Source organism: Mauremys mutica, chromosome 10 (assembly GCF_020497125.1).
Source record: "Mauremys mutica isolate MM-2020 ecotype Southern chromosome 10, ASM2049712v1, whole genome shotgun sequence".
In the NCBI taxonomy this organism is placed as follows: Eukaryota; Metazoa; Chordata; order Testudines; family Geoemydidae; genus Mauremys; species Mauremys mutica.
In genome coordinates this window covers 2,964,641-3,078,081 of record NC_059081.1, presented here as the reverse complement: position 1 = coordinate 3,078,081, position 113,441 = coordinate 2,964,641, and the positions used below count along the sequence as shown (strand labels likewise).

Sequence of the window (113,441 nt, the reverse complement as noted above, 5' to 3'; positions counted from 1 at the left end):
TCCGTTTGGCAAACCCAGCCTGCGGGTTCGCAGCTGGAAGCCGGCCTGTGGGACGCGGCTGTGGCTTCCTGCGGGTCTAGGAACGCCAGACAAAGTCACCGCCTGGGGTGGGGGGTTCTCCCGGGTGGGGGCCAGCCAGGGCCAGCTCCCACCCTGCCGCCTCAGGAGCCCCCGCCCTGCCAGGAACAGGGTGGCATGAAGCTCGCTGTCCCGGCTCCGTCCCCAGGAAGGGCGGAGGACGATCCCCGCAGGAGTAATAACCTGCACCCCCGGGGGCACCCCCGCTGTGTACCCGTCATTCCCCCAACTCCACCAACACGCCCCTGGCATGTGCCCCTCACCTGTCCTATGCCCGGCTACCCCACGGTGGGAGTGGGGAGCTGCCGCCCCTTGAACCTTGGGCTCTGTAGCTTGGGGGGGGAGGCTTTGCAAAGGGTCCCCGATTTCCCCAGCGCTGGTAGCCCTGGTGCCGCTGCCCCGCTCCTTCCCCAGTCTAGCAGCAGCAGAGAGCGGGGCGACGGGGGATCCAGGGCCCCAGCGCAGGGGCCTGGCCCGGCGCCCTGGGAACCCGTCTCCCCCTGAATGGTTCAGTGCCCGTCCCAGGAGGGCCGGATGGGCAGCTCGCCGGGGCCCGCGGGCAGCACCGGAGTGCAGAGCGACGCAGCGGGCGCACGCAATACAGGACACGCTGGAGCGCGACGCTGTGAGCACGTCCATCCCTCGCTCTCTGCCCAGCTCCTTCCTCGCTGCTGCACCCCGGCCTGTGCCGCCCACCCCAGCCTCGCCCCGGCCCTGACTCAGAAGCCCAGGCACCGTGGGGGTCCCTGAGTGCGCCCCCGCCCCCGGCTCCTCACAGCTCCTGGCCTGGGGGTTGCTCAAGCCTCCGCCAGGAAGAGCTGTGGCTCCAGTTCCTGCTTCGCGGCATTGTGTAAGGGGGCCCTGCTCCTGGCCGATTGCTCAAGGCCTCGGCCCGAGTGTTTCTCCCGCAGCGCGGGGCGGGCACCTGGCCCCTCGCCGTGCCACCAGGTGGGCAGCCCGGGGACCGCTGTGGCCAGTCACAAACCACCATTCCCCACCTGGACGCCCGCTTGCACAGAGCTGGGGTTGGGGAAAGGGGGCGGGACCCCATCTGCACGGCCAGGGCTCAGCCCCGATTGCCTCGGGCTTGTCCTCTGAGCCCTGGACAGCTGGGCGAGCCCAGGAGGTGCCCGGGTCCGTGCCCCGTCAATGGGCCTCCCCTAGGGGTGGCTATTTCGTCTTTCCTCAGCCCCTCTGGGAATCCAGTGCGGGGGCAGAAGGAAAGGACAGAGGCTGTCTGGGAGGTTGCCTGGAGCTTGCCTATACTAGCCATCCCGTGGTGGCCACCATCTGGGTTAGCCGAGGCAGGGCAAGGCTCTGTGAGAGGCTTGTGCAGAGACAGCCGGGGGGCTCCATTCCTTTCCCCACTGGTGCGAATTGGCAGCCGTTCCCAGCCCGTCCCTGCTGTCGGCCGGAAGGGAGAGGAGAATCAAGATATTAATTTCCTCTGGGTCATCTCTGCTGCCCGGCGCCATTCCTGGCCTGTTCCGCACTGAGGCCAAATGAATCCACAGCCCCTTTGGACACCCACAATCTGCTGTCTTGAGCTCCCCTGGCACTGCCCTCCTGGGATAGCCCCATGGCCAGTGTAACCCGTTATCCGGCCCCCCACCGCGCTGGGTCAGAGCCACGGTCCAGCTACGCCGTATCCAACAGCCGCCACATGGGAACAGACACGTGGTCCAAATTCTGCTCTCATGGGAGTTACTCGAGCGTGTCACAGGACACTGACGGGCCCTGACGTCAGCAGGGGGGACCCTGGGTAAGAATTAAGGCCTGACATTAAGGGGCTCAAAAAAACCCCTTCTCCTCCCCCAGAATGGTGTAGGTGCCGAATGTCTCCCCAGAAGCCATAGCAGGTTGTCCTCTGTTGTAGAGAGTAAAGCAGGGGTTCTCAAACTGGGGGTCACGAGGTTATTACAGGGGGGGTGGGTTGTGAGCTGTCAGCCTCCACCCCAAACCCCGCTTTGCCTCCAGCATTTATAATGGTGTTAAATATATTAAAGTGTTTTTAATTTAAAAGGGGGGGTCACACTCAGAGATTTACCACATGAAAGGTGTCACCAGTACAAAGATTTGAGAACCCCTGGAGTAGTGTAATGATACTGGCTTGGTCTTAGTCTCATCTGTTGTCTTTCAGTCAGGGTGAGCACCGGCCAGCTGTTCCCACCCCCATCCAGTCACACTGACCACATACACCCCTCCCTGACGTTCCAGCCTGTCACCCGCCCGGCGCTCTGTGCCATTTGCAAGGTAGCATGTAATCCACCTGAGGGATAGCGCGGGGGCACAAAGGCATCCTGGGATGAATACATTATGGAAATGAAATATGGTTGCAGGGGGTGTGGCTGGGTGAAGTGGTCTTTCCTGGCCCTGCTCTCGCTGGCCTGTCTCTGCTCTGTGAGCGTGTAGCCAGGCTGTCGCTAGCCGTCGGCTCGGCTGCGTTGGGAGGGTGATGCCACAGGAGAGGAGTCTCTCAGAGGCACAGGATGTGCTGCCTTGGCCAGGGACTCTTGGGTAATGGCTGCTTCGCCACCCTGGAAATGACACGCTTCTGAACTCACACACACACCGGCGTTCTGCTCTAGCGCTTTGCACAACTGCCCCGAAATGCAGTCACCTCTGGGGCGGAGCGCAGCAGCCACAACGCAGCGGTGAGGAGGGGGAACATGACGTCTCCTACAGAATGTGCCCTGGGAACGTCAGGGTTCACACAGAGCAAACAGGGAAGTACCCAGGGCCGGAGCCTCAGCTAGGGCAAATCAGCACAGCTCCATGGGCACGAGCCACCTGAGCCCAGCGGAATATCTGTCACCCCTCAGGGTGGGACCGGAACCGATGGCTCCCAGGAGGCCGGCTAGTGTCAAACTGAGACCCACAGTCTCCTGCCGGCTTCCAGTCCCCACCGTCCCCAGAGCAGAGCCGGGAAAGGAGAACTTCCCACACCCCTCTCTGTGGGCAGCTACCCACCCCCCTCCCCACAAACCCGGGCCTGGGACCGGGTCGCTGGGATGCAGGGCCACGGAGGATGGCGAGGGGGTGAGGCATGAGGGTTGGCTTCTCCGTAGGCATCTAGTTCTGCACACGCACCCGCTCCCCTTCGGAGTCACCGGGGACGCTGCACCGAGGGGAAATCGATCCCAGCAAAACATCCCTCCCAACAGGGGTGGGGCCTGGGAATCTGCCCTGCTTGGTAGACACCCCCGCACGGCACATTCCCTTCATCAGAGTTCAGGGCAAAGCTTCCACGGTGCCCCTGAGCCTCACGAGGGCTCGCTGCAGGCACCACCAAGGGGCTGGCTCAGTCCAGTCCAGCTTTGCGTCTCCATCTGCCGGGGGCTAATGAATAAAGCTGGACAGCGGCAGGGTCGGCTAAGCCAGAGAATTTCCAGGGCAGTAGTGGGGGCGGGGGGGCATACCCACCACCCTGTCTCAGAAAACGGCATTCGCTGGGGGCTGCTCACCTCAACCCCGGGCCTATGGGGAGTCCTAGGGTCACAGGGGCACTGCAGCGTATACCCCACTTCGGCTGCCTTTCGTAACAGCCCCGCCCTGGAGCTCTCTGCATCTTCCAGCACGATCCGGAGCAAACCAACCGCCCAGGCTCCCCAACCTCTGCATAGGGCCCAGCCACTACTAACGAGGGACAGGGAGCTGCTGAGCGGGGGTGGGCACCGAGAGACCCCGCAGTGAAGGCTGCCACCACTGGTCCATCATAAGCTCATTCATCACCCCTAGGCACGTCCCAGTGGCTTTAGCCAGAAGCCCTATTGCTGTGGTCTTTGCCCCAGTGATCCGTGCCGGTGAGCAGGCAAAGAGCCTTGCCAGAAATTGACGATCAGATCTGTTTCTAGGGCAAGGATTCAATAAACACGGGTGGTTTTCAAATTGAAAACAAAAAGCCTCTTGCTTGTTCAGCCCCGTGTATCTGAATCCGGGTCAGTGCCGGGAAACCAGGGTTGTGAAAGTTCTAATTCTTCACTTTCCTGGCTTCCCCAAACTGGCAAGGTGTCCGTTTTTCTGAGTGAGTCGTGCCGGTGCAGTGGAGATGGCAGTGCCGGTGCAGTGGCAGTCTGTAGCCGATACGACATGAATGTGATGTCAGATGAATCATATCACAGAATCACAGGACTGGAAGGGACCTCGAGAGGTCTCCAGTCCAGTCCCCTGCACTCATGGCAGGACTAAGTATGATCTAGACCATCCCTGACAGTGTTTGTCCAAACTGCTCTTAACAATCTCCAATGACGGAGATTCCACCACCTCCCTAGGCCATAGGCGCCGACTCCAAAAAATTGGTGGGTGCTCAGCACCCACCGGCAGCTGCCCATGGCCCTGCCCCTCCCCCCGCTCCAGCTCGCCTCCGCCTCCGCCTCCTCCGTGAGCGCGCTGCCACGTCCTGCTTCTGCCCCGTCCCTCCCAGCGTTGCGCCGCGAAACAGCTGATTCGCGAGGCAAGGAGGGAAGGGGGAGGAGGGGGAATGCGGTGCACTGGGGGAGGAGGCGGGGCCAGGGCAGGGATTTGGGGAAGGGATCCAATAGGGGCAGGGAGGGGGCGGAGTTAGGGCGGGGGCTTTGGGGATGGGGTTGGAATGGGAGCGGGGGCAGGGGTGGAGTCGGGGCGGGGCCAGGGGCGGGGAAAGGGGCAGGGGGCCACGGTCACCCACCGGTGCCTGACAAAGTTGGCGTCTATGCCCTGGGCCATTTATTCCAGTGCTTAACTACCCTGACAGGAAGTTTTTCCTAATGTCCAACCTGAACCTCCTTTGCTGCAGTTTCAGCCCATTGCGTCTTGTCTATCCTCAGAGGTTAATGAGAACAAGTTTTCTCCCTCCTCCTTGTAACAACCGTTTATGTGCTTGAAAACGGTCATCATGTCCCCGCTCGGCCTTCTCTTCTCCAGACTAAAGTTTGCTGATGAGTCTATTTTGTCACCTCAAGTTTTAGACACCCAAAGTTTTGGCCTCTAAATGTCTGAACCTCTGGCTGACGACATATTTGCCATCTAACGCGCAAAGTGTCGGGGATCTGAAACTGTAGAAGTCAAGAGTTTATTAGCTATATTTTTAGAAGTGAAAAATGCTGATGACAAGCCCAGGTTTTCACCACTAAAACTGAAAGTAAACCTTATTGCAGCTGCGTGGAACTTTTGTCACCACTGTATTCTAAAAACAACTTTCCTGCCTTGTTCTAATTTATCCAGAGGTCATAACTGTGCACAAATATAAAGACACTTTGACAATTCAAATATCAAGCATTCATCCAAACCTCTTACCCTCCAGCTAGCTACGGTTTCACTACAGTGCCTATCGTGGTAACATATCAGCATAGCTATCGAAGCCCGTCCAACTAGCAATCCTCGTCTGCTCAGGAAAACGATTCCATGTTCGTGATACAGTCAACAGATGTAAAGCTAACGTTCAAACACCCCCTAATCCTTCCTGTTCCACGAGGGCATGAAGCGCTCTCCTTCCCATTAAAACAGCATCTCTTAGTGTCTTAACGAATGATCGCAAATCCAATGTCGGGATGACCACAGTTACGCAGGGACGGTTTGGTAAATTACATTTTTCAATTCTGCACCTAAAAAAATATATAGAACCATACTCAGTTCTCCATGTGAAATATGCAAAATGCATGTAAAAGGCTGATGGAGCTGCAAGGGCAGAGTTAAGGACAATATTCCTGCTAGCACGATATATCTCCAGTCTTAGTTTATAGCCACTAACGTTGACGGCTATCTCCACCCCGCACTCTGACTCTCCGTTCCACACGCCTTTGTGGGAAAGGAAGTTTTTCTGATGTCGTTCCTAACCCCACTGTGTGAGGGGACTGGGAACTCGGGATGCCGCGTAGAGAAATGCAGTCTTGGATTGTCTGGAGTTGTTATTTATTTTTTTAATGGGCATGACCTGGCTGAGACGGGCAGTTGAACAATCTGATTATCCTGCAGGGAGGGGTTGAAAGATCTTCATAGCATTATCCCTGTAAGAGGTAGCTGCTTTTTGCTGCTGTGTTCTGCATAATTGTAATCTGCATAATGATCTATGCTGGGTAAAAGAGTTTGGATGGTGTTGGTTGGCTTGGTAAACTGAGGCTATAGTGCTAGAAGAATCTGCATGGTCCTGATCACCCTGAGAAGCTGAGGCTGGCCATGGACACTAGCAGTGGTGGGATGCTATCCCTGGTGATGGAGGAGTTGTGTGGCCGTCACAGGGTGGTGGAGGTGTTGCCAGAGGTGGAGGCAGAGGACCCCCGTCCGTAGCGGGAGACAAACTCTTTGTTGATAAGACCATGGTAGACCAGGATCTTAAGGAAGCTGTTTCGGAACTTCTGCCCGATGAAGGCATAGATGAGCGGGTTGATGCAGCTGTGCGTGAAGCCCAGAATCTGGGTGACAGACAGGGCAGCGTCGATCTGGTTCCGCCGGTGGCAGGTCTCAGCGATGGCACGGGTCCTCATCATGGTGTCTACCAGCAGCGTGATGTTGTAGGGCAGCCAGCAGACCAAGAAGACCAGCACCACAGCCAAGATGACCTTCATGGCCTTCTGCTTCTGGCTGTTCTTGGTCTGGAAGAGGGTCTTCACCGTGACCCCATAGCAGAAGAGCATGATCAGCAAGGGGAGGATGAAACCAAAGGTCTGGGGCAGGATCCTCAGCACCACCCGCCACTTGGCCGTGTTCTCCTCCCCAATCCGCTCGTAGCAGACCACGCCGCCGTGCGGCGCCCAGAAGGCCTCGCGGAAGAGGAGGATGGGCAGGGAGAGTGCGATGGAGAAAACCCAGATGCCCAAGCAGACAAATTTAACCCAGTGCCTCTTCTCGGTGGCTGCCCGGGTGGCGTAGACAATGGCGAGGAACCGGTCGACGCTAATGCAGGCCAGCAAGAGGATCCCGCTGTAGAAGTTGACCTCCTGCAGGACCGAGATGGCTTTGCACATGAAGGTGCCGAAGATCCACTCGTGGGCCCGGTAGACGGCCCAGAGAGGCAGGGTGAGGGCGAAGAGGAGGTCTGCGATGGCCAGGTTCAGGAGGTACACGTCGGTCACCGAGCGGTTCTGCCGGTTGTAGCTGATGACCAGCACCACCAGGGAGTTGCCCACCAGGCTGAGCAGGAACACCAGGCAGTAGACCACCGCCACCACGTACTTGTTAATGTTCAGGCTGTCGGGCTTGCACGGGGCGGCCGCGGCGCTGGGGTTGGCGGTGTTGTAGTCGGTGTAATTGTAGCCTTTGAAGAGGTCAGACAAATCGCCGTCGAACGTCCAGTCACCCATGCTGGAGGAATCGCTCTGGGCCTGTTCAGGTGATAAGCGGGGGGGGGGGGGGGAGAACACAACTCAGCAAGCCATCGAAAGCAGGATGTTCCCCGTGTCCTGACCCAGCTGTTCACGTACAGCGCGAGAGAGCCGCGGTCCGCTCCTGGGTCTGCCACAGACCCTGTGCGAATCGTCTGGCTGGTAACGCGGTCGTGGGTCAGGAGCAGTGGAAGGTCCCTAAAGGTGGGAGAGGCCACTGGTGCCCGAACTGTGGCCCTGCCCCCCTACCCCCCCCCCGTGCTGCCCCACCCACCAAGGCCCCACCCTGGCACCACTTCTCCCCCCAAGATCCCCCCCCCACTCACTCCTCTCTGTCCCCTCCCCCCTGTTGCTCGCCCTTACGGCCAGTAAGAAACGGGAGGGCATAGCGCTCCCACTTTTTAAAATTGGGGGGCGATGGCCCCCTGCCCCCGCCCTCCCCCAATTCTGGTGCCCCCTGTCATGGGTTCACTTCCCCGGCGCCACCCACAGGATTCAGGGGGGCTGAGGTCTTTGGCAGCGGGGGTCCCCCGCCGCCAAATTGCCGCCGAAGACCCAGCACTTTGGCGGCGGGTCCCGGGGCGGAAGGACCCCCCGCCACGGGTCTTCGGGGCACTTCAGCGGCAGGTCCCAGGGCAGAAGGACTCCCCGCTGCTGAATTGCCGCCGAAGACCCGGAGTGGGAGAAGCTCCGAGGGCCCAGGCCCTGCGAGAGTTTTCCGGGGCCCCCGGAGCCAGTGAAGGACCCCGCTCCAGGGCCCCCGAAAAACTCTCATGGGGGCCTGGGGCAAATTGCCCCATTTCCCCCCCCCCCCGGGCGGCCCTGCACTTCCCTGTCCCGTAGACGTGTTTGGGAGGTTCAGCCCATAAGCATCTGGAAAGCACCCAATAGGAGTTACACACCTAACTATCTCTGAGAGGCTGGGCCTCAGAAACAACAGTGACTGAGGCAGGATAAGCAGTTTCCAGGTGTACGCAGTAGTCAAGGTGTGCGCACCCCGATGCTTTACACCGTGAATGCCTCATTGCACCTTGAGTACTGCGTGCTGGTCCGGTCGGCCCAGCTCCAAAAGGCTATGTTAGAATTGGAAACGATAGCGAGAATGGCAACAAAAACGATTAGGGGGATGGAACAGCTTCCGTATGAGGAGAGATTAATAAGACTGGGACTTTCCAGCTTGGAAAAGAGACGACTAAGAGGAGATACGGTAGAGTTCTATGAAACCATGACTGGTGTGGAGAAAAAGACTAGACTCATAGACTTTAAGGTCAGAAGGGACCATTATGATCATCTAGTCTGACCTCCTGCACAATGCAGGCCACAGAATTTTACCCATCCACTCCTGTAACAAACCCCTCACCTGTGTCTGAGTTATTGAAGTCTTCAAATTGTGGTTTGAAGACCTCAAGCTGCAGAGAATCCTCCAGCAAGTGACCCGTGCCCCATGCTGCAGAGGAAGGCGAAAAACCTCCAGGGCCTTTGCCAATCTGCCCCGGAGGAAAATTGCTTCCCGACCCCAAATATGGCGATCAGTTAAACCCTGAGCATGTGGGCAAGACTCACCCGCCAGCACCCAGGAAAGAATTCTCTGCAGTAGCTCAGATCCCACCCCATCTAACATCCCATCACAGACCACTGGGCATATTTACCTGCTGATAATCAAAGATCAATTGCCAAAATTAATTGCCAAAATTCGGCTATCCCATCATACCATCCCTTCCATAAACTTATCAAGCTTAGTCTTAAAGCCAGATATGTCTTTTGCCCCCACTGCTCCCCTTGGAAGGCTGTTCCAGAACTTCACTCCTCTAATGGTTAGAAACCTTCGTCTAATTTCAAGTCTAAACTTCCTAGCGTCCAGTTTATACCCATTTGTTCTTGTGTCCACATTGGTACTAAGCTTAAATAATTCCTCTCCCTCCCTAATATTAATCCCTCTGTTATATTTATAAAGAGCAATCATATCCCCCCTCAACCTTCTTTTGGTTAGGCTAAACAAGCCAAGCTCTTTGAGTCTCCTAGGGAAGTGTTATTTACGGCTTCACATAACAAAAGAACCAGGGGACAGCCAATGAAATGAATAGGCAGCAGGTTTAAAACAAACAAAAGGAAGCATTTCTTCACACAAGGCACAGTTAACCTGTGGAACTCCTTGCCAAGGGATGTTGTGAAGGCCAAAATGATAACAGGGTTCAGAAAAGAACATCGTTCACGGAGAATAGGTCCACCGATGGCTAATAGCCCAGAGGGTCAGGGTGCAACCCCATATCGTAGGTGTCCCAAAGCCTCTGACTGTCAGAAGCTGGGAGTGGGCGACGGAATAGGTCACTCGATGACTAACTGTTCCGGTCATTCTCTTTGCAGCACCTGGCATTGGCCACTGTCGGAAGACAGGATACTGGACCATTGGTCTGACCCAGTCTGGCCATTTTTATGTTCTAGATAAACCGATGGATGGATTCAAGTTTCTGGTCTTTCCAACCCTTATGGAAAAAGCCCTGTATAGAATGTAATCAGGAACAGATCAACGGGGTTCTGAAGAAATTACTTTAAAACCTACACAGTTGAATAGCGAACGAGATCCTTGTCTCTCATTTATTTTTTAAATCATCAGGCTATAGAATTCTGGAGCAGATGTCTCGTTTTCACTATTCAATGCTACCGGATGGTTAAGACAGAACCTGTGCTTATGTTACATTGATTTCGATCGGCTGCAGAGCTGGCTCAATGTTTGAATTCCCCAGAGACTTGTTAAAACAACCGAAGAGATTTGCTAAAGCAAATTGACACAGCTACCGGGGAGTTCTGCTGAATCCCACCAGCAGGGAATTTGTCCCAGAACATTTTCCACGTTAAGGACGGGCTCTAACTGTTGCAGATGCTCCAGCTATAAACCACGGAGGGAAAGGATGGATGGTCCAGCAGTGAGAGTGCCACAGACTGGAGATTGTTAAGAGCAAGTTAGACAAATGCCTGTCAGGGATGGTCTAGATAATCCTTAGTCCTGCCAGGAGTGCAGGGGACGGGACTAGATGACCTCTTGGGGTCTCTTCCGGTCCTACAAGTCTATGTGGCTAGAAAGGGGAGGGGCCACAGAGTCCAGCACTGGGCTGTGGGACATTCAGATGGGTGCACACTAGGGTGATCAGACAGCAAGTGTGAAAAATCAGGACGGGGGGGGGGGGGGTTAATAGGAGCCCATATAAAAAAAAGCCCCAAATATCAGGACCGTCCCTATAAAATCGGGAGATCTGGTCACCCTCGTGCGCACTGATATTAGTGCTTTGAGTCTTCTTAGATAAAAGGGGCTGCGACCGTGATGATTTTAAAAAATGACCTCATAGAGACAGATATTGTTAAGCTAGCAGGAGTGCCAAAGGGCTTGGGGAGCATTGCCAAGTTATGTTTTTTTTAAATAAATGTTTTGGGCACCTATATGCCACCTTTTAACAAAGAAGTCCTTTCTCCCAAGTGTGCACTGGTCATTGGAGTTAAAGAGACCTTAACACACAGAAATCTGCAAACAGGCTGAGTAGAAATCCTGCCCCGCTTGGTGGGTGCAGCTTTCAGTCTCTCATACCCTGTGATGTCATCATGTCACTAGTTCGCCCGACAGCCATAGACTCCCAGGGTAGAAAAAACCCGAGTGTCTAACTTTAAAAAACACGCAAACCACCACCTTTTCCAACAATCGTTTAGGCCTTCTTGATACATGATTAAAAAACCCCAAACGAAGCACGTCTCATTTCCCCCTCTTTCCTGGGTCTCTTTACGATTCTGGGGATACTTAATCCAGCGTGGGAGGCTGGGCCAGACAACCTTTCCCTACTCCCTACATTGCTATGATCTAAGTGGGAAGACAAATATAAATTATTTGCCATCTCCTGCAGGCATGAGATCAAGAAAAGCCACCAACGGGTAGCTACATTTTCAAGAAAACCTGCCCCTAAGCTGCACAGGGGACATCCATCCGCGGAGCAGAGCAGGCAGCCCTTGCTCGGCAAACAGGGGCGCAACTGCCCATTGTAAAGTACTCGGGTCCCGCCCGACAGATCGCACCATCCATCCCGAGTAGCAAGTTCTCAGAGTCACTGAACATGAGTCAGACCCTTCGTTGCGGGGCCACTCCGGTAAATATCTTCAGCGGCAACATTGCAGCAATACGGGGAAATCAGTGACAACAAGTCAGGCACGTTACCTCCGGTGAGCAATTTTGTGTAACAGGAAACGGGAGCCTTTCTCAACCTGCCCTCAGACACAGGCCCCGTTCTCTGCACCGTCCGCACTCGCCCCAGGATGGAATTTGGCTTTATTTGCACAGAAAACAAGAGGGAGAGAAAATAAACGTCCGGTTCCTCCCTCAGGGCTGCTCAGCCCACACCCTAGATTCTCTCAACTCTATCTCCCTTTGTGTTACCTGTCTCACTGACTCAGCAGAACCCAGTTAGCCGTTTTCCCCAGCCAGATCAATACTTGCCAACGGAGTGTGATGTGCCAGGCAAACAGGCTGGCTTGCTACAAGCCACCCTGCCCTCTGTGTGGGCCAGGAGGCCAATTCACAGCATCAGGGGATCCAGCCCCTTAATAAAGGGGAGAAAGCAAAAAAGGCAGAGAAGGGGGGTGGGGAATATAAACCAACCCCCCCCCTTTGGTCTGTCGTTGCTTTGGGGGGGGGGCTCTGGTAACAGCTACAGTTTCTGTCCATTTACAGCCCTAGAGAAATATTGATGATAAAGGGCAACTGCCCCAGCAGGTTCTCACGTGACAGCTGGGGCCGGTTTTGTTCCATCGCTTCATTAATGATCTGGAGGGTGGCGTGGGCTGCACCCTCAGCAAGTCTGCAGATGACACTAAGCTGGGGGGAGAGGTAGATACGCTGGAGGGTAGGGATAGGGTCCAGAGGGACCTAGATAAATTAGAGGACTGGGCCAAAAGAAACCTGATGAGGTTCAACAAGGACAAGTGCAGGATCCTGTGCTTAGGATGGAAGAATCCCAGGCACTGCTACAGACTAGGGACCGAGTGGCGAGGCAGCAGTTCTGCAGAAAAGGACCTAGGGGTTACAGGGGACGAGAAGCTGGATATGAGTCAGCAGTTTGCCCTTGTTGCCAAGAAGGCTAATGGCATTTTGGGCTGCATGAGTAGGAGCGTTGCCAGCAGATCGAGGGATGTGATCATTCCCCTCTATTTGGCATTGGTGAGGCCTCATCTGGAGTACTGTGTCCAGTTTTGGGCCCCACACTACAAGAAGGATGTGGAAAAATTGGAAAGAGTCCAGCGGAGGGCAACAAAAATGATTAGGGGGCTGGAGCACATGACTTATGAGGAGAGGCTGAGGGAACTGGGATTGTTTCGTTTGCAGAAGAGAAGAGTGAGGGGGGATTTGATAGCTGCTTTCAACTACCTGAAAGGGGGTTCCAAAGAGGATGGATCTAGACTGTTCTCAGTGGTGGCAGAACAAGGCGTAATGGTCTCAAGTTGCAGTGGGGGAGGTTTAGGTTGGATATTAGGAAACACTATTTCACTAGGAGGGTGGTGAAGCACTGGAATGGGTTACCTGGGGAGCTGGTGGGATCTCCTTCCTTAGAGGTTTTTAAGGTCAGGCTGGACAAAGCCCTGGCTGGGATGATTTAGTTGCGGATTGGTCCTGCTTTGAGCAGGGGGTTGGACTAGATACCTCCTGAGGTCCCTTCCAACCCTGATAGTCTGTGATCCGGGTTGATAGACCAGGGATTGAACTGGGGACTTCTAAAGCCACCCTCTGTACCCAGGAGGCTGTTACAGACTCAGATCACCTGCAGACTGACCCAGCAGGGACTATGTAACACCCGCTCCTCAGTCGGTTACACATCACACCATCCTGGCTCATGACCCTCCAGCTGAATATTGATGGACCCACCAGATTTCACAGGGCTGAACCAACGGTTAGGTTTTGCCATGGAACAGTGCTCGGGATCTGAGCTCCCCTTCCAAAAACTGATCTTTCAAGCCCTCTGGTGGTGAAGACATGCTCCCAAACCCTCATCCCTCTGCTCACAGGTGCTTTCAAACCCTTCCCATTTAAGGGCCAGATTTGCAAAAGCTAGGTGCCCAAGACACATCCCATGCCTAGACAGGGCTACTATAAGGTGGGTGCATAACTGGTTGGAAAACTGTTCCAGGAGAGTAGTTATCAGTGGTTCACAGTCATGCTGGAAGGGCATAACGAGTGGGGTCCCGCAGGGATCAGTTCTGGGTCCGGTTCTGTTCAATATCTTCATCAGTGATTTAGATAATGGCATACAGAGTACACGTATATAGTTTGCAGATGATATCAAGCTGGGAGGGGTTGCAAGTGCTTTGGAGGATGGGGTTAAAATTCAAAATGATCTGGACAAACTGGAGAAATGGTTTGAAGTAAATAGGGTGAAATTCAGTCAGGACAAATGCAAAGTGCTCCACGTAGGAAGGAACAGTCAGCTGCACACACACCAATGCGCAATGACTACCTAGGAAGGAGAACTGCGGAAGGGGATCTGGGGGTCAGAGTGGATCACAAGCTAAATATGAGTCAACAGTGTGACACTGTTGCAAAAAAAGCAAACATCCCTCTGAGATGTATTAGCAGGAATTTTCTAAGAAAGAAAGGAGAAGTAATTCTTCTACTTTACTCCATACTGATAAGGCCTCAGCTGGAGTATTGCATCCAGTTCTGGGCGGCACATTTCAGGAAAGATGTGGACAAATTGGAGAAAGTCCAGAGGAGAGCCACAGAAATGATTAAAGGTCTAGATGGTGGTTTTCAACCTGTGGTCCACGGACCCGCAGACTATATCTAAGATTTCCAAAGGGGTCCACTCCTCCATTCGAAATTTTTTAGGGGTCCGCAAATGAAAAAAGGTTGAAAACCGCTGATCTAGAAAACATGGCCTGTGAGGGAAGATTGAAAGAACCTGGGTTTGTTTAGCCTGGAGAAGAGAAGACTGAGGGGGACATGAGAACAGTTTTCAAGTGCATAAAAGGTTACAAGGAGGACGGAGACAAATTGTTCTTCTTAACCTCTGGGGACAGGACAAGACGCAACGGGCTTAAACTGCAGCAAGGGAGGTTTAGGTTGGACATTAGGAAAAACTTCCTAACTGTCAGGGTGGTTAAGCACTGGAATAAATTGCCTAGGGAGGTTGTGGAATGTCCATCACTGGGGATTGTTAAGAGCAGGTTGGACAAACCCCTGTCAGGGCTGGGCTAGATAATACTTAGTCCTGCCTTGAGTGCAGAGGACTGGCCTAGACGACCTCCCCTTGCAGCCCTACACCTCTGTGATTCTCTGCATCTAGGCCCGCAGATGCATCAAGAGTCGATTGCACCTGCACAACCGGTGGGATTCTGAGGGCAGCCGGGTCTACTTGTAGACGCAGCCGTTCGTTTCCCTGGTGCACTACTGCTCGTGTGCACGGGCAGGGCTGTCGGGCTGGTCCCCCTGGGTACCCCTTTGGAGCTATGGGCCTAGCGGTCTGTGCTGCATCCTGGCTCTTGGAAACAGGGCCGGCTCTACAGGTTTCGCCGCCCCAAGCAGCGCGCCGAATTGCCGCCCTGGGCAGGGGGGAGGGGGGCAGTCTGTGCCCTTAGGGCAGCAGGCGCGTTTCCGTGGCTCTGGCTTTTTTGCTGCCACAAGCCACAAAACAAACAAACAAAACCCCACCTGCACGGGGGCCCGGAGCAGCGGAGGGCGTGGGGGGGGGGACGACAAACCTGCCGCTCGGCCGGGGCGGCGAAGGGGCGGGGGAGAACGAACCTGCCAGCCAGCCTGAGCAGCAAGGGGGGGGGGGGGGACCAACCTGCTGGCCGGTCCGGTCGTAGCAATGAAGGGGCGGGGGCCGGAGCAGCCACGTGGGGGGGGACCTGAAACAAACCTGCCGACCAGAGCGGGGGGGGGGGGGGGGTGAAACAAACCTGGAAACAAACCTGCCGACCAGAGCAGCGGGGGGGGGGGGGGGTGCAACAAACCGTGTGTGTGTGAAACAAACCTGCCGACCAGAGCAGCGGGGGGGGGGGGGGGGGGGTGAAAAAAAACTGCCGGCCGGGGGGGCGGGGTGTGGGGGGGGGGTGTGTGAAACAAACCTGCCGACCAGAGCAGCGGGGGGGGGGGGGGGGGGTGAAACAAACCTGCCGACCAGAGCAGCGGGGGGGGGGGGGAAACAAACTGCCCCGCCGGCCAGAGCGGCGAAGGGAAGAAAAAACAAAACAAAACAAAATCCCTGCGGGGCGGCGGGAGCGCGGGTGCAGCGGGACTCCCCGCCCTGCAGCCCCCGGGCAGCGGAGCCCACACCCCAGCTGGGGGGGGGCAGGGGGACTCCCCGCCCTGCAGCCCCCGGGCAGCGGAGCGCACACCCCAGCTGGGGGGGGGCAGGGGGACTCCCCGCCCTGCAGCCCCCGGGCAGCGGAGCGCACACCCCAGCTGGGGGGGGCAGGGGGACCCCCAGCCCTGCAGCCCCCGGGCAGCGGAGCGCGCACCCCAGCTGGGGGGGGGGCAGGGGGACTCCCAGCCCTGCAGCCCCCGGGCAGCGGAGCGCGCACCCCAGCTGGGGGGGGGGCAGGGGGACTCCCCGCCCTGCAGCCCCCGGGCAGCGGAGCGCACACCCCAGCTGGGGGAGGGCAGGGGGACGCCCCGCCCTGCAGCCCCCGGGCAGCGGAGCGCGCACCCCAGCGGGGGGGGGGGCAGGGGGACTCCCCGCCCTGCAGCCCCCGGGCAGCGGAGCGCGCACCCCAGCTGGGGGGGGGGCAGGGGGACTCCCCGCCCTGCAGCCCCCGGGCAGCGGAGCGCGCACCCCAGCGGGGGGGGGGGGGGGCAGGGGGACTCCCCGCCCTGCAGCCCCCGGGCAGCGGAGCGCACACCCCAGCTGGGGGGCGGGGAGAGAAGGGGGGCGGCCGGGGCTCCCTTACGCGGGGCGCTCGCCATGCGGCCCCCCCCCCGCCGCTCCGGGGGGCGGGCAGGGAAGGACCCGGGCTGCGTGCCGGGCTGGCTGCAGCCCTGGCACCGCTCCCAGCAGCTCCCCTCCTCCGCGCGCCGCCCCCTGCAGGGCCGCCGGAGCAGCGAACCAAAAGAAACAAACCTGCAAGGGCGGAGGAAGGAAGCAAAAAAAAAAAGGGGGGATTCGGCGGGAAGCCGCCCCTGGGAATCTGCCGCCCCAAGCACCAGCTTGTCCGGCTGGTGCCTGGAGCCGGCCCTGCTTGGAAGGCAGAGGAGCAATGGGTGACAACGGAGCTATCGCCCTGGAAATGGCGCAGCAGCAACACTGAGCCACGGAGGATCCGGTTTCTCCAGCTCTTCTGCAGCCCGATGTGGCACGGTCCTGCCCTGGGGTCCCACTGGGGTGGCAGCTGGAAGCCCAGAAGGGACCACTCTGACTATCTACCCTGAGTTCCTGCCTAGCCCAGGCCAGAGACCCTCCCTCAGGGTTTCCTGCATCCAGCCCAGACCTTCTATCTGAGCTTGAGCGGATCTTTTTGCAAGACAGCCACACTTGATGTAAAGACTCCAAGTGTTGGAAAATCCACCCCGCCCCTAGGCGCTTTGGTCCTGTGGCTAATTACTGTGAAGAAGGAGGGAGTTATAGGTATTATTTTTGTAAGTGTCCTGCGTGCCTCAGTTTACCTGATGGCAGCGAGGTAAAGCCAAGGAGGCTCTTAGGGGAGACTAGGGAATGAACCAACGACAGAGATAAGGTTCCTTCAAGGAGCCATGCGGAGAAGCTGGTCCCAGCCCAAGTCCCACTGTGACGCGGGTCCAAGACAAGGGTTTTTGCAGTGTGGACGCAGCTTAAGCCTTGGTTGCCTGACTCATGTCTGGAGAGTCCCCCAATGCTATCCCCCAATCCCCTGAGCCTGTGTTTCCCAGCCCTTCCACCTCAAAACTACCCCCTCAATTCCTGGGCACCTGTTCAAACCCTTCCGCCTGGCGTTTAATCCTCTCCCACTCGAGAACCGGACCCAGCCACTCCTGCACCAGGAGCGCTGCCTTGTGGCTGATGGTGTGGGAGCCGGCTCCACCCAGCCCCTCTGTGGGAAGCGTCGCCCCAGACAAGCTGATCATTGCTAAGAGAATGAAAAGCCCCCAGGCCTCTGCCCTGCTGTGGGGAGAACATGGCAACCCAGAGAATGAAGGGGAGGGAGGTCTCTCTCTTGGCCAGGCTTCAGGTGGGGTTACCTGCAGTGAGGGGATCCCCCCATCCCAAGGGCCGGGGAGGGGAAGATGAATCTCACCCAAAATAAAAACGAGAACTTGTTTCTGCTGACGCTAGCGATTGTAGAGACTTGGTCTTTTTTCAGCCCTCCCTGCACCTTCCTGTTTCCTTATGTGATGGCAACGGGCATCGCTAGGCAGCTGGTCCCCTGCAGTGCACCCGGGGGCATGCAAGGGGTGCCAGCCCCACTCCCACTGGGGCGGGGACAGGAGCCACCATCACACCTAGTGGGTGCACATGTAGTAGTAGGATTTTATGTTTGTATTTTGTATAATTTAAAATAAAAAATAAAGAATAGTGAAATAACAATGTAGCGTGTATTAACTGTAGTGGTGTATAATTTGATTATATTTTCCTAGCTATTTTTTTTAATAGCACAAAGGAATGGCCTACTGGGCCATTTGGCAAAGATGTATTAGTTGGAATTTGTGTTTGGGCTGATTTTAAGGCAGTAACAGATGTTTTAAGGCTATTTTGTTGTAGGTTTAGCATTTTTAAATAAGTAAAAGAATGCTGCAATTGTTTTCCTGTGCAGTGCAACTTTTTTTAAAAAAACTTTTTTTTGTTTGAAATGTTTGGTGTAAATTAATGTTGTTTTGTGTGTGAATGAGGAATGTAAAGAGATACATGTAAGGGCCATCGCTGAATTCAATGTATGAGGAAGGAACTGGAGACAGACGCAAGGGCACCAGGAGGCTGCAACACGCCCCTATTGAAATGTTAAAGGAAGACAAATTGACAACTTTAAAAATAAGACAGGCACTTATTAAGGGGGACAAAATAGCTGATGTTTAAATTCTTTGCAGAAAAGAACATCCCGGAACCTGAGCATGAGGCGCTGCATAACCACCACCATTTTAATCCACCCAAAATCAGACTCCAGTGTAAGGTCTGGCTTTACCTGCTTCTGGGAACCTTCAGTGCCCAGATAATTACAGCAATCGTGAAAAAAAATGTAGCCTTCCTTATAAGCCAGTATTTAAGGAATAATTCACTCCCCTGCCAACCAGCCATGAATTCCGACCCGCGATCCAGTGATCCTCATGGTAAAAATATGATAAAAATACTAGCCAGCTCCTAAAACCCTTAGGAAATACCAATCTGTCTGCCTGGGAAGGGGAACTCGGACTTAAGATTCACCTTATCAGCACCACAGGAATTCCAAACCTCTGGGAAATAGGGTCTCTATGGGAATACCACCTGGAGGTCCAGCTATCCACAATTACCGTATCAGTAAAATAAGCCTGTTAAGACAGGAACAACACTAACAGTTATTGCGGGATACTGTCCAATACCCAGTAGTGAACCGACCCTTTGGTTCCCGGACACATGCACCAGAACCTGGACCAAAGAATATGCATTCGAAAGCGGTCCCCCGATTAAAATAAAGACGCCAAAATTGTTTGCGACTCACAGTGATCTAGTTAAAGTCTTGTTAAATCCACTATTAGTAAAAATAAAAATTGGTATAAATTGTACTCGCCAACAAGCTGTAAAAACAAAATTGTAATAAATTGCTCACCGACAGCCTGTAACCAACAATCTGTAAAAATCAAAATATAAAAAGGAAGCCCGTTCCCAAAATTGACCATGGATCCTTTTGACTACCCTGGGTTATAGGTCAATAAGCTAAAAAAATATATATATTAAATACCGAAGGGTGTACGAAATAAAGCCCTCAAAAATGGGTGTGCTTGCCCCTACTGGTCACCACAGAACTATGCACAAGGACACATCACTGGGAACATGTGTATAGAACAAACTAAAAAAGGTAACTCCGTTTTTACAACAAACACAGAGGGATGTAGGGCAGCATGTCATTCAGATATCACATGCCAATAAAAACATGCTAAAAATTGCTAAGTCTAAAAAAACCTGCCAGCCTATCATTGGTGCGACGTTTTTACAGGCTGGTCCCCGACCTCTATTGTCTATTGTGTTTCACCCATTACTAGTTGTGTTAATATTGTTCTGTGTTTGCTTGCTAGGAATGTGTGGTATGTGCTGTTAAATAAAAAAAGAAGTTTGTTAAGTTACAACCACCAGCTCAAATTGTCTCTCAGTATATTGCTATAAAATAATGATATAAAATATGACCCACTCAAGAATTGTTCCTAAGGGGTCAAAAGGCGGATATGTAGTCGTAGGATTTTATGTTTGCATTTTGGATCATTTTAAATTAAAAATAAAGAATAATGAAATAATAATGTAGCGTGTATTAAATGTATAATTTGATCATTTCCTGCCAGCCACCCTTTTTGAACAGCCTCTGGGCCATTTGGTAAAGATGCATCAGTCGGAATCTGTGTCTGGGCTGATTTCAAGGTAGTAACAGATGTTTTAAGGTCACTACTTTGCTGTAGGTTTAGCATTTGAAAACAAGTCAAAGAATGCAATGATTGTTTCCTTGTGCATTGCAACTTGATGTTCCTGTTTAAAATGTTCTGTGTAAATTCATTCTGTTTTGTGTGTGAACGAGGACTATAGGTATAAAGAGGAAGGTGACCAGATGTTCTGATTTTATTGGGACAGTCCCAAATTTTGAGTCTTTTTCTTATATAGGCTCCTATTCCCCCCCACCTCTGTCCCGATTTTTCACACTTGCTGTCTGGTCGCCCTAATAAAGAGATAAGCGTAAAGGCCATTGCTGAACCAGATGTACGAGGAAGGAACCGGAGACAGGAAGCTGCAGCACGTCGCCTCTCAGCGGTCCTGGATCTCAGGAGCCATTACCGAGACGCCTGCTCCAAACTGACCTCAAACCGTGGTGAAAATACCCCAGAGATTTAATCACCGTCAGTAACATCGCTCAGATAACGGAACACGCCCGCTCTCGAGTTCTCTGTGACCTTGTGTGGGTGCTGCCCCCAGTCTGTTAGCGCTCACATCTGTGTCTGGGACGGGGGTCCCCAAACTGTGGGCCGTGCCCCCTAGCATGGGGGGAGGGTAGCAGGGCCTGGGCCAGCCCCCACAGGGGTTGTGAAGGGAGCGCCACCCAGCCCCACCCCGACTGCAGCTGCGGCCCTGGCTCTCCTCCCAGCCCCACCTCTCAGCCCCCAGACCCCGCTCCTGGCCACGGTCCCCAGTCTCAGCCCCTGGTCCCTGCTCCCAGCCCCTGCTCCGCTCCCGGCCCCCAGCAGCAGCCCCTGGCCTCCTGCCGTGACTCTGCTCCTGGCCGGGACGGGGAGGGGGAGGGCACGGACACATCCCATTACGGGGGAGTGTGGGGAGAGGAAAAGTTTGGGTCCCGCTGGTCACTGTGAAACAGGGCTAAGCGGAGATGGGGCAGGCACACAGGACTTGCTGCACGGGGCGGGGGGGCGGGAATTTCACCTGTCCTGAAGCTGCTCAGCCTGACTAGCCAGCAGACACAGGGTCAGATTAAACTCCAGGCTCCCCCATAGGCACCGTAGCTACGTCCACACGGCAATAAAAACCCCACCGCACGGAGTCTCAGCCCGGCTCAGCTGACTTGGGCTGGTGGGGTTCAGGCCACCGGGCTAAAAACTGCAGTGTAGATACTCGGGCTCGGGCTGGAGCCGCCTCCTGAGATCCCGCGAGTGGGGGGTCTCAGAGCCTGGGCTCCGGCCCGAGCCCACACGTCTACACTGCAGTTTTACAGCCCTGCCAGCCGGGGCCAGCCACAGCCAGGGTGCGGGTCTTTCACCTCAGCGTAGAGGTACCTGCGTGAAGTCACTTCCGCCCAGCTCCTCACAGGGGCCGAGATTTCAGGACAGGCTCCCCCTGAAAGCAGTGGAAGTTCGGAGCCCCGGTACCTCGGCGGCGCTAGGCCTCAGTTTCTCTTTGGGGCTGAGAGCGGCTGGTCCTGCAGGACTCTTGTGAAACGCAGCAGCAATCCCTCTGCTCCCCAGCCTCTCTGGCTCAGCTCCCCGTGTGTCCACATGAGATCACGGCACCGCCTCCCACGCCGGGGAAGAGGAAGAGAAATGCACGGGACTGGGAGGTGGGCAACGGTTCAGTGACCGGGCAGTGTCCGACAGCAGGAGGAACCTGCAGCCTGATGTAAGATCTCAGCTCTCGTTAACCCATTAGGGCGAATACGTCCCACAGCATCTCTGTGAAATAAGCCCTTTGCTAAGGTGCTGGCTGGTGCCCAGGCCAGGCTGGGGGCCGGCGGGACGCTGCTGGGTGAGCTCAGGTTTAATCCCCAGCACTGGCCGGCCATGCAGGAAGCCCTGTCTGTGCCGGGGAAGGCAGCCGGGGGAGCCCCGGTTCAGGGAGGGGTCATCCGCAGGCCTGGCGGGGGGTGGGGACCGAGCCCCCAGGGGATTGGAGAGACTCGGGGGGGTTCTAACGCCACGGGAGACCTTGGTGCTGTGTGACGGGATGGGGGGCATCCATCAGAGGCAGGGGAGCCGCCCGGGATGGTTTGTGGGCTGGGGGTGAGGTGCAGGGAGTGAAAGGAGCCAGAGGGGAGGGGAAATACTGTGCCCCTAAAATAACCTGTCACTGAGCTCACAGCAGGGCCCGATCCTGGACCGCAGCCCAAGGGGGCCCAGCTCCGCGCTGGGGCCTGCGCGGGGAAGCCTCCCCCAAGGCCGCAGGGCAGAGGATTTGCTCTTTCATATTCCTGCTGCCCCAGCGCCCTGCAGTCCCCGTTGGGACCCACGGCGCTGGGCACTCTGTGAGGGGCTCCTAGCCAAGAGCGTGTTCGCCCCCACTTCCCTGAGCGCCGGGCATGAGGAGCCCCCCCAGGACAGGGATGGGGCAGGCCGGAAGGGGGCTTCCCTGCCTGGGCTCCCTAAAACCAGGTTCCCCCATTTCCCAGCCCAGAACCACACGGCTTCACTGGGTCGGGGCAGCAGAGGAGGCTGGGCCCAATGTCACTTTATGCACGAAATGGACGTGTAACTGTTTGAAGGCTCGTGTTAATCCTGCAACCCCCCCACCCGGCCCCGGCCCCGCATGCACAGGGCTCCCCGCCACACCAGGGAAGGGTCTCTGTGCAGGATGGGACCCTCAGCCCCGCCCGGCACACAGCTGAGCTGACTGGCTCGTGTAAACACCTCATCCATTTCCCGCCCCACAAGACGGACGGACACTGGGGCACGTTCTTAAACACAGGCCGTTGGGGGGGGGTCCCCAAGGGAATAACCACAGCCGGGGGAAAAGAGCAGCGGCTCATATTGAAAAGGCTGAAGCCAGGCAGTGCGATATTCCACCCCTGGGAGGGAGATCTCCTGGGGGGACACCGAGAGCCCTGGGGCAGCAGCCACGGCCGGGGGTGAGATCCCCCCCGGTGCACCGGGCCAGCATGATATTACGTGCCACTGACGTCCCACATAGGTACAGGGCTGAAGGCAGAAGCCGAGAGGGGAAGACAGGGGTGGGACGGCTCCAAAATTGCCCTGTTCTGCTTTCCCTGACACCCCGCTAGTGGCCCTGGGCTAGATGGACCATTGGCCTGACCCAGTCTGGCCACTCTGATGTTCTGATGTTAATTGTGCCACGAGTGTGACTGGCCCATGGGACGCGTTCGCTGCAGGACACGAATCCAGCAGCCACAAAACAGAACCTGACAAGGCCTCTTCCTAAAACGCAGGGGACACGAGCACAGAGCTTCAAGGGGATGGTTCGTTTCCCGCCTCCCCAGCAAAATCCTGGCTATAAATGTTTCGGGTACAGTGCCCCGTGCAAAGGGACCTCACCTGGAATCACTATACTAACCCCCCGCCTCCCCCGTCTGTAAGGAAAGACAAGCGCGTCGCCTTACCTTCTGTCAGCTGCCACCTTCACCGCGTCCTGCCCAGAACTCCTCCCCGGCAGCCGCTTTATACTGAGTCAGGAGGAACCGGCATTGCAAAACCCCAGCCCCAAATGCAAAGGAAAGACGGTGGCTGCGATTTATACCTCACGGGCTGCAGTGCAGAGAGGCCCGGAGACAGAGCAGTCACCACAAAAGCAGAAGTTGTGACAGCTGCTGTAATGCCTCCACACCTGGGCTGTTCCTCCAGGGTCTGCACTCGCTAACCCAGGGGAGCCGGCGGGGTGCGGGCCGAGGGAGCGCCCGGCCTCCCATCTTGTCTCCTCAGCAGCGGAGGTCCACCCGAGTGGGACGGGCCAGGGAAGAACAGGGACGGACCAACCTCTCCAGCTCTGCACGCTGCCAGACGGAAGCAGAGCCAGATCCCAGGGCGGGAGGCTGGAGCCCGACAAATCCAGCCGGGGAAGGAGACGCACGTTGTTAACCCGGAGGGTAATTCATCACTGGAACAGCTCACCTGGAGCATGGGGAATCTCCCCCACCTGGAGCCTTGCCAGCCAGCCCGGCTGCTTTTCTAACAGAGCCGCTCCAGCTCCCCCAGAGCTGAATCCCTCGGCCAGGGTCTCTGCCTTCTGCCCTACAGAAGGTCACCATGGGCCCTGCTGGCCTTTGACCTATCAATCGGGGAGGCCAGGCGCATTCGGACGATGGGCCCTGAACCAAAAACCCAGAATGGCAGGTCCCAGCCACCATACTTAGCTCTTAGGTGGTGCCTTTCATCAGCAGGTCTCAAAGTGCTTCGCAGAGGAGGTCAGTATCACCATCCTCAGGTTACGGCTGGGGAAACTGAGGCACGGGATGGCAAAGTGACTTGGTCACCCAGCAAATGAGTGATAGAGCCCAGAACAGAACCCAGGTTGCTCACATCCTAATCCAGATGCCCCCTAGCTACTGGACAGGGAGGAAATAGAAGATGCTGGCACAGCCCCTGTCCTGTGTTGTATCCAGTGGCCAGAAGAAGTGAGAATCAAACATGTGTTTCTAGGTGGTCGGTTACAGGGCACGAGGAAACAAGCCATGCTGCAGCCAGCCCCCCTGGTGGTGTAGCAATCAGGGTGGAGGACGGGAGTCTGATGAAATGGGATGAATCCAGCTCACCAGAGCCCAGGCACTTCCAGGAAACGGTAGCCATGAAATCAGCGACACGCTCCCTGGAACAGCCCGTCCCATTCGGCGCCCTGATGCTATTTCACAACACGACCCTGTGCAGCCGCGGAGGGGTCGTGCTGTGGGTGGGCGTGTGCCAGGGTCATCTGAAGGAGTGAGTCTAGGGCAGGCGAATGGCAGCGGCGGGTAGCGTAGCATGGCGCATGCCAACCTTAGCAGAACGTGCATAATTGGCCTGTGGGCTGCCTCTGCCCCCAGATCCCCTGCAGTGCAACCAACTGAGATTCTTGTAGAGCAGAGGTGGGCAAACTACGGCCCGTGGACCCCCACGGGACCGTCCTGCCCTGCCCTTGAGCTCCCCTCCCCCACAGCCTCAGCTCGCTGTGCCGCCAGCGCTCTGGGCGGTGCGGCTGACTCCGGTCGGGCGGCGCAGCTGCCAGTCCTGCTGCTCTGATCAACATGGTAAGGGGGTGGGGAGTGGGGGGCGGGGGTTGGATAAGGGGCAGGGGGGTCCCAGGGGGAAGTCAGGGGACAGGGATCAGGGGGTGGTTGGATGGAGCAGAAGTTCGTGGGAGGCGGTCAGAGGACGGGGAACAGGGGGGGTTGGATAGGCGTGGGAGTCCTGGGGGGCATGTCAGGGGGCGGGGGTGTGGATGGGGTCGGGGCAGTCAGGGGACAGGGAACGGGAGGGGTTGGATAGGGGGTGGGATCCCGGGGGGGCTGTCAGGGGGCGGGGGTGTGGATAGGGGTCGGGGCAGTCAGGGGACAGGGAACGGGAGGGGTTGGATAGGGGGTGGGATCCCGGGGGGGCTGTCAGGGGGCGGGGGTGTGGATAGGGGTCGGGGTGATCAGGGGACACGGAGCAGGGGGGCTTGGATAGGGGGTGGGATCCCTGGGGGTGGTTAGGGGCGGGAGGGGGTGTTGGAGCAGGGAGCAGGGGGGGTGTTGGATGGGTTGGGGGCTCTGAGGGGGGCATGTCAGGGGGCGGGGGTGTGGATGGGGTCGGGGCAGTCAGGGGACAGGGAACGGGAGGAGAGGGATAGGGGTTGGGATCCCGGGGGGGCGGTCAGGGGGCGGGGTGTGGATAGGGGTCGGGGTGATCAGGGGACACGGAGCAGGGGGGTTGGTAAGGGGGTGGGATCCCGGGGGGGCTGTCAGGGGGCGGGGGTGTGGATGGGGTCGGGGCAGTCAGGGGACAGGGAACGGGAGGAGTTGGATAGGGGGTGGGATCCCGGGGGGGCTGTCAGGGGGCGGGGGTGTGGATAGGGGTCGGGGTGATCAGGGGACACGGAGCAGGGGGGGTTGGTAAGGGGGTGGGATCCCGGGGGGGCTGTCAGGGGGCGGGGGTATGGATGGGGTCGGGGCAGTCAGGGGACAGGGAACGGGAGGGGTTGGATAGGGGGTGGGATCCCGGGGGGGCTGTCAGGGGGCGGGGGTGTGGATGGGGTCGGGGCAGTCAGGGGACATGGAACGGGAGGGGTTGGATAGGGGGTGGGATCCCGGGGGGGCTGTCAGGGGGCGGGGGTGTGGATAGGGGTCGGGGTGATCAGGGGACAGGGAACAGGGGGGGTTGGATAGGCGTGGGAGTCCTGGGGGGCATGTCAGGGGGCGGGGGTGTGGATGGGGTCGGGGCGGTCAGGGGACAGGGAACAGGAGGGGTTGGATAGGGGGTGGGATCCCGGGGGGGCTGTCAGGGGGCGGGGGTGTGGATGGGGTCGGGGCGGTCAGGGGACAGGGAACAGGAGGGGTTGGATAGGGGGTGGGATCCCGGGGGGGCTGTCAGGGGGCGGGGGTGTGGATAGGGGTCGGGGTGATCGGGGGACACGGAGCAGGGGGGGCTGGTAAGGGGGTGGGATCCCTGGGGATGGTTAGGGGCGGGAGGGGGTGTTGGAGCAGGGAGCAGGGGGGGTGTTGGATGGGTTGGGGGCTCTGAGGGGGGCAGTCAGGGGGTGGGAAGTGGGAAGGGGCGGATGGGGGCGGGGGGCAGGCTGTTTGGGAGGCACAGCCTTCCCTACCCAGCCCATCCATGCCGTTTCAGAACCCCGATGCGGCCCTTGGGCCACAGAGTTTGCCCAGCCCTGTTGTAGAGGGTCCCTGGGGATTGAACCTGGGCCTGCTAAAGCACAAGCCCATGGGATTAGTCCCCGGGGGGAACTGCTTGCAGAAGATTCCTCTCCTCTGGGGGCCGGTCTCTGAGAGGGACACGTAACCCCAATGAACACACGTGGGAGCTCCTGCTTTCAATGGGGGGAGGGGGCTGGGCAACTTTCCCAAGGACCCTGCAATTCTTTTTCTTCTCTTTTTCCCGGAGCTCCCTCTCTGGTGCTGCAGGGCCCGGCCCGGATCACCGTACCCCAGGGGAGCGCGCGGCAGGGCCGAGCCTCTCCCGTGTGTGGTGCATCCACCCCTGCCACGCACTGCGGGGGCAGCTGCCCAAGTCTGTCCATGAGGAGTGAGTCACAGAGCCTGTGGCAGCCGGGACCGCCGGGATCCTCAGTTCAGTGGTGCCCGAACTCTTCCTTCTTCTTTCTAGTCTGAATCTGTCTTGCTTCCACCTCCAGCCAGTGGCTCGTGTCAGACCTTGTCTGCTAGGCTGAGGAGCCCTCTGCTTTCACATTTCAGTTCCTGTGGATGCACTTATGGACTGTGAAAAAGGGAAGTGACGTTCTCTTGGTTAAGCTCAATCGATGGAGCGGGCGCCTCCGGCCTGCCACTACAGGGCGGGGTTTCTACCCTTTGGTCATTCTTGTGGCTCTTCTCTGACCTCTCTCCAATTCACCAACATCCTTCTTCAACTGTGGGCCCCAGAACGGGACACGGGACTCCAGCCGCGGTCGCGCCAGGGTCGAATCCAGCGGTAAAATAACCTCCCTCCTCCTGCTCTACATTGCCACTGTGCCTGGGCGGCCGGTATGGAAGGCAGGGGAGGCTAAGCCTCCCCAAACCCCGGCTGTGGCCCCGCCCACACTCTGCCCGAGGCCCCGCCCACACTCTGCCCGAGGCCCCGCCCCCTCTCCCCTGAAGCTGGCAGACTCAGGCTGCTCGGACCAGTGCCTCTGGGGAGGCTGGGACCAGCTGGCGCAGCCCGGCCGGAGCTCCTCTGGCTACAGGGGGGAGGGGAAAGGGGGCTCGGGGCTGTGGTGGCGGGGGGCACTCGGGGCTCTGGCGGGCGGGGGCAGGGCCTTGAGTGGAAGGGGCGTGGCGGGGGGGTAGCCTCCCCAAGGGGTTCACTCCACTGTAATGAGATCGGACCCACTGCCGGCTGGAAGAGCGGGCGGCACTGTGTCAATAGGCCTGAAGAAGCAGCGACAGACCTAGGCCCCTGTGACTCAGACACTTGCCTTTAGTCACGTGAGGAGCCCCCTTGGCTCGGTGACGCACCTCAGTCCCGATGGCAAAAGCAGCCCCGGGGCTGAGCCAAGAGATCCTGGGATCATGCCCCGCTGGTAACTCGGCTCAGTGCAGGATCCCCACCCAGCACCCAGCTCCCTCGGGTCCTACCATCTCCTCCGTGGGCACACGCCGCGGCAGGCGCTCCGCGGGTCGACGCTGTGCCGGATCCAGATTGGTACCGCAGGGATCACACCCCAGCCGCTAGCTCTGAGGGCACAAGCCTCTGGCTAGCTTCACACCCGGCCCCAGGGGTGTGAAAATGAGACAGGCGGGGGGGATCTGGAGCCCAGTCTCCCAACCATCACAAGGTTTGTTTGAGCTGATGGAGGGCGGGGGAGCCCAGGGGCCGGCTGGGGTTCACCAGTGAGTGCCTGGCACTGGGCAGGACGCACTCAGACCCAGGGGAGTTGGGATCCTGCTGCTGCAGCCCAGAAAGGGAAACCAAGAGCCAGCCCCGGTGCTGGCCCACCCTGGCACAGCCTCATCTGGACAGACTAGGGTCAATCCACCGGGGGAATGATTTAGCGCCATGGTCTAGTTATTGCATAGACCCACCTTGCATGCAGGGGACTGGATTAGATCGAGGTGGGCCAGCGCTGGTCCCTGAGATCTCCCTGGTGCAGCTTAGGAAGGGAGAAAGCCAGTCCCTGGTGTCAGAGAGGTTGAGAAACACCAGGCTGGATGCCCTGGTGAGTCCCTTCCCGTCCTACACGGCTCTGATGTCTGAGATTCCAGCAGAGGGAGCCATTGCCTGACTTTAAAGTGAAATTGCTGCAGAAATTGGTCCCTCCCAAGGCTCTACCGTCCACTCCAGCGTCTGGCCCCAGCCCACAACTCAGGGGGCAGATCTGCAAAGCCCAGGCTGGGTAGATCCTGGTGATCCCCAGCCGCCGGGACGCTCACTCTCTGTTTGTCCCTGGGCTCTATTCCCTTTCAGGACCCCTGAAGCGGCGGGGAGGGGCGGCAGCACCTCGCCCTGCTGCGCGGCTACAGAGGGGATGTGACCCCTGAGATGCGGTGGGCTGCTCTTGGCGTGAGGCAGGATTCCGGGGATCTGGACTGACCCCCTCTCCTCCGCAGACTCCCCTTGTGACCAATCACGTCCCCATCCTTGTTCTTTCTGTTTGGGCTGCGAGCCCTCTGGGACAGGCTCTTCCTATTATGTATGTGCAGCGCCTGGCGCAATCTCAGGGACCCTGATCTCCGGTGCTACTGGAATAAATAATAAAGGTGGAAAGGCCCTGCTGGGCTTTGGAGAGCCAGCTCTGCCTACTCCTTCAGAGCATGAGCACTTTCCCGAGTGCACCGTATATACTCAGCATGCCTGGCACATGGGGAGCCCAGGAGCAGCTGGTGTCTTGTCTGCATTCTTCGAAGTGAGGCCATTGGGGTGAGGCCCGGGCGATCAGAGAGCCATGGGGAATTGGGTCTGACACGCTGCGGATCGGGGAGTGGCGGGGAATTGGGTCTGACGCACTGCCAGGGAATCGGGGCATGTTTGAACTGGAGGTTGTTTTCCTCCAAACGACTTGTATTGTTTTTAAAAAGCACTAACATCCCAGGTACCAGGGATTGGGAAGCAGAAGCATCTCAAGGCAATCCCGGCTCCTGGGTGCAGTGCCTGAGCAGACGAGATAAGGTACTGGCTCTCCCACTCTTTGCTCCCACCCAAGAGAGGGCCCTGGTGAGAGCTGGTCAGGAATTCGTTGATGGAATTCCAATTCCCTGAATCCAAAACTGGCTGCGGGAAAGGGGTGGGTCAGATCAATGTCCCGCTTCGAACAGAAGTTTTGAAAATGACAAATGGTCCCATTTGGACAATTTTCCAAAGAAAAAGTTGCATTTTTCAGGCCAACACAACGTTTTGTTTTGATATTTGCTTATTTCTCTTTAAAAAAATTAAATGGGTGAAACTCAAACTGAAACATTTCAAAATTAGCCAAGCATTGCTATTCCATTGGCCCAACACAAAGATCTTTGAGATTTTGATTTTTCCTCCTGATTTGGGACAGGAAATTTTTTTTTAAATCCCAAACATTCGCACAGGCCGGGAAACAGCTCCCTGCCCAGCTCTCGTCCAGGGTCAGTGCAAAGCCCATTGAATTTAGATGCATTTGGTGTTTTATCCTTTTCAAGGGCACATGGGTGTGAGAGCCAGCGTCTCCCTACCCAGACAGATCACAGGTTCCGTTGCCTTAAACTAGGAGCTTACATGGGGAGGCCCAGTTCTGCACCCATTGAAGTCAATAGCAAAATGCCCACTGAATTCCATAGGAGCAGGCTCTTGCAGTAAAGGGCTAGATACTGCATCAATGGCAGCAACCTCTGGGTACCATGCAGGAGACCAGACTAGCTGATCGTAGTGGTTTCTTCTGGCTTTGAAATCCCTGAACCAAAGGAAAGGCTCCCGTTGAGTCCCATGGGCCCAGGAAGCAGATAGAATCATAGAATCAAAGAATATCAGGATTGGAAGGGATCTCAGGAGGTATCTAGTCCAACCCCCTGCTCCAAGCAGGACCAATCCCCAACTAAATCATCCCAGCCAGGGCTTTGTCAAGCCTGACCTTAAAAACCTCTAAGGAAGGAGATTCCACCACCTCCCTAGGGAACCCATTCCAGTGCTTCACCACCCTCCTAGTGAAATAGTGTTTCCTAATATCCAATCTAGACCTCCCCCACTGCAACTTGAGACCATTGCTCCTTGTTCTGTCATCTGCCACCACTGAAAACAGCCGAGCTCCATCCTCTTTGGAACCCCCTTGCAGGTAATTGAAAGCAGCTATCAAATCCCCCCTCATTCTATCAGAGTGCACCAGATTCCCACTGGTCATGAGTTTGAATTCTGCCTCTGCCATTGACTTGGCATCAGACACCAAGGCTGCCATGTTCAAACCCGGGAGCCCAAAGGTAGGTGCTGACGGGTACAATTTTCAAGGGCCAAAGTGACTTAGGGACCTGAAGTCCCATTTTGCAGAAGCATTCAGGAGCTTACGTGACATTGAAGGGCCTTGGCATCCGATTTTTAAAGCTATGTAAATGAAAGCACATGGCCAGTGTTCCCTCTAATTTTTCCCACCCATGTGCGAAATGAATTTTGTTCTGTGCACCACTATGGAGGTGACGTGTGATACGACCCTGTGTGGCACATCACCTCCATATCAGTGCACAGAACAAAATTCATGTGGTGGGGGTGGGGCGGAGGGGTTCGCAGTGTGGGAGGGGGCTGACGGCTGGTGCAGAGGGTTGGGGTGTGGGAGGGGAGTGAGGGCTCCAGCTGAGGGTGGGCTCTGGGGTGGGGCTAGGGAAGAGGGGTTTGGGGTGCAGTGGGGCTCCCCGGGGCTATAGTGGGGAGAGAGGACTCTCCCCCCGCAGCAGCACCTGGGCTGGTGGGGAAGAGGTGCCTCTCCCTCAGCCACAGCAAGTCCTGGCCAGGCTGGGGTGGGGGCGCCTGCCCGCTAGCTGCGGCAGGTCCGGGGCTTGGAAAGAGGCATCTCCCCCCACCACAGCCCTGAGCACCTGCGCAGCGCTTAATAGGCAGCTGTGCAGCCCCACAGCTTAGAGGGAACTTAGCCTCGGACGTCATTCTTCAGTGCGGTCACGGTGGCTGCATATGGCCGCCACAGGCTCCGTGTCTGGCCACCGTGATTTGGGGGGGGCATGCGGCCACAAGCACTCCAGTCACTACAAAGAACTCGCGCGGGTGGCGATCGTGCTATTAATGGAGTTTCCAACAACCGTTGTACATGAGCGGGCACTTCCCTTTCTCGAGAGCAAATACAGAACCAAGCTCAGTGGCCAAAACCTGGAGGCTGCCGGAAGAGAGAAGGGCTGAACCAAGTCCCTTTCCTGAGCCTGGTGAAACAAACAGAAAGTTTGTTGATATTTACAACTGCTTTGCTGCAAAAAGCGGGTATGAGTGGTTTTGTTACAGCAAACTCGTTTGGAAATGGATCTAGTTAGGGACCAGTGGGGGGGTTTTGCAGTATTATAGGACCTATTATTCTTTACACTGAAAAGATTTATTCTTTTCTTGACATGACACTTTCACTCCCACTAGTGCTATATTTTAACTGTCAAAACTGCGAATTTACTGTGGTTGAACAATTCGTTTGAGAGCCACTGGCCCAGCCATTCTTCAACATCCCACTAGGCACCTGTCTGCTTCTCCAGGCACCTGAATACTTTCAAAACCTGGCTTTTCGGCTCTTCCGAGACTGCTCCTCAGAGCCCGGCGTTCTGCGTGCGGGGGAGGGATCTCAGTGGGGACTGGGTGTGACTCAGCTCCCAGCCCCGGGCTGGTTCCTCATTCTTGAAAAGAAACAAACCCTAAATCCTATTGACGCTGCCCCTCCTATTAGCTCTGCGGGCGTCTCCTGGCCCCACACCCTGTCCCCTGGGGGTGCCGGGTCCCTGATGGCCTGGCGACAGGTGTAACCTCAGTCATGTTTTCCTACGGCTCAGCGGTAACCTTCCCTGGAAACGGTGATACAAAACCACTCTCCAGTCTCCTCTCTGGGGTGGTGGGCCAGCTCGGCTGGCGTCCCTGACACCATCTCAGCCCTTTGAGTGCCCCGATCGAACACCGCTCATCAACAGCAATGCTGGTTAATTATTACTGGCCACCCCTTTTGTGTTCAGAAACCTCCCCCCATCTCCACCGCTCTCCACGTGCTCTTTGCATCCTCCACGCACCAAACATCTGGGGAACAGCTGTCTGGTAATGGGCCCTCCAGCTGAGCAGACAAAGATCCAACAAGAGCCAGTGGCTGGGAGCTGGAGTGAGACAATTCAGACTGGAAACAAGGGGCAGGTCTCACGGGACAACGGGCCCCTTTCTGCCTTCTGAACGCCCAGCTGGGAGTAACAAGGGGTGATTGGTAACGGAGCACCTGGACCTAACCAGAATTACCCAGGCGCCGTTAGGGAAGGGGCTGGGGAGAACAGCTCACCACTGAATACGGGGGAATCTGTCGTCACTCAGAGTCTTCACAATTTTTTCAAAAACTTATGCTTCAGTTGTGGGCTAGGTGCAGGAATCCCCGGGGGAGGTTCCTGGCCCGAACTGTGCAGGAGGTCAGGCTAGATGAGCGTAAAGTTCCTGACTGGCTTTAAAAACGATGCGTCTGTGCGCTGCTTTGGGTGCTTTCAGGAGGAGAGGCGCTGGGGCCACGTATCATCTTTATTAGTCTATATTATTTATGGATTTTTTATCTTCCTGCTCAGACACAATTTGAGGATTTGGTATCTTCCTGGTGACTGTTGGCTCCACCACAAAGCACGCAGACCCAAGCAATTTCCGGCCACCCTTGCAATGCCTCAAGGGGAAAATCCAGTGGAAGTGGCCAGAGGCGGAGCCATGCTCTAGAATTCGCTGGGCGGGTGGAGGATTCACCATTCAGCTCTACGGGGTGGAAAATTTGAAAAAAAAAAGTCAAAACCAGACAGTTCATTGATTAACCTTGACGGTTGGAAATTTGTGAGCAGGTCTGTCTCCTGGGCTCTCCCGTAACACCCACCGATGCCCTTTGACCTCGCCGGGATGGGCTAGCATGAGACCCACCTGCAGCACCAGGATATTGACCATGGGAGATAGCCCCAACCTGACCCTAATGGAGGGTTCCCAAGGGCAGGGGCAGAACCTCAAGGTCCCTGCCAGTGGGCCTCTCACTTGCCCTGTAGAAAATGGTACAACTCTGACCTCATTCCTCCAGGTCCCAGAATGCCTTGGTCCAGGGCTTAACTGGTAACAGGGCCAGAACCGAACTTTGACTTCCTCTTAAAGGGCCAGCTCTTCCTGTGACAGTACCCTGGTGGTATGTCCTGACCCCAGATCTGGCACTCAGTTTAACCCTGGGCCTATGAGCGTAAATCCCTCGGCTCAGGATCTGATCGGAGACGATTTTACTGCATTGCTGGGTTTTACGAGCGGAGCTCCCATGAGTCATAGCTGCTTGGACGGGGCTTTGAAATCAGAGCCACAGAAACAAAGGGGAAGGTTATTGAATAAACAGGAGCTGATATCTGATGGGAGCAGAAAGAGGACGGCAAAGCGCCTGCCAAGTGCAAAAAACAAAACAACCCACAAAAGCAGCCGGGCAAGCGCAGGAGTCATGTCCCTGCATTCCAGCCCCCCACCCCAGCCACCGTGACAGATAACGACCAGCGCGGGGACCATCGATGGGGACAGCCAGTCCCGGTGAGTTCGGGGCCCGATCTGCCCTTTGCCGGCCCTGTGCACTGAGTGGGTAGCGATGTGTGGACTTTATAGGGGGGAGGCCAAGGCAAAACCCAGGACAAGGTCAATTTCACCCTTTATGGTGGACAGTGCTAGCCCCGCCCCCTGCAAAACCCCTGTCCCGCCCCCTGTATAAAGTCAGACCCGCCCTCATTCACCATCCAGTGTCAGAGAGGCCAATGACTGAATGGGACAGGGGACTGGCCTGCCCGCTCAGCTCCAGAGGGGTCACCCCAGCTCCATGGGTGGGACAGTGTAGGGGGGAAGCTGGAGATACTCCCTGCCTAGGGATAATAGAGGGCTCCAGGCTTCGGGCCTGTCCACCGGGTTGGGGAAAAAAAGGCTGGGCTAGTCCCTGATGCCGAACAGGGGAGGGAGATGGGGCCTTTAATACTGGACTGGAAGGATCTTCCTTATGATGGGTAACCCCCCCCCATTCTTCCTCCAGTCTCCCACACCCAGACTGACGCGCACGTTGATTTCAGTGCATCAGGAGCACGGGGGCAAGGACCCCCCCGTGATGGAAGGTGCCCCAGGATTCACACCCTACACTCTTTTGTAATAATCTTTGTACAAAATAGGCCTTGACAACTAATACCTCGCTGGACAATAGCATCATGATAAAAGGTGTGTAGCCACATTCCGTGTCAAGGTATGAACAGAAGCCGAAATCATGACTGAAGCGTGTTTACCGGACAAGTCTGGGCAGTGGGTAAATCTGTTTGTCCAAGACAAAGGACAACCTGATACCTCTAGCCAGGTGTCGTCAAAGCTGGTGGCCCATCACGAAGGCTCTGTTTTAGTCATGTAGTAAAAGTCATGGACAGGTCACAGGCAGTAAACAAAAATTCACAGCCTGTGACCTGTCCGTGACCTTTACTATATACCCCTGATTAAAACTTGGGGGGGCCTGGGAGCGCGGCCCTGGGGGGGCCGTGGGAGCTGGGGGAGGAGTCGCAGCACAGGGGGGCGCCGTGGGAGCTGGAGGGCTAGTTGTGGCCTGGGGGCACCGCAGGTGCTGGCGGGGGGGTTGGTGGGGCTGGGACAGACTCTCTTCTCAGCTCCTGGGAAGCAGCGACCCCAGCTTCTAGCTCCACGTGCTGCCTCCGCTCCGCCCCAATCCCCGGTTCTGAAGCTCCCATTGGCTGGGAACCGCGGAATCCGTGACTTTCGTGACCTCTGTGACAAACACGGAGCCTTAGCCATCACCTGTCAAGTGGCCATTCTCTGCCAAACTGCAGGGGTAGGAACCAGATCTGCATCTTAGCAGACAACAGCATGGAACCGCTTTCACCATGAGACACCTTGTCTCTGTCCTCACAGCAGGAATGAACTTCATCCAGGGGTGACCCTCAGGAAAATGCATTTCAAAGGTGGACTGGACTATAAAAGTGAGGAGCAAAAGCACCCCAAGTTCTCTCTCCCTCTCTCATTGTCTCCCTTTCACCTAAGAAGACAAAAGAAACAGACCTTGGGCTTTGGGAGCAGATCCTGGCCTGAGAATTTGGTCAGCAATGTGCCTGGGAACATGTGGTCAGGGGGTTCACCTTGAACCAGGTCTAGTTTGTTAAGTTTTAGTACTGGGAGCATTTTATCTTGAGTTCACTTGTAACCATTTCTGACTTTAATGCCTTTACTTGCATCACTTCAAACCTGTCTCCTTGCCGTTAAATAAACTTGTTTTATTCATTAATCAAAGCTAATCCAGCGTTGTGAACTGTGGGGATAACTCCATGTGTGGGTAACAGACCGCTGTATATTGATCCCGTTAGAAGGGCACCGGGCCTAATCCTAGAAGATATCTGGACTGTCCAGGAGAGAGCGGGACAGTAGAACACACATTTTGGGGTGAAATCCAGGACTGGGAGTGTGTTAGGATCACCCTGGATGTGGTGACCAAGGCTGGTGGAAGCCAGAGGGGGACTGGTGTGTGCTGGCTGGCGGTAGCTACACACAGACACTCAGGGTGTGAGCTGCAAGCTATTTGTGAGTGGCCCACTGGGGAGCTACAGCAGCAAGGCATTGTGAGGCACCCCAGGTTGCAGGGAAGGGGTGACCCAGCCCCACACCGGTCTGGACTGGAAGGTCGTCCCCCCTGGGGTGGAATGAGGCTGGGAGCCACAGGGTGATGTTTCACTCTGGGTCTGCCCCCTGGAGGGAAGGGGAGGAGGAGGAAAGCAGCCCCTCGTCAAACAGGCTAGACGGGTTCCAGCCTTCTTAGGAAGCTGGCACCTCTGCAGCAGAGCACGTTTCCCTTCCTTTGGCAAACAAGATTGTTCATGATCTTCCCATGACAATGTAAACGTGGGCCCAGGCCCGGCGCCCACAGTAACCTGGTTCATGGGATGTTCCCTAGCTCCCTGCAAGGGGCTCTCCTCTGCTGGGACACTCTGGCTAGCCACTCCACGCTCTGGGCAGATGTGGCCAGCGGTTTCCTTGCTGACGAGCTGCAGATGCTGTTACAGCCCATGACTGTGCCTGGGAGCTTTGCTGACCTGCACCTGGGCAGCACGGGGTGCGGGGGAGAGAAGGATTCAGAGGCTGAGTGAGTTCAGGCCACACACACGCCCCAACAGGTCTGGTTATGTCTGGGGGCAGCTGCATTCCACACTGACCCACGCCGGAGCAGAGCTGATTCTGCCCAGCAGGAGGCAGCATTGCATACCCACACACACATCCGAGCCGGTGCAAGCAGACAAGGTCCATCAGGCGTTGGGATAGCGGCGGGCTTCACGGGAGGATTTGGAGGCAAAGGGAAAGGCTTGGAGGGAGGGCGTCCCACGCCTGGGGGCAGCGTAGAAGAGAGCGGGGAGGTGATTGCGGAGGAAGGGGATGAAGCTGGGTGGGGAGGGGCTGGGGGCTGCACAATCCTCAAGCCGACAATAACTTTATTGGTCCTAAACTCTTGTGACCATCGCGACATGCCAGTATGCGCATCCGCAGTGCGCTGGCTCCTGCACGCCTGCTGGTTCTCTTATCTGTAACGGCCATTAGGGGAGGGGTGAAGCTGTCACGGGCGAGGAAGGTGAAGCCAAGAAGTCTGACCCTGAAGCCGCAGAGAGCAAGGAACAAGACACAGGGGCAGGCCAAGGTGAGCTCAGCAGTTACACTGAGGGCAAGGAAGGTACCAGGTGTATCCAGGAAGGCAAGGTTCCCATAGCGATGCCGTGGAGGTTGCTATGGTGATGGCCATGGCATCAGACCCAATGATGAGCTCCCAGGGCACACCCAGCATCGGCGGACATCAATCGTACGAAGATTTGCTCTTGATTCGGTAAAGGGAGGGCTGTGTTCTGGTCGGCTCAGCCATTCACATAGGAGCCACATGCAGACTCCTTCCAGAGGCCATGCCACGCAGCTGATCAGACCTGTCTGTGTTTTTCCAGCCCTCATGACCTCTGCGGCTGACACATCGTATCCAGCTGCAGAGCGGCTTTGCAGGAGACGGGCTAAAACAACAATGGCTTCACCGAGTGCAGATCCAGGCAGCGTTGGGAGAGTTCACCCTTTAAAGCTCTTTCTCCATTTGCACTCATGTTAAAGGGCATTAGGAACTGGCTAACAGCCCGTCCTGGTGGATTTGGGGGTCGGGAGGTGGCCTGCAGCTTCTCTCCTCCTTGAGGATCGGTGCAAAAGCAAAATGTTTTCCCCTGTCACGTCCCACGATGTTGTGACAAGAGCCAGCAGGTTCCACCGGTTCTGCAGCACATGCATTTTCCTTGGCAAGTAGCAAAAGTGCTCTGTGAAAATGGGGATTTTCCACTTAGGATGAATTCATGAAAGTTCAGGATTTTGGCCAAGGTGGGGAGCAGAATGTCACCGTCTGTGCTGCAAAAAGTTGGGACGGCTGGAAAGACATGATGAGTTGTCCTTACCCGGTCAGACTGGTGGATAATGAAAAGAGCTGACATTTCACTGGATCCTGGTGGCCTGAAGGATCCCAAATTGCTTAACAAGCTGAAATGCGTCTGTTATGCCTATTTGGCCCCACTGATTGGTGCCTGTCTTATCTTTAGGGTCGTCAATTTGCCCTTTGGGGCGTGTTGTAATTTTTTGGCGCCCTTGCGTTTGGCCTCGGTTCCTTCCTAGAACATTTGGTCCCGGGATGGCCTTCACGCTTACTTTTTAACACACACACTTTTCATTTACACACAAAACAGAATTGATCTACACAGAACATTTGAACAGGAACATCAAGTTGCAATGCAAAAAAAAACCCCAACAACAATCATTGCAAACCTTTACTTATTTTAAAATGTTAAACCTACCACAAAAGGTGACCCTAAAAGGTCTGCTACTGCCTTCAAATCAGCCCAGACACAGATTCTGGCTGAAGCATCTTTACCAATGGCCCATTAGGCCATTCCTTTCCGCTATTCAAAAAGGATGGCTGGCAGGATATGGTCAAATCATACACTAACACATTTAATACACGCTACATTATTATTCTTTATTTTTTTATTTTAAATTATATAAAATACAAACATAAAATCCTACTACTACACGGCCATCTCTTGGGTGGAACATGATAGCTGTGTAGCAGCTTAAAATAACACGTATAGCAATGTAGGATGGGATCTGAAGGAGAACACTCTATGGAGCTGAAATGGCAGCAGGGGGGATTAATGTAGATGTTAGGTCAGGGTTTCTCAAACAGGGGTCGCCGCTTGTGTAGGGAAAGCCCCTCGCGGGCTGGGACGGTGTGTTTACCTGCCCCGTCCGCAGGTCCGGGCGATCGTGTCTCCCACTGGCTGACGAGACCACAGCCCAAAACGAAGTGGCTCCGGCTCACCAAAAGAGCAGCATATTTGTTGGGCATTTGAGTTAAAGACTCTAAAAAAACGCCAAAGACTTTTAAACAGTCTGAATAAAAAAACCCAATCGGGCTTTCCTGGCATGTCCTGCCAGTTCTCTAGACTTCCACACAGTCTTCTGGGAAATGTAAAAACTAAGCAGGAAAAATAAAATCCAGGCTTTCTAGAAAGAAAGAAAGAAAGAAAGAAAGAAAGAAAGAAAGAAAGAAAGAAAGAAAGATGGCATAAGCCCAATTATGGTTTCCTTTTCTCAACCCCTTTGAAGCAGGATGGACTCTGATTAATAGGCCCCAGCATTCCACCTCCTGTGCCGTCAGGGTCACAAATGACAGCACGTACCCAGAAAATGGTCTTTCCAAAATGGCCATTTGGACGTGGGATCCTCATCTCCAAACCGGACCGCTGGGGCCCCGATCCAGGAAAAGATCTCTGCTCAGGACAGCACATGAGTATACCCACACTTAAGCTTAAAGTCCGTACATACATAAGTGCTTTCCTGAATCAGGACCCGAGTGAGCGGATGGAGACAGCCCTCCGCTAGATAAGACAGGACAGAGAACTGCTATGCAGGAGCAGATCCAGTCTTGCAACTCTTGGTGTTTTGTGTAAAGCCCCCGCTCCTGTGACAAAGTGATTACAGCACACGCAGGGTGGCGGATAAAGGCTAACGGGTACACTACAGGCTCAGAAACCAGAAGGCCGATATATTTTTTAAATCTTCTGATTTTAAGCCAATCTCATGATTTTGTGGGGCCTCACTCTTAGCAATACTGGAGATGCCTCATTTTACAAAACTGCAACTAACAACCCCATGTTATGCTTTGCCCCTTGATCTTAAGGGACATTATAATCATTTACCTCCCTGTGTTTCCCAGGATGCTCAGTGTTCCAAAAAAATATCAGCAAACACAATATTTTATATTTTGATTTATATGCACCCATCTCTGTGAGGCAGAGATTTGGAAGGTTGAGTCATAAACTCCTAACAATAGAAATTTAACACAATAGAGGTCTCCATGCAGCCCTGACTCTATCGACATGTTCCTATGACAGCCAGGAACAAGTATTCTGGTAACAGATATTTATCTCATCAGGGTATGTAGTTTAGCGCTTTTAAAAGCCTTTAATCCAATGTTTAGCAGGATATATAGATATGTTCATGTCTATGGGCACAGATGGCCAAAACTGGACAAATTTCAAGGTTTTGATAGGACATATTTATCAAAATTTTGGCATTATTTTCTAAATTTTGAAATTCTATGTATATTTTTTGTAAAAAATTTGAATTCTGGCTAAAAAATCAGCCCCCCAAAATGTCATCAGCATTTACTTGTGTTTTTTCAACCAGCTATTGAACTCTTGCATATTTTCCTAGTTTTGAAAATTATTTTCAATTAGTATTTTTTTTTCCAAAATTTCAAATTGTGGCCACCAAAAAAACCAAAAAACCAAAACCAACGGGGAAAAATATTGATGACATTTTCACAAAGCATTGTTTCTGTTCTTCACACACAGATTTGCATCATTATTTAGGGTGGCATACTGGAATAGAATTAGGAGTAATGTGATGAAACACTAAGGGAAAATGTCAGCTGACTATGGAAGCCAAACTCCACCCACAAAATAAGCTCCACCCATGGGAGTTGCTGAAATGAGACATCACTCACTGTAAATTTGCTGATCTGGGCCTTTTGTACACGAAGAATTAAATAGTTAACAATGCAGAGATTTAAAATATCTTCACTAGGTATCCACTGAGACAGGGGCGGCTCTAGACATTTCGCCGCCCCAAGCAGGGCGGCACGCCGCGGGAGGCGCTCTGCCGGTCACCGGTCCCGTGGCTCCGGTGGACCTCCCGCAGGTGTGCCTGCGGAGGGTCTGCCAGTCCCGCGGCTCCACCGAAGCCGCGCGGGACCAGCAGACCCTCCACAGGCATGCCTGCAGGAGGTCCACTGGAGCCGCCTGCCACCCTACCAGCGACCGTCAGAGCGCCCCCTGCGGCATGCCGCCCCAAGCACGCGCTTGGCGTGCTGGGGTCTGGAGCCGCCCCTGCACTGATATGAAAGGGGTAGCAGCTGTTGTTCCAGGCTCTCTGAAGATTCAGGTAGATACTTCTGTGTTGGTTACATTTGATGTATATTTCTGAGGCTTTCTTTGCGACCATAATACCTGATTACGTAGTGGCTTGCAGGGCAGTGCATTGAGGGGTGTTCCTTTTATAAAAGGATTTAACCTTGCACCAGAAACAATGTATGCACTAGCAACGCTACCCTTGTGCTTTGTATTCTTTGCAGCTGAAACCTTGTCCATCGGCGCATCGTTCACGCCAGGACAGAGACTTTCCCAGATTAGAAGGTAGAAAAAGAAGACTCGGGGGGACGTGTTGAATGAGTTAATGCGCGTCTCTGAGAGTGACGAGATGGAGCTCAGAGCATGGAGGACTGCATTGTCCGAGAACCTGGGCATGGACAGGGAGGAGAGGCGAGCATGCAGGGAACGAGGATGCTGCGGATTATGAAGGCGCAATCAGACATGTTAAGGCATCTGGTTGAGGTACAAGAAAGGCAGCTGGATGCTAGAGTCCCTCTGGAGCCTATGCTGAACCTGCTGCCATTGTCACCAAGTTCCACATCCTCCTCCTCCAAACGTCCTAGGATGCGGGGGCAGAGGGAGAAGTCCGGTATCCCTTGCACTCAATCCCGGGGGAGGGTACAAGGACCAGAAGGGCCTGTTCCCACACCTTTGATGATTATTGCAGTGCAACGGTAAGCAAGCTGTCCTTGTTTCCCTCTCCCATCCCGTGTTATCAGCCCTTTTGCCCCAGGTTATCTTACTTTTCTTTGCTGTCTCTCAGTGTTTGTGAGCATAATAAAAATTAATGGATTGAGGAGAAAAGGGTCTTTATTCATTCAGCACACAGTGGTTAGCGGGGGTGTAGTTTACAGGGGAATACATGCAGAGAAGGGAACAGCTAGGTAAGGAACAATACACGAAGTGTCACATTACTGCGGATCATTGATGAAACTAGTTTCCAAAGCCTCATGGCGACGCAGCATGCCTCAACGTGCTTTTTTTATTGCCTTGGTGTCTGGCTGCTCAAAATTGGCTCCCAGCTGATCTGCCTCCACCCCTGACCCCTCAGGAAACTTTATGGAGCACTCAACACGCAGCAACAATGATGGGGATATTGCTTTCACCGAGGTCTAACCTAGTAAGGAAACTACGTCAGCGGGCTTTTAAATATCCAAAACCATATTCCACCACCATTCTGCACTTGCTCAGCCTATGGTTGAACTTCTCCTTACTGCTGTCCAGGCTGCCTGTGTACGGCTTCATGAGCCATGGGAGCAAAGGATAGACTGAGTCTCCCAGGATCATGACTGGCATTTCAACATCACCACTGGTTATTTTGCAGTCTGGAAAGAAAGTTCCTGCTTGCAGCTTTCCGAAGAGACTGGAGTTCCTAAAGATGCAGGTGTCATGCACCTTTCCCGACCATCCCACTTTGATGTTGTTGAATCAGCCCCTGTGATCCACCAGTGCTTACAACACCATTGAGAAGTGCCCCTTTCGATTGATGTACTCTTTGGCAAGGTGGTCTGGTGCTGAGATAGGGATGTGCATTCCGTCTATAGCCCCATCGCAGTTAGGGAACCCCATCGCGGCAAAACCATCCACTATGTCCTGCACGTTGCCCAGAGTCACTACCCTTCTTAGCAGAAGTCTGCTGATTTCCCTGGCAACTTGGATCACAGCAGACCCCATGGTAGATCTACCCACTCCAAACTGATGCCCCACTGACCGGTAGCAGTCTGGCGTTGCAAGCTTCTGCAGAGCTATCGCCTCTCGCTTCTCCACTGTCAGAGCAGCTCTCATTTTAGTATTGCTGCATTTCAAGGCTGGGGAAAGCTCTGCACACACTTCTATGAAAGTGGCCTTGTGCATTCAAAAGTTCTGCAGCCACTGCTCGTCATCCCATAGCTGCATAACGATGTTTTCCGGGCCCAGAAGTGGCGCTCCATCATGTTAAGGGGATGCACAACTGTCGCCAACATCTGAGAATTGCTCCACTCCATGGCTTCCAGCAGTGCTGTGCCACGGCTCCTGATTCAGCTGAGCAAATACTGCAGGATAAGGCATGAGGTGTTTGTAATGCTCACAACAACAGTGTGCAGCTGAGCAGGGTCCATGCTTGCCATGCTATTCCATCTGCGCAGGTAACCCAGGCTTAGAAAAAAAGGCACGAAAAAGGCTTGGTTTGTTTGCTGTTGATTTCAGGGAGGGAAAGAGGGAGGCAGGTAAGTGTATCATGGGAGGCTAACACCATGTTCTCACAATCACCCGGAGAAATGTTTTGGTCCCATGAGGCATTGCAAGCCAAACCCAACATTCCTCTCGGCTCCATGCACTGTGGGATAGCTAACCACGGTGCAGCACTCGGAGAGTCGCTGCAAGCCCTTCTAGCGAGGATGCGCTCCACCGACACAATGTGCATAGTGGGGACATGCAGAATCGATTTGCTTAAATCGGAGGCTCAATGTAAACTTAAATAAAATCGACCTAATTTTGTAGTGTAGACATACCCTTAGACAGTGACTAAAGCCTTGAAGCCGGAGTCTTAGTAGCCCTTCAAAAATATAATTTACTGGAATAACTGGCTATTCTTCACACCCATTTGAGGGTCCAATCTCTCATTGAATCTCCCTAAATTCGTAGCTTCCAAGGCCAGAAGGGACCAGTGTGATCATCTAGCCTGACCTCCTGCATAACACGGGCCAGAGAACTTCCCCAAAATAAGCTTCTCAGTCTTTATGACCTCCTGTGACAGTGAGTTCCACAGGCTAATGACACATTGTGTGGAAAAAGTCCTTCCGTCTGTTTTGAATTTCCCAACTTCCAATTCCATCCAATGTCCCCCTGGGCTTGTGTTGTGAGGCAGGGAGAACAGAAGCTCCCAATCCGCCTTCTCTAGGGCATTCAGACACCCGCGGGCCTGTCGCTTTTACACAGTTGGCAACCAGACTTGTAAGCCCTTGTCAAACCTCTACAGTCCTGTTGAACTGACCCACGTCATGACTGTTGAGTGACCTACTGAAGTGGGCAGGGGGGTCTCAGTCCAGCTGCCTGTAGACCGTTGCTGACTTCACTATGGGTACTAGATGGCAGGCCCTGAAGACAAGCCAAGGACTCGATGGGCCACTGGAGAGTGAATCCCCCTAAGCCAGTGGTTCCCAAACTGGGTTTGTCCCAAACTGGACTTCCACGAGCTAAGCAGATCAAAGCAAGCAGATCAACCACACTGAGGAGATTTACACTTCAAGACTCCTTATAAGCAATGGAAAGAGAGGTGGATATTTTTTGCTGTTTTTCAAATGAAATAGGCAGCTAGTCTTGTTTTTAAAATTATTATAAAGAACAAGTTTAAGCTTTGTTGTAACGTGCGCTGTTTGCCTGGACTGCTCAAGCCCTGAATGCTTGTGTAGGAGGAACTCTTTGAGTTGGCTTCTTAAATCCCTTCCTGCTGTTTCACATCTGATACTCCTTGATGAAACCTACGTGCCTTGTCTTACAACAAGCTTATTCAAAGTGATATAAGCTACGAAAGTGAGATCTTGGAAGAGTGTTGCTATTTTCATAATGTAAATATAAATAATCATTAATAATAAATAGTGTGCAATAAGCATGTCATAAAAACAAATTGTGTATTTCCAAGAACATTCCTCTTATAATTTATACTCAGGTAAAGGAGAAAATCCCTGGAAATATTCATTTTTCGGAGGGGGTTTGCGAGACTTGACATTTTCGTGAAAGGGGTTCGCAGGTTGTTAAAGGTTGGGAACCACTGGGCTAAGCTGAGACGCTCCAGGACAGGGGCAACGGACCCTGGTGGGATGGGTTGGGGAAGCTTGCCCTGCCGCTTGGCCATAGTGCTCCTGTCCTATAGATTAACAAACTTGACTCTCCCGAGTTGATGATCCAGCCCATTGCCTTGCAACACAATTCACATCCTGCTCTCCTCGGCCCCTCCTAGCTGTGAAATTTCTCCCTTTCCCTCATAAAGGACTTGTGGTCTTTAAGTGACAAATTCCAAACAAAGTTTTTTAACACAGCATGTAAAGGTAACAACACAAGATGCAGAGGAATGTTCTTGTCCAAGTGCAATCACCACCTACGTCTCTGCCAGCCCTTATTCAGCAGGGGAAGGGCGACTCCACCTGTTTGCTTATTAGGGAGGGTTAGTTTACCAGGGTGGGGAAGTCGCTGCCATCTGCACCCAGATTTGCGCTTCCTGATGTGTGACTTTTTGAAGCGATGTCCTGTCAGATGTAGATTTACACGTTAAAATAAAATAGATTCCAAAGTCCTCAGGGGTTGGGATCTGAGTGTTCAAAGTGCACATTGGAACTATTAGGGGCAGCAGTGGAGGCAGGGTGCTAGATGAGATCTCAATTTTCCCAGGGCCACCCTTGTAGGATGATTTATAGAACATTAGGGTTGGAAGGGACCTCAGGAGATCATCTAGTCCAACCCCCTGCTCAAAGCAGGACCAATCCCCAACTAGCCCCCTCAAGGATTGAACTCACAACCCTGGGTTTACCAGGCCAATGCTTAAACCACTGAGTTACTTGAGCCCTTGGGAGAATGACTTTGGAATAGGAACACAGAAATGGGAGCTACTTATTGTTGGTCACACAATTGCTTGAGGTGCGTGCGAAGGCAACTGCTCCATGCAGAGCCCCGCCAGAGACCCCATATAGGCACTTTGCCACACTCTGGGCACACAAAGGGAATGTTGTGCACTGCTGTAACGATGCTGCCTTTGGTGAGACACAACTGAAAGTATCAGTTCAGGACAAATTGCTTAGAGCAGGGCAGTCACAGCCCCAGGCTGGTAGTTTTCCACCTTGAAGGCACCAAACCAGCCAGCCAGAGAGGACTTTGGTCTCACCCCACTGGCTAACCATACGTCATACAAGCAATTCCCTTAGCCACTCCAATGACCCAGTATCACCACCAGTGCCACTCGTTATGGGGACGAATGGTTATGAAAACCAACACCCCAGTAAAAGAAAAAGGTTCTCTCGATCCCAAAGGACCAAGCCCCAGACCCAGGTCAATATATGTCAGATCTTACCCACAAATCACACCGTTGCCAATCCTTTAGAATCTAAAATCTAAAGGTTTATTCATAAAAGAAAGAAATAGAGCTGAAAGCTAGAATTGGTTAAATGGAATCAAGTATATACAGTAATGGCAAAGTCTTGGTTCAGGCTTGTAGCAGTGATGGAATAAACTGCAAGTTCAAATCAAGTCTCTGGATAGCTGGGATGGGTCATTCAGTCCTTTGTTCAGAGCTTCAGTTTGTAGCAAAGTCCCTCCAGAGGTCAGAAGCAGGATTGAAGACAAAATGGAGATGCTGCTGCTGCCTTTTATAGTCCTTTTGCCATATGGCTTGTGCTTTCTTTGTTCCAACCACAAGCCACCCAGCACATGGCATGAAAAACCTTAGAGTTCTGTCCCTAGGCATGTCCCTGCCTTGCTGAGTCACAAGGTGTATCTGCCTTGTCTCAATGGGTCAGTTGTGTCGCTGACGGTCTTTAATGGGCCATCAAGCAGGCTAGGCAATGCTGACGCCAAATTGTCTGGGGTGCCACCCTGAAGCACAGCACAAGTTTGAAATACAGACAGCATAGAGTCAATACTTATAACTTTAAATACAAAAATGATACATGCATCCAGATAGCATAATCATAACCAGCAAATCATAACCTTTTCATAGACACCTTACTTGACCTCCTTTGTACAAGATTTGGTGCCACTATATGACCTTGGTTGCAACAATGAGTTATACAGCCACAGTTCACATCAATAACATCACAACTGCCCAGACAGTGTTGTGCACCTGGGATCCATGCACCCTCATGGGTTTATGGGAACTCACCTGGATTCTGTGCACACTAGATGCACCAATGAGCCGTGCAGATAACACACAAAGTGCAATCAGTGTCCTAAGGTGAACTACGCGCTGGGGATACTAGCAGATTCTGTATGGGACTCACTGGCTGGATGTAACCCACCTACACACTAATGGTTATTTCACATAAGAGGACAAAATTCTATGACTGCTAACAGGGCCGGCTCTACAGGTTTCGCCGCCCCAAGCAGCGCGCCGAATTGCCGCCCTGGGCGGGGGGGAGGGGGGCAATCTGTGCCCTTAGGGCAGCAGGCGCGTTTCCGTGGCTCTGGCTTTTTTGCTGCCACAAGCCACAAAACAAACAAACAAAAACCCACCTGCACGGGGGCCCGGAGCAGTGGAGGGCATGGGGGGGGGGACAAACCTGCCGCTCGGCCGGGGCGGCGAAGGGGCGAGGGAGAACGAACCTGCCAGCCAGCCTGAGCAGCAAGGGGGGGGGGGGACCAACCTGCCGGCCGGTCCGGTCGTAGCAATGAAGGGGCGGGGGCCGGAGCAGCCAAGTGGGGGGGGACCTGAAACAAACCTGCCGACCAGAGCAGCGGGGGGGGGGTGAAACAAACCTGCCGACCAGAGCAGCCGGGGGGGGGTGGTGGTGTGGGCAACAAACCTGCCGACCAGAGCAGCGGGGGGGGGGGGGGATGAAACAAACCTGCCGACCAGAGCAGCGGGGTGGGTGTGTGAAACAAACCTGCCGACCAGAGCAGCGGGGGGGGGTGTGTGTGAAACAAACCTGCCGACCAGAGCAGCGGGGGGGCGGGGTGTGAAACAAACCAGCCGGCCGGAGCAGCGGGGGGGCGGGGGGTGAAACAAACCTGCCGACCCGAGCAGCGGGGGGGGGGTGTGTGTGAAACAAACCTGCCGGCCGGAGCAGCGGGGGGGCGGGGTGTGAAACAAACCTGCCGACCAGAGCAGCGGGGGGGGTGTGTGAAACAAACCTGCCGACCAGAGCAGCGGGGAGGGGGGGGGTGTGAAACAAACCTGCCGGCCGGAGCAGCGGGGTGTGTGTGTGTGTGTGAAACAAACCTGCCGACCAGAGCAGCGGGGGGGGGGGGGGGTGTGAAACAAACCTGCCGGCCGGAGCAGCAAAGGGCGGGGGGGGGGTGTGAAATAAACTGCCCGGCCGGCCAGAGTGGCGAAGGGAAGAAAAAACAAAACAGAATCCCTGCGGGGCGGCGGGAGCGCGGGTGCAGGGGCGCTCCCCGCCCTGCAGCCCCCGGGCAGCGGAGCGCACACCCCAGCTGGGGGGGGGCGGGGGGGCTCCCCGCCCTGCAGCCCCCGGGCAGCGGAGCGCGCACCCCAGCTGGGGGGGGGCGGGGGGGCTCCCCGCCCTGCAGCCCCCCCCCGCCCTGCAGCCCCCGGGCCGCGGAGCGCGCACCCCAGCTGGGGGGGGGCGGGGGGGCTCCCCGCCCTGCAGCCCCCGGGCAGCGGAGCGCGCACCCCAGCTGGGGGGGGGCGGGGGGGCTCCCCGCCCTGCAGCCCCCGGGCAGCGGAGCGCGCACCCCAGCTGGGGGGGGGGGCAGGGGGACTCCCCGCCCTGCAGCCCCCGGGCAGCGGAGTGCGCACCCCAGCTGGGGGGGGGCAGGGGGACTCCCCGCCCTGCAGCCCCCGGGCAGCGGAGCGCACACCCCAGCTGGGGGGGGCAGGGGGACTCCCCGCCCTGCAGCCCCCGGGCAGCGGAGCGCGCACCCCAGCTGGGGGGGGGGAGAGAAGGGGGGCGGCCAGGGCTCCCTTACGCGGGGCGCTCGCCATGCGGCCCCTCCCGCCGCTCCGGGGGGCGGGCAGGGAAGGACCCGGGCTGCGTGCCGGGCTGGCTGCAGCCCTGGCACCGCTCCCAGCAGCTCCCCTCCTCCGCGCGCCGCCCCCTGCAGGGCCGCCGGAGCAGTGAACCAAAAGAAAAAAACCTGCAAGGGCGGAGGAAGGAAGCAAAAAAAAAAAAGGGGGGATTCGGCGGGAAGCCGCCCCTGGGAATCTGCCGCCCCAAGCACCAGCTTGTTCGGCTGGTGCCTGGAGCCGGCCCTGACTGCTAAGGAGTTACTCTTTTTGATCAAAGGGTAGGTGCTGCCAGTCCTGGGATCAATCCACACCTTCTCCTGATTCAAATCTCTCTAGGAACATATTTATCATGATCCCCACAGTAAATGAGTCAATACTCACATTTGTCTGTTTTACTGACAATTATTTTCCATGTAGCTAAACGAAACAAAACATCTGTTACCTGGATCCCTGCAGTACCTGGCCATCAGGGCACTCATGTGGTTTCTCTGCACACAAGTGAAGCGTGTGTGCTCGTACCGATTCTGTGCACACCAGCAGGTGGCAAGCATTAGTGAAGTTTGGGGTTGTTGTGTGTGCAGCAATGCAGATTGTGCTCTGCACACAAACAGATCATTTGCATTACTGTGGCTTCTGCACAATCCGTTTTTTGCTGGATCCCGTGGTCTGTATCCAAGGGCAGATTCTGTGCACAATCAGATTCTTGGTGCAGGACTTGTGTACTCATGTCAAGATGAATAAATGGATAGATACTGTATGCATATGCAGATCCTGGCCGCTTGACTGAGTCCTGGGCACACAAGTGAATGCATTGAACTAATGCAGATCCTGTGCGTAGGTACAGATCCCATGCACTAATGCAGACCCTGCATGCTTAATTGTGATGCTATACAAACAAGAACCTGTGCACTATTCGGGATTCTGTGCACACAAGCAGATGTGTGCACTAATGTGGATCCTGTGTGCTAATTGGGATCCTATGCACACATAGAGACCTATGTCCACAAGCAGATCCCATGCACTAAGGTGGATCATGCATGCTAATTGGATTTCTGTGCCCACAAGCAGATCCCATGCACTAATGTGGATCTTGTAGGCTAATTAGTATCCTGTGCACGCAAGCCCATCCCATGCACTAATGCAGATACTGTAGGCTAACTGGGATATCATGCACACAAGCCGATCCCATGCATTAAGGCAGATCATAAGAACAGCCATATTGGGTTAGACAAATGGTCCATCTAGCCCACTATTGTGTCTTCCAATAGTGGCCAATGTCAGGTGCTTCCGAGGGAATGAACAGAACAGGCAATCTTTAAGTGATCCATCCCCTGTCATCCACTCACAGCTTCTGACAGTCAGAAGCGAGGAACCCTCAGAGCATGGGGTTGCATCCGTGACCATCTTGGCTAATCACCATTGATGGACCTATCCTCCATGAACTTATCTAGTTATTTTTGGAACCCTGTTATAATTTTGGACTTCACACAACCCCTGGCAACAAGTTCCAGAGGTTGACAGTGCACTGGGTGAAAAAATACTTCCTTAGGTTTGTTTTAAGCCTGCTGCCTATTAAATAATTAGGTGACCCCTGGCTCATTTGTTATGTGAAGGAATAAATAACACTTCCCTATTCACTTTCTCCACACCAGTCATGATTTTAGACCTCTATCATATCCCCCCATAGTCATCTCTTTTCCAAGCTGAAAAGTCCCACTATTTTAAATCTCTCCTCATACGGAAGCTGTTCCATCCCCCCAATCATTTTTGTTGACCTTCTTTGCACCTTTTCCAAGTCTAATATATCTTTTTGAGATGGGGTGACAAGAACTACACTCAGCATTCAAGATGTGGGCATGGATTTATACAGAGGCAATGTGATATAGTCTGTCTTATTATCTATCTCTTTCCTAATGGTTCCTAACATTCTGTTCATTTTGACTGGTGCAGCACATTGAGTGGATGTTTTCAGAGAACTATCCACAATGTAGGAGAACACTTCAACCTCCCTGGCCACACAATAGCAGACCTTAAGGTGGCCATCCTGCAGCAAAAAAACTTCAGGACTAGACTTCAAAGAGAAACTGCTGAGCTTCAGTTCATCTGCAAATTTGACACCATCAGCTCAGGATTAAACAAAGACTGTGAATGGCTTGCCAACTACAGAACCAGTTTCTCCTCCCTTGGTTTTCACACCTCAACTGCTAGAACAGGGCCTCATCCTCCCTGATTGAACTAACCTCATTATCTCTAGCTTGCTTCTTGCTTGCATATATATACCTGCCCCTGGAAATTTCCACTACTTGCATCCGACGAAGTGGGTATTCACCCACGAAAGCTCATGCTCCAAAACGTCTGTTAGTCTATAAGGTGCCACAGGAGTCTTTGCTGCTTTTACAGATCCAGACTAACACGGCTACCCCTCTGATACTATCCACAATGACTCCAAGATCTCTTTCTTGAGTGGTAACAGCTAATTTAGACCCCATCATTTTGTATGTGTAGTTGGGATTATGTTTTCCAATGTGCCTTACTTTGCATTTATCAACACTGAACTTAATCTGCCCAGTCACGCAGTTTTGTCAGATCCCTTTGTAACGATTCATAGTCAGCTTTGGAATTAATTATCTTGACTAATTTTGTATCACCTGCAAATTTTGCCACCTCACTGTTTACCCCTTTTTCCAGATCATTTTTGAATATGTTGACCAGCACTGGTCCCAATACAGTTCTCCATTCTGAAAACCATCCACTTATTCCTACCTTTCGTTTTCTGTCTTTTAACCAGTTGCCAATCCAGGAGAGGACCTTCCCTCTTAACCCATGATAGTTTACTTTGCTTAAGAGCCTTCGGTGAGGGATCTTGTTAAAGGCTTTCTGAACATACAAGTACACAATAGCCACTGGTTCCCCCGTGTCCACGTTTCTTGCCCCCACCGGCCCCAAAAATTCGAATAGATTGGCTCCTGCACAAGCCCGTCCCCTGCACTAATCAGGCTCTTGCAGGCTCAGACCCCATGCACTAATTCGGATTCTGTAGGCTAGCCGGGATCCCATTCACACCAGCCCATCCCGTGCGCTAATTCGGATTCTGTAGGCTAGCCGGGATCCCGTTCACACCAGCCCATCCCGTGCGCTAATTCGGATTCTGTAGGCTAGCCGGGATCCCGTTCACACCAGCCCATCCCGTGCGCTAATTCGGATTCTGTAGGCTAGCCGGGATCCCGTTCACACCAGCCCATCCCGTGCGCTAATTCGGATTCTGTGGGCTAACCGGGGTCCCGCGCGCACCCGCACAACACCCGCCCCACGCGCCACTACCGGCCTAGGCGTCGCGCGCACCTGCCCGCCTCCGAGCGGAAGTGACGCGGGAGGGGGCGGGGCACAGAGCGGAAGCGGCGGCGCAGGCTCGGGCGGGTCCCCGGTGCGCGCAGCGGGCTCGGCTCCCTCCCCGGCCTCGGTCCCTGAGACCCCCCCCCGCCCCGTCCCGCCGGCTCCCGGCCCCCCGCGGCCCCGCCATGATCCTGCTCGAGGTCAACAACCGCATCGTGGAGGAGACGCTGGCGCTCAAGTTCGAGGGCGCGGCCGCCGGGTGAGGGGGCGCCGGGGTCCGGGGGGGGCGCAGTGTGCGAGGGGGCGGGGGAGGGGCTGAGGCGGGGGCCGGAGGGCGGGGGGCTGCGAGGGGGCGGGGGCCCCAGAGCAGCCCCGGGCTGGGGGGGCTGGAGGGCGGGGGCCGGAGGGCCCCAGAGCAGCCCCGGGCTGGGGGGGGGGCGGGTGGGATCCGGGCCGCGGGGCGGCTCTGGCGGAGCCGGGGGCAGACACGCCGCCCGCCCGGGGTGCGGCACTTCCGCAGCCGCTGGGGCCGCACCCTCCCCGGAGGTGGGTGCGAGGCCGGCGCCGCCCCCTCCCTGTGCCCCGGGCCGAGCCCTGCCCGGCGGGGAAGGACGGCGGCTCCGGCCCCGCACGGGGGAACCGCCCCCCCATCCAGGGGCTGTTCTGCGGGGGAGCGGGTGGGTCTCAGCAGAGCAGCCCAGGTGCCGCCTGCCCCCACTTAGCTGAGCGGTAGGGCCCGGGCTTGCACGGGCCACCGGCTCCTGGATCCCCGTGTCTGGGGCCCGGACCCTGGCCGGGCTCAGCTAGAAGATGGGGCGATCCGGCCGGCAGGCAGCAAGGGCACCTCCCGGCCCCGCCCGCACACCGCTCCGGTGTTCATGTGGGTGAGGAGAAAGGGGGGTGATTTGTACTGAGACACTGTTACTGGTACAGCCCCTCGTGCGGATGCAGTTATGCCAATAGAAAAGTGCTTATACCGGGGTAGCTTAGTCCCCTGCCTGTATGGAAATCTGCTAAACCGGTATGAGCACTTTTATATTGGAATAGCTGCATCCACCTCTGGGGGCTTGTTCTGCATTATACTGGTATAGTTAAAGCCCTGCAACCCTTGTCTACACGAGGCCCTAGAAAATCAGTGTTTGCACAGAAAGCATTGGCGTTGTCTCTGAAGTGTACTTCCTCTGTTAGTGGGGTGGAGTTGCCAGCCCACTTTCTGCACACTCACTGTGCATCATGCAGGAACGCTCGACAGGCCCCGTGTCAGGCCTGGGGGAAGGGATCTAGCCTCATGTCTTTCCACTTCTTATCTATTACTCTAAGGTTTCTTTGAAGAGATTTGCCTTGTGTGTGCAGAATAGTGGTGACCTGTGCAAAACGAGATATGCTTTTTCCAACCCCTCCCCCCCCCAGCTTTCAGACATTGAATAGACCCTTACACACTAACATGCTCATCTTTCATCCTTGTCCACTTGTGATAAAATAGGAATCTGAATAGCCACCTAGCTTTGATCAATCCCTGATTAGTTTTTGTAGGCTGTAGAGTAACTGCAGTTCTAAACAAATTGCTTTTCTCCTTACAAGCATCTAATGCAAGGAGTCTTGCCAAGACATGGCAACCACATTATACACACCGCCCTCAGCTGACCCTGTTAAAGCACAGCTATTGCCTGGCCTGGATGGTGCAAAATATTGTCTGAGAGAGGTTGTCTCTCAAAGTTTCTCATTTGCCATGAGGCTTCATGCTGAGGAGCTCTTCCTGTTGGAGGCAGCTTGGAGGACATGTCACTGTTCTTATCTAATAAAGCTATTACAGTCGAGGTAGCAGAGTACAGCCTTCAGACATTCTGTTGCTTTATACCACTAAAATCACCATGTTGCTCGTTCTGTAACAGTTGCAGGCCTGCAGATTTCCATTCTACTCTACAATGAAGCGCACATCTGCATTGACCATACTTGCATGCAATACCGACCGTTTCTGGATTTCAGTGGCTTGGTTTGCTGATGTGGTCTCTGCCTTTACTTTATTATAATCTAAACACCACTTTTGTTTTTAAAAATGTATCAAATAGACTTTATTTCTGTATAATCTTTGTCCCTTGGTCATGGTGATAGAAGAAGTTGTAACTTCTGCATTTTTTTCCCTAGCTGACACTAAGGCATTTTTGTCCAGGCAAGCATAGGGCCAAGACAAGGATCTGAAACATGCAGGGATGTATTTTTCAAGCTGTCATGTTTCTTATAAGTCATATGGAGTGGGTTTCAGTCTATGCCTTTATTAATGTGAGCTCTCAAAATGTGTTCCATTATTCAAAGTCAAACCACACCTCTGGTGTGTATCCTTTTGGAAAATGGATGATGGTCCGCAACGATAGCTTAAAGCCTTGGGGTGGCACAGGTGGCATGTGCTTTTTGCCATTTTAGCTATTGTTTTTTTTAGCTATTGTTTTGTTTGTTTATGATGAGGGCAAAATCATGGGAATTCAGTAACAGGAACAAATCAAGTCTGGACATCTGACCTGAAATAATCATCGTTTTCCCCCTTTAATCCAAATAACCTGAACTGAGCAAGTGTGTGGTGAGAGCGGACAGACTTGAACATACCCGCTATCATAGAGTCAGTTATGTCTAATGTTTAGAACACAGGGCTGGGAATTGGAAGGCATGAGTTGTAGTTCCAGCTTTGCCACTGACTTGCTATATGACCTTGGTCATGACACTTAACTTAGCTCTGTTTTCCCAGATGTAGAACAGGGATGATATCAACCTTGTGTAAAACTTTCAGAGCCTCAGATGAAAGATACTTTGCACTTCTATAGAATTATATTAGAACAGGGGTCGGCAAGCTATGGCATGGGTGCCGAAGGTGGCACGCGAGCTGATTTTCAGTGGCACTCACACTGCCCAGGTCCTGGCCACCAGTCCAGAGAGCTCTGCATTTTAATTTAATTTTAAATGAAGCTTTTTAAACATTTTAAAAACCTTTTTACTTTACATACAACAATAGTTTAGTTATATATTATAGACTTATAGAAAGAGACCTTCTAAAATGTATTAATGGCATGTGAAACCTTAAATTAGAGTGAATAAATGAAAACTCGGCACACCACTTCCGAAAGGTTGCCGACCCCTGTATTAGAACTTACTTCTGAAATCCAGCTTAGCTCTAGTTTAAGATATGTTTATAGTATCATTGGTGTACATAGCCGGACAGTAAGCTCCCTGCTCTGAGAAATATCCAGCAGAATGTGAGTTCCATTTACTCCCGTGGAAATTACCAATGTGATAGGCACCTTAAAAGACAGATTAATAGCACTTTACAGGATAGGACCTTATATGTCTCTTAAAAAAAAATCTTTCCTTTCCTCTGGAGGATTTAAATTCTTGCTAAGAATTTACTGATCTGGTTTCATATATTGCTGAGCTCTTCATTCTCACTCGAACCATGAGAGCTGCCAAGTTGAATGAGGTTCTTGATGGTTCATTACATCCACCCACCAGTATGCAAGAATCCCAGAATGTCAAGTCCTGGGTGGTGTTTATAAAGAAAAACCCATGCAAATGACGGAATCTATGACTCCTTTGGCAGCCATGCCAAAAATGCAGCCATGCCGTCTTTCATGTTGGGTTTATAGAGCCTTTAAAGCTGTAGCCACACAATTTATTGCCCTTATTACTTCATACATGTCGCTTTAACTCCTCTGCTGCTGGACACTGTCGCATCTTCTGCAGCAGAATGCTTCAGCATTTGTGCCCTACAGTGAGAAAGCAGCCCTGGGAGTAAAAGTGGTGGTTACTGTTAACTATCTGCGTTTGTCCTCTCACCTTTAAAATGGTTTTAGAACTGTTGGAACTCTGCAGGATGTCGTGGTTGGGAGTTTGTCTCAGACATGCTTCTGTTGAATAGTTAAATCATCTTCGTGTTATTGTCTTAAATCATTTGAGCAGGAATTGCAGCAGAACCAGGTTGTCTGATTTGGGTAACCTGTCCGTTTAGAACGTAAGCTTCTCCAGGCATACACCATGTCTTGAACAGCACCGGGCGCACTCTTGATGGTTAATACAGAAAAATGGGGGTGCTAGCCAGAGAACTAAACGTTTAGCCAAAGGTAGATATCAAATTGATGGCTTGGATCCCCAGGCTGTCCAGGGAAGGCTTCCAAGAGGTGACTGGGGAAGTGGATTTTTTAAGCCTGGACTTAACTTAACAATTGGGTCTCTCATGGAGTTCCCCAGCAGAAAGCACAAGGCCAGCAAGGTGAATGCTTGCAGTGTGTCTGCTGCGAACCAGCAAGGAAGTGCGTGTGGTTATGGTGCTATATGTGACGGAGCAATGCTCCGGATACGTTTCTTTGGCTGTGCCGTCTCCCAGTACTCTTAATGCACTGAACGTCTGTCGTGCCTTTCAGTCAAGGAGCTCAGGGCATTTTATGAACAAGTCTCATACCAGGTTCATTTCTCCACCTTATAAATGAGGGGAAATGCTAGGATGGAGAGGTGACGTGCCCAAGGTCAAAGAGTGTCAGAGCTAGTAATAGAATTCAGAGCTGCTGACTCCTGGTCTCCGGCTCTAACCAGGCCTCCTTGCTTTGATCCTTCCCTCGGTGTAACGCAGGTCATTGTAAGCTGCATCAGGCATCATGAGATGCTCTCTCACCCCTCTTGGGTAAACCTGTACATAGACCCCAGTGATTGCAAAGTGATGCTCTCTCCTTTAAGGCCGCGGTTCTCAACCAGTGGTCTGCAGCTCCCTTAGGGTTCTCGAGCCCTTTCAGGGGGTCGGTGGGGCCCCACTGCTGATCCCCCGAACCCTGGTGGGGGGGTTCCCCCACCAGGCTGAAGGCTCAACTCCCTCCTTCCCCCCACAGGGCTGAAGTCCTGTCCCTGGCGTCTCCCTGTGGGGCTGAAACCTTGAGCTCCCCTTCCCTCCCTGAAGTCAGAGTGGCAGGGAGCTGAAACCCCAAGCTTCGCCCGACCCCCTCCCACTGGGGAGAAGCCGGGAGAAGTCGGGCTGAAGCCCTGAGCCCATAAGCAGAGTTCAGGGGGCATGAGGCTGTTGCCTCGCCCCAAATGGCAGTGCCTTACCCAGAGTGGGGCAGTCCTGGGGGCACCCACCCTCTGGCCAGATCCTCGGCAGGAAGCTGGAGCCAGGCAGTGAGGGGCAGCTGCTCCTCTGGCTGGTGGTGCCATGGAGTGGGCAGCCGTGGCATTCCCCCATCTGCTGCTGGCAGTAGGGTTTGCGGCTGTTCCTCTGCTCCCAGCCCCCTTTGATTGCTCCTGCAGCCGGTCGGGGTTACCCACATGGGGACCTGGCTCTGGGGCCGGCAGAGCCCTTGGAGAGCAGCCACTGGCACACAGCCCCAGACAGGTGGGTGGCGCTCCCTCCCTGGACCCTGCTGTGCAGAGCTGGCCTGAGCCCTGCCGGCCCTTCCCTCCCCAAGAAAATAGAAGTCAGACTACACCTATGCCCAAGGGTTCCACCCTTGGCCGGAGCCCTGAGTCAGCCCCCGCTGGGCCTTGGCGTTTTATAGCATGTTGAGGGGGGGCCTCAGAAAGAAAAAGGTGAGAACCCCGGTGTAAGGCTTTACGCTTTGAAGGAGTTCCTTTTTATCCTTCAGAGTTGGAGATTAGAATACCTGTGCAGTGCATAGCTCTGCCAGTACCCTGACTGGCCCTTCACTGGTTGGGCCAGGCATTTTAATTGTCAGCTGTGATCGTCTAGTCAGACTATCGATGCGATTACTAGCCAAGTCTGCATTTGCACGTGCTCTTGATTAATATAGACGACGAGAGGACAGTTTGAACAAGATTTATAATTATATCTTTCCTCTCTTTTTAAAAATTAATTATTGCTACATGTGGCTGCGAACATTTGTAGCCTGGGTAATGAAGCTGAGGAACTTGGCACTTGTCCGAGTCAAAGCTGAGGAAGTGCTGTCAGATGAGGATTTGCTGTTACGTGCATGTTGGATGCTGCAGATCTTCTTGACGCTATAGTTCTGCTAGGGGTGAAAAATCTGATTTGCACTTCAACACACATTAGGTGGAGTTAATGTAACATGCTTCTAGACGAGCCAATGTAATAATCTTCTAGAAAAACCAGTTGAGGGGGGAGTTGAGCAGGAAGAAATTGTACCTGCCAGAACCCTTTTTGTATTCTTGCATCTAAGCACAGAGCAAATGTTCTTGATGGGGGATTTAGTGCATATTTGATTGCATGTGTGTGGTTTGGACTTGATTAATATTAACATTGTTGGGAAATGGACAACTGCCTTTGGTAGGAACTGCTGCCATTTTAGGTTCAGGGTTCAGATGGATTTATCAATCAGGTCTGTCTTGTATTTAGAGTTGGTAACAAAAAGGGAGTTGATTGAATTATTTTTGGTGTGGGAGCCTTTTTTCTGTCTCTTTTAGGGCAGAAGGTAGCAAAAAGACAAGAGTGTTGTATTTTCCCAGTTCAGGTGAACTTGAGATAGCAACATAGGGATAAAGAGGAGCTCATTATTCACTGTAGCAGAAGACGGTGTAGTGTCTGAAACCTTGCGGTTGTGGAAAAACTAGACAGGCTGACATCAGAGAGAGCTGTGTTCATTGGGGATAAGTGAACTCCAGTTCAGTGCCAAATTGAGTAAACTTGATTTTGAGGAACATGGTTCCACAATGTTAAGACTTCAGAGGGCAATACGTGTTTACAGGCACAGGAAGGGAAAGCTGATGGTGGAAGAGCAGGATGCAGAGAGAGAAGGTCTTGGGTGAATGATGTGGTATTCTCCATGGATCGAAAGGACTATTCATCCACAAAGACATGAGCAGAGGCTCTAGGGGCTGGGCTACCATGGTTGCAAACCTCCAGTAATGGAGATGCCACATAAGAATAAGGTTCCACAGTGCAGGCCACTTCGATATGCAGTGATGCTGTAGGTGCTATACTGTTAGCTCCTGCAGTTGTGAATTTAAAGGAATCCCTTACTTAAGCAATGTGATGTATTTAAATGTAAGAATCTGAAAGGAGCTTTTCTAATGGATTTTGCCAGCAATCTGCAGGAGAAATGCTGGATGCTCCTCATCATCTGTGTGACAGGGACTAGTGATCCCAGCTACTTCACCTGTTCTATTTGGAGCCCATTTTAAATCAATAGTGTTGTGTGAGCGCTTCCATTCTAATCCCCCGTTTCCAGTTGCTTGTACACTTCTGAAACGTTTAGCTGTGGGGCTGAAATTTTTTTAGACTTGAGCTCTAAGTTGAAATCTGGCAGGGAAACTTGTTGAGAAATGCCTGTGAGTATTTCTTTTTCTACAGCTGTTTAGGGCGAGGTGCAAAGTAAATGGGTAGGGGCTCTACTCCCTTCTTAAGCAAAGTCTTTGCCTCGTTCACTGCGCGTATTGTGTATAACATACTTTCCCGGACTCTGGTCCAGCATGCACAAGAGTAGTATACAGGAGCAGAAGATGTTACACTTATAGGTAAGATTCTAGAAAATACTATTTCTCTGAGCTTGGCAAATGGTGTGTGATCATGTAGTTAAAAACTGTTCTATTACCCATGCATGAGAGGGCAGAGTTAAGGTTGCATGTGCACCCTTAACTTCAGTATTTCCTGACTCTGGGGTGTGTAAGTGTACCACCTTAAAGTTTCCTACTTGGACTTTTGCTGAAATATTGCTAGTCCGCAATGTGCTATGCACATTATTCACAATATTTTGCTCCGGGCCACTAGGACCCCTTTGCTATTATGTTCATGGACCTCCCTTGAGCAGAACCACCCTGCAGTCACCTTAAATTGTGTGGGGAGGTGATATGCACCAGTGGAATTTTTGTTCATCTGCTGTGGGCTGATACCCAGGAGCAGAGATTAATTTGATGTGACTTGGGAACTGCTCCCTGCTCCAGAGCAGCAGTTATAATACAGAAGTGCCTTCTGAAGTGGAGTGGGAAGCAACTTCCAAAGACCCGGCTGGGAGCAGAGATTAAAGAGAGAGGTCAGCAAGTAATAGTGATTTTTAAAGTAAAAGATCTGCCCCCAAGGCAACTTGCATCACTTCTTCCAAGTGTTGTGTTATCTTTGCTGCTGCAGCAGTGCAAGAGATTGAGACTCTCCAGTTTTGTAATGAAGGAGGCTATTGCCTTTCACAGCTGCTAACTTACAGAAAGAAGACACATCTCATCGTCATGACATTGCTAGTACCAGTGAGGGCTGGATAAGCCCACCAAATCCACTTGCACTTAGACCTCAGCAAAGCAACTATATGAGTTACACTCAGCCCTAGCTTTAATGCCTTTCATTGCATCAGTCTTGCTGTATGTCTGTACTGAGCTTGGCACACCTTGCTGCATTCCTGGGTCTCCACAGTAATGATTGAAATGGAGCTGTCTGCAAACAGAGCAGATGGCAGGGCGAAGCAGTGGCTTTTATCATGCAAAAAACCCATTAACATTGTTCGGTTCTGAAACAAGGAATGAAAACAAATTCCAAACCACTGCTGTCTCTCCAGCCTTTATGTAATTTCCCCGATATGCCAAGGTGTGCCTAGCAGCTGTAATTTCCCCGATATGCCAAGGTGTGCCTAGCAGCTGTAATTTCCCCGATATGCCAAGGTGTGCCTAGCAGCTGTAATTTCCCCAATATACCAAGGTGTGCCTAGCAGCTGCCAGTGTGTTCTTGCCTACAGCGAGCAAGATTCAACAAAAGAGCAAACATCTAGAGTGGGGCAACCTGGTTGGGACCACAGACACCCTGAAAGGCCTGTTTGTGTAGATGCCAGCTTGATTTATTTGCTGAATTGGGCCTTTTGCATCATTACTTTGATACATCTGGGTGAGGATGAAAGCCAAACGCCTTCACTTGAGGTTTCTTTGGTCCTGATATTTTAAGCAGTGTTTTTCATAATCTTATTTGCACCCAGTCCAGTAGTGGCTACTAGATTCTCTTTTTAAAATAAGCAGACATATACCACAAAATGGATAAACGTCAATCCCCAAATTGTATGCAGTGTTGTTGTAGCTCTGTCGGTCCCAGGATATTGGAGAGACAAGGTGGGGGGAGTTAATATATTTTATTGGGCCTACTTCTGCAGTTTAGAGCTCTGTGTAAGCTCAAAAGCTTGTCTCTCACCAACAGATGTTAGTTCAATAAAAGATATCACCAACCCCACCTGGTCCCTCTAATCTCCAAATTGTTTACCCTGTTTGTCCCCTATAGAATTCCCTGCCCATACCTTACTGCTACCTTTGTATTTCTTCCCGTCAGAGAATGGCACCTTAGTGGCTATGGTTTCAACAGCACCTCTCAGGATGCAGAGGCAGCAAGCAAACCACTTCTCATGGATCATAGCAAGTTCACCCTTCATAAGCACTCGGTTCCATCAGAGTAGTTAGTGCCAGTTTAACTCCATCACTGGAGAAATGCAACCTTTCAGGGTTTTGTTGTTAAGCTTTTAAGCTTAGAGCATCTGAAGGTTAAGTGAAATATTTTAAATGTTTAGATTTGTTTAGGATCCTAAATTACAAACAATGCCTGGGTACAGTTTAAATGTATATGATGAAACACACATTTGAAAAGCTTCTTGTTCTGTTCACCTACCAGGATCCAAGCTCAGAGGAAGGGTCTTTCTGTGGCATCGCTCACACCTAAAGTGCTGTAAGGGGTGCAGTTCCCTGCCATGCTTTACATGGTTATGATGATGTCCATGGTTGCCCCGCGGGGGACCACCGACTCCGGAACTGTCATCTTGGGAGGCTAAAAATAAATAAATGTTTGCTTTTAAAATGCATTTCTTAGTCCTGTTAAGGCTACGCATGCATTCTGAATTGCTTAGGATCTGAGACTCCGATGCAGAATTCCGGTATCTATTAATAGACTATGAATAATATCATACTAAAATGGCAAGATTGTTTTCAAAAGCTGGGTATAGCAGTTGAGGTAAAATCATTGCTCACCGTGAGAGTGATGGGGAGATGGCGAAGTACAGAACTCGTCAGTAACATCTTTCCTAATTGAATAGTATTAAGGAGTTATACAGTTGGGGCTTTCAGAAAAAGCCACTTCTCGTAATCAGAAACGTGGACATGTTGCTTTTTAAAACGAGGAAACCCATGTTTCTGTACAGTTTTAAGGGGGCTGTGATTTGATTTTTGACATCCGATGTTTTCTGTTCTTTAGGAACAAACCAGAGGCAGTAGAAGTAACATTTGCAGGTACGTTTCACAACATTTTCATCTCCTTTAAAAAATTCAAGCTTGTCTGGCCTGACTGTCGCAATGTCTGGTGTACTCAAATTCACCTAGCACCACATGGAGAGGGTTGTTTAATCGACAAACCTGCGCCTTTATGTGCATGTGCCACACAGTATATTTAGTAGGCTTTCCTGTTGGCTGAATAATTTAAAGAACTGTGCTTGGAATTGGTTAGGCTCTTCTCTCCGTTCATCCTCCTCACCTGATGCACTTGCCGGTGACAATGAATTAAATGGCCACAGCACTTCTAAAGTGAATGAACTAAATGGTTGTAACTTGTTTGCCCTATGTGCCAGGATGTTTCATGCCCGTAATGGCATGTGTAATGAGGTATGTAACACCCATCTGGATACAGCAGATAGGAGTCTGATTTAGGATGATAAGCACTCAAATGGCCAAGATAAACTGAAAGCCTGTTCCCTGTAGCTTAGTCTCCAAGGAGATGGGATTTGATTTGAAAACTATAAGTGAGTATTCATCATGCAGTTCAAATGTTAGATTCCAATTACCAGTTAGAGTTGTACTGCTCTGTGGAGAAACCCAACTTAAACAGAGCTTTTAAATTAAACAAAACAGAGGCCTTACAGCCCATCCTGCCTTCTGAACCAGAGCGGGAGCCTGGAAAGGAAACTTCCCAGGGACTCTGCTACTGCACTGCCTGCTCTCTGCTTAAGCGCTTCCCGCTGCTCTTCGGGCTTTCGAATTCCCCTCTTTCAGATATTTGTAACCTACACGGCGCAGTGTGTGTCAGACAGGTGGGTGCCAATGGCAACCCTCAAGCCAAGTGGAGAGACAGAAGTTAACCACCTGAGAGATCTCTTCGGCTCAGTCTGCTTGTATGGATTCAGGATGTGGCAAATTTGTCAGTGACAGTTGAAACAAGACTGGGCTAAACTTTAACTTGGGATACAAAGTTGTCAGGGATCATTGGAGTCTGTTACTAATCTCCAGTATTCCTCATAATTTTCCTTAATTACAGACTACTGTGCTCGAGGGCCCAGTAATATGGGAGATCTTTATACCATACAGTTCCTATTTTGAAAAACTTTTACATTATGCAATGCTTTGGAACTAAGAAATTACATGAGTTCCTAACCTCCCTCTCCTCTGCTTCCTTCCAAGATTTCGATGGAGTCCTTTATCATATTTCCAACCCCAATGGAGACAAGACGAAAGTGATGATCAGTATTTCTCTGAAATTCTACAAAGAGCTACAGGAACATGGTGCTGATGAGGTGAGTGGCCACATTTCCGGTTTTCCCTCTCTTCCTGGGATTGTAGTTCCTGATCCTGCGCACACTTTCTATTGTATGTACTTAACTTGACTACCATGAGGGGTCTCACTGACAACAATGGATCAAGATCCTACCAAGGCCCTATGGGTTAGAAAAGAGTCTGTAAAGTTGCACCACGTAATAGACACCGTGTTACTCCCATCGCCAACACAGAGTGCGCACAATTCCAGAAGAACAGGCTAAATTCTGTTCCTATCGATATTTGATAAGTTCCAGTTAGAGCCTTTGTTACTGATGAAAGCATGAGAGGTAGAAGAGCACAGCTGATTTTTCAGATTCCCCTAATGGCGTGTAGGGCACCAGCAGTTAGAAATATCCTCTTGTAAACTGAACTCGCTTGCTAAGGAAGTCACAGTGTGAATAAATATGGAATCCCACAGTGTTGCTTTTCTCAGTCTAACCACACTTTAAAGCAAATGAAAGGCTGCCTCGTTCCGCTTTTGTAGCAGGTTTAGTTCCTGTTCAACTGTTCTTATGCTGCAGAGAGCCATTTATGGTAGAAAGAAAGGGCCTTTATGAACATCTGTGCGTTGTGGTTGGATCTTGAAGCAGGAAGTATGACTCAGTTCCTGAATTAGTTTTCAAATCTCCTCCTGTTACCTAATGGGGTTCATGCCGCATGTCTCAGCAGAGAGACATGCAGCACTTTACCTTTGGGTGTCCTCTGTTGATTTTTCCTGTGAAAATAGGGGGAAATTGCTCATAATTCTTGGAGTTACTTACACATGACTGGAAAGTATCTCAAACCTAGAAATTCCGAGAGATTGAATGGTCAAACAGTGCTCGAATAAGTACGAGTGATTTGATTAGCTTGTTACTGCCTTCTGGTGACATTGCTGAGGAATACTCAGTTTGCTTAGCCATGGGGTGCAGTGGGAACTTACTGGGAGCCAGAGGACCACACTTAACCAGTGTGTAAAGGAGCAGGTTGATGCTGCCCTTCCCTTCAATACAGAAGGTGCAGCCTGTGGAAACTACAGGTTCCCAGAAGCCTTGTCTGCATGTAACTTTTTATTAAAATCTCCCACCAGTGCAATCCACTAGTGATCACAACACTGGCAGTGCTGGTGTAGACCAACTGCCAGCATTTTTACCCCATGTGGCTTAGAGCCGCTCTGAGCCAGCCCTGTCCGTAGTAAATATGCCAAACAACCATTCTGACAATTGCAGTACAGCGCTGGTGAGAGATTTTAATATGACGTGCTGTGTAGACGCAGCTGGAGTGTCATGTTCCATCTTCACCCACGCAGCTATGTGGGATCTGTAGTCTCTGTGGGCTGCACTTCCACGTGGAAGGTTAGGGCCTCATTTCTGGCTCCCCCCATATAGGTTCTCAGTGTATTTCTTCATTAGAGGGAGAATTACAATATTTTTTTAAAATACAAATATCCGTGTTGGTTTCCAAATCACTAACTAAATCCATCACGCGCTTGTACTTGGGAAAAGACAATTCCATTTTAAAATAAAATCATTTAAATAATTAGTTTGTCTTTTGCACTGTGGAAAAGACTAGATTTAGTGTCCCCTGCTGCAAGTGATGGTCTCGCCAGCACCCTCGATGGCATGAGGAGTGCAGAGTGGCCGTTCCCATCACAGCTTAAATATCTGCATTGTCATCAGCTGATCACTGAATGTGGGTGTTGGCCTGCAACAATCACTTAATCCTTGATGCAAAGTCCATTAGCAGATGGGGTCAGCTGAATGTCGGTTGTCTCCTGTCATGCAAAATCAGGGCCCTGTGCACTAGGTGGCATAATGGGACCGACTTCTGCAGCAAGCACCCCTAAATTTAGCTGCAGTGTTCATTTATTCTGTTGCTATGAAATGCTTCTCATTCCCAGCTCCCTACAGCTCATAGTTGAAAACAGTCACTGATGTGAAATTCAGCACCGATTACTTTTGAAGATACGTTCTTTCGCTATGCGGTCTAGGTGGCTCAGCTCCTGGGATGTTATCCAAGCGGCTTGGCACAGAACCTCCCTCCCCCAGCCCCATATGTGCCAGGGAATGGGGGCGAGGAAGGATTGGCTTGTAGCTGGCTTCAGTGGGTAATCTCCCTCGCTGCTGCACTGTTCTTTAGCTTCTATGCTTCTGGTTCGCCCCTTCCTCTCTGGTTGCCCAGCCCCTGCTGCCTGACCCATGGAACCGTGGAGGGATCATGCATTGTAATCAGCTGCCCCTGTGAGGAACTGCAGAGCAAGGTGTGGGTGCAGGCCGAGGAGATAGAAAACAAAAACAAAATGGTGAATTTTATACCTTGGAATCACGGCATCCCCAGAGCCCTACTTGGGATGAATGAGGCAGTTCACATCTCTTCGAGCTATTGTCTGCAGAGAGCCTGAAGCAGGCAGGTGTTACTGAATTGATTTGGGCTTGATTCAGGTTTTCAAGTTTCTCTCTGCCACTGTAAAGGCTAGACCTTTTTTAAAATGAAAGTTTTGATTCTGGACAGCAGTTCCGCACCAGAGTCCCTGGCTGAGGAACCATAGTCTACATGGGAGGCCTGTCCCGAGTATAGGTGGAAGCTAGTTCTGTAAAACATGGAAGCCTGAGACTAATTTTCAGGGAGGCCAGCCACAGGGTTGTCAGGCTCTGCATGCAGAAGCCCATAATTTGGGGCTTTGGCTGAAGACCAGACGTGGCCTAAACCAGTGTCCAGATGGCTGATGCGGGGCCTTTGAAAAAAGGGAGGTGGTGTTAGGGAAAAGAGCAGAATGTGCTGGGAGGGAAAGACTTACGCTGCCGATGTTTTGTCTGTTTCCTAGTTATTGAAGAGAGTGTATGGAAACTTCTTGGTAAACCCAGAAGCAGGTAAGCCTGAATATAATTAAATTTTTTAAAAAATGTGTGCAGACGGCAACGGTGACCCTTGCTGCTTTATAAATGAGGTTCCGAGGAGCACTGCGCTTTGACACAGTTGGGCTCTTAGTACAACTGAAAGGCATTTAAAACAAACCCCCAAAAAATCAAGGTGGGCTGGGTACAGCAGGGCAGAGTTTGTTTGCAGCACAGACCAAAATTCTTGATTCCACCCCCGAGAAAGCCTCCGTTCCTCACAATAGGGATTTTTGTTCTGTGTGATGAGACTGACAAGCATTTAATGAGATTCAGAAAACCATGGTTACTTGTAACAACCTCTCTTCCTACTCACTCATTACAAAATTTAGGAGCAGGAACTACTGAGCCATCACTTCTGCCTTTGAGATGGGGAAAGAAAGCTTAACCTTACCATGGCCCCCTCTCTGAGTTCAGTTAGATGGCCGCTCCCTCCTGTGGGTTAGGAAGTGTCACACGCTGACATTAGTGGGGTCCCACGCCCTGTAGTGCTTCGGAAGGGGTGAGACGAAGGAGACAACCTACAAGCTAATGTGGAGGGGTTTGCACAGTAGGATGTTGCCTCTGAAAGTGTCTAACTTCTCTTATTTAAGTAGGATTATAAATGGTTAAAGACGGGTTAACCTCCCTTTCCAGGGTACAATGTCTCTTTGCTATATGACCTGGAGAACCTTCCTGCAGCCAAGGATTCCATTGTGCACCAAGCTGGCATGCTGAAGCGGAACTGCTTTGCCTCTGTCTTCGAGAAGTATTTCAAATGCCAGGAAGAGGGGAAGGATGGGGAGAAGAGAGCTGTCATCCATTACAGGGACGATGAGACGATGTAAGCATGCAGAGTGCATCCCCTGTCCTGCCGCTCCCAAAGCGTTCATCAGCACAGGAAAGTTCTGCCTGGCAGTGTTTAAATCTGCTCCAGGCCTTTGCGTTCAAACGTGTAGGAAGTACTGTGGTAAGCTGTGACGTCCCCCATTGGCTTGCTTATCCTTCAGCCTGTCAGCGGTGTGTAGCTAAGACAACACTTGTCCATCTAACTGACAGAGGTTTAATACCAAATGACCTGTTAGTGACATCACCTTTTACTGTGCGGGACAATGGAGTTCGACACTCAAATGCTGTGCCTTGTTCCCTGGTGAATGCTCAAGTTTCCAGGCCAATGGGGGGATATGATATATTCCAGCAGCTGTCCCTGCATATGGCCAGTATTTCTTGCAGTTACTACAGTTCTCTCCATGGAGCCCATCTTGTGACTTATCACAAGAATACACTGACACAGATCACCTGGTGGCTGTGCCTCATTCATCTGGGTTGTATGTGGCAGCAACAAACTGTTTTGCAAGCTGTGTGTGTTCCAGATGTGAAGTTTTAAGCCTGTGCTCACAGTGGCTTGGTTTTCCTCCAGGTATGTCGAATCAAAGAAGGACCGCGTCACGGTTGTGTTCAGCACAGTATTTAAGGATGACGATGACGTGGTGATTGGAAAGGTGTTCATGCAGGTATGGAACCTGAAGGACATTGAGGTGTTTATAAATGGCAACATCCAGAAATATACACACTTCTTCTATAAGTAGAATCACTGAACAAGTAGATACTGAACTGAAGTGAGATCACTGGGGGCTTAATGCATGTCAGTGCTTCACAGCAGCCTATTCTCTGTGGGACAGAACTCCACTGGATGGCCATACCACGTTAATGAGCTTAGACAGTATCTCTTCTAATCTGGTCTGTCGTGTTGGTATCTTTAATTATTGAATTCCTTGCTGGCTTAACACAGTCAATCATATTACATATTTACGTAACTCCTTTCATCACAAAATACTTCAGCATACACACAGTTCCACTGAAATGCAGCCACCCACGGTGTGAGTTTCAGCAGTAGCCAACTAGAAGTCAGCACTGTGGGGAAAGGTTGAATTTTGGCAAGGGACACCAGAGCAAACCTTTGTTGTTTTATTGTGTAATTCTGAAAGCTTAGAGGAAATGAATTTTTTCTTTGCTTATATATGGCGTGAATAAATACAGATTTACACATCCTAGCATGCAAATAATAAATTGTCTTGTACGACAAGAATAAATCATGGATGCAAGTCGTGCATCAAAGTCATGAAATGGGCTACAAATGCAATAAAAATAAGGTATTGAAAAGTTTAATAAATCGGGGGGAGGAGTGTGCTGAAAATGCTCCATGCCTGGGGTGCTATTTTGTCTAGGGCCGGTCCTGCCTCAGTGGCTCAGTGTTATGCTGCATTCAGGAATCAGGCCACGAATGAATCCGATTAAAGCATATAGCATCTCTCAATAAAAGCATTGCTCAAGGGAATGCTATAGCCAACACAATTGATATTAACAGCAAGGGGGAAGAAATACAAGCCAACGTGGGAAAAGAATGGGTTAAAGAATAAATATTTAGACAAGTCAGATGTATTCAAGTTGGCAGGGCCTGATGAAATTCATTCTACAGTACTTCAGGAACTAGCTGCAGCAATCTCAGAACCATTAGCAATTATCTTTGAGAATTCCTGGAGGACGTGTGAGGCTAGAGGACTGGAGAAGGGCAAACAAAATACCTATCTGTAAAAGTGGAACAAAGAAGATCTGGGGAATTATAGACCAGTCAGCCGAACGTTGATATCTAGAAAGATACTGAAACAATTTATTAATACATTTGTAAGTAGCTAGTGTTTAATAGGGTTCTAAGGACTAGCCAGCGTGGATTTGTCAAGAACAAATCATGCCAAACCAAGCTCATTTCCTTCTTTGACAGGGTCTCTGGCCTAGTGGATGGGGGAAAGCAGTAGCCATGATTTATCCTGATTTTAGGTTTCAGAGTAGCAGCCGTGTTAGTCTGTATCCGCAAAAAGAACAGGTGAACTTGTGGCACCTTAGAGACTAACACATTTATTTGAGCATAAGCTTTCGTGGGCTACAGCCCACTTCTTCAGATGCATAGAATGGAAGATATAGTAAGGAGATATATATACATATATGTACATACAGAAATGAAAAGGTGGAAGTAGCCATATCAACTCTAAGAGGCTAATTAATTAAGATGAGCAATTATCAGCAGGAGAAGACCCACATGACATTCTCGTAAAGAAACTAGAGAATGTGGTCTAGATAAAATTACTATAAAATGGATACAAACTGGTTGTAAGACTGCCCTCGAAGCATAGCTATCAATGGTTTGTCGTCAGACTGGGAGGGCGCATCTAGTGAGGCCCTGCAGGGGTTAGTCCTGGGTCTGGTAGTCATCAGTATTTTCATTAGTGACTTGAGTAATGGAGTAGAGGGTATGTTTATAAAATTGCAGATGACACCAAGCTGGGAGGGGTTGCAAGCACTTTGGAGAACAGGATTAGAATTAAAAAGGAGCTTGACAAATTGGAGAATTGGTCAGAAGTCAACAAGATGGAATTCAATAAAGACACATGCAAAGCACTTCACTTAGGAAGGAAACTCAAATGCAGAACTACAAAATGGAGAATAACTGGCTAGGCTGTAGTACTGCTGAAAAGGATGTGGGGATTATAGTGGATTACAAATTGAATATGAGTCAACTATGTGATGCAGTTCCAAAGAGAGGTTAATCTCATTCTAGGAAATATTACTAGGAGTGTCGTATGTAAGACATGGAGGGTCATTGTCCCGTTCTGCTCAGCGCTGGGAGGCCTCAACAGGAACACGGGGCCCAGTTCTAATCGTTGCACTTTCAGACAGATACGGATTAATTGGCGAAAGTCCCAAGGAGAGCAACAAAAATGATTAAAGGGTTAGAAAATCTGACCTATAACAAGAGGTTAAAAAAACTGGGCATGTTTAGTCTTGGAAAAAGATTGAGGCGGGGGGGCTGATAAATCTTCAAGTATGTGAAGGGCTGTTCTAAAGAGGACAGTGATCAGTTGTTCTCCATGTCCACTGAAGGCAGGACAAGCAGTAACGGGTTAAATCTGCAGCAAGGGAGATTTAGGTTAGATATTAGGAAAGACTTTCTCGCTACAAGGGTAGTTAAGTTGCGGAATAGGCTTCAAAGGGAAGTTGTGGAAACTCCCTCACTGGAGGTTTTTAAGAACAGGTTGGACAAAACCCTGCTAGGGGTGGTCTAGGTTTACTTGGTCCTGCATCAGTGCAGGGGGCTGCACTTCGACCTCTCAAGGTCCCTTCCAGCCCTATATATTTAAATGAGTTCCACCTTAAAAACTGCCATAGTCTGCACTAATAGGCTGTTTTAGGGGATTGGGGTTTTTTTGGTATTGTTTGTGGTGTGTTTGAAAAATTATAACTATGCCTAAAGCCTGGGGTAAGTGCTTTTTCATATCAATCTTAACAAATAAATTATTTGTAGACTGTTTTTCCCATCGTAGTTGTCACTTAGCCAAACTAGAGTTCTTCTCTTCTAATAAACAGTTTGCATGTTATGTAACTGCTTTCTGAGCTTGGCAGGCGGAGATTTCATCCGTCTGACGTTCTGCCTGCACTTTCAGAACCTTTATCTAAACCACTTAAAAACAAACAGTTTGGTCCACGCACCAGCATTTTTCCCACCACAGCCATTTGCCAGATTTGTTTATCCATCCATGCCTATTATGCTGCCTGTCGGTGCATTCTGGGAAAAATCTGGGCAGCTGTTCCGTAATGCCTCCGCAGGGGGTACACTGCTTGGAGGACCTGTGTGTAGTGGCACAGGACGTGTGGAGCAATGCACTCTGGCATGTCCTGTTGCACAGAAAGCTGGGAGGGAGGAGACCAGCCAGTCTAGTGATACTGGCACAGCTAAGAGCCCTGTCCATATTGCAGAAAGAGTGCCAGCCGGATTCTAAGAGAACAGCTATGTGCCAGCCTCGGCTGCTGGCAGGGGTGAAACCCAGCTAACAAGTATTAACCTGGTGATGGCTTAGTAGGGTAAAACTCTGATTCCAGCCTACATCAGCGAGCGTGCTCCAGAAAAAGGCTGCTGCTGGCTTCTTAGCTCGCACTGTATGTCTGCCTCTCTGCTGGGGCATGAGTTAAGAGCAGAGGATCTGCTTTAAACATGAAATCCCCAGCATTTGTCGAAGTCCCCAACTTTAAGTGCGCAGTGCTATGCTGCTTCTGGGGTCCCTGAATTTCAGCTTTATGCAATGAGTGGAAACCACGGAGTTAATAAAACAGGTTTGGGGCTGCGGTGAGTCTTCCAGGGGATGCTGTTCCAGACTCTCTACCCTCTGAAGCGTCTAAAAACTTGCTGTTCAAGCCGCAAGAATTTCCACTGTGAGTCATTCTAACTCGTTCCTCTAGTTCTCGCCCTCCCTCTGCTCAGTTATGTAATGTGGCTGTGTCTAACATTAGCTACCACCGCGCTTTCCTTCCATGGAGAGAGTACCACCGTTAACCAGCTCAGCCAGGGCGAAGCTCTAGCAGTGGGAAGTCAAAGCTGTCAGGTTGAACGCAGGGAGATCCCAATAAACTGCTCCAGTAGATTAATTAATTAACCTACCTGAACGCTTCCAGATCAGGGATGTGTGTAATTCTCCTTCCGTTTCTAGAGCAAGGAACATGCTACGGGTATGGAGGGTGATGGGTTCAGACACTGGAGACCATGCCCAGCTAACGAAGGACAGCTGATAACGATCGTGTGATACATTGCATGTTGAGTTAGCAATGTGCATGCACCTCATGTGAAAGGGAGAAGTTGCAAGTAGTGTGTATGTGGTTAATTAAGGAAAACAGCACTACATGGCCTGGGGTCTGGGTGAGGCCAGGAGGAGGGGCCCTCTCAGCCTGAAAAGGATGTCTGCAGGCCTTTCACACCTGTATATTCATGATATTAGAACTGTGGGACAAATCGCTTATTTTATTTCAAGTTAGGATAGTGAAAAGGGCCCATGTACAAGCCGTGAGCGCATCACTAGGATCTGTTACCAAACTAATACATGTTTCAGTCAGCTCTTCTGCCAAGTAGCTGCTCTTCATACACCAGCCAGTACCCCCACCTCATGTCAAAGGGCACATGAAACAAATGTGCCCTGAAAGCTGACACATCTGGGCTATTTTACAGGAGGGTAAGAGAGAGATACTAGAGCCTTGGGGCCCATATGGGGAAACATCCTGCCAGCAGCCTCCCATCTGTTCTAACCTTAGGGGATTTTGCATTTTTGTAACCTGCAATTTATCACTAGTAGCATTTGGCTGGGTTTCACCTAGTTAGCGTTGGCTTAAGGCTTACAGTTTCAATTAGTACCCGTTCTTCCACGTACTTCTCGTATTCTGCATGAAACGGGCCATCGCCGGCAGTAGACATTCTTAAATTCTCTTGTGTCCTAAAGAAGGAAACAGTTTTGCAGTGAAATTGATGCTGTCAGAAGTAGCTCACCTAGAAAAGCACAAATGACCCCTGTTAGCGACTGCTCTTCAGCCTCTTCCCATGATATGATTTTAGGCCGTTTGTTTTGTGTGAAATAGGATCTTTTCTACTCCTAAGCTTCATATTCCTGATCTGAGCTTGTGTTACTGTAGGTTAATTTGGCAGGGTTTTAATTTAATAAACAAAGCCCACTTGGGGTTAGGAAATCTTGGTTTCACTGAACTAAATATTTCTTATCCCCTGTAAGGAAAAATCTTTGTTCACATTTTCCAAGGGAAGGTTGACGCATTAAAGTCAGCACTTTGAATGTCAAAGATGTTGGGTTCTAAAATCCGGTATGGAAAGGTCGGAGCTATGGGTGTGTTGTGTGGCTAGGGGGGTGAGGGGGCTTCAGAAGCCAAGGTTCATACTTAAAGCAAGATTGTTTGGCACTCCCAGTGCAGGAGGCTGGGATTGCAGCGTGGATACCCTCAGTCTTACAGTTGAGTGAATTCACGTTGGTTTTGTCTTGTCTGCACAGGAATTTAAGGAGGGCCGCCGTGCCAGTCACACAGCTCCACAGGTGCTCTTCAGCCACAGGGAGCCCCCCCTTGAACTGAAAGACACGGATGCAGCAGTAGGTGACAACATTGGCTACATCACCTTTGGTAAGCTGGGCCCAGGAAGGGCAATTTATCCCTGTCTTCCAGTGTTCGTTGCAGAGAGCTGCTTCACGCTGTCTCGTCGCTTGAGACGGAGTGAAACAGTGAAACTCCTTGTGACATGGTTCTGCATATGGAGTGGGGTGTAGTACAGAGATTGATGCACCAGGTACCTGTCCCGCTGGGAAATGAGTCTTACACTCATTCCAACCTAGGTCGCCTGTAAACTTTGGACAGTTGTCTTGCTACATGTCTGGAAAGTGCCATGCACGCAACTGATGATGATGATGATCCCTATTGGACATGAGTTCCCAGCCTAAAACCATTGAATGGCTCTGCAAGGTGGACAGTCTGTGGCTCAAGACTGAAATAGGAATGTTGCAAGTTAAGACTGGTGCAGATGGGTCAGAGCAGCGTGGGAAAATATTTAGAGCTTTTGCTCCACAATTCTTGGCTCTGGTGCATGCTGTTAATGCAACGTTGTCGTGATGCATTTGGGTCCAAATGCACCAGAACTTTATATAAAGTAGTAATAACAACAACAACCCGTCTGAATGTTTCTCAGTTGGGGCGGAGAGAGAGAAATGGAATTCCTAGAATTTTAAAAGATGTTTTGCGGGTAACAGAAGTCCGTATCACATCTTCATCTGTCATCTCGCCTCTCCTGTCGATAAAAATAAATGACATCCATTTTCTGGGTTCAAAGTGTTCTTTGTTCAAAGAATTCTTTGTAACAGGAGATGAGGAAATAGAGAGGGGAAGGTTAATCATTTGATAGTCCAGGTCATTAAGCATGTTAAATAATGGGAAAAATAGAAACAGATTCTTACGGTTTGATGCATCATGTTATTTTGAAAATACAATTTCACTTGATGACCAAGGGGGGGGGATAGCTTTGAGTTATTCATTTGGGGGAAGATGTGCATATTTTTTGTATAATTTGTTTGGCCACAAATATGTGTTTTGCAAATGCTCTATTAGAGGCATGGTCTGAATGCACAGCTGGGACCTGGAACTTCCATCTTGGCTCTCCAACATTCTCTGTGGTCTTGGACAAATCGTTAGAGCTCTGCTTCTAATTTTCATCTGTAAAGCAGAGATACTTGCTTGCCAGGGGTGCTGAGAGGGTTAGTTAATATTTGCAAAGCACCACATGGTGCTAGAAACTCCCCTGGAATAGTGTTCCCTCCAGTCCATTGTTGTGCAACTTTGCCCATGACTTAGGAGCTGTTGGTATGGGCTACAGGTAGATCCGGAAGCAGGCGCTGTGCCCTGAGAGCTGTGCCAATACACCTGGTTCCCGAGCTGCAGCATCCTCCGCTACACTTGTCCCAATCCTTTCCTGTGATGCTTGGCACCAGACTCTGATTTTTGTGATGAGCACTATTGCCCTGCGTGGATTAGTCAGACCTCAGTGAGGACTGTTTTCCAAGAATCCTGTAATAATAATACTGAGGTGTTCACCAATACCTAGATGTAGGCGTAGTGTACACCACACTAATAGGTATTATGCACGTGGTATTAACATAATGTACGTTATATCTATGGCTGTTGGGAAGTTGTTAACTGAATGATCAGGTTCTTCCCACAGTTCCGGTCGCACGTGACAGGTATCCTCCAACACTGCAAAGCTGAAGCCAGCTTTGGCGTCAGAAAACAGGAAACTTGTCAAAGCAAAGGTGCACAAATACCTTGTGCCAAGGGAGTCCTGTCATGGCTCATCAGCACCTGGGATGTAGTATTTGTAATGAGATAAGGGACAGTATCGGGCTGTAACTTCACAGGCCAGTACCTGGAATGCTAGTATCCAGAACAAAGAGAAGGAAGATACAGAGCAACAAGCCCAAACTGGCAGGTTGGAGTTTTGTTACATACAGAAAGTTTTGAAACTCTGTGTAAAACTGTGCTACAAATATAGCTGGTTTAAATGCATATTTCCAAAGCGCACCTTTGGTATAAGGTGACTGTGTTGCAAGATAAGAATTGCTTTCCAGAAGGAGGGTATTTGTCTCCTTTTCACCTGGTACTATTTTGTCTTTTGGCAATAAATTTGGTTAAGTTTGGTTATTTAGTCTCTTGAACGTCTTTAAGAATGAACCACAAGTGTAATTAACAATTGGCTACACCTTTTAGTCAACAGATGAAACGGGGATGAAAGTGGGTTAGTCCATTAAGGCTTTTCACTTCCGAGCACCCTTTCTTGCACTCATTTGAGAGTAGAACAGAGACATGCGGCTTCCTCCCTTTGCTGAATAAAGCTACGTTCGTACTGGTGTGTTGTTGCTAGGCCTGTCTGTACAAGAGCCCTGAGCTAAGATTCGTATCTTAGGGCTGGTCTACATTGGGAGGGGATCAATCTAAGATACACAACTTCAGCTACACTATTTGCATAGCTGAAGTCGAAGTATCTCAGTTCGACTTACCTGGCCATCCTCACGGCAGCAAGTCAACTGCCGCGGCTCCCCCGTCGACTCCGCTTACTCCTCCTGCCGAGGTGGAGTACAGGCGTCGATTCAGGGATCGATTTATTGCGTCTAGATGAGATGCGATAAATTGATCCCCGATAGATCAGTTACTAGCTGCCGATCCGGCGGGTAGTGTAGACGTGTGCTCAAAGACATCAGGCAACTCATGGGTGATCTGGGAGCACAATGTAATAGCAGATCTTAGACCATGCACCAGCTCTGCAACTCGCTTTAGCTCACAGGCTTTGTGTGTGAGCAGCTCCTTTTCCGTGTCCAATTTAGCTGTCCCTTGGTGAGATTAGCCCTATGCCAGAGGCCTGTCAGTCCTTGGAGTGGTAGTTGAGTTGGTCCCACAAAATAACAGCCCTTGGAGCCGTGCATGCCGGCCACTCACAGTTGGCGCCTTGCTTCCTGGGCCAGCGTAACTAATAGCGCTTGGCTCATCCAGCAAGCGGACAGGCCGCGTGGCGGTGCCGAGACCTGCCTTCTGTGAAGGGCGCTTCTGTTTGTACTGAGGCAGAAGGATGCAAAATTTCATCCTGGGCAGTTATTTTCCTCCGGATGCATCGGGATTTTAGCAGATTATGTTTAGCGGTGACAGGGCAATCAGCAGCATGTGGATGGCTTCCCAAGGTGCTGTCCAAGTGCATCTCTCTGCTCTGTCAGCTTGGAGCTGGGGGTGGGGTGCTTGGCAGGGGGCAGGGTCTGGCGATGAGTAAGGGTCATGTCAAAGGTAGAATTGTGACAGGAATACAGTATTGATTTGCCATGTAAAATCACACATTCTCTCACGGGCCTCTTAAATCTACATGGTGGTGAAGTTTTCTCTGTGCATTAGGAAGAAGATTTCTGCTCTGTCATTAGTAGAAAATGTGTCTGGGATCTTTGTTACTAGTTTAGAAGAGACAGGCGGGATTAGGTTTCTCTCCATGTTTCAGTCACTGAACAGTCTACTTTTTAGTTCATTTTGCCTCTCTGCCCTCTTAAGGTATCTGTTGAAAGACCTTCCTCTAGTTTAGGAAAAGTGAATGAAAAGTACTTTTCACAGGTACAATGATGTGATCGTCTTCACATTGTTAACTCCAATCACCTCTGTCATCCAGACTGTATCCGATCGTACAGATGTCAGTGTTGCGAATATTGGAGAAGTGCTGTTAAGTCTTGTGCTAAATTCCAAGTGTCATTCAGTCATATGGTGCAGGCAAGGGCTCTTTCATAGCCCTCCTGAGTATTAAGGCTCTTGTATTGAAACAGCTCTTCAGTAGCTGTTCGTATCCTGTCACTCTTTCTAGCTGGTGCTCAGCCTTGGTCGGAAATAAAACTCCTTGCGCTATTGTTTTATCTTTCCAGTGCTGTTCCCCCGCCACACCAACACCGCTGCCAGGGACAACACCATCAACCTGATCCACACGTTCCGGGACTACCTGCACTATCACATCAAATGCTCCAAGGTACAGAAGGGACTGGGCTGATTTCACGTAACGCTGTGCTCCGGAGGTGGGGGGAGGTGAACATTCCAAGGAGGGTTTTAAATGCAGAATTCATCTCGGCCTCTGCTTCATGTGCGTCCAACGCCAAGAGCACACTGTGTAGCCCTTTGGAAATGCCAAGTGCTACATATGTGCCAAGCACTGTTCTCCCGGAATGTGGAAATGAGTCTGCCCTCTTCTCTGGGTCTGTCTGTGAGGCAGCATTGCAGGTCATCTCCATCTTACATGGTGGGATTTGCCCCCAAACTCTCCCAGTGCTCACTCCCACCTGCTTGCAGGAAACAGGAATTGCCACTCTAGGGAGATTAGTGGGGCATCGACTCTGGGATCTGGACTTGACAAGGGCCAGCGTTGGGCGCGGCAGAGGACAGCATAAGCCCCATTCCCAGGCCTAATTCACCCATCACTGGGTACGAGTGACACTAGTGAACTATTCTGGTGTTGGGATTTGTAGTACTCTTGCGCCTAGAAGCCTAGAAACCCCACTGTGCTAGGTGCTGTAGAAACAGAACAAAAAGTCGGGTTCTGCGCCAACAATCAAAGTATAAGAGACAACAGATGAATACAGACTGGGGGGGGGGGGGGAAATGGAAATTGGTGCAGCAATGTACCATTTCTTCAGGATCCCTCTCCATCGGGTGGTTCTACCAGAGAGTCCAGTGTAAGACCCCCATGAGCAAGAGCCAGCCCCTAGACCCAGTGTCCCTGGCCCAGAAGAGGATCTCAGTCCCAGATCACCCACAGGGGCTGCTGGTATTCATGCTCCACCCCTCATGCCAGCCCTAGGGATTTCAGAGTTTAGTCCTGTTAGGGTGGTAACAGCTGATGTTTGAAAACCAAAGCATGTGGATGGAACCTTCAGCTGTTTGTTTTGTAATGCAACGCAGGCCTATATTCACACGCGTATGAGGGCAAAAACGTCAGATTTCCTCAAGGTGCTGAACCGTGCCCGTCCAGACGCGGAGAAGAAGGAAATGAAAACAATCACGTGAGTATCAAAGCCGGGATCCTTGGGCCTGTAAGAGTCTCGTGAACACAGATCATGCTCCGTAATTGTCACAGCCAGTGCAACGTGTGTTGGGGAGGTTCTCAATAGCTGGGCGTGGTGAGCGCACATTGGAAAGGCAATCCTAGTGAGGGAGCACTGTTATAAAATGGAGTAGAATTCTGTAGTCCAGAGCCCCAGAAGCCCTGGGAAGAGGGCGTAGACTAGAGAACCGTGAGTTGTTCTTTAACAAGCTTGGTTATTTAAAGGCTTCTGCTGTCTGACCGTCTCTTTTTTAATAATCCCGGTTATTTGTAAAGCGCGCACTGCCTTTCCCAAGGGGGCATTGTCTCGATTCTGAAAGGGGTAGATCTGGGGTGGTAGAAGGCAGCAGACATGGAAGCATTTTGATACCTCTGTATACAGCATCTTCTGTACAAAGTGCATTGCTGAGGGGCGCAGAACGAAGCCTCCCAAGTGCTGGGCTAGCGTGGCTCTGCTGTCAGAGTTTTTGCAGTAGCTAGTCTAACGCACTCCAGGGCCTTTCCCTCACAGAGTGAAAGTGTGTTGATTCTCCAGATTGTGAGGTTGGCTTTGTACTGAGCATTAAAAACTTGTTAAATTAAACGCAGCTTCCTCCAGATTTAAATATTGTTAGGACGAAATAGAAACTTTGAGGAAAGGCTGATGACTCATCCTGAACGCTGTCACCCTTAAGGCAGAAGGTGTCAGGTAACTTTGAATGTCCTGCCTCTTGTTGGATACTCCCGCATTTCAGCAACTCCCTTCAAAACCCATCAGGTACAGCTCGTCTGGGCTCCACTCAAGTGTGGAACATACATGTGGACTAGGCACATGCACAGTTTATAAACCTGGTGAAAAGTATTCACGGGCCAGCCTGTCCCAGGCTAAGAAATTGGTGCAAACGTTCACCCTTAACTCAGGGATCTAACTGCGGACTAATTAGTTAGCAAATTTCACCTTTAACTCCGCGTGGAACCGACACTCAAATCCCAGAGTGGCAGACTTCTCCTTCACGCCTGCATTTGAAAAGCAAACTCGCTTTCAGGTTGTTTGACAGGGTCTTCCCTCCTAGCAGGAGCCTGGGGAGAGCGGAGCGTGTCTGGAGAACCCAAGGCTGGATTTCTCTTACACTGACTCTGTGGTCTTGGACAAGGGAAGTTGCTGCTCTGCCTCTGTTCCCGTTTCTGTGAAATGGGGGTGGCGCCAATACCCGCTGCCATCCCCAGGAGGTGGAGGATGTCTGTAAAGCGCTCTGAGCATTGAACGCACGGTAGATTTTAGCAATTGCATTATGTGATGCTTCCGCTGCTCTGTGAGCAAAAGAGAATCCCAGAAAATCAAACCGGGAGAACTAGCCGCTAGCGTACGATGCGACAGTATAAATGTGAGTCTGTCATTGAGACAAGAAGGGCTGGAGCATCAGGGTGTAATCCGGTGGCCGTCTCTTGTAAGGGTGTCGCAGTGGGACAGTGCTGTTCGAAGGTGCTGCACTAGTCCTCTCCCCAGCTAATCCTGGAACCTCTGAGTGGGGAGGGTCATCCTTGAGAACTGGGAAAGGCTGACCTGCCTGCAGTTCAGTGAAAGCCCAACACCTCGGCTATTCCACGTGTGAATCCCACTTAACTGCCTGTTTTCAAGGGAAATAAAGGCTTTTCTCTCACACCTGGCTAGTCCGGATGATGGGGAAAAGCTAAAATGTCTGCCTGCCTCCATTTAAACGGGTAGTTCTGGTCTTGGCTGACTTCAGGAAGTACCTTAAACTGCCTTGTCTTCTCTCCCGTCTCCAGCTGGAGTGGTTTCCTGGCGGGTCTGTTGTGCTGTTAAAGAGCAGGCAGTTTGGGAGCTCAGACCTAGCGCATGGGGGGTTATGTTCATTGGCTCCGAAGGGAAGAGTTTCCAGCAGTTCTGTAACTAAGTGCCGGGGAAGCTTCTCGCATGTGTTTTCGGTGGTGATCAGTACGTTTAGCCCTTGCAGGGCTGGAGTTCAGGTCTCCTTGGTTAGTTTAAACTCCACTTTAAGCTAGGATGTCTCGCCCATTTCCAGAAGCGTATTCACTTCCCCTGTTGTAATACGGGATAGCCGGCGGTCACAGCTTACCGCCTCGGATCCCTAGACAGGATGGGGCAGAACTGCCTCTCCCCCTAGATAGGGTGGACTGGCCCTTCACAGAGAGAGGGAACAGGGTTGTCCTGGTGGAGGGCGGGGCAGACGGTGAGTATGGGGGATGGGGGTTGAGTGAGCAATGGAGGCTTGGATACAAGAGCAGAACCTCGATGAAGGGCGGATTAAGATGAGCTCGTATCTCATTCGCTTATTCCCCCCTCGCTTCTTGTTCGCAGGAGCCTCTTCCATGCCAGACAGTTCGCTGGCGACTCCCTTCAGCAGGCAGAGTCCCGCACAGGTGTCACGGTCCAGAGGCTGACAGGCAGAGCAGTTGAGGCCAAGAGATGAAACAGCAGATAGGTACAGCAGAAAGGCAGCTGGCTCGGTCTTCCTGCCGGCAATCAGTCCTTTTAAGGACTAGTCAGGAAAGCTGGGGGTTTGTAAGTAGATAGTACCAAATTGCCTGTAATGCTCCATTTACTGTTCTAATGCTACTTGCTTATCTAGCAGGATGAGTGTACAGGAACTGACTAGTAACTGGCATGAATAGCAGGTTAGTCTGGTGCCAGCTGTCGCGGCCACTCTCACAAGTTGGAAGAAATGCCCTGGGGGGGTTCACAGGTCACATGCAGTGCCGTCACAGAGAACCGTCCCCAAGGCACATACTGCATGGTGAGCTGTGGGCCAGCCAGTCAGTGACGTGTGTGTGAACCCGGAGATGGACATTGCTGGGCAGGGTGTAGAGAGACAGCTCTGAAACAGGCGTTGTATGCTGTAAGTGGAGTTAAAGACGGGCGGGGTTCTGGGCAGGGATCCTCGGCGCATCTTAGTGGCTGGTGAAGTGATCAGTGCATCTCCCATCTCTTAAAATGACATTGCTGGCCATGAATCATACTCTGAAAAGCAGTGTATAAAATCTCTGGGGCTGGTGGAAATGGTGCAAAAATGAGGGGGAGGGTTTAATCTCATTGACTTAACAGCATTTGCGCTCTGTTCACATTTTGCACTTCACTCAGCTTGGGCTGTGAAAATAGACATGTCAGTTTCACCTTATCTCTCGTCCGCAATGGAGTGACTGTTTTGGGGAGTGTTTAAAGTCCGGTGGGTCTGGAATTTCCATTAAGCCTTGTAGAATATCTTCAGAAGCCAGATTTTGGGCCCAATGCAAACGTGTGTCCATTGAAACGGCTGGAGTAAGAGGCCCCTCTGCAGAAGTGGATTGCTCCAGCTAGAGGAGTGATATTGGGGCGGGGGGGCTTAGAAGTGGCTCAGCCTTGCAAGAGGTCTTGCCATGGAAACGCTCAGGTTTGTTGTGTGTTCGTAGGTGTGTGGAACAGCGAAACACAGGGAAGGAACAAAAGAACCACATACAGAAATGTTGCATCCCTAGAGAGATGGCAGTGCAAGTCCCAGCAGGCTTTCAAGACAGCCCTCTGCGCGCTCTCCATGTTCAGGCTGTAGCTGGCTTTATTGAAAAGGGGCCGGGGCCGGGCTCGTTTTTAATCCAGTATTGCCCACTGCTAATGGTGGTGGTGTTTTAGGTCTCAGCCTCTTTCCGCAGGCCCTTCGGCAGCCGTGAATAGCTTCAAGCCTCTGCCGTGGAGCTGCAAGTGTCAAGTGCTGATTCATTTTGAGTTAACTATTTGCACTGGCCAGGAGCAGGATCCAGGGGGTTTAATATGCTATAAAATTCTCTCCTCTTACAAAACGGTTCTGTGCTGTTGAGCCTGCTTGGGGGAAGGCAGAGGGCAGAACTGCTTGGTCCCAGCACCAGCTAACTGCAGCTGTTTGCTGTGTTCATCCTCCGGAAGGTGGTTGGTGCATTTCTGAGAGGAGCTTTGCAACAGCTGGGGCATGGACAGTGATTTTTAAATGGCTCCGCCTTGTGTCACGTCTGCCCAGTGCATTGAAGCCTCTTAGGGGTGTATCTGCACAGCAATGTCAGCCCAGGCTCAAACCTAACCCCCTTGCGTCCACACACCAGCTGTGCTAAGCTAGGGTCCCAGGACCCGGCGGGGCTGGAGGGTCCGATCCCTATTGCTTTTCTGTGTGCACGCAGCCCTGGCTTGACTTGGGTCCTGGAATTCATAGAATCACAGACTATCAGGGTTGGAAGGGCCTTCAGGAGGTATCTAGTCCAACTCCCTGCTCAAAGCAGGACCAACCCAACTAAATCATCCCAGCCAGGGCTCTGTCAAGCCGGGCCTTAAACACCTCTAAGGATGGAGATTCCACCACCTCCCTAGGTGACCCATTCCAGTGCTCCAGTTCCTCCAGTTGTATCCCAGAGTTCCTTGGGGCAACTTCCTTAGTCCTCTCCATGCTAACAGTCTGTGATACAATCTATTACACTTGCTTACAAATGGAAACCACACCTCTCTTTGCAAAGATAACAGCTGAGATCAGCATTAACCCATTGCCTGCTGAACACCAGTCTTCAAGCATGCTACCAGAGAGCCAGCGGGGCTTTCAGTGGAGGCCTGTCAGAAGAAACTTTTTGCAAAGACAGCAGAGTCCTGTGGCACCTTATAGACTAACAGACGTTTTGGAGCATGAGCATCTGACGAAGTGGGTATTCACCCACGAAAGCTCATGCTCCAAAATGTCTTTTAGTCTATAAGGTGCCACAGGACTCTTAGTCTGGATCTGTAAAAGCAGCAAACACGGCTCCCCCTCTGATACTTCTTGCAAAGAGAGCTGCTTCCCGGTCACAAGAGCACGGTCAGATTCTGGCGCACTGCCCGGGCTGTCCTCCAGAGACGGGGAGCAGCAGAGGTCCCGGCTCAGCATGGCTGGGGGAGGATGACCTCGAACGCTGATTGCCCCAGCAAGATCGCTGGGGTGTGTGTGGGGAGGGGGGGAACAGCCATTGCTCTGTCCCAGGGCCCCACAAAACCGTAATCCACCTCCAGTCTTGGGGGGGGGGGTGCTGGAGCACACTGCACCCCAAGCCCAGGGGATGCACTTCACTGTTCTGCAGCTAGGCTGGGGTGTGCAGGTGTTTTTTCTCTGAAACCTACATTTTATGTCAAACTTCAAAACAAACAGACAAAAATAAATAAAAAACCAACCAGCCAACCAAAAACCCCTTCATTGAACAACCCATTTTAAACATTCAGAATTGCAAAATTTCAGTTTAACCGGCTGATGGCCCTGGAGACTGATGTCCTAATTAGCCACAGAACAGGTGCCCCTGGGCATTTTCCCGCCAGTGTGACTCAGCCTGGAGCTGGCAAGCCCAGTTCTCCAATCGGTTCACTATGAAGCCTCCCCAGACCGCAGTCGTTCTACGGGGACAGCCACCGAAGGCGCTAATTACGCTGTTTATGAACTCGTGCTCCTTACAGCACCTGAGGCCCGTCAGTAGCACCGTCACAGCGAGGAAACAGGCTGTTTTCCCACAGTGCAACACTAGGGCTAGCACAGGGGTTCTCAAACTGGGGGTCGGGACCCCTCGGGGTCACAAGGTTATTACTGGGGGTCACGAGCTGTCAGCCTCCACCTCAAACCCCGCGTTGCCTCCAGCACTTAGAATGGTGTTAAATATATTAAAAAGTATCTTAATTGATAAGGGGGGTCGCGCTCGGAGACTTGCTAAGTGAAAGGGGTCACCCGTAAAAAAGTCTGAGCGCCACTGGGCTAGAGAGTCGACAGAGGCCGGGGGGTGCTACGCACTCTGGGGTAAGGTTACTTTGGCCTGGTCTACGGGGGGTGTGGGGGGGGGTGTCAACGTAACATATGCAACTTCAGCTGCGAGAATAGCATAGCTGAAGTCGACGTGTCTTAGGTCGACTTACCTCCTGTCCTCACGGCATGGGGTCGACTGCTGCCACTCCCCCGTCGACTCCACTTCCGCCTCTCGCCGAGCTGGAGTGCAGGAGTCGACAGCAGAGCGATCAGGGATCGATTTATCGCGGCTACACTAGATGCGATAAATTGATCCCCAATAGATTGATCACTACCCACCGATCTGGCGGGTAGTGTAGACGCACCCTTTGACTCAGGTCTGCGCACTGCAGTGTGGAGACCAGAGCCCTAGATTCGAGCCTGGGTCGGAAAATCCTTAACCCAGGGTTAAAATACAGTGTAGGCGCTCAAGCCCGGGGTTCCCTGGCGTGGGTCAGCTGACTCGAGTCTCACTAACCGTAGGCTTACGTTGCTGTGTAGACAACCCCACTTGGTCACATTATTACTGGTGCTGAAAGACAAGGATGGTGCCTTGCTGTCACCCAGGCGCGTATCCGTCTGGCTCTGGTGAATGGAGGCTTCCTCCACTGAACTCTCGCAACAAACTGCCCCAGGAAAGCAAACCAGACTGTGACTGGTCCTCTGCAGCTGGTCACCCTATACCGTGGGGCATGTGCCCGTAGTCTAGGCATCTTCCCCTCCTGCCACTCACTCACTCACACGTCAGTCCCTTCATTGGCGTCTGTTCCTTGTCCTCGTCTTCCATAACCATGACCTCGTATCTCTGCTCTCATTTCCTGCCGCGGTCCTTGCAGTGCCCTCCCTCTCCTCTTTCCCCTTCTGCCTGCCGAGCCCCCTCTTGGAAACACTCCCCCAAATCCTCTCCACAGCCTCCCGTCCCCAAAGGGCAGTGCCTCGCCTGTGCTGAAAGGCAGCACAGTAGATGTCAATGCGGGACTCTACTGGGACTGAGTAACGTGTGGGATACTTGGTAAGAGAATACCCCTAATATTGCCCTTCTGCTCCTTACAGGGGGAAGACGTTCTCATCCCGTTAACGCATGGGGTGTGGCGGAGGCCGCCGCTGAAGACAGAAGGCTGGAGCACTTGCTACTTGATAATCGTAGCTTTTAATGTTGCACCTCTCTGGGCTCTTAAGGAATACAACCAATCGGGTTCTGTTTTGTACAAGTTTGGGAAGTAATCTGCAGAAACGAGCTGTGCTTGCAAGGACTTACTAGTTCAAAAAAAAAAAAAACACAAACCAACCTTAATTCCATTTTGATCAGTTTAATTTCGTTTTTTTCTTTTTTTCTTTTCAAGCTGTTTTGCTTTGCAATATGTTACTGGTAATGAGTTGCAGTATTTCTTATGAGAATAATGCAATATTAACTTGTTTTCTTCTGAGTATTTGAGTTCAAAACTCCTGTATCTGAAGAAATACTGTTCGGGTTCATTAATAAAGGAGATCTTTCTATCTTAACAGCTTGTGGGAGTTTGGATTGTTATAGAAATTAGACCTGGGAAAGCCCCATGATGTCCCACTTAGCACGTCCCAGTGGTAACATAGGAATGTTCTCTGTGTCCTGGACAGGATGGAGGTTGAACAAGCATTTCTGGGCTAAGCACTTTCACTTGCTTGACACCTCTTCAGTCTTTTGGGCTGAAATTTGGCAAGGTCAGGCTCAGCCCAGGGGTGAATGTTTTCCAGAGTTGAACCAAAGATGGTTTTGATTTTGAAAAACGGAGGTGAAAATATTTTCTCCACTGTAATGTGAAATGTGATCCTTGATCAGCTGTGGTGCCACGGCTAACGGTGCTGAAACATGAACTGCTGCTGGGTGATAGCCCTATAGTGCCCTCTGCTCTTGTGAAAACTGCCCGATGTGTGAAAAGTGAACAGTGTAAAACCTCTGCACACGCTCACTAATATAGTGTGGTCCCTTCGTGCTCTGCGCACTTGGGTGTAGCTTAGGACAATGTAAAGGAAGCCTGTGACGCAGTAGGGAGCGGGGTGGACTGACCTGGGAATGTCGTCTAGTTTTACCGGGGCTGTCTGCATGGGGGAGGGGAGAGCAGGGGGTGACTTTAGGTGAGGGACAGGACCTGAGCCAGGAAGTGGGGTGTGGAGAGTCAACACCTTTGCCGGGAAGCTGGACAAAGGGAGGGGAAGAAGGAGGGGGCAGAGCCGGCTGGAGGGTTTTTGGTTTCAGTTCTGGGCTGGCTGGGAGGAGGCAGGAACCCCAAGTCTGGGGTCTAAGATCCTTGCCCCCCAGAGGGACCTGACTGAGGGGTCCTGGTTGTACCTACAAGCCCTGCTTGGGACCGTGTTCCTGTCGGCTAATAACCCTGCTGTGTCACTGGCCGGCTGAGAGTGACGGGGAATTGCAGGGAGTGCGGGGTGCAGGGCCCTGACTCCCCCACAATGTAGAAAAGTGCAGAATTGTGGCCAGGACTCCTGCCGCCTTGGTGATCCCTGCTGTGTGGGTGTTTCACTGTTGCCCAGCAGCCAGTTGCAGATGCGGGAACATCTCTACCTTCATTTCTTTTAAAAACCTCGGCAATTCCATGTAAACAGCACAGTGAAGGGGGAAGGCTGGCCGGCCATGCTAGGTAAGGTTCCTGGGCCAGTCCACTGGCAGCTGTCAGGTGCTCTGTGTTACTTCACACCACCCCTCTCCATAGCACCTTGGATTGCCCCGAGCCCCTGGCTAGCTCTCCGCTTCCACCCTTCTACTGCATTCAGGTGGAGGGAAATATCAGGAGACACCAAGACCACACCCTGCAGGCTAAGCCCTCTGGAGGGGACCTCGTGCAGCAGTGCTGGCCCTCGGGCACATCTGATACCAGCTCCCCCCTCTTGGTGTGAAGCGACTGTCCTCATTTTAACAGCCCCTGGGAGTACAAGCCTCTCCCAGTACAGGTTGTCCTTGTAAGCCGCCTGCGTGTGTCACCGGGCCAGGGACGGTGCGTTAGCGCCTGCAGCCCCAGGTGCTTTTGGTTCATGGCTAGAGCCTCGGGGTGCTGGGCTAACAGAAGAGGAAAGCAGCGTTTCACAGGAAGGAACAGCAGGCCATGCATGGGGGCCAGGGGAGCAGCCTATGGGAATAGGGCATCAGAGCTGGGCGCATGTGTCAGCTCCGTGGAAGGGCAGAGCCTGAGTGTTCTCATACTGGCTCTTCCCCAGAGCTGTCATGCCGCTGCTTGTACGGGGCAGGCCAGGGAAAGCCAGCAGCCCCCTGCCTCGAGCAATGCCTTCACTTCTCAGTCCTCTGGGGCCTTTCCTGTCACTGGACAAAGACAAGGTGAGTTATTGAAGACTCCCTGGGCAGGGGAAGGGTTGGGGTCCAGCCAGGAGTAGGAGAATGCACCTGGGATTACACCGGGGGAGCCACTGAAGACCCGGAGGGTGACTTGGTGTATGGTAAGAAACCCCTCCATGACCTGAGAAGGTGGCGAGTGGGATCCCTTCACTGCTAAAGGTTGTGCTTCTCTTCCTTGCTAACCCCCGACTGCAAGGAACCGAGCAGCACCCCAGTTCCCATCTGCACAGCCTCTGTTGCCCATAGTGCTCCAGCATCTCGAGGAGGAGACGCTTAGATGTTCAGGTCTGACAAGGAGGCGATACCTCCTTCCCCAAAGAGCACGTCCCGCACACAGGCAGCCCCTCTTAGCCCTGACAGCGGCAGAGCCTAATGCCCAGCCAGATCTTCTCTATTTCACTTAACTACTGGCAGGTACCATCTGTGAGCTGCCTCTCTAGGGGCTTCCAGCTGCTGGCTTCCTCTGTGCCTTTTTCCGCGTGTGAGCTAAACGATGCATCCCACACCGGAGGTGCTAGGAGCCATTTCAGAGTGCTTGGAAGATCTTTATTCAGCAGGATTCCAATCACCGCAGAGCACAGACCTCTGCAGAAGACAATGCAACCCACACCCCTGGCTCGTTAAAGCAGCTTAAAAGGAGCTCTAAAGGCAGCAGCGGTAGATCGAGATTCGCTTCTTTACTGAATTACTTCCTCCGATTGCTGCGCAATCACTTTCCCATCCACAATCTCCTGGGTGGTCACCACCACCTTCTTAATGGTCTGCCTTCGGGAGCCTGAGAGAGAAGGGAAAAGGGGTTGTTAGGCTGGGAGCAGGCTCTTGCAGCTCCCCTCTGCTCAGATCTGTGCTACAGCGGCAGGGACTCGTGCCAGGGGGTGACGTCGGACAGCTGGAGTCACTCAACAACTGCAACCTGGAAGCCAGGCGCTTCAGAGGCTGCAGTGAGCACGAGTCTTGGAGCCGAGACGAGGGGCTTAGCTCAGTGCTCTGGGTGCTGCTGCTGGACGCGCAGAGGGCTGGGAGGCCCTTGTAGAAGCATTAGCTGCTAGCCCAATGGGCCCATGCATCAATGTGCTGCTTCTCAGATGGCCAAACTGAGCCAGCCTCTGCTCCAGCTCCCACTGCAGAGTGCTGCCTTTGGGTGCCCTTTCCCCTGCCAGGTTTTCTGGAGTGGATGTGCAGTGGCTTTACTCCAAACATGCCAGGCCAGGACCTCTGCTTTCCAACAGGACAGAAGGCCAAGGCTGAAGGACACGGCCGCATTGGTAGAAAAGGACCAGTGGCAAGAAAAGACAGGACATGGTTCTGGCACATTGCGTGTGATCACACAGGAAGCTGGCAAGCAGACTGGTGCCAGGGCAGACCCGTACAGCGAAGCAGGCTGCTCTCCAGCTAGCCAGCGCCCCTACGCTAAGGGCACCACCCGGGGTCACTTACCCAGGCTGGCTGGATTCAGCAGCTCCTCTCTGCAAACACAAAACATGGCAGCGTTTGTGTGATCCCTGTCCCTCCGGGGGGTGTGTGTGTGTGAGATTTGCTTACGGGGGCACCTTTCCCTGAACAGCCCTGGGCAACTGTAGCTGTAGCGACCATGGGATTTGCATGTCTCTTGTTGCTTCCTCTCTTCATAGCAGCTGCTATGAATACAGTCTCTGCCTGGTAACTAAGGCTTGCAAAGGAACAACCTGGATCCATTACATGGGCTAAAAAAACCATGTTCCACTCCCTCCTGCTCTGGTCAAGGCCTTTCCACCAGGTGCAGGAGGTTAGAATCCTGGTCTGCTGATGGAGCCCCAGTCGAGGGCACTGGCCTCTCTCTTCCTATCCAAAAGCTCAGGTACAGAAGCCCTGTCAGTGCAATGCCGGCCGATCAGAGACCACACCCCAGCCAGTGCTGATTTCATCCTGCATCCACCAAGGAGACGGGTAAAGCACAGCGCGGGAGCTGGCAGGGCAAAGTGGCCTGGGATTCGGTCAATCTGCCCTGAACAGGAGGAGGAAGACCCCAGACCTGGTGACAGAACGGGAGCAGAGAGACTAGAGAGTCTTCCAAAGCCAGCTGGATAGAGGGAGAGCAATGGCTGGCGTGTCCGTGGCCCCGGGCGGTTACCTGTCAATCACTCCCTCAATCAGCTGGCTGTACTGACTGATCTCATTCTCCAGCTTGCTCTTCACGTCCAGCAGGGCTTCGTAGTCTCGGGCCTGCCGCTCCAGGTCCGCCCGGCAGGCCGCCAGCTCCTCCTGCAGCTTGGCGATGACGTGGTGGAGGTTTGCCAGCTGGTCGTTGTAGCGGGCTTCGGTGTTCTGCAAAGTGTTCTGCAGGGTATCCACCTGGATAGGAGCAGGGCCCAAAGCAATTACCTGGCAGCCTGACTCATGGCTCTCACTGCAATCGCTAGGCCACGGGGGCCTGCACCAGCCCAGGAAGCCTGGGGAGCCTACAGGGCAATAGGGGGAGGGACCAATGCACCCAACACGTCCTAGGACTTGGATGGCCTGACGTGCAGCTCCCACCCGTCTGAGGCAGGTGCCCGGTGTCCTTCAGAAGGTGCCTTTTCCGTCCCTTGCCATTAATGCTCAGATCGGACCTAGGCTCACCCCATCACTTGGGCACTTAGTTTACTGGTCTCCCCACATGCACGTGTGTAGTCAGTGCTCTCTGGACTGTTGCACCTGAGCAAGGGACGAGACCAGGATCGCAGCAGTTAGCGGGAAGTCTGGCCAGTAGAGCCTGAGAATTAGAAGCAGCTTTTTAAAAAAAGCCTCCATCCCCGCTGGAGCCGGTATGTGGTGGGCTGCTCGCCCTGGGACGGCGTAGCTGGCATCAGGACTGGCTCACTTGGCGCCTATGGGTTACAGCAGGGTCCCCTTTCCAGCCTAGGGCACGGCTCTTGCTAAGGTTTAGTGGGCCTGTAACCAGAGAGACTGACGCAGCGATCGGTTTCGGGTCGGGCCTGCAAGGACTCGGGGGGGAAGACATGGCAGATGCTTCCGCCTGGGGCATGTAACTTAGTCCCTCCTCTGCCTGGCTCCTGGCACAGCTTTAGGAAATGGGCAATAAGAGTGAAAACCTCACGTCCTTCCTAAGGGAAGAGGCTCCCTGGGAGAGGGAAGAACCCAGCCCCACCCCGGAGCGGGTCTTGGATGGTTTTTCCCCCATCTCAAGCCCCTGCTTCCTCAGGCTGCAGGAGGAGAACGTTGCCCTGCCAGGGAAGCAGCACGTGCTGCCAGGAACAGAGCTGGGGGAAAGCAGGGTCTCGTCACCATTTTCTGGAGGGTCTGGCGTTCGATCTCCAGGCCCTGGAGCTGCCGGCGCAGCTCACTCAGCTCGCTCTTGGCTTCCTCCAGCGCTTGGGTGTTCACGTTCGCTTCCTGGGACAGCGTGTCGAACTATGGGAAAGGAGAAGGACACCTTGGTTATGCCGGGGACCGTCGTGACGCGGGGGTCGCAGCCGCTCCTCTCGGTTCTCCCTCACCTTGTCCTTGTACCAGCTCTCGGCATCTTCCCGGTTCTGCTCGGCCACTTTCTCGTACTGCTTCCGGATCTGGGCGATGCTCTCACTCAGCTCCTGCTTCTTGGGGTTATCCACCTCCACGGTCACGTCAGAGTTAGCAATCAGTGCCCTGAGGGCCTCCGCTTCCTGCAGAGAGGGCAACGGGGTGTTAGCCGCTCGCAGTCCTGCGCTGGTCGCCCCCAAGCGCCGTCACCCCGTCAAAGCACGGCCAAGCCAGCCCCGCTCCCACCTCTGGCAGCCCCTGCCCAGCCCTTACCTCCTTGTGGCTCTTGCGCAGGTGGGCGAGCTCCTCCTTGAGCCCCTCCAGCTCCGCCTCCTGCTTCATGCGCAGGAAGTTGGTGTCCTCCATGATCTTGCGCAGCCCCTGGATGTCCTTCTGCACGCTGTCGCACATGGCCTGCTCTGCCTCCAGCCTGGGAAGGGGAAGGGGAGAGCTCAGACCCTGCCAGCGGGCGGAGGGGCGGGTTTCAGGCACGTTGCAGTGCAAGCACCGGCTTTTCTCACTGCAGGAAGCTTCCTTGGATCAAGACAAGGACGAGTTAACCCAGCGAGGTGCGAGTAACGCGGGAGCCTGCAGATTCAGTCACGTCCCAATTCCAGGGCAAGGGGCACAACAGAAATGCGGACAGACGCTTTCAAAGCACGGATGTGACCAGCAGTCTGGAAAACACCAGCCTGCTTAGCGACACGTAGGGGAGGGAGCTGCCCCCAGGGCAGGAACCTTCGAACTCGGCTCGGCAAGTTGCTTTGGGAAAGTTCTGGGCGCGATGGTTAAAGGCAGCAGGAAGCGGATTTGTCCTGCCCTCAAGCGGCCAGGCTGGCTGAGACACTAGTAGCGGGGGGAGTGAAGAGACCTACTTGACTTTGAAGTCGTCGGCCGCCAGCCTGGCATTATCGATTTGCAGCAGCAGCTTGGCATTGTCCATGTTGAGATCCTCCACCTGCAAGAGAGGCGGATGCTAAAGCGATACGTGTACTTCCCCCCACCTCTCCGCACAGAGCGCTGACAGCTGAGGAACCCAGCTGCAGAGAAGTTAAGTCCATCACCGCCTGTCTGTCCCTTAGAGAGACAGGCCAAAGGTAGGGTCCTGGGACTCCACCTGCCGTCCTACTCTCAGCTCTGCAGATTCCCTCTGGGTCTTAAGGGCAGTTTTACCGCGGTGCTGAGCACCCTGCTGATATCAGCGAGAGCTGCAGGGGCTCTGTATCGCTCAAGTCAAGCTCTGATCTCTGGGCCTGGCTTCCTGCTCACCGGGGTATGCAGCCATCAATGGAACATGAAGCTCTTTGCAGGGGAACAGGCCCCTACCAAAGGTTAAGGCCAGAAGGGATGATTAGCTCCAGTCTGATCAATGCTACGTCTTTATTATTCCCCATCTCCATAAGCCTGCCCACTCCCAGACTGCCTCAGTCCCGTGCACACACTGATCCAGATTCCTACAGGTGCCGCCCACAGCTGCAGTGTGCACTGGTGCTCGGTGAGAATATCCAGTTGAAACCCTGGCCTCCCTTTTTCCCGTCAGGCCGCCCCCGCCCCCCTTCCTGGCAAACCCTGGTCCCACTCCCAGTCAGCCTGTCCATCCCCCACATTCCCATCCCTTGTCCTCTTCCAGTTCTTCCCCCCAACAGCAAGTCTGAGCCACCTGGTCATCCCCAGGTACAGTAACCTGGTGCTCGTATAATCCCTTGTTCCTGTCTGCTAAGCACCTCCCAGGCCTTGACTTTCACCACCCTTTGAAGGCAGGGCCGGCCCGGGCCAGCGTCCCCCTTTCAAAGAGGGAGAACGGGGGCACAGAGATCCCAAGTCCCAGGGAGTCTGTGGTGGAGCAGGGAATTGAGCCCAAAACCCCAGGCCTGACCCCCAGGGCCGTCCTTCCAACTCCTGCCATTGTGGTCTCTAAGTGACATGAGATTACATCAGGGGTAGGCAACCTATGGCACGGGTGCCGAAGGTGGCACGCGAGCTGGTTTTCAGTGGCACTCTCACTGCCCCGGTCCTGGCCACCGGTCCGGGGGGGCTCTGCATTTTAATTTAATTTTAAATGAAGCTTCTTAAACATTTTAAAAACCTTATTTACTTTACATACAACAATAGTTTAGTTATGTATTATAGATTTATCGAAAGAGACCTTCTAAAAAGGTTAAAATGTAGGACTGGCACGCGAAACCTTAAATCAGAGTGACTGAATGAAGACTCGGTTGCCGACCCCTGTATGACATGATACACACACACCCCTGCAGGGCCAGTCGGGGGAGGGGCAGGACGGCCATTTGGCCTGGGCCTCAAATTTTGACGCTTGTTAATTTTTTGGCATTTGATAAGTTTCTCAACTTGTTTTTAATGTGCATCCCTATCAGGCCAAAATGTGACACACACTCAACTTAGCGCTGCAAATTTAAGCAAATAAGAGAGAGGTGATTTGGTAAAAGATGTAAATTTTTTTGTTAACTGATGTAGATTGTCATGTTAAAGAGTTAAAAATGTTCATAAATATTAATAAAAATATCGGTTCTGATGGCACAAGATTAGACCGTGTCGTCGTCTTATTTTTCTTATGGCTGGGGGGCCTGATCCCCTGCAGTGCCCTTATCTCAGCCTCGATCCTTCTTCAGCTTAGCTCCTCCTGAAACAAGTTCCGACCCGCAGCTCAAGCGCAGACAGGACCTGCCAGTGGGTTTCACGTTTCAGAAACTGGCACATTTGCAAAGCAAAACAAGGCGTTGGTTTGCCCCCCAGGGCTCTTTGAGCCACCAGATTGGGTTACAGCAAAGTCAGGCCAAGGGCAGGTGGCTGCATTGTCCCCGGGGGAGAAGCTGAACCTTGCAGCCCGTGGGGAAGCAGGGCAGAGGGTCTCTCTTCCCTGGAGCCCAGTAGCGTTTAGTCAGATCGCCGAGGCACGTTCCAGAGAGGAGAATTTTAACTGGGACGGAAGATCCAGCTGCTGGCAGTGGCACTTCCATGGAAGCGCCTGAAAACAAGCTGCTTTCTGCCGTCTGGGCTGGAGCCGGAGCTCGTTAGAATCTATGGAGGCCGTTGAGCCAAGAAGAAGAGTTCTCAACTTCCCGAGCAAGCCGCTGCGTTTCAGCCCCCGCTTTCTAGCCACCCCCATTCAGACACCTGGCCAGGTTCCTGCTCTTGGGTTTGTATAATCAGCGAGATGCAGCTGCAGCGTTTCACCCAGAAGCAGCTGCATTTCAGGGGTGGGGGGGAAGCGATCCCCGTGTCTTGTTTACGCCCCAGGGAGCCCCACTGTGCGGGAGGGGCTGTCTGTCTCCAAGGCAGGATCAGAGCCCCATTGAGGTAGAAGACAGCACAGTCCGTGCAAGATTAGGTCTGTCGGAGGTACCCCCGGCTTCCGTACAGCAGTGATGGAGCGGAGGAGTCTGATGGGAGACGGTAACAGAGGCCCCTCCCTCCCAGGCAGAGAGAGAGACTCGGAGGGCCTCAAACTCAGCAGCTACAGGAGGGGACTGAGCACCCACCTCTCGCTGAAGGCAGCAGGTGCTCGGGTCCCCAGGAACGAGGCTCAGGACCATGTCTGTTCCAGGGGGAGATTTTCAAACGCGCCCGAGGGACTTTGCCACACAAGCCCCTGGGGCCCATGTGCTTAAGTCTCTCTGGTGCTGCTGAAAATCCTCCCTGGGAGCTTTACTTTTAACACAAGCTTGAACGTTGTGGCCTTTCAGGATCAGTCGTGAGACAGTTAAAGCGAGTCAGCCCTGCCCCCTGCAGGTGGAAGCGATTCGTCTGTTGCTAATAGTTCACTGGGTTTGGTTTTTTTTAGACATTTCAGATGGCCCCAGTGCATTCCTTCTAATATTCCTGTCAGAACGATACTGCAGGAAAGGGGCTGAGAGGAGAGGAAGGTCCCTTCTCTACTGCACCGGGACACACACATTTAAACTCATCCAGCCCAAATTGGATGCTCTTGTTTTCCAGCTAGAAGGCTCAGTGAGGGGTGGACTTTACAGACCGCAATATACAGGGATCCTTCACCCATCACCAAAATGCAGCCACTTCTGGGGTGGCACAGTTTGAGACAGGAAAAGGAGGAGAACGTTGTGTGCAATGGAAACTGGGGGGAGGGAGGGGGGCGGAAATCTGGAGAAGCTGAGCGTAGTGGCCAGCATTGCAACTGGTGCCGGACAGCCAGGTTACAACCTTAGCCTTGTACAAAGCGCCATGAGATGCTGAGTGCCAAGACTCCTGAAGGAAGTCTTGGGACATTGCAGAACTACTACCGGTGGTGTGTAACCTATCACTTCAATCAGCCTACGGACCAGATGACAGGTGGATCACCAATTTTTTAAAAGCCTCCAGAGGCGATCCTGGCAGTTTCAGGCTGGTTAGTCTAACTTTAGTACCAGACAAACTGGTTGAAACTGTAGCAAAGAACCGAATGATCAGACACAGAGATGAACACAGTATGGCGGGGGAGAGTCAGCACAGCTTCTGTAGAGGGAAATCACGCTTCATCAAGCTATTGGAATTCTTTGAGGGAGTCAACACACATGTGATAAGGGTGATCCCAGGGTGTACTTGGACTTTCAGAAAGCCTTTGACAAGGTCCCTCAAAGGCTCCTGGGCAATGTAAGCAGACGTGGATAAGAGGGCAGGTGCTCTTATGGATCAGTAACTGGTTACAAGATAGGAAACCCAAGTACAGGAATAAATGGTCGGTTTTCACCATGGAGAGAGGTAAATAGTGGTGCCTCCCAGGGGTCTGTACTGGGACCAGCGCTGTTCAACATATTCATAAATGATCTGGAAACAGGGGTAAAACGGTGAGGTGGCAAAGTTCGCAGATGATACAAAATTAATCCAGAAGAAGGTGACCATGCAGAGTTACAAAGGGATCTCACAAAACTGGGCGACAAAATGGCAGATGTAATTCAAGGCTGATAAATGCAAAGTAATGCACTTTGGAAAACAATCCCAACTACACATACAAAATGATGGGGTCTAAATTAGTTCCCACTCAAGAAAGATCTTGGTGCCATTGTGAATAGTTCTCTGAAAACATCTGTTCAGGGGGCAGCAGCAATCAAGAGAAATAAATGTCATTAGGAAAGGGACAGATAAGATAGGAAGGATCATAGTGCCCCTGTATAAATCCATGGTACGCCCACTCCTGTCATACCACATGCAGTTCGAGTTGCCCCACCTCAAAAAAAAAAATTAGAATTGGGCAGAGTACGGAAAGGGGCAACAGAAATGACAAGGGGGGTGGAACAGCTTCCGTGTGATCAGAGATTAAAAAGACTGGGACTGTTCAGTTTAGGAAAGAGATGATGCAGGGGAGCTGATAGAGGTCTACAAAACCATGAATGATGTGGAGAAAGTGAATCAAGAAGTGTTATTTACTCCTTCGCTTAACACACAAATCGGGGTCACCCAATGAAATTAGTAGGCAGCAGGTTTAAAACAAACAAGGCCAAAGGCACAGTCAACCTGTGGAACTTGTTGCCAGGGGACGGTGTGAAGACCAACAGTATAACTGGGTTCAAAAAAGAACTAGAGAAGTTCCTGGAGGACAGGTCCCTCAATGGCTGTTAACCAGGCTGGGCAGGGACACAACCCCCTGCTCTGGGTGTCCCTAGCCTCTGACTGCCAGAAGCTGGGCCTGGAAGATAGGGGACGGATCACTGAAAAATTGCCCTGTTCTATGCGTTCCTTTTGAAGCATCTGGCCCCAGGCCCTGTCAGAAAGAGGATCCTGTGGTAAATGGACCATTGGTCTGACACGGTGGCCATTCTTGTGTTCTTAGATCTTTAATGACCACAAGTGGTGAGGACTCCAGATTTCTAGCTCATGCAAGCAGCCCACCCTGGGAACAGGGAATACTCTGGAGTCCTCACCATTGCTGGATGCCTAGACCAGCCCTCCCTTGGGGGAAGGCTTCTGCTCTCAGGAAGGATGTTGATAAACTGGAGAGGGCTCAGGGCCGAGCCCCGAGAAGGATTCAAGGATGGGACGACCCGCCTTATAGCGGCAGACCCAGAGAGCTCCACCTATTTACCTTACCAAAGAGAAGGTTAAGGGATGACTTGGTTACAGTCGATAAACCCCTACATGGAGAACCAATATTTAATAATGGGCTCTTGGAGCTAGCAGAGAAAGGAGACGATCCAACGGCTCAAAGCCGAAGCTAGACAGGCGTAAATTTGTAACCATGAGGGTAATTAACGAATGGAACAATTTGCCCAAGGTCATGGTGGGATTCCAGACTGGCTGCTCTTCCAAGAGATCTGTTCTAGGAACAACCAGGGGGCAGTTCTCTGGCCTGTGCCGTGCAGCGGGACTGTAATGGTCCCTTCTGGCCTTTGAATTTATGTCTATGTTCAGGGAAGCAAGAGTCACAATAACCCCAAATTCAGCTTGATCCCGGCTCTGCTGAAACCCACAGGGCGTGTCCAGATCCTTGTTCACAGTGTTTGGGCAGATGACGAGATCTGTACAGAGACAGAGAATCCGGATCTAGGCGCCTTTGTTTACTCTCAGAGGGCTAATCATGGAGAGAGAAAGAAAAACACGTATGTTTGGCAGCTTCGGCAGACGCAACTGTTTAACCCGCAGCCCCAAGAGACTGCCAAAAGCGGGGGAAGGGAGCCGTCTCCAGGCCAGCTCGGCGGCACTGTAGGGACACTGAACAGGTATGTTCAGACTCTAGAGGAGAAGGGATTTCATTTCAGCAACTCCAGAAGCCCAGCTACTCTCTGCAGGCACTTCATTCTCCTCTCCCCTGCCTGGCCGGTTGGGTTGGAAACAGGCCGGATTAGCCACCAGGGGATCTGCTGACGACTTTCAACCCTGAAGAGACTCACTGAGCGACAGACAAAGCAGCGGCTGCAGTTCACCGGCGCAAGGGGCTCCTGATAGATCAGCCCCTGAGCTCCCCGTTTTCAAAACAGGCTGGTTTGGGGGCATCACATGAGACCCCAGAAAAGGCCTGGTTTTCAGAAGGTGGGTGCTCCACACAGTCTGAAAGCATCAGGCCTCTTCAAGGCGTCCAAAAACGAAGGACTCTAACATCACCACTGAACATTTAAGCCTAAATAACCCCCTGACCTTTCACAGCACGGTCTCCCATTGGCTGTCGGCGAAGGGCAGCAGGGCCGGAGGGTTAGAGCAGAGAAAGGAAAGAGGATAGGCCAGGCCTGCAGCTGTCTTACTAACAGAAGAAATGGTGAGCTTGCAGGCAGGGGCGGCTCCAGGCACCAGCACATCAAGCCCGTGCCTGGGGCGGCAAGCCGCGGGGGGCGCTCTGCCGGTCGCCGCGAGGGCGGCAGGCAGGTTGTCTTCGGCCGCATGCCCGTGGCTGCTGCTGAATCCGCGGGACCGGGGACCTCCCGCAGGCGAGCCGCCGAAGGCAGCCTGCCTGCCGTGCTTGGGGCGGCAAAATCCCTAGAGCCGCCCCTGCTTGCAGGGGCAGGAACCCTCTTGGTTCCGCGTGTGTTTCCACAGAACTTGGTAGTGAGGAATCAGAAGCTTTTGGAATTGGGGTTCCTGCCCCCCGTTACATGAGACCTAACGGGCCAGGTTCCAGCAGCCTCCCTGGTGTTTCTCGTGGATTAGGGCAAACGGACGTGGCAGCAGCGAGGTGGGGCTACAGGGCGTGACACTTCTCCAGGAATTGATACCCCGGTGGGATAAGCTTCCTGCACGAAGTGGGTGTGTCTGTCTGTCCCCTTGCACCCTCAGAGCTCTCTTCCCCAGCTCCTGGCTCGCCAAGGGCAGGCCAGAGGGTCTACCCCCGGCTCCGGCACCCCAGGGAGGGGGGAGGCAGCCAGCGCAGACCTGATGGGGGACAAGAAGACCGATTCCCTCTGCCCTGCCCATTTCACTGGGGACTGACAGCAGCAGGGCCCCCGCCCTGCCCAGGGGATGGGGTAGCGGCAGCCCCCGGGGCCTGGCAGCTCAGGGGACCCTCCCGCCCCCGGGTGCCCCTCGGCTCGGCCCTACCTGCTTGCGCAGCTCCACCAGGGGCCGCTCGCAGGCCTCCCAGTCCCGCTGGCCGGCGCCCCCCCGGCGGGCCCGCACCTGGGCGATCTCCTCCTCCAGCCCCCGGTTGGCCGCCTCCAACCCCCGCACCCTCTGCAGGTAGCCGGCCAGGCGCTCGTTCAGCCCCTGCAGCGCCTCCTGCTGGCTGCCGGCCCACAGCGCGTCCAGGTTGGCGCGCAGGCCGGGCAGCAGCGCCTGCAGGCGGGACGCCGAGACCCGCGGCTCCGAGCCGCCCGCGCCCCCGTACATGCTGCCGGCCGAGGAGCCGGGCCGCGGGCGGGGCGCGCCGGCCAGGGAGCCGCTGCGGGAGCGGGACATGCTGCGCGCTGCCTGCTCGGGGCGCCCCCGCCGCTATTTCTAGCGGGGCCGCTGCATTATTCAGGAGCCTCATTTGCATGCGCAGGTAGAGGCCGGCCAATGGAAGCGCCCCCCCCCCCGGCAAGGGGGTGGAGCTATGCTAATGAGGGTGGGGCTGGTGCCTCCTGATGGAGGGCCGCAGGTGAGTCTAGCTGGGCGGGGCTAGGCGTTGGGGCGGGGTTATGGTTGATCGGGGGCGGGGCTAGGCTAATATGCCCCTATTTTTAGGTGCTGGTGGCGGCGGGGCTCGAACTCCGTCTGTGCCTCGCTCCGCGCGCCCCTCGGCTCCCGGGACGATGAGCAGCTACCCGCGCTCCAGGCCGATGAGCTTCAGCAGCCGCTCCCAGGGCTCGCAGCCCAGCTGGGGCTCCCTGTACCGGGCCGGCTCGGGCTTCCAGCCGGGGCTCCGCAGCTCCCCCAGCCTGAGCCGCCTCGGCCCCCCCGCCTACCCCAGCGGCCTGTCCGGCTCCTTCCTGCTCTCCTCGCTGCCCAGCCTGGAGATCGACCCCGCGCTGCACCAGATCCGCAGCGACGAGAAGGACCAGATCAAGGGGCTCAACGACCAGTTCGTCTCCTTCATCGACAAGGTGAGCGGGCGGGCGGGCAGGGGTGAGGGGCGGGGTGTTCGTGCATCGCTCCCCCGTGCCCCCAAAGGCTCCTCGGGCTCCACTGCTGCCAGAGGCTCTGCTCTGCTGGGGCGGATTTAAAAAAATCCTAGTGGAAGTGTATCCTCCTCACTGCCCTGTGCATCTAACCCGCTGCCCCTCGGGCATGCGCTGCCCCCCTCCCTAGTACCTTTGTGGCAGCATCCTGCAAAGAAGTTGAGCTTTCCCGGCTGATTGCCAGTGAAGCAACCATGACCTGAAAATACTGGGGGGCGCAGCCGGTCACTTAGGATATATCATGTCTACGCTGCATTGTAAACTCAGGTTTGAGCCCCGTCCTCCCACTCTGTCCACACACACAGCTTTCAGGACCTAGCTGGCGTGGGGTGGGGCCGGGCCCAGCCCTGATCTGCAGTATGAACAGTTAGCACAGGAGTTGTGAGACCCGGAGCCAGCAATTGTAAATCCAGTGTGGACGCTAAAGCACAGACTTGGGAACACTGAGCCCAGGTCTCATAGATCCCTGCTAGCAATGCCGTGTAGACGGAGTGTTAACTTCTGAATTCCAGTCTCCAGCCAAGTGTCCAATTTTTCATCTGTTGCTTCCCTGCTGATTTGCTGAAGTTTTATGAAGGACAAAAAAAGTTATTGTTCAATGCGAAGCACCTGGTGGAGGCGAAATCAGGAGGGGGAAAGAAATTCTGGGGTAATTGGACTCCACATAAATCCTTCTCCTTTGTCCCCTAGCCGGAGCTGATTGCTGTCATTTAAACCTGTCTGCATTTACTGGACATGAGCTTGTTCCGAGGTCGTTCTAGGAATGATGGGCACCATCCGACAGCTCCCGTTAACTCCAGGGGGCTCTGGGTCAGGTCCTAGAAAAATATCTTTGAAAAATGAACAGCGAATTAGGAGCTGGCTGCATTGTTTGCCAGCCGCCTGCCACACCTTAAAACAGCGGGGAAGGGAGCATTTCCGATGTCGCCTGCGGTGGTGTAGCCGTTCCGGTCCCTGCATATTAGAGCGATGAGGCGGGGGAGGTCATATCTTTTATTGGACCAACGTCTTTTGGTGAGAGACAAGCTTTCGAGCTAACCCAGGCCAGAAGAAGAGCTCCTTGTCCTTGTAGCTCGAAAGCTGGTCTCGCCCACCAGCAGAGGTTGGTCCAAGGAAAGATCTCGCCTCCCCTACCTGGTCTCTCTAATATTTCTAATGGCAGAATCCCTTACCTGAGTTGCACCTAAAAATGAAAACACCTTCCCATGCAGGCACGGCCCGAGTCTTCTCCTTGGCTTTCCACATGAGCTTTGAGCCTAATCACAGCCTCAAACCACAACTGGGAGCTGCCAGTTCAGCCGAGTGCCCCGCGGATAAACTCCTTCATTCGAGCGCCTGCCTTTGCCAGACGCCCTGTGTGACCTTGGGCGATCGGCTCCACCTCTCTGTAGAATGCTGTCAAGGTGATTGACCTGCCGCTTAGCGGGGGGAGGGGGGTGACGCAGAGCTCACAGTAATACCCAACGACCCTCAGGCGGATGGAGCTAGAGAGGTGCAAATGGCAGCCCATCCTGTAGTTGGAACCACACAGACGGACGTCTGTACCTGTGCACGGCCCTATGGGATTCTGCGTGGGCACAGCTGTCCCCCACATGGGGCCGTCCGCAGGATCGCGGCCACCGTTGTTGTTGTATGTGCAAATCAGCAAATGTGATGCCGAACTAGAATCCAATCTAGAATTCCACTCGCTGTCCCGGGGCTCTGTATTCAGGGCTGTGTTAACCGGGAATGTAACTGACAGATCCAGCCAGCAAAACGAAACATGAATGGGCAGATTCCGAGTTACTGACCCTTAACCTTGACCTTCACCTTTCCCTAGCACAGCTGAGCATCAGCTACGCAAACACCATGGTCCAAATATTAATTCCAAGACCCTCCGTTTGTTGTACTTGGATTTCTGGCTGGTGCTGGGATTCCTATGTTCCTCTTTATCACGCACACACACACACAGGTTGGATCCGCAGCCTCTGAGGTGACGCCTTTGTTTTCCTAAGGATTCATGAAATGAAGCTGATCCAAGATAATCCACCCAGGGGGAAGTTTGTGTTTCTTAATAATAGCATGAACTTTGTCTGGCCACCTGGTGTCTCTGCTGCTCTGACAGATTTGACGCTTTTTTTTGAATTGCTGCTTCCTGGTGGATGAAGCACATGGAAAGGTTTTTAAAAGAATCTCTTCTGGTTTTTCACCTTAGCAATTCAGCTCCTGTCTAAGGTACCACATGCTGCAGCAGCTCGTGAAATAGTGACACAAGCAGCGCGTGAAAGCCGAGCCACTGGGAGGGGCTTTTTTTTAGTCTGACCATCAGACCATTTGAAAACTCTGGGGCTTTTCTGTTTGATGTTTATTTCACTCCAGTGGCTAGCAAACATGTTAGAGAAAGAAAGTCTTAGTTAAAGAGTGACGCCATCCCACAGATCCTCCAGCAAAACCAGGGAAGAGCAGATTTGACCTTCCCGATCTTCCAAAGATCAAAAACAAGCAGGGGGAGGGGGAAAATCTTCTCCAAATAAAACAATTGTTTGGTCAGGCTTTCTTAACCCGTTAAAGAAATGAAAGAGGCACCAAGCCTGGTTTTTAAGACCTCCTGTGAGCTACCATATGCCTTAGTGTAGCTTCAGAAATAACAAGGAAGTTGCCACTGAATGCAAAACGGGTGGTTTTAAGACCTTCTCAGCCTTGGGTCTCTGCAACTCCTGTTCCCACACAGCATCAATAATAAAACACTCACTGACTCTGGTTCATGTCAGCCACTCCAAAGGGCTTTCTAACAATGACCAAGCTGGCAGGGCACCTGGCCTGAGCCGGGCATGAAAGGGGTGAGCCCATAGGTGCTGGAACTAGGGGTGCTGCTGCACCCCCTGGCTTGAAGTGGTTTCCATCATATGCAGGGTTTACAGTTTGATTCAATGGCTCTCAGCCCCCCCATGATACAAACTGTTCCAGCTGGCTGGCTGTGACAAAGCCACAAAAAAGTTCTGTGGAGCAGAAGCTAATGCAGCCACTTGATCCCTTCGTGTGGCAGCGAACAAAAGACGCTTAATTCCTCTCTTATTCCGCAAGTTAAATGCAAATAATTTCCGCAAGGAGCAACACGGCTGCTTCGCTGTGAGCAAGCCCTGATCATCTGAAACACACCCTGCCAGGGATGGGAGGGCCCTGATGGTGGGGTACAGAGTTTAAATCACCCCTCAAATCCAGCCCATGCCTGCAGGTCATTCCCATCTGGTAGCTGTGTGGTGGCTCTCATGAAATCCGTTGGTGGGGTCAGTCTGGGTCTCATCAGATGAATATCCACATCCCAGACGCTGTAGTAATGGAGCAGCGTGGCAGCTCCTAGCCATAGAATAAATAGATCCGCAAATCCCTGCAGGAGCTGGGAACCCTCCGAAACGGTTTCCTCCCAGTGCGCGGGGAGGGTAGAAGGAGCCCCATCCATGTCCACACACTTGGTTTTGCCAGTGGCTTTATGGTTTCCCTCTCCAAATCCTGCATCTTGGCAGAGGGTTAGACTAGACGACCCTTACGGTCCTTTCTGACCCTCTGGTTCTGTGGTTGGCCCGTTCTGGCCAACACTTGGGCTTGTCGGTCGCTCCCATCCTGGCCTCTGTCTGCTGGACTGGCAGTGACATCCCAGCAGCCGTTCCTTTTCTGGACACTGAAGGCTTCTGGATGCCATGCTCCCATCATTCCGCTGTCAGCGCCGGATCCAGTGGGAGGAGCTGGGGGTGTCTGTGGTGAGGCACGGATCCCCTGGAGCCAACTAACCGGCTCACAGGCCAAATGCCCTCCCAGCTGCGCTGTGCCCGGGAGGGACCCAGATGCTGATTAGGTTCATTCTTGCCTGTGACCTAGAAGATGGATAAACCTTAGGGCTGCAAGGTGGAGATTTCCTGTGGACTCCTGTATCACTCCCTTCCTTGGGACTGTCTGTCACCTGGTTGCTAGAGAGAGTTGCCTTTTTAGGTTGTTCCTCCTGATCCACAGACGGATCACAGGTTTGTTCTGTATTGGTTCAGCACGATGCCCCACGACTGGGCTGCTACACGCTGCAGCAATCCAAATAATGACTTCCCTGGCATTCACCCCTCGCGCCCGCTGCTAGGATGTGTGCACCGGCTTGCAAGCCTTCCATGTGCTCGCTCAGAAAAGGAGACCCTGCACCGCCCCCTTGTGGTGGAACTGGGATCTCCGGGGTCCGATCGATAGAGCTGTCCAAAAGTTTTGACTTTTCGATGTTACTTTTTGTTCAGAATCGGAAGGAAAATTCAGAGGGTGAAAAATGTTGCAAAGCCCCAAAATGTGGCACAGTTTCAGATGGTCAGTGTGGAAACCGAAACCGTCGCCGTGTTTTGGTCCAAACCCGACACGTCTGGAAGCATGGAAAGGGAGCGGGCCCCCTTTGAAACACGTGCTGGTTTCAATCCCTTCGCTTGATCCAAAAATAAAAAACCTTGTCAAAAGCCGGCATTTCCCAGCAGGAAACGTTCATCAAAAATCAAACCTCATTTTCCGATGGGAGAATTTTATTTGGTTGCAAACCTTCAGCCAGCCCTGCTACGTGCCAACTGTCCCGTGGTTCAAGACTGAACGCCTGTCAGCCTGCCAGCGCTGGGCACGCAGCCAGCATGCGGTCATGCCACACAGCTCACTAGTGCTGGTTTTCCAAGTGTTCTGTCGCCGGAATGATTTTGTGGCCGTTCTCTGGCCTGGGTCAGACCAGATGATCACAATGGTCCCTGCTGGCCTCGGAATCCAGGAGGGGGAGGGGAAGCACTGGCTCTTGTGGATCTGCCTGGGCACAGAGGGCAGAACCAACCTGGGCCGGGATTCACCCCTCTTGGGTTCCAGGGAGCGTGGGGATTTTACACCTGCTGCTTCGCCCTCTGCAGCCATCCCCCCCGGTGCATCCCCCTGGGTGCACTGATCCTCGCTAGGCATTTCCGAGGGACCTGCCCCGAGCCCCCAGAGGGGGATGGTCTCACTGCCTGGGCGACCCTGACGGGTGGGGCGAAGCGCAGCGCCCAGCTCCGCTTGTTCTCGCCTCCAGGTGCGTCACCTCGAGCAGCAGAACAAAGTGCTGGAGATGCAGCTGAAGCTGCTGAAGGACAAGGACCAGTACAAGTCCAACCTGGGGCAGATCATGGCGCGCTCCAGCCAGAACCTGAAGCAGCAGGTCGAGACGCTGAGCCAGGACAAAGGCAAGCTGGGGGCGGAGCTGGAGCACATGCAGGCGTTGCTGGAGGAGCTGAAGGGCAGGTACACGGGTCCGGGGCAGGTGTCTCCATACGGCAGCGAAGCAGAGTGAACTCCAGGAGGGAGGAAACCATGAAGGGTGGGGTGGGAACCGAGGCAACGAAAGGCCCCGTCCATGAGATCCATTGGACCCATCACCCAGGACACTGGTGCTGGTCAGGAAACAGCCTCCCCACTGCAGGGCAGAGACACCCCCCGCCCCCAGCCCCAGATAAATTGTGGAGGGGCCCAGCAATTTCTCCTCCTAGGTCCCCCACTCTTGAGACACTCCACATCTCCACCTCCCCGAGGCTGCTGTGCGGACTGGCTGGGGCTCGCCACGCTGGCCAGCGTGGCTGCTGAGCCATCTCCAGCAGGGGGCGATAGGGAGCCGACTCAGGGCTCCTCTCCCAGTGCTCACCTGCCCCCCAATCTCTGAGCTCCACAGCCAGGGGACATGAGACACGCCCAGGATTCGAACCCAGAGCCCGTTCCTCCTCAGCTGAGCTTTGCTGCTCTCTGGCTTGGAGTCCGAGCATCCGTCCCCACACTCCTGTGGGACGGGGTCCCGGCTCATTACATTAAGGCCCCATGGATGCTGCTGCACTGCCCAGCTCCCTGCACGTCCCCTCTCTCCCCAGGTACGAGGACGAGATCAACCGGCGGAACCAGCTGGAGAACGAATTTGTCCTGACGAAGAAGGTGAGAAACCTCCACCCCTCCTCCCGGGGACATCTCTGCCCAGCTAGTCCCTGCTTTCCCCGTACAGCCCAGCAGGTCACGCCCTGCACCCTGGGGTCCAGCTCCCCTCCCGGACGTGGGCACACGCCAAAGCGAGGGTGCTGCGTGGCTGGAGGAGACCTTCATCTTCCACTGGGAAGAGGCACCAGAGATGGATGGAAGGGATTTGGGCTGAAGACCCACAGGCCATTTGGGAGGGGAGAACCCAGGTGTCCTGGCCAACACCCCCCTCACCTCCTTGCTCCACAAAGCAGAATGGCTGCAGTGGCTGGCTGCCCAAGCCCCACGCTGCTGGGGTCTGACCCCGGGGTGCACTGGGGCCCGACAGGAGCTCCTCTGCCCCACACGGAGGTGCCCTGACGGCGTCTCCCCTGTGCCTGCAGGATCTCGACGACCTGTATCTGCAGAAGGTGGATATCGAATCGAAGCTGGAGAGTATCACGGACGAAATCGACTACCTCAAGCAGCTGTATGACGAGGTGGGCGCCGGCACATGGGCCTCTGCTGCGTCTGTAGCAGAGACGGATGGGGGGCCCCAGAGGCTCTGTTTGCAGGGGGTCCCTCCTGGGGAGCGTTGGGGTGCTGCTGGCTGGGGGAGTCCAGCAGAATGCAGCGAAAGAGGAATCTGGATTCTGCTCGGTCTCAATCCCCCCTCCCCCGGATTTCCTCCCCCCCCCCCCCAGGAGATCCGGGAGCTGCAGTCCCAGATCCAGAACACGCAGGTGACGGTGGAGATGGATAACAGCCGGGAGCTGGAGATGAAGCAGATCATAGACGAGGTGAAGGCTCAGTACCAGGCCATGGCAGCCAAGAGCCGGGAGGAGGCCGAACAGTGGTACAAGCACAAGGTGAGCGGCGCTCCTCCCCCGCCGCGCATGCCCCGTGCGTCATCACGCTTCCTCGTTCTCGCACACCCGTGCGCTCATAGGTGCATCCCCGTGCCGGCCGGCGCATTCGGAGGCTCGCCTGCATGTCCCGAAGCTTGCCTCCCCACAGCTGATCCAGCCAGTCCCTCCCCGCATCCCCCCCAATGAGACTTGCACAAGTCCACACGCACGGTGAGCTTGCTGATGGCAATAGTGAACATGGACCCCGTGAGTGCACAAGCAAACTCTGTGCACGTTCCTCTGGGCTTGCAGACAGGTCCGTGGTGTTCTCCAGACATGGCTCCCAAAGGGTACGTGAATGAGCACTGAGACACCCCCTCCCCCCGCAGGGATCAGTGAACCCCCCGATCCCCCAGGTCAGAGACAGATTACAGTTTTGTGGGGCCCTGGGCCAGAGGAATGGGGGAGGGGCCTCCCCTCCTGTGCTCCTGCTGGGGAGTGGGGTTAGGGCATGGGGGTTCCTCCACAGGAGCGCTGGGCGGGTGGGTAGAGTGGGTTGGGGTGCGGGGGTGCCCCCCCAATTGGCTGGGGCCCCTGGGCAGGGGCCCTGTTGGCTCAGTGACTAATCCGCCGCTGCCCCGGGTGTGCAAGCCCAGCTGGGCGTGGGAAGCAGCAGCCCCATGGAGAGAGGTGGGACCCAAGTGACGACTCGTCAGCCAGGGCTGGTCCAGCCAGTGGCCCCCAGCAAGCCCCCAACGAGTGGGTGAAGGCTTGTGTGTCCTTCAGGCAGCAAGAGCTTCCAGCAGGAGCTGCAGGTTGTGGGTTCATGTCCCCAGACCAGGGGTTGGGCTACTGCCATCACCTCCCTGGTGGAGCAGGACTCTGGCTGGTCCCAGCCCCATGGGATGGGCGAGCTCCCCGGGGAAGGGGCAGGAGCCCTGGAGAACGGCCGATAGGGAACAGCCCTGGGCTGGGCCTGGTGGATGGGATCGAACGGGTCTGTCCCAGCTCTGCCCTCGGGCTCCCTGCCGGCAGCTCTCTAGGGCAGGCGAGGGGCTCTGGGACCGAGACGACTGAGGCGAGGCCTTGGCAACCCCTCCCTCTCCCCTCGCCCCCCAGTTCGATGACATGGCGACCCAGGCCCGAAAGCACAACGACGAGATGAAAAGCATCAAGAGCGAGATCATGGAGCTGAACCGCTACGCCCAGAGGCTCAATGCTGACATCGAGGCCCTGAAGAACCAGGTGAGCCCCGGACAGGGGGGCTCGGTGTGGGGCAGGGACATGCTCCCTTCCCAGGGACCCCCTCCTGCAACTCGGCCCATGCCAGCCAGCTTCTCTGCTGAGGCCAGAGACTGCCGGGGGGAGCCAGGTTCTCTTCCCTCCCCCCCCACCACTGAGGGAAAGTCCCGGTAACCCCCTGTCTTGGTTCCCAAGGCTGCTTCTGGGGAGGGCTATGGGGCCAGGTGCAAAGGATTCTGGGGGAGCAGTGGCCGGTGCAATCACCCCTTCCCTTTGACGGGCAGCCCAGACCCCCCCCTTCCCCCTCCCAAGGTGACCTTGTTTCTGCCCCGGCGTTAGCGAGCCAACCTGGAGAGCGCCATCGCGCTGGCGGAGGAGCAGGGCGAGCAGGCCGTGCGCCGCGCCAAGGACACGGTGCAGGAGCTGGAGGAGGCGCTGAAGGGGGCCAAGCAGGACATGGCGCGGAAGGTGCGCGAGTACCAGGAGCTGATGAACATCAAGCTGGCCCTGGACATGGAGATCGCCACCTACCGCAAGCTGCTGGAGGGCGAGGAGAACCGGTGAGCGCTCCCCAGGGGCGGGCAGGGCGGGGGCACCCGGCCTGGGTTACCCGGGGAGCCTGGCAAACCCCTGTTTGCCCACACCCGGGCATGGCTGGCCCAGGGCTAGTACAGCAAGGGGGGCTGCGGGTCGGGATTGAGGGGCACCCGCACAGGTATGGGGCGTGGGGCAGACCCAGGGCTGGAATCACGGGGTGCATTGGTAGAAGCCACCTGGGACGCTGGCAAACTCCTCCGCTGGAAGAGGGCAGCGGGAGGCTGCCTGGACAGGCTGCAGCAAGTGGGGGGGCTCTGTGCCGGGGTGGGAAGGGCGTGTTCCTCCTTAGGTCTTGGCTTACTGAGCTAGAGGCAGCGTGACCTAATGGGATGAGCTCCCCACTGGGTGGGACCCTGGGAAAGTCACTGGCCTCCCTGCCCCCATCGCTAGTCCCACGAGCGAGCCACCCAGGTGCCTACAGGCGCTTCTCGACGCTCTGTGCGGCACGGGACCGGCAAAGGCAGGGGCAGGTCTCTGCCAGGTCTCCAATAGGCAAGAACCTGCCCCGCCCCTCCTACCGCCCCCGTAACATGCTCCTCTTGACGGCGCTCCTGGGTCTGATTTCTCTCTCCCAGGATGATCGGCCAAGGCCCAAACCTGCATAGCAGCGCCATGGACAAATGGGGTGAGTCTCTTCCCCCGGCACTCGGTGCGTCTGGCCTCGGTGCCTAGGGGGCGAGGGCAGCCCAGGCCTGCAGGTGCCACGCTGCCTCTGCAGCCCGAGGCAGCATGCTGGGGCTTCCCCACCGGCCGGAGCAGCCAGCCCCACTTCTGGTGCATGGCCCGGGGCTCGCTGCCCACCTGTGCCCTACCCACAGGGCAGTGGGGTCCCCGGGCCATGGAATGGTGCCCCAGGGCCCGGGCTCAGCAATCAGGAGCATCTGGACTGGCGCCATCTCAGAACTGGGGGAGCCAGTGACGGAGCTCCAGGGACCGCGGGTGAACTGGGCCCAGTGTCTTGTGCAATGGGGGGATGTGGCTGTGACCCCCGGTGGGATCGCAGGGGTCCCAGCTCGGCCACAGGGCGGGCGTCTCCAAAAGTGACGAGTGGGGCCCTCGGGTCGCTGCAGGCTAGATCCATGCGGGCAGGGCCTGATGGCTTTGAACAGGCCAGCACCCAAGTGCCCCCCAGCTGAGGATGGGGCTGGAAAGCTGGCGGGCGGGCGGGCGGAATTCGTCCTAGGTGCTGAGGTGCCTGATCTCCCTAGCTGAGCCTCAGGAGAGGGCTGCCCCCGAGCCCAACCACTCGACAGAGGCGATGACACACCAACAGCCCGATCCAGGGAGGCTCCTTCCATTGCCCAGGCTCTGGGTCTGCCCCTGAGCTGGTGTTCCAAGCCCGTCAAGCGCACCGGGGTATTGCTGTATGTAAATATATGTAAATCACAGACCTAATGCAAATTAGCCCCTGTCAGTCCAAGCAAGGGCAGGAACGTGCTCTGCCCGTTGATTTGCATGTGTAAATCCTTGCCTCTGATTGGCCGCCAATCCCAGCTTGCCCACCTCTCATTTGCCTAATCGCTTTGGGAACCAATCAAGAGCCTCGTTGTAAAACCGAATCCTCTCTGATTTCTCGGTTAGATTTCTAAACCCACCCCCAACCCTTCCTGACTTGCTTACGCAGCTGGACTCCTGCCTTCCCGAGCGGCACTCCCCTCCCCGGGCAGGGCTGCCCCGCCGCCCGGGCCCGAGCCAGCCTCCTCGCCCAAGAGGCCGATCCTGATCAAGACCGTCGAGACCAAGGACGGGAAGGTCCTCTCGGAGTCCAGCCACTTCTCGGAAAACTAGCCCAGGCACGAGGCGCAGGAGCTGGATTCAAACCTGTGTAACGTCATGACTGGCAGGGCCTGCGGCCCAATTCTGCCCTGGGTTACAATGAAGTCACTGAGAGCAGAATTGGGCCAGGAGATTGTAAGCTCCACGGGGCAGGGACCTGTTCCGACGACGCATGGGCAAAGCGTTCTGCACATCCATGGTGCTAGGGAACCCACAAAGCTGTCGCCGTTTGTCGGCAGGCTCCGGGGGTCTCTGACTAACACCCCGACCTCGTTAGCAGGCGGTGAGCTGGCAAAACAAGGGTTAAATGGGTGCTGGTTTGCTGAGCGGCTGGTTCATTAACCCACTTAATGTTAGGGGGGTGGGAAGAGCCAGGGGGCTGGGCGGGAATTGGGACAGGCAGGAATCTTAGCAAGACTCTGTCCTAATGAATCCGACTCAGGAAGGGGACGAGCTCTGAGCTAATACTGCAGATCCTAGGACGGGTTTAAGATTTTTATTGTCCTGGGGCCAGGAGGGCAAATTCTGCAACTGCCAGGGCTGGGCAAGCAGCAGCCACTTACCCTTCGACTAAGAAATAACTCTGGGAGAGGCTGGCTCCTCTGGCACCCATTGGGGCCTCCCCCTTCCAGATTATTAATGCACTGAAACCTGGCTCAAGGGATGGGCAGAACTTGCTTGCAGGGGGCCAGACGCGGCGGGGATGGGCGTGCGAAGGGAAGCTGAGCTGAGCAGAGTAACTGAGGTGGCCCAGTGGCTATGGTGCACAGCGCCCTCGGGCCAGGAGGGCAGCTGCTGGAGCAGTGGTTCTCAAGCAGGGCTCCGGGGGCTGCAAGCAGGTTTCAGAGGGGTTGCCAGGCAGGGCCGGCGTTAGACTCGCTGGGGCCCAGAGGAGAAAGCTTCAGCCTGGGGCCCTGAGTCCTGCCACCCAGGGATGAAGCTGAAGCCTGAGCAACTTAGCTGCATGGGACACCCTGTGGTGTGGGGCACCGGGCGCTTGCCCTGCTTGCTACCCCCTAACGCCGGCCCCGGCTTTCAGAGGCAGAAACCCAGTTGCTGTGGGCACAGGGGGGCCGTTGAGTTTTAATAGCATGTTGAGGGGGCTCCGAAAGACAAACGGGAGAACCTCGGGGCTGGAGCAATCTCGGGGGCTAGAAGGATGCTTAAGACGGGAGGCCTCCTGCATGGCTTTTATTGTTCAGTTCGTTGCTCTGTGTGACTGCTTCTCTCGTGTGTCAATTCCCCGCGCGCCCCAGGGGTGTGGGGAGGGGAGGAGCTCCACCCCCCAGCTGTCACATAATGGCCCTGCCCCATGGAGTTTACACTCTGCGTCAGGCACAGCTGGCACTTTGCACAGCTGCATATGCCGCGTGGCTCTCAGCCATCTTCCTGCCCCTGTGTGTGTGTGTGATTGTGACCCCGGTTGCTCCTGGCGGGCTGAGCTCCCTGGAAAGAAGGGGGCTGTTAGAGGCAATTGTAACCGTTTGTGTTCTGCAGCGTCTCTGTCGATGTCCAGCTGCCCGCTGGGGCGTTGCTCAGGATTCCCTGTGCTGGGCTCCCCTCCTGAGCCAGCCCAAATAAGGGGAGAATGAAATGGCTGAAAAGAGACCAGAATAAAAATGCTCTTTGCTCCGTTTCTGCCTTTAGTCATTGCTCAGAGAGGGCAGCAGGTGGAAATTCCCGCCTTTTCCGTCTTCCTTCCCCAGCAGTTCACCTGCTTCCCGTCAGTCCAGGGCACCCCTGCTGAACTGCCTCCCTGCAACCATGCAGCCAGCCAGCAGCTGGGAGGTGTCAGGGCGCGTCTGAAACGCAGGATCCTTGCTGGCTTGGGGCATCCTCCTCGAGCAGCAGGCAGTTATGATTGGTGAGACCAGCCCCGAGAGGGAGAGAAGAACCAACACACACACACACACTCGGTGTCAGGTACAATATTACCCCGGCCGGATCTGCAACACCTGTAGGGACTGCAGAGGCGGAGGACAGGTAGGGCCCATGGAGCTGAAGGATATAATGGAAATGGGTGTGGCCAACTCCTGTGATTTTTAGTGCAAATCTTGTGATTTTGCAGGTTTTCTTAAAGACCCCGAACACTGGAATCATGTTATTACCCTGAGCGGCTCAGCTCTCATTTAAAAATAATAATAAAAATTTAGCCTTCCCCGTTCCAGAGAAAAGCTTGCAAATGTGGCCCCTGAATTATCTAACACCCAAAGCCAAATAAAAAAAAACCTGCAAATTTATTTTTCTTTAAAATCTCACAATTTTCCCGCCTGCCTCATGATTTTTGAACACGTGGGCTTGGCAATACGGAATTGGAGTTGTGGGAATCCAGGTGCTGGGGTCAATCAATGATGACAAGGGGATAACTAAAATGACACCGATTTTTAAAAAAGGCTCCAGAGGCGATCCTGGCAATTACAGGCCATTAAACCTAACTTCAGTGCCAGGAAAAATGGTTGAAACTATAGTAAAGAACAGAATTATCTGACACAGAAATGAAGAGTCAACATAACTTTTGGGAAATCATGCCCCACGCGTCTATTAGAATTCTTTGAGAAGGTCAACAAGCATGTGGACAAGGGTGATCTAGTGGATATTGTGTACTTGGACTTTCAGAAAGCCTTTGATAAGGTGCCTCACCAAAGGCTCTTAAGCAAAGTAAGCTGTTATGGGATAAGAGGGAAGGTCCTCTCATGGATTGGTAATTGGTTCAAAGATAGGACACAAAGCGTAGGAATAAATGGTCAGTTTTCAGAACAGAGAGAGGTAAATAGTGGTGTCCCCCAGGGGTCTGTACTGGGCCCAGTCCTATTCAACATATTCATAAATGATCTGGAAAAAGGGGTAAACAGTGAGGTGGTAAAATTTGCAGATGACACAAAACTACTCAAGATAAAGTCCAAAGCTGCCTGCAAAGAGTTACAAAAGGATCTCACAAAACTGAATGACTGGACAACTACATGGCAGATGAAATTCAATGCTGATAAATGCAACGTCGTGCACATTTGAAAGTGTAATCCCAACTACACATACAAAATGATGATAATCTACATTAGCT

General features: G+C 53.2%; 4 protein-coding genes and 1 long non-coding RNA gene across 10 annotated transcripts; 3 read left to right on the top strand and 2 right to left on the bottom strand.

The window, feature by feature from the left end:
- Positions 1–5,119: 5,119 nt before the first annotated feature.
- Positions 5,120–23,589, bottom strand: LOC123378735 (C-X-C chemokine receptor type 2-like). Of its 3 annotated transcripts, none has more exons than XM_045032854.1 (2): positions 23,471–23,589; positions 5,120–7,376 (listed from the first exon to the last, which is right to left on the bottom strand). In XM_045032854.1, the coding sequence occupies exon 2, from the start codon at positions 7,353–7,355 to the stop codon at positions 6,288–6,290; it is 1,068 nt and encodes a 355-aa protein (XP_044888789.1). In that variant the 5' UTR covers positions 7,356–7,376; positions 23,471–23,589; the 3' UTR covers positions 5,120–6,287. The 3 variants fall into 3 exon arrangements, with proteins under 3 accessions (XP_044888789.1, XP_044888788.1, XP_044888787.1); XM_045032853.1 differs by lacking the exon at positions 23,471–23,589 and adding an exon at positions 23,334–23,392; XM_045032852.1 differs by lacking the exon at positions 23,471–23,589 and adding an exon at positions 21,283–21,418.
- Positions 23,590–33,774: 10,185 nt separating this feature from the next.
- On the top strand, positions 33,775–35,779 carry LOC123343401. The gene is made up of 3 exons (XR_006572224.1): positions 33,775–34,080; positions 34,605–34,746; positions 35,443–35,779. It is a non-coding gene; the product is annotated as an uncharacterized LOC123343401 (long non-coding RNA).
- Positions 35,780–52,108: 16,329 nt separating this feature from the next.
- ARPC2 (actin related protein 2/3 complex subunit 2) lies at positions 52,109–85,589 on the top strand. 2 transcript variants are annotated; one of them, XM_045032972.1, is made up of 10 exons: positions 52,109–52,273; positions 62,171–62,205; positions 63,367–63,479; positions 66,305–66,350; positions 67,011–67,197; positions 67,774–67,867; positions 73,232–73,358; positions 77,168–77,268; positions 78,195–78,295; positions 80,657–80,801. In XM_045032972.1, exons 1-10 carry the CDS (start codon positions 52,200–52,202, stop codon positions 80,766–80,768), a joined length of 990 nt encoding a protein of 329 aa, XP_044888907.1. In that variant the 5' UTR covers positions 52,109–52,199; the 3' UTR covers positions 80,769–80,801. The 2 variants fall into 2 exon arrangements, with proteins under 2 accessions (XP_044888907.1, XP_044888909.1); XM_045032974.1 differs by lacking the exon at positions 80,657–80,801 and adding an exon at positions 85,140–85,589 and having other exon boundaries at positions 52,119–52,273.
- A 1,966-nt stretch (positions 85,590–87,555) lies between these two features.
- LOC123378680 (keratin, type I cytoskeletal 18-like) lies at positions 87,556–99,264 on the bottom strand. Its single transcript, XM_045032763.1, has 7 exons — positions 98,908–99,264; positions 91,803–91,885; positions 91,201–91,357; positions 90,906–91,070; positions 90,694–90,819; positions 89,540–89,760; positions 87,556–88,204 (listed from the first exon to the last, which is right to left on the bottom strand). Exons 1-7 carry the CDS (start codon positions 99,262–99,264, stop codon positions 88,183–88,185), a joined length of 1,131 nt encoding a protein of 376 aa, XP_044888698.1. The 3' UTR covers positions 87,556–88,182.
- Positions 99,265–99,549: 285 nt separating this feature from the next.
- On the top strand, positions 99,550–112,750 carry LOC123378679 (keratin, type II cytoskeletal 8-like). Of its 3 annotated transcripts, XM_045032760.1 has the most exons (10): positions 99,550–99,890; positions 105,016–105,224; positions 105,842–105,902; positions 106,325–106,420; positions 106,625–106,789; positions 107,888–108,013; positions 108,350–108,570; positions 109,183–109,232; positions 109,816–109,971; positions 110,232–110,344. In XM_045032760.1, the coding sequence occupies exons 1-9, from the start codon at positions 99,600–99,602 to the stop codon at positions 109,929–109,931; spliced, it is 1,335 nt and encodes a 444-aa protein (XP_044888695.1). In that variant the 5' UTR covers positions 99,550–99,599; the 3' UTR covers positions 109,932–109,971; positions 110,232–110,344. The 3 variants fall into 3 exon arrangements, with proteins under 3 accessions (XP_044888695.1, XP_044888694.1, XP_044888697.1); XM_045032759.1 differs by lacking the exon at positions 109,816–109,971 and having other exon boundaries at positions 110,232–112,750; XM_045032762.1 differs by lacking the exon at positions 109,816–109,971 and having other exon boundaries at positions 99,551–99,890; positions 110,189–110,357.
- Positions 112,751–113,441: the final 691 nt, after the last annotated feature.

What these genes read in the sequence shown, in the direction of transcription:
- LOC123378735 (XM_045032854.1), bottom strand. Translation starts at nt 7,355, where the DNA reads ATGGGTGACTGGACGTTCGACGGCGATTTGTCTGACCTCTTCAAAGGC.
- ARPC2 (XM_045032972.1), top strand. Translation starts at nt 52,200, where the DNA reads ATGATCCTGCTCGAGGTCAACAACCGCATCGTGGAGGAGACGCTGGCG. An exon ending in TACAGGGACGATGAGACGAT is followed by an intron (nt 67,198 to 67,773) that starts GTAAGCATGCAG and finishes GTTTTCCTCCAG; the next exon opens with GTATGTCGAATCAAAGAAGG. An exon ending in TTGGAAAGGTGTTCATGCAG is followed by an intron (nt 67,868 to 73,231) that starts GTATGGAACCTG and finishes TTGTCTGCACAG; the next exon opens with GAATTTAAGGAGGGCCGCCG.
- LOC123378680 (XM_045032763.1), bottom strand. Translation starts at nt 99,264, where the DNA reads ATGTCCCGCTCCCGCAGCGGCTCCCTGGCCGGCGCGCCCCGCCCGCGG. An exon ending in AGAGCTGGTACAAGGACAAG is followed by an intron (nt 90,820 to 90,905) that starts GTGAGGGAGAAC and finishes CCTTTCCCATAG; the next exon opens with TTCGACACGCTGTCCCAGGA. An exon ending in ATTGAGGGAGTGATTGACAG is followed by an intron (nt 88,205 to 89,539) that starts GTAACCGCCCGG and finishes CTTCTCTCTCAG; the next exon opens with GCTCCCGAAGGCAGACCATT.
- LOC123378679 (XM_045032759.1), top strand. Translation starts at nt 99,600, where the DNA reads ATGAGCAGCTACCCGCGCTCCAGGCCGATGAGCTTCAGCAGCCGCTCC. An exon ending in TCGTCTCCTTCATCGACAAG is followed by an intron (nt 99,891 to 105,015) that starts GTGAGCGGGCGG and finishes TCTCGCCTCCAG; the next exon opens with GTGCGTCACCTCGAGCAGCA. An exon ending in TCGAGGCCCTGAAGAACCAG is followed by an intron (nt 108,014 to 108,349) that starts GTGAGCCCCGGA and finishes CCCCGGCGTTAG; the next exon opens with CGAGCCAACCTGGAGAGCGC.